At 36.8% G+C, this 117,296-nt stretch overlaps 1 protein-coding gene across 3 annotated transcripts; it reads right to left on the bottom strand.

The window, feature by feature from the left end:
* Window positions 1–8,545: 8,545 nt before the first annotated feature.
* FCHO2 (FCH and mu domain containing endocytic adaptor 2) lies at window positions 8,546–105,960 on the bottom strand. Of its 3 annotated transcripts, none has more exons than XM_072858946.1 (26): window positions 105,759–105,960; window positions 93,738–93,829; window positions 87,689–87,763; window positions 86,202–86,343; window positions 85,960–86,112; window positions 81,686–81,790; window positions 75,441–75,539; window positions 74,219–74,315; window positions 54,006–54,050; window positions 52,216–52,288; window positions 47,919–47,943; window positions 40,151–40,210; window positions 37,434–37,607; window positions 36,836–36,850; window positions 36,402–36,426; window positions 35,617–35,659; window positions 34,815–34,909; window positions 28,979–29,082; window positions 26,748–26,877; window positions 21,961–22,072; window positions 21,186–21,341; window positions 18,893–19,025; window positions 15,971–16,170; window positions 13,732–13,796; window positions 11,065–11,229; window positions 8,546–10,826 (listed from the first exon to the last, which is right to left on the bottom strand). In XM_072858946.1, exons 1-26 carry the CDS (start codon window positions 105,786–105,788, stop codon window positions 10,804–10,806), a joined length of 2,436 nt encoding a protein of 811 aa, XP_072715047.1. In that variant the 5' UTR covers window positions 105,789–105,960; the 3' UTR covers window positions 8,546–10,803. The 3 variants fall into 3 exon arrangements, with proteins under 3 accessions (XP_072715047.1, XP_072715049.1, XP_072715048.1); XM_072858948.1 differs by lacking the exon at window positions 105,759–105,960 and adding an exon at window positions 101,616–101,637; XM_072858947.1 differs by lacking the exon at window positions 36,836–36,850.
* Between the last annotated feature and the right edge of the window lie 11,336 nt (window positions 105,961–117,296).

The following is a 117,296-nucleotide window of genomic DNA, read 5'->3' on the forward strand; positions in this document are numbered from 1 at the left end:
TATCCCTGAGAACGTTTAATGATGCCTTTAATTAGATATATAGAGAGCTGAAGGAAAAGTAAGAATTCTGTAAGTAAAGTACTGTTTACTGTGCCTTAGTAATGGAATTTTGACATATTATGTCCTTCTCTTCAAAATTTTTTCTTGATTAATTTTATCTAAAGCAGACACATGTGCATAGAGTGTAAGGTGTTTCTGTTGTGTGGGTGATTGATCCAAATTTAGGATGATGCTTTCTAATACTGTTTATGTCAGCTTACAAGTTCTCTTTTTGGGGTGATATTTAAAGGATATGCATCTTCAGTTTCAAAATAAGGATGAACTGCATTCTGATGGATCCAGAAGTTAAAAAAAAAGAAAAAAACCTACAGGTATTATTTTTCTGGTCCTTCAACAACATAGTTATGGACCTGGAAGGATTGTTTATTGGAATTGCATTTAAGGTGGTTCCCAAGAATTGTTGTTCAAACTTAGAGCTTATAAAGCACTGCAGTTTTCTAGTACAGCCTGTAAAGTGCAGGCTGTGGAACATTTCTATATCACCTCCTCCTTAAATTAGAGTACATGTCCTAAACAGTTACACAGTCTTTGTTTTAAAATCAAGTAACTAACGAATCTGGCATAACCCCTGTTAGTCATACCCAAGTTGAGTTCACCTTTCCCTTACAAAGCAGCTGCCATACATGGAGTGCTGTTTTTCTATGTATGTTCATTTCAGCTGTGATGAAGTCACTCCTTAGATTTTGATAGTATAAAATAGACTCAAATCATTGGTGTCCTGTTCCACTCATTTTGCAAGTCCCATGGCTTTTTTTTTTTAATACTCTCCATGTTGTTGGAGAAAGCAACAACAAAGAGTTTTAATACTCTCCATTGTTGGAGAAAGCAACAATAGAAATTTATTCTGTCCAAATAAAGAAAATCTAAGCATGCTAGTATGTAGGGTAGAGAGTGTTGCTTCTGTTGTGGATGAACAAGATTTAGGACAGGAGGTAGGGCGGGGTAGTGGACTAGAAAGTGAAGCCCAGAAATTACGTTTTGGTAGGAACTTTAGGTCAGTCTGAAGTGAACCTTCCCACCAAAACTCTTTTGTATAGGCAGATGTTTCACACTGGCCTATGTCTGTTCAAGTCATTCAGCTGAAGTAAAAGATGCCAGATACCAAGTTTTACTGAGGTGGAAAAGACTAAATGAAAACAAAGGCTTACCTCACTATTCCATTGAGGTCAAGAGAGTAAAATCAAGCTTTGTTCAGGGAACTTGTTTCTTCATTAGAAGAAAAACTTGAAGGAAGATGCTGAGAATGGAGCTTCAATCAAGTGGGTGTGAATAAAAGGAGGAAAAGAATAAGGCAAGAACGATAGTTAAGTAGATGTACACTGAAAAAAATGGAAGGTCCAGAAAGCCCATATAGCCTGGAGGAGTTTGAACTGGTAAATGGGGGCATGATTGCTTCCACAGAAATCACTCTTTTTGACCTTTTTGTTGTTAAAACCCATATTTTAATCTCTGGAGAGTTCATTAATTTGGTAAGACTTCAGGTCTTTGCCCCTGCTTTGAGCAGGGGAAATGGCTAGATCATCTCTAGAGTTCCCTTCTAGCCTCATCTTTTCTGTAATGCTATGAAGATCTGCGGATTTGTTGTCAGGAGTTCTAGCCTTGGATGTCTTTTAAGAATAGTTCACAAAAGTCCTTACTTATCCCAAAGTGATACGTTATTTTGTCCTTATTTACTTGATCCTAAAGTATCTTCCTGCCATTTTGTGTGATGATTAAGTGGTAAAAGCTGTTTATAATGAGATCCTAGCTTATTTTTTTCTCCTCCAGTCTTTTGTCATCTGCAAAACTTCAGGTTTTTTTAACATCAGGTAACTGGAAAAATATTAAATATGATGAAGTCTGCAGGAATCCACCAGAAATGTGCTTAAAGTTGATTCCCTGTTTAGTTACGTCTTAAGACTAATTTTTTAATCTATCCTGTTCTTGCATTGCTCTAGTTATAAACCAAAATGTTGTGTACTGCTAAATCAGGTATCTTACATAAATCTTTTTTTCCTTTGACCCTATTACTCTCATGATCCAGATTTTCAACCTAATCCTAAATTAGCTTAAGACCTCTATTCAGTACATCCATGACTGATACTAATTATCTTAACTGTATTTTAATTTTCTTACCAAGTTCTATATTAGTTATTTGGATTGTCACCTTTTCTTTTTTTTTTTCTTTTTGTAATGGTGCAGGGTTAGCTTTCTTCTAATCTTCTAATACTTTCCAGCATTTTAAGACTTACTGAATTAAAAATTAATGGTCCATAGTATGGCTTATTCAACTTCCTAAATTCTTGGATGTTGTTTATCTGATCTGCTGGTTTAAAAATATTTAGCTTTAGTAGATGATGTGTTAACATCTCTCCTTAGATACTGTTGGATTGCAAAGTATTTTCACCATGTGACTACATAATCTAGATATCCTTTAAGAAATGTGGCAAAATATTTATCAAACACTTTTCTTTCTCCCTGTTTTGTGTTCTTACTGATCCTGGCACTTCCAGCTAGTACAGGTCCAGTAACACAGTGGAAGTTAAACATTTTTGTTGTTTTTGGGAACAAACTCCTTTCTATCACCCTCAGTTAAACTATCTACATGGACTTTCCTACCCCCTGTGTTTATTTGCTTTTCTTATCAATCTCTTGCAGTTTATGACTTTAGGGTTTATAGCCACTATTAAGAGAAGTCTTCCATTATGTCATTGGAGCCAGCTGCTTTTACTTCCCCTCTCTGGCTGTGATTTAGTGAACAGCTGAGCTGAGCTGATGATGTGTTGCTGCCAAAAGGGGGAGATCTCATTCCCTACCCCTTCTCTGCTCTTAGGTTGGGAATTCCTGTGCCCGGTGTTTGCCAGATGCTGCTGCAAGCTGGTTCAGTTGGCTTAACTTAGCATAAATGTTTTCTTCTTTTTTTTTTTTTTTCTAGGTTCGATGTATGTCTGGTTGGTGAGTTGTCTCATAAACAGATATGACTGATACATGCCAGAGCTGGTACAAGGTGTGGTGGGTGAAGATGTAGAGCATGGCCTATGTCTTTTGGCAATATTGAACTGTTCAGTTGGCTCATCATGAAGCTGTAGCCTAAGCCAGTTTTTTTGGTTTTAATTAGTGTAGGCATCTCAATCATAGGATTATTGCTTTATGAGCATCTATAAAATCTAAAAGTTGACCTCTTGAATACCACCTGCCGATACTATTTGAACCTGATTATAAACAACAAATGCAATCAAGTAATGGTGACTTGGTTGTCACTAATATTTGGTTGTGCAGTCCAGCCAGGCACCTTAAGATGAGGTATAGTTTACAATTCTTCGTTTGGCGACGGCATCAGAGAGCATTTCATTTATGTTTATTTCTTTCCACAACCTCTCTGCTCAAACCTCCAGTTTTGAGCTCTGTTTGGGGCACTATAAATCAATTGCCCATAATCTGCTCACAGCCAGTAAGCGTGGGAGCTTCTGCAGAGTTTAGGACTCTCCTAGAGGAAAACAGGTGCTGTACAAAATTATCAGAGCACAGAACTTCTTAACTCAAGAAAGTGACAGGCCAAAGGGAGTCTCCAAGATTAGATATGGCTGACAGCAGATCACTCGAATGCTAACAGTATCTCTCTAAGTCAAAGTATGAGCAGACTGTAAGTAGTTCCAATACGGTCCTTACCAGGAGCCCTGTGTGTTTCTGATTTAAAAGTACATCTTGACTACGGTAAGGAGGTCTTGAATCTTGGTGCAGTGTGCTTTATTCTGGAAGGATGGCATCACTTTATTCACTACAGAAATACTCTCACATTATTTTTAACATATTCCTCGCCTTGACCTGATTGCTACAATTACCATAGTTGGATTACAGAGACGACAGTGGTGTACATACAAGATGCTGAGAGTATTCTCTGTAGAGCCAGTGAAGTCTGGAGAGAACACTGAAAGACGCACCTGACGTGGTCTAACATTCATTTCAATCGTTATTTGCAAACATCTGGTTAGATCTGGTTGCGTATACATTGTCAACATACAATTCATGTGTGTCTTTAAATATAACTAATGGCAGCAATAACAATAAAAAAACCTACCTTGCTGGGAGAGAGGTGAAGAAGGCTTTGCTAATCATTCATGGTGGAGATGGCAAGTACAGAATACTTTAAAAAGTCTAAGAAAATAGAAGACCTTTTAACTAAAGGAAAGTGTGCAGAAGAGAGTTAACAAGAATTTTAATGCAGTTGAATAAGCCATCTTTGGACTGGATAGATGGGTGATGGCAGATACTGTTGTTCACTGTGAACAGTAACCAAGTTCTTAAAAATATTCTACTGTTTTGTTAATTCCAGAAAAAAACAATAGAAGAGACAACGGGGGTTCGAATATAGTAGCAGGAGATTCCAAATGTTACCAGTTAACTTTTACAGGTTGATGCAGAAATCTGGCTTGTGTTCAGACTGTTGTATATGGCACAGTATGCTGTGAATACTTTACATCTTCTGTGAAGAGGACATAGTAGGCTACTGGTGCTGCTGGACATAGGAGCAGGTCTTAATATTCGCTCCAGGTGCTAAAATAATGGCTTGTAGACTGTTGTGAGTAGTTGAAGTAGTGAACGTGTCTTCTGGGTACTACTGCTCCTGCTGTGTGTTGGTATAAATGCACACTTACCTTTACTGATGACCTGAATAGGATGTATAGCTGAGTCTATGTTCCCCTGGGCTGGGAATAACTCTTTAAGGGTAAAACTCAGCACAATTTTTGCTTAAAAACTGGTGTCAAGATAACAGTCAGCACTTTAGGAAAGATGCAACATTTTTTTGAAAGCAGCTTTTCAACTTGAGACAACTGTTGGCTTTTCCTAACCATTGGTAGCGTGAAAAGCAGGAGGCTGCAGTGTTGCTGCCTACACAGTGGACAAACTGCTTCCTGAAACACAAATTGTGGTTTCACTCTTTTTGACCAAACCCAGGTTATTGTAGGACTGTTTTAAGCCGGGTGATCCCTTGGAGGAAAGGCTAGAAAATGCTATTTGCCAAAAACCTCTGAATTCTACTGTGTGTTTTTGTGGCGTCTCTTGGGGATCAGCTGGCAAAAGTGCTGCCACCTTGAGCAATCTGGAAAGGTCATAGCTCGGGGAAATGGGGGTACAGGTTCCCCACTTCTCCCTCTAGGACACTTCTTGTTGCCTGCAAGCAAAGGCAGATGCTTAGGTGAACTGTGCTCCCCACACTCAGTCAGCACTGAGTGCAGTAATGCCGAGTTCTAGCTCATAGCTACATGGGCAGAGCAGCAATTCTTGCAAGGGAAGATGTCCTGCATGGTCTCCCACAGTATTAAAGATACAAATTCAGTTTTGAGAAGGTTGAGGGTCTCCTCAAATATCTTGCAAAACACCAAGAGAATAGCTTGGGTTTTTTTACATTTTCAACTCCTTCATGGGAAAGTTGTGTCAAATACATACTCTCCCTCTTAATCTAAACACTGGAGCCCACATTTGTTTTTCCAATTTCCTTAATCTCTCTCCTGTGAGTGTAGTTTGCTCTATATTACCTATAGAAGTTATGCCAGAGTAACAGTGTGTTTGTCTGAGGCTGAGTTTCTAGATGTACAAGATGCAATTCTTAAATCAAGCAATCTTCTGCATTTTAGACCTTAAATAAAACAATGTATTCTGTCTTCTCACTAGAAGCAGACGTCCTACTGTTTGTTATCAAGTGACTCAGAACATGGAAATGTGATTTCAGCAGGAGAAAAACTGCAGCAGCATTTGTCCCGTACATGGGAACAGACTGGTGAGACTTTGGAGAGATGTCAGCTGCAGAGATGGCAGATCACAGACTGTGACAGTCCTCCTGTACTCACGTACTCAAGTACTTGCTGTGTGTTGTCAGTATAGGAACTGCTCAGAAGCAAGAAGGGACTCATACACAGAGGCTGAGGGATTCTGACATGTGGAGGAGAAACTTGTGTTCAAGAATGAGGTCAGGTGCTTAGTCAGGGGCTGAAAGTTGTGTCTGTTTGGACTTTGGTTCTCTGCCAGAATACATAGTTGTCTAAGGCTCCAGAGAAGTAGAGTGCAATACAAGCAGAAGGTAAATAAGAGTTTTTGAGCTTGGGTTGTTGTGGTTTGTTTTTTTTTTTTTTTTCCTTCCCAAGTTGTATTGGTGCATCTTGCCTGGATGCAATATCTTATCAATACTAACACTGGGACAGCTTTAATATTTCTGTATTAGTGATGGCTATTTGTATAACCTACCAGTGACAGTAGTGGGAAATGGAAGGGAAGGCTGTGAATACTATATACGGAGTTTATCTAACTACAAAGCAGGAGGGGACATCTGGAGGGAAGAATCAGCAATTATTGTAAAAATGGGCTGCTGCATTTAAGCACAATGAAGAAAGAATTGAGTCATTGCTGAACACGTTACCACTAACTTCCTGGAGCAGAAAACATGACTTGGGAAATGAGAACTTCAAGAAGGCACATTAGGTGATGCTAAGAGGAAAAGTTGAATTGTAATCAGAATGGTGAAATTGGCAGAATTTATTAACTTATTTTTTAAAAAATAAACAGCTGAGTTTTATAAAGAAAAGAAAAGAAAAAAAGAAGCTACGGTACAGAACAAGGCCTTTTAAAAGAAACACAGCTGGGACAATGGCAAACAAAATCATACTTTAGGTTATAATAATTAAAATAGCCATCCCAGATTTAAAAACAGAAAGAATGGATTCCAAAGGAAGTGAAAGCAGCTACAGAAAATGCAGAATTTGAGTATTAAATGTTTAAGAAGTAACCCAGAAGAGGCCTCGTGTTTCTAAGATTATTTTATTCTATAAAGACTGTATGTTTTCTAGTGGTTATTGAATGAACTAAGGGAGAACTTAAAAATCAACATGTCAGTAAACATGGAGGTCAAACTGAGTTGAGAATGAATACTCAGTAGTGTAATAATATGCAGAGTTGAAGATAAACATTTAAGTTTTCAATTAAGAGGCCTGGTAATCAGTCCAATCAAGGGCATCACACAGTAAATATGTTATTTGCTGCTTTAGTACGTTGAACTGTTTTTAGCTTACTCTATCCTTGGAAGAATTCCTGAGTTTTTTTATTGCATGCTCTAAAGTAAAATTGCCCTTTCCTGACAACTGAAATGGAAACCAATTATCTAGCAATTCCAAGAAAACAAAAGGTACACAGACATTAAGATGCCTATCTTAAGCTTCTCAAACACACAAGACTTGAAATGTAATCCTTTTTGGCATGATGCAAGGCCTTCCTCTCTAATTAGATAGCAGAACCCACCACACTTGTAACTCCCACGCTGTTCCAGTTGATAATCAAATATCTTAGCTCCTTCAAATACCCTACATAAATATTATTTGGCAGTGGTAGAGGTAGTCATTTATCCCTGAAAAACTACCTGATCATGTACTTAGATAATCACAAACCTGCTTGAGCAGTATAAATCCAGTTTGTAGTAGTTGCTAGTAGTATGTGGGCACCGGCTTACAATAACAAAAGTCAAATGTTAACAGAAGTACCAGAGCAGTGATCTTTGACACTTTAAGTTCAATGAATACTAGAAGAACTGAGCAGCTTTGTACCCTTTTACATCCCTAACTAATAACTGAGGACGCTGGGGGAGTGGAAAGGAAATGGCTTGTGAGCTCTCCGTGCCAGTCTGTTCTCTGGCCATTGTCAAAGACAGACTCCTGGGCTAGATGGACCATTCGGTCTGACTGTTGGGCACTTGCGTTCTTCACTCGTGCCTTCTAGCAGAAGATAAGAATCAAGCCCTTGGACTATTGCTTTCCAGCATGACAAGAATGGTACTTATTGCAATGATATTCAGCCAGCTGAGAAACTCAATTTAATAAGTCATTACTTACTAAACTTATACAGGCTGTGGGCTCAGTAGGAAAGAAACAGATTCAAATGCATTTGTTCAGTTTCAACTTTTGTTTCTGTGCTTGCAGCTTAGAAGGACTATTCTCAGACTGCTGAAGCAGTACATAAATTTTCTACTTTTTTGGACTGGTGGAACATAAGAAATCAGAAAGAATTACTTTAATCTTGCCACTGATTTTTTTCCTGTGCACTCAACAAAATACTGGCGTATTAAGGAAGTTAGGGAATGTACAGCATTTGATAGCAGTATTTACAGAGAGCAGCTCATGTCTATGAAGTCGAGATTTTTCTCATAAACATATCTGCAGTTTTGCCTAATCTAGGTTATTAGTTAAGCATATCAATTTAGTAAAGGCATAAGCCATGGAGACATCTCAGGCATTCCAGTTTAGTAAAGATGCAGCTCTCTACAGAAGTCATCTTTCCACCCACCTTCTCTGTGGTGTTTTTTAAAGATATAAGAGTTTGTATATTATCTCTATCCCTTATCACTTAAAAATCAATTAACACTTTTAAAATGTTCAATACAGGCATGGTTTTGTTCGATTATCTTATTGCTTAGAAGCTCTGTGGGACTAAGCAAAAGTATAGGCAATATAAATCAGCATTTAAATTATATATTACATGTTTATTATGGGTGCAAATTTTTTTAAAATTTACATTTTATGAAAAATTGTATTTACAGTTTTTGTACGATAAACTTGTATGCTCTAATTTACAGTCTGACGTAGTAACAATTCATAAAAATTCAGATCCTTTAGAGTTGTGTTTACAAATTAATTTTCTTAGGAGGCAGCTACAACGGATATTGCTGTATACACAAGCAAGAACCAGCTTGCTACATATGTGTTTTTTATCAGATAGCTACATGTACTTTTTACATTGTTTTTGAATTTCTTTACAAAAAGTCTCTATAAACTTGTATGGCTTCAAAATTGTAACCTGCACCCAATGCAAATGTATGTATAATCACCTGAATGAAGGCTAGTTTAAAAGTGCTGAAACATAACTACTTCATTTAACTTAGAAATGAAAGTAATACTTGATTAAAAATAGCAGTACAGTTTTGGGTTTTCATTAATAAAGTATTGTCGTGTTAAATACAGTTTGATTGCAAAGCAGATTACAATTAAGATTCCAGTAAAAAGACTGTACCATTTTATGAGTTAGAAATTTACCATTCAATAAGATTAGCAAATTAAGAGCCAAATATACTCTTCCAATCAAATCTACAGTACAGTATGTGCTTAGTGCTAAGAATGGAACTCTCGTCTGCAAAAGTGTGTAGTATACATTAGAATGTATGTAGCTTCTACAAAGCTTAATTTATTTTAAAGCTTCAGCAGTCCAATTCATTACTGTTTTGCATGAATTAGTTCAAGCATGTTTTATTGTTTTAATAGAGAATTTGAAATAGATATTGGTATTCAAAATGGTCATATGAAATTCCCACATGCAGGTTATTGAATTATTTTGCCCCAATACTTTTGATTTTGGCATTGAAAAAATACTTGATAATAAAAATACATAGAAGATTTTCTAAATTAGTGACTTGCTTTAAAAAAATGTTACTAATGTGTCACTTCCCTGTGCTTAGGCTGTGGCAAGCAGATTAGATGACAATGCAAATATTAAAATTCGTGGTTATAGAAAAAATTAATAAAAATCGCAGTACTTGTCATCCTGCTGCCATGAAATACCCTTCTAAAATGCTATTTCTCCCAAAGTACTATGTTTACATTCACATCACACAACCCCAAAAGCACTCAAAGTCCAAAGACTTGCAGTCAAAGTGAAGGGGAATGCTGTTTGCTTTTAAAAGTTTGCTTTTACCATCTTCGGTGATTTTTCAGGATTCTCATCTTTGGTGACATTAAAGTTACTATCTCAAAAGTTTCAAAGTCCTGATGCATCTCCCTTTACTACAGCTACATTTATTGCAATTACCCCATGAGGAAGTAATCCAGTATTTTAAATCTCTTTTAAAACAATCTCCAGTTTTTGCAAATCTGCCTTCTATATAAATCCCAGTCAAAGGAATTTTCATAAAGTTGTGTGTATTATACAAACACCATGCTTTCTTGATGAAGAGCCAAACTTTGAAAAAGGAAGTGAGGCATATGAATAACAAATTGGGTAGGCACAGGCTTTTTTAAAAGGCACAAATGTTATGCAATTCATATAAAAATAAATTAAATCTACAGCATTAATTCAAACAATCACAACGCCCATAAAATTTACTAACTGCAGAAGTAAATCTCTGCTGTCTTTTGCAATTTTGTAACACATTGCACTTAGGAAAAAACCCCTATATAAAACAACTTACATGTTAATAATATATGATACATGGGCATCAAGTTACATTTCTTTTATACATCTCTAACTCAGCTGGTTTTCTGGCATGAGTGGATATAAGAACTACATGAGACTTTGCCTCTGCTTTCTTTAAAAACTGGCAATTAAAGAATCTGAAAAATGAATATTACTTATGGAAAGCTCAAATATTTCTTACTCTCCTACATTTTTAGGTTTAATGTTTACAGTATAACATACAATTTCATACTTTCATTACAACTATGGATTACTATTTTGACTTCCTCTATATAAATTTACTAGAATTTCAACAAATTTTCCCTAATATTGCAGTTGATCATTTACAGACAGTGTTGAAGTTAACTTCAGTGCTATTATAAAGTAATAAAAAGTTTGCAAAATGACTTTTAAAAGTGCATTTTCTGTTTTGTAGTTCAGCCTCAAAGTAGGTCAACATTTTGAAAAAATTAATGCATGTTAAAATAGTGTTTGAAAAGTAGAGACGGCAGAGTGAGCTTCTTGCACTCCTTTGATCCAATGACCTTCACAGGTACATCAGCAGTCTGCCATATATCGTCCTGAAAAATAAAGGTAGGTTTTTTGCAGTCAGTAGATAGAACAGATTTTGTCAGTATTTTCCTGGGAGCAGCCTGAGTAACTATGGAAAAACAAAAAACCTGTGAAACAGTTTTCAGCCATGTTTTAATGAAAAGCAACTCTTTATGCATCACTTATTTAACAGTTTCATATTTTATAATTTAACACTATAGAATACATAAATATTAATTTGAACCTATAAGCATGTCAGTGTCTTACCAGTGGCAAATCTCTTCTTAAGGAGGGAAAGCCGGTAGCCAGTGCCTACGAGCTCTACATCTACTCCTGAAAGGGTGCTTCCTTCACTAATGAATTGCACTGCAAGTGTTGCTGGTTTACTGGGTCCTTCTGAAAGTTCAAATTTTGCCCTGAGGGATCCAGAACCTATAAAAATAACAAAACTGAAAAGCTTTGCAAGGACAAGATGATCTCCCCGAATTTTTAGTAGTAAGAAGTGAAACTAACGTGACCTTTGAGATCTATTCCTAGCAGCAGTCCTACATCAATTTTCAAAAGAGATGAGAGTACAAGTCTGTTTTTTCCAATATGCTGTTTAAGACAATGATTTAAAGAGAAACAATACACATTTCTGCAAGATTATACAGAATGTGTTATCAGACAGCACGGTGATCTCATAAGAGATTAGGTACTCTCTATGTTAAAGTATATAGATACTTTAAATATCTGATTGGACCCTATAATGATCATTTATGCTTGCTGGTCCGTAAGCACTTAATACCACCTACCTCATACGTAGTATTTTTCATTAGCAGATTTGAAAGTACATCAGAATATTTAAATGTTGGTATGATCTGTCTGGATGAATGTACATGAACAAAACCGTTGGAAGAAATGCAGCTATACAGTAATGTACCCAGAGGAAGGAAATTCTTATTTTTCTAATAAAGCCAAGGTCTGATTAAATACTTTTCCCCACAAATTTCAGTTGATTTTTCAGAGACAGTGGTGAAGTGTCATCACTTCGATGCTATTATAAAGCAGTAGTAATTCAAAATTACTTTAAGTACATTTCTGTAGTCAATGCAAGGCATTTTAAAAAACCCACAACATTGTTACTAGTCTCTTTTTCTAGTTCTTAAGTCTTTTCTTGTTCTTGCAAAATATGCTGGGAAAAATGAGATTTAAATAATAGTGGAATAATGAAAGTCAAGTATTTTCACTTCTTTAAAACAACTTGCTATTCCTAGTCAATATGAACTGCTAAATGATGAGGAAAATTAGTAACTGAAATGTGACTGGGGTAAAAGTGGGAATTAATGAATTAAATTGTTTTATGCAATGGCTTCTTCTTGATAAATTTGGCTTAAGGTCCATTTAAGTTCTTCAGTAGGTCTGTCATAGTTTGAGTAAATTGGAACTTCTTTCCACTGTAAGTATGGAAACTCATATACTCAAGTGCTTTGAAGATTTGTTCTGTGTTTCATCTCTGTCTGCAATTGACAGCTCACATAATGTGTTGGAGCATAAAAATCTCAAAACATTTTACCACCCTATACACCAGAATAAAGACGACTTCAAGACGTTTGTCCTAATATTAACAATGTTTGTACAACTTCTCGCTTTGTTTCTGTAAGACCAACATAGTATTACTTCCTCTTAAACACTGACTTGTGAGTACTATGTTTTTATACTCAAAGAAAAGGGGAAGAAAGATGGTGGGAAGAGAAGGGAATATAGCAGAAGCAGTGGGATATGTGCAAGTCTGCTGAACACACACAAGATGCAATCCGCATTGCTGGCAGCCCATTTTATGATGCTCTGCAAGTGTACAGTAGCTCTTCATCTGGCTGCATTTGTGGTTTAGTATGATTTTTTCTTTTAAAAGAAGCTCCACAGTTAGGAAAAGGGTGGGGGTGGGGGGGAAGGGCTATCCCTATGTAATCATAATAGAAGACAGATGGCAAAGAACTGTGAGGTCAGTGAATGACAAAGTACACCAGACTACAACAACAACCTCTGTCACATAAAATTCTCTCTGATTTTGTTTGAATGATGACCACAACTTTGCAGCCTTTGTGGGAATAGTAGAGGTCTTCCCTTTCCAGGCTTGTGGTTTCTATATGAAACAAGTCGTATTTACAAGCAAATCTATGCTTTCATAATACCCTTCACTAAATTCTTAATGGGGGTACAGGCCTTTCCTTTACACCATGAGTTCATTTCTCCACAGAGGCTTCGAGGATGAGATGCCTTCCTTTGGCTCCTCTTTTTCTGCTTCAGAAAAACGTTGCACCTTCAAGGGCTGTGACATCAACTGGACCTCAGGGAAAGGCAGCGGGGCAGAGAACAACTATTGGTACCTTACAAAATGCTATATAAGTTACCACTCTGAGCAGATACGCAGAGCTTCATTTTTTTCCTGGAGTTGTATATGGTCAAAACAAAGACCCTCAAAGTGCTGGTCAGGAATCATCTATTGTTGAGTCTATCTCAGCACAGGACTTCTGGATCTTTTTTTTTTTCCTTCCCCCCAGTTCTTCCACTTACCTCTACTTTATTTCAATTGGCAGTGTGTGGAAAGACACAGATATTAAACATATTTTCCTTTGAATAACTGCTTATTTCCAAATAGCATTGATGTAATAATTTCCTATCCAGTCTAAACTCTGTTTTAGAGCTACTAACTGCTTTCAAGGGGCTTCACTATTTTTCCTTTTACAGCTAATTAATAAATTTATATTTTGACATCTCACTGTTAATGGAATCTTTCAGGAGGAAATTAATTGAGAAGAAGGTGAAGTGGTAAACAGGATACAGAATGAGAAGACAAGTAAACAGGCATGAAGGTGTAGAGGCTAAAATGATTACCTTTTTACTGTTACAGTTTTTCTGTACAAGAAAACAAAACAAAAGAGTGCAACTTGCCTCCATTCTCAGACTTCTCCGAAATGCTAGATATTTTCCAATATGCTTTCATCTGGTCTGCATTCCTGTAAGAGAATGGTAGGTTAGTTATAAGCAGCAGTTTTAATCTAGCATATTAATTCCCTAGATTTACACTGGTATGTTGCAGACATCTCTAAACAGAGGTTTATAAAAACACTTGATCATTTTAAGGTAAGTTTGTGAAAAACTGTACAAAGCAAACAGAAAAAGTGAAGCGTGTGTCTGCACTGACCCAGAGCAGCAGAGCTCAGAAGAACACGCCACCTTTTTATACAGTTAACACTGTCCTATGCCGCAGCTATGGCTCCCCGACTCAAACCCCTCAGTAGTCTCAAAGGGTAAGGACAGGCCAAACACCCTGGAAGCAGTTTGAAAGCTATGTCTTCATGCTTCATGACAATGGTATGAGGGGGAGCAATGTTGATTGCTCTCCCCTATGTGAGACTCCTGGCAGCATGAATTTTATTCCATTTCCATTCTAGTAAAACTAGTCAGCGTAGATGCAGGGTAGGACACCAGGCACCAGAGTCTCTCAGCTAACAGGGCATTTTAACTCCTGGACCACTATGCAGCAGTTCCACCAAAGGGATGTCGACAATTTAAAGCTGTGAGCAGCATGAAGTCCTGATAGGTTTGAAATTGCTTTTGGCATTGGTATAGCAGGAGTGAAAGCTTACACAAGTAGCACAGATGGTAGCGGTTACTTGCAGGAAGTCAAGTTATAAAACATTGATTTTTTAAAAAACAAAAACCCACCACCCAATCCACTAGACCAAACAGGTAGCACAACACAAATACTAGAGCTGCCTGGGACATGACTGGGTTTTTTTTTTTTTTTGGTCAGCTTTCCAGGCTCAAAATTCTGGACTTCGGTAGTTGCCTAAGTGAAAGAGAGAGAATCTGGGCTCAAGTCCCTTAATCTGATGAATCTGTAATGAAACTGTCACTAAGATTTCAGTCTTCCTAGCTAACACTAGGTGTTCTGGGTGGGTGTTCTTGCTCTCACTCAGGCTTTGTTACAGAGGAGGGGCTTGTGGAAGAAGCCTGGGCTGGGAGACTGGCTTCACCACACGTTCTAGTCATGTTATTCAGGCAGGATACGAACCTGCCCTTGCTCAGAATAAGCTTAAGGTGACTTGGTTAAAAGTATTGCTCCCTTGAAATACCAAGTCAAGAAATATTCAGTCTTGCCTGGATTTTTTCTGCTTAAAATGGCACTGTATTACTATTTTGTCCAATTAACACATTTAAATGTATTGCCTCCAGAAACATCAGAAAACATCTGATAAATGCATCAGGTTTATTTATCTTCTGAACCTTGCTTTATAAGGTAAGCTGATCTATAAGTAACAAGGTTAATGAAGCCTAACTTCCTTCAACTTGGTATTTTTTTCCCTCTTCACATTAAAAAGACCCTCTTGGAAATAAACAGTCCAGGAATTACATTACAGCTGGGCAAGTACCTACGTGCTGCCAAACCACAGGTGCAGTCGTTGAATTCTGCTCACCTTTTGCTCCAGGGATGCTCTGCCTAGTCCCACTACCCTCTGCTTGTTTTCACAAACTTGTAGAAACATAATTACTTGAGATTTGTGTCTCACTTTCAAGTGCTACTGTAAATGCAGGCTTAGAAGGTGGTGGCAGGTAGCTGTTAGTCAGACAATAATCTGCATGATGCTTGAAGTGAGAGATAGTGCTACCTGGCTTATGAAGAGCTCCTCAGTTACTGAGGTTTGTTTTAAAACCATTTCAATTAGAAGCTAATTTTTAAGCTAGCACAATCAAGAAATCCTTTTCCACAATCAGAAAATGCAGGAACTGCATTTCTTCTACTCTTTATATAATCCATGTATATCGATACATATATACACACACACATACAAAATGTTTTTTAACCATTAAGAGATTTTCGTTTCAAATTACTGTATTAAAAATGCCTATCCTGTCTGTTGGCCAAAAGAAAGCAAATATTGGAAATTTCATGAAGGCTTGTATTATTACACAGTTGGAAAGGGTGCATATTGTCTCATTTTAGTTTAAGTGAATTGGCTGCACATGATCCGTTCAGACCAGAAAATGTCCTAAACATCCGATACTACACATTTTATCAAGACAAAAAAATTAGCTGTTTCTTCCAGTGAAATTTTTCAGACTGTCTGTGACACTAATGAATACACTGACATGAATCTGAAATAATTTAAAAAAGTATTAATATTACCATTTAGCAGGTGGAAGTGACTGCATGTTTGTTACTCCTCCATCTACTGGTACCACAACCTGGACATTAGACAGCATACTAGGCACATTCATAGACTCTGGATTGTATTTATAATCCACTCTCACATCAGTAGTGCTAGCATTACATTTCCAGTAAGTTGCAAGATTCAAGGGAGTGGACTGGATGCCATTTGAAGATACCTGTAAAAGAATAAACCATTGAAAGTGGCTTAATTAAAACATTCCCCTTTTGGGCAGAATTAGGGAATGATGGTAATGAATATAACTCTAAATCCTGACAAAAGATCAAGAGAACGATTGACCTCTGTGTCCTTAATTGGAGAATTCTGAAGACTGTTGCAGCCTGAAGTAATTTCTGTACTTTTAATTTTAAATTAGAATAATTAAAGAAAAGGTTTAAACTGCCTCTGGCCCATGAGGCTTCTTCCTGTTCTGGCTTTTATAAGTCAAAATAGTTTTGTTTTAGTCTTGTGTTCTGCCTCACACAAGAAGCATGCTTGCGGCAAAATGAGTTCATTCTTAGCAGTTGTGTGCCATACCAATTCAACTGCCCAAGCAGCCAGCAGCAGAGGGCAATACCTGTCATTACAGGACAGGCAGCAAGCAAAACACCTCTTACCTATTCAAAGCATTATTTCTCTGCTGCAGGAGGGCTGGATGCTGCTGCGTCTGCAGCTGAGCTTGTGCTACTGCCCTGCTGCATCTCTGCCACCTTCCTAGTCTACTTGAGGAACCTTCTATGTCCTGGTGCCCCCTCTTGCCTTTCCTTGTCAGCCCAGAACCTTTTCTATCTGCCAGGGCTTCCGCATGCCAATGCCTCATTTTTCCCCAACAGTAAAGATCTTAAATAGATATCATTCTTCCATGGTACTCATTTCTGCAATCCAAAGACATGTTTTGTTCCTTCCATCTTTCATAGGAATTCTGTGTACCTAACATGCTTTTTATAGATTCAGTATGCCAAGTTTTTAAACTATATTGTGGAATATAGTTTATGTGGGATGTGGAAACTACAATGGTATTAATAGCTGGACTGACAGGTCCTTTTGTTTTTCTGATGTAGACAGTTGTCTCCAATGTTCAACCACTTCAATGCAGGCCTAGCAAATCCCTGTTCTCCCTCTGAGGTGAGTCTGTCTTGAATTTTCATGAAGATTTTTTATTGATAGCCAGAACATTTTCTCACAGATTCACAGAGTGGTTGAGGTTGGAAGAGACCTCTGGAGGTCATCTGGTCCAACTCCCCTGCTCAAGCAGGGCCACCTCGAGCCAGCTGCCCAGGACCATGACCAGATGGCTTTTGAATATCTCCAAGGAGGGAGACTCCACCACGCCTCTGGGCAACCTGTTCCACTGCTCAGTCAACCTCACAGGGAAAAAGTGTTTCCTGATGTTCAAAGGGAACCTCCTGTGGTCCTGTCACTGGGCATCACTGGAAAGAGCCTGGCTCCATCCTCTTTACACCCTCCCTTCAGGTATTTGTATACTTTGCTAAGATCCTCCCTGAGCCTTCCCTTCTTCAGGCTGAACAGTCCCAGCTCTCTCAGCTGTTCCTCACAGGAGAGATGTTCAGACCCTTCATCATCTTTGTGGCCCTTTCCTGGACTCTCTCCAGTATGTCCATGTCTCTTTTGCAATGGACAACCCAGAACTGGACACAGTACTCCAGGTGTGGCCTCACCAGTGCTGAGTAGAGGGGAAGGATCACCTCCCTTGACCTACTAGCAATACTTTGCCTAATGCAGCCCAGGAGACCATCTGCTGCCTTTGCAGCAAGGGCACATTGTTGGCTCATGTTCAACATGGTGTCCCCCAGAACCTCCAGGTCCTTTTCTGCCAAGCTGATTTCCAGCTGGGAGGACCCCAGCATATATCAATGCATGGGGTTGTTCCTCCCCAGGTGCACTTCTCCTTGTTGAGCTTCTTGAGATTCCTGTCAGCCCATTTCTCCAGCCTGTCGAGGTCCCTCTGGAGGGCAGAATGACCCTCTGGTATATCCAGAGGGTCCTCCCAGTTCGGTGTCATCAGCAAACTTGCTGAGGGTACACCCTGCCCCATCATCCAGATCATTAATGAAGATGTTGAACAGGACTATAAACTCAGTATTGTCCCCTGGGGTATACTCCTAGTTACTGGCCTTCAACTAGACTTCATGCCACTGACCATCACCCTCTGGGCCTGGCTGTTCAGCCAGTTTTCAAGCCACCTCAGTGTCTGCTCATCCAGCCTGTACTTCATCAGCTTCTCCATGAGGATGCTATGGGAGACAGTGTCGAAAGCCTTCCTGAAGTCTAAGTAGACAATATCCACTGCTCTCCCCTCATCCACCAGGCCAGTCATTTCATCATAGAAGTTTATCAAGTTGGTCAAGCATGACTTTCCCTTGGTAAATCCATGCTGACTACTCCTCATGACCTTCTTGTCTTTCATGTGCCTGTAAATCGTTTCCAGGATGAGATATTCCATTATACTGTGAGAGGTGAGAATGTCATACATTCTCATATATTACAGTTCATCAGCTACAGCATCCAAAAGTTATGCAATTACAAAATCAAAGACAGTACAACTACAAACTCAAACAAACCTCCAACAAAACCCCTAAGGAAAATTTGGCTTTGCTAACAAACACCTAAAGAAGCAGTGTTTGAAGCCTGCACACATGAATTGGAGTGAAGTGTGAGCAAGCTGAAACAGGTCATGAATCCAAGGGAATGACAGGAAGCATACTAGGAATGCACTAAGCCTGGGCAGAGCCTATGCATTCTAAACAGTGACATACCCAGAACTGGTCTAGATGAGAGACAACAGTTCATCTTCATGCTAGCAGGCAAAGAACAATTCTTTTAATTTCTGTGTAGATATCAAATCTGCCAGAGTTCCTTAAAAATTTCAAAGTGTTTACCTGATACTTTAAAACATCCACATTATAATAGGATGCAGATGGATTCTGCTCTGATAATTTCTTGAGGTAGACAGTTATAGCTTGCATGTTCATCCAAAAATCCTTAGTACTGGAGTCATTTTGTGATTGATCACTGGAACGAAAAAAGGTAGGAGTCAGAAGGCAATACTGAGTTTTATTATTTTGGATGTCTAAAAATTAAGATTAGATCGTTCCTCTTCTTCACTATTTCAAGCAAGAATTTGTTCTAATGATTTATAACACATAATTGTACCTTCCTAAATATTAAGACAAACAACTGCTTGTTGTATCTGGTAAAAATTCTCCTTCCAGGTTGTGGAGCAGTGAGTTTCAGCCACTGATGATCTGCATCACAAGATGGAGTTAATGCTGAATGTGGATTTTACATTTAATAAAACTCAATTTTAATGCAATTAGGTGCCATAAGGATGTGTGGGAGGTGGGAATGAAAGTGGTATTTGAAAAGGAACGTTATCCAATTTGGAATAAATCCTAAAATCATAATTAGCTTTGGTTATGACACAGCTTCACTAATGCAGTGAATTAAGATAGGTGTTGTATGTGCTACCATATTTTCATATATTTGTAGAGAGTGTAAGCTTTCAAAGTGTTTTCAATTAAACGTGATTTTCAAATTATTATAAACAATTGTTTCTCAGATACTTATAGTTGCAATTGAATCTTAGTAACAATTTATTATATCACTTCTTATATGTAGGTAAGAGCACACATGACTGCAGAAGCAAAATGCTGTTTGGGAGCTACTGGAGCATGGTCTTCTGCAGATCAATAATATTTTCAGCTCTGGTTGCATCAGGTTTATTTTGAATAAGGGTGAAGCTTTTACGAAAACTGATTCAAAAACAAAATTCAAATCACTTAATGTCTGCGGATACAGTGAGGAACTGCACCCATGCCTAAGGAGGAGTGCAGAGTGTGCCTGCAGAGTGAAAGCTGACAATGAACACCTGGAACACAGTAAATATGACTGCAGTGGGTTGAATGTCCTAAAACAGTGACTTGCATACCAGTAGTATGTCCAATTTACTTAGAATTTGGTTCTCAATACACTGTTGTGGTTAATGACATTTCCATTTTCAGTAAAACATATAGGTAAACACTTACTTATCACTACAGAGGCTTTCCACAATTTAAATAAATGAAACTAGTAGTAAAATCTTTCTGCTGCTCCACAACCAAGTGCAATTCAAATCAGAAATTCTGACGTCACTACAAATATCACTCCCATTAAAAACTTTAATGTCTATAAATACCAAGCAAATGATACCCTTTGCAGTATATGATGAAAAGTCAAATTATTACCGTATGGGTTTAACTTCGTAAATATCCACGACATGCATCCTTTCTAATTAGAGGTGAAGTATTACAGCACTCAGACAAGAAGACTAGACATTTTCACTTTTTTGCAAAATATACTTCTTCAGTATAATTCACTCTGTCAGATACAGCTCTGCTAACATTTCAGTTATAAACTGTCATGTCAAAAAAACTATTACATTTAATTTTGTATGAATCATTACATTAAGTATGAATTATCAAAATTAAATTAAATACAGAAGAATGGATGCATATGGTGTGATTCTTTATTTCAGTAATTTAAAAAATGTAGCATCTAAAAGCATAACTCTTTTTCAAATAATTTCTCAAATTAATTAAGTAGAAACTGCTCAGCTGAAACAGATCTCTGCTGAATATTTACAGCTTTTATAATAGTTCTGTTTTTTGAAGATCTCCAAATGCTGTGGTTTCAACACTTATCCTACTCAATCAGCAGCCTTTTTTCTTAAGAATTCTCCCAAGCATGCTGCTACACACCTGAGAGATACAGTTATGTAACAGATCTGATCTACAGTAGAAATGATACAGCTTAAAAATACACTAGTAAGTGACAAATGAGATTAAGTGTAGCTCCTACTACTTGTTTTCCATTTAAGGCTACTGTTTCATCATTTAATCTTACCATTGTTACTACTGTATAAAGAAATCATTTACAAAATGCATGTAAAAACACAGCTACATTTACAAACTATTTTTAATGGCTGCTGTTATACTCAGCACAAGTTTCAAGTCCAGTAATCATTGAGATTTTTAATGGTGGCAGTGGAGAGAACTGACCTGAGCAAGATTAATTCAGGAAATTAAATTCTGTATAAGCAAATCAACAAGACTGTAGAGAATTCTGATTTACATATACAACAACTCTCATTTTGCAAATCATGTAGTTTACTATTATATTAAAAAAATACAAAACCTGTATACAAGTTGTGCATTTGGAAGAATCTGCTCTAGTTTGCTTGTGTTTTTTACCCTGAAGCAGAGCACAGCTGGAGATGGGTTGCTGGTGAAGACTTTAATAATCCCACTTGGGAATGATACTGTCATATCACCAGTAATCTTCACAATACATCTAGAAGAGAATGAAAACATCAGTTTCATTGCAACTTACTAACTGCCTAGTTTTAACACTAATTTTAAAGGAATCACTGTACTTTCACAATCTGATGAACTGAATTAAAAACAGAAAATCAATTTCAAATGAGGGTAATGTGGCACTGTGACAATGTACTATCGCTTTCAACTTGGAAGTCAGATGAAATAAGTAAAGAAAAAAGTTTAGCTGGTTAAGCATACAGTACTCTTGGTGGATATTTTTCAGGCTTTGAAAACATGGCACAACTATGCTTAGGCAAGGCCTAAGTAGCATAGCAAGGGATGTGACAGAGGGAATGAGGTGCTTTTAGCTGCCCAAATTTACATGTAGCACCTACCTGACTATGATAAAAACCCTTCTCATTTTCAGTATTCTCACTGAAAACATTTTTGTAAAGCAGGGATATCTGAACTCCTAGTGGGATGCAGGCCAATACAGAGCAATAAGCCACTTTTGTCACTTGTACCAGGGAAAAAAACCCCTTTGAATCCCCCTTCTAATGTAGACACATTTTCCCCCACAATATTAAATGTTAACCCAGTGTGTTTTCTTATTGTAACTTATTACATTCAAAACAATTCACTATTTAACTAACTTTGTGGGATCTGCTCCTTTAAAGTAGGCGTTAACAGATTCAGTAAGGGCTACTGCAACAGGCAAGGTGTCCTGGTTTCCAAGGCTGACAGGGCTGGGACCACGTGAAACACCTAGAATACATACAGTGTATAGGTTTAATTGTCAAAAAGCTTAGCAACAGATTGCAGAACTGTTGACTACATCTGTCATTTTCACAAGAGGTTACCACCATCAAGGTCACAGTAACATCTGAAGTATTACTTGAAAAGTGTGTAGAAAAATATGAACGTAGTACAGTACAATCGCACCATCAGAACACTGCTTAGCAGCCTAAGAAAACAGGATATCAGTATGACATTATGTAAATGGACAGACACAAGGAAATACATATGAGACAGAGGAAAACTGCATTGAAATGGCTACTGATGAAAGTGAAGTCAACAGACCTAAAGGAAATTAGACATTGACTAGAATACTTAAAAAAAAATCCCTACTGTATGCTTATTGTATGGAAAAATGTATGATAAAATTGTCACAGAAATGCAAAGAATTCACTTACAGTATGCATGAACTGACATGCAAATACGTTAATGTACCCCACATAAGTGAACTGTTGAACATTCTTTTAACTATTTCAGCCAACAAAGATTACAATTCCCAAGCAGAAATTGTTGGAGAAGCCTTCACAGATGCCTGTGCCAACACAACACAGCTCCAATGCATAGCTATAAAAATCAACTCAGACCTGATGTTAAGGCATTTTGAAATGTGTGTGTACAATTGACAACACTGTCAAAACTGACAAAACTGGTTGTCGTGGGATTTTACTTTTCACCAATTTTCTATATGTGTACTGAATATAAAAGACAATACTGTAAATTCTGTCTTTTTATTAGTGCAGCAACGTAGTGGAGAGCATCTTATTAATTTTTTGTACCACTGCTGAAACGGCCTGTGTCACATCATTTTATCTATCACAAAGGAGGCACAATCTTTCTCTTTTCATGAACAAAATAAGAATTTTTTCTTTCATACCACAAAGTAGAAGCAAAATGATTCTGTATAATATTGCTCATGGCAAACTAACGCTATTTACTCTAAAACAGTGGCTGCGCCTGTTGAGCTCTTTCAGAAGCAAAAAGGAAGTTGGGACCTTGTTCTTCACAGAAGGTCTAATATCTCATATTAGACCTTAAATTCAGAGATAAGTGAAAGAAGTAGTAACAAGAAAGTAGAAGACAGGATTTGGTCTAATTCTGCTTCCTCATACCTCACTCTCCATCATGATTTCTTGCCTAAGGTAGTAAAATGTTCAGATTACTTCTCAGGACCATAAAAAAAAAATCTTAGTGCAACATTTAGGCCTCTTTAGATCAAAAGTGATACTCTAGTCACAAGTGTTCAAACCCAAAAATTCTTAGATGAATGAAATATTATGATGCTGGCTACAAAACACTGATTTATTTATTTTTTTCACTATGAACAGTAGGTTGTTTTTATTTATCCTTTCAGACAATACATGGGTCATGTTTCCAAAGTTTTCTTTCTCTCCCTGAAAACTACCAGTAAAAGCTGTGATTGTCAATAGTCTCAGAAATCCAGAAATCATTATTTCAAGAAGCAAATGCACAATAAAATAATGAGTTAACAACAACCAGAATTTCTGTTTGGTGAAATACTGAACTCCAGAAGTGCTGAACTCCACCAAAGCCAAAATATGCACTCAATGGATGTGGCACTATGGTTGCCAGGGTGTCTTACTGTCTTTTTCCCCCAATTTATTAAGGAACAACAAACAATTGCAGAGCAGATAGGAGGTGATTACCCTGTATTAATTACACCAGATTGTTTACAGATGTATAAATTATTTTTAAATCTTTTGCTTATAATGGCCTTGTGTATATTTGAAAATTGTATAAATTGTGTATATTGATATTTGAAAATTATGCAGAGTAATGCAAATATATAAATGATATTCCTATCAGTAAAAGAGAAATACTGATTTCTTGACTGAACAGTGAAATTTATTAGGAATAACAACACTATTTTTAATTTTTTTGGGAACACCAAAGCAAATATATATATATGTATATACATTTCTCTGAGATGTACTTGAGGGACTACAAATGAGATAGCTTCTCTCTTATTTGCTGTGCCCCCACTGTTTGTCACCCTTTGATTCATAAAAATGTATGCATTTTACTAAAAGCCAATAAACTGAAACAAACATAACTGCCTAATTCTGGAAGTCATCATTTTCTTGCCTTGCTGCTGGAAATACAATGTAATGCAGCGATATCCAGCTTCAGGGCCTTCCTTGCCTGCTGCGAGCACTCAGAGGGATGGGACGTCACAGAGCTGTGCCAAGGCGGCCTCGCTGCATCCCGGGCTACAGCCCAGCTCAAGGCTCCAGTTCTAGCACCTTCAGCAGTGACAGCAAAGCTGGCTTTGGTGCCCTGCCACCTGCCTCAGCCCTGACCACCATTAACAGCCCCTGAGCTGTGCTGACACAAGAGCTAGTGACACAACCATGCAGACAGTTGCATTGATACACTCAAGGAGGTTGCCAAACTGCAGAATAAAAGACTGTGTCATTGGTCATAAAAAGGGCAAATAAAGCAAGCTGATGAAATTATTTTAGCTCAGTTTAGGAACAAAGATTCATATAATTTTAATATTGGCTAAACGGCTATCATGAAAATAAATTTTATTTAAAAAAATATTACCTTTATTATGAGTATCTTCAAAGATTTGTATTATATGTAAACATAGAAACATTTTTACCTACTTAACTTATGAGAATAAGGATTGCCAAAGTAAAAATGATTTCACTTTACTTGAAAGAAGTAGTAATGACAAACGAAAGAAGCAAGACCAAGTTTCAGCTTGTTTGGGGCGGGGAAGGAGGGAATAGATAGAAGATTACGTTATATAAAAACAGTTATATAAAGTCTTGATGATTTCAGCAACATACAACTTGTTAAGTAGTTGAGCTTTCAAACTACTTGTATTTGCCAGATAGCAGAAATTGCTGGAGAAACTTGTTTCAAAAGAAATACAATTTTATTAGTTGTAGTGTATTAGGATGATTAGTTAACATGTAAATCTCCTTTCAGTATGATACCTGGTGGTATCTCACAAAGCTTTTCAATTGTAGGAAGACTTCCAATCAAAAGATCATCCTCTATTCCATTTAAATGAAACTAAACATTGCAAGAAAGCAAAATATTATGCAAAAATAGATGTTAAAAGAATTAATATATATAAAATACTCTGCAAATTAAAATAAGGCTAAAGCATAAAAGAAACATTCAATTATGCATGCCTTAAAGTTTGCTTGGAAAAAGATAGTTAGAGTCAACTCTCCATTATTCAGAACAAATGGGGTAAGGGAAACATTGGATTGTGCAAAAGTCAAAAGAATACAGACAGTAGTGCAGAGTATATCCTCATGTCCCAAAGTCATTCAGCCGTCTGCACTGTCCTTCCCAGCTCTCCAGGACCGTTTAATTCATACAGTCAGTGCAGATGGAACTGGCCTTGTTTATTTTTCCTAGCCCAGGTTAATAACCATGTCAAACCTTGGTGTCAGCACAGACCTCCTTACCTCCTCCCTCACCTCATGATTTCACACTGTCACTGTCTCTAACAACATGCACACTCGGAGCTGGGGCTATTGATGCTGCTGCCACCAACTTTTGGTTCCTTGGCACCTCAGGCTAAGGCCTGAAGATGTGAGCCTGGATGGACTTTGGCAACCAAAATATCAGTTATCTTTCTGTCATGCTTCTCAGCATTTGGGAAACTGATGGATACTGAACTGTAGCAGCTAAGGCTGGGCAGACCTTACTAGCTTTGGTGGAAAGCTGCACAGGGTGGAAACAGCTGCAGTGGTTTCAGTGCAGAACTCCCACTAGAAGCTGTGCAGATGCTCTCCTGAGCTGCTGAGCCTGAGTGAGGAATCCTTGGCATCAGTAACATTTACAGATAACTGAGTGTTAACTCAAGAATCTGATTTAACGTGGGACTAATGTCGTAATAGTGTTCAGGAATGAAATACTTCAATTCTGCTAAAGAAATAAGTTAAAATGTCTTTAACTGCCACACACCCCCTCCCAAAGAAAAAAACCAAAAACCTAATAAGTCTCCTTTTCATTTGTTATAACCAAATATCAAAACTGAAGGACTTTCCTTTAAAAGCATGAGAAAACCTTCTGAAACTAGTGGCAACACATGAACACTAATTTGCTTTTCATCTTCATATTTTTTGTTTGGTTGTTTGTTTTGCTTTTACTTAACACCTCTGTTTAACTTATATACTTCACTAACATGAAGAAAAAGATGCATTAGTTTCATTTTTTTGGAAACTGCAATTACAGGATAACAAACAAAATAAAAAGAACATAAAACCTCAATTTTGTGAACATTTATATTCATTCAAATTGATCAGTATCCCAAAATATTTCTGCACCTATACAATAACATCCTCTGAACTAATACATGATAACACCTTGTGCTTGATGAATGGATATACAAGTATACCAAATAAGAATTCATGGAATATTAATTTTGAAAAGTATTTCCCTAAAGAACATGCCATAATTGGATCTATGGTCTAATTAATTAAATGCACTGTCCTGTCTCTCAGTGTCATTTAGAAGCAGGTATTGCAAAGGATGCTTGGAGTACCTAGACCAGACTCACATATGGAACAACTAACTCCAATGAATGCTTTCCTAACAGGTGGAACCTAGTGGCAGCACTAAGCTATTTCTAAAATAAGTTAAAATGGTTAATTTAACTTACCAACTGTAGGTGTGTTTGCTGCACTGAGGGAAGCAGATGAGGATATTGAGGAAATGCTCTCTGCGCGTGCTAAGGGAGCTGCAGGAGGTGGGCTTGAGTTAGAGGTCAATGGAGGGCTGAATGGCCTAGGCTGAACAAGAGATCACAAGAGTATTACACACAGTGGTTTTAAAGAGATGAAAAAAAGACCGTAAATAGAAGACTTCTTCATTTCATGCCCCAATCAATTTCATAGTGTTTCTCAACATAGTTCCTTTAATGCTTTATCTACCCTAGTTTTTAGTGTAAAACAGAGAACCCACATTTTCCATTGGAAGAAATGCCATTATTTCATAGATCATGATTATTAATTCTTTGCCTGGGTAGTTAAGTCTAATATATTTGGTTATGTAGCAGTCTGTCAATAATTGTGCTATAACCCAGAAGCAGAACCTAAGCCTACAGCCCTGTGTATGTGTGCAGCAAATGTGGATTTACAGAGCTAAAGGAGAGCTAACAAATTGGAAGTGAGTCCAGCAGAGGGCAACTAAAATAGTTGGGACTGGAATACATGAAAAGGACAGGCTGAAGGACCTGGGTTTATTCAGCCTGGAGAACAGAAGCCTAAGGAGGGACCTACTAGCAGTCTTTTACTAGCTAAAAGGGTGTAAAAAGAAGGCAGTCAGGCTCTTCTCAGAGATGCATAGCTACAGCAAAGGAAATTTCAGCTGAACTTAGGGAGAAAATTCCTTCTTGTAACCTCATGCTTAAACCCTGGGACAGGTTGCCCAAAGAGACTGTAAGATCTCCCTCTCTGGAGACTTTCAAAACTCAGCATGTTCCTGAGCAACCTGATGCAATTTTGAAGTTGGCCGTTCTTTAAGCAGGAGGTTGGCCTAGAGATCTTCAAAATTCCCTTCCATCCTAAATCTCTGGATGGTTTTATGATTCACTTAACTGTTAAGCTACTAAACTAACTAATGATCATTTTGGGATTAACCTATTTAAAAGGTACTGGAACCCCTGAAGCATCTATTTTGGCTGGGTAACTGTTTTTTGGTTTTTGTTTTGTTTCGTTGGGGTTTTTGTTTGTTTATTTTGTTTTGTGGGTTTTTTTTCCCCCCTCGGTTCTATCACACTTGTGCTGGGTATGTGGCCCTTATACAGACTATGGGAATTGTAAAAGGAGTTGATATATAATGAAGGCAACTGACAATCTTCCACCTGTATCCAGATAATAACTACTTTCTAAAACAACAGTATAAAATGAATGTAGCTTTGTGCAGAATCATACTTTATAACGCAATGGTACCAGCTAAATTATTTTCTTTAATTATGATGACATGAAGAACAGATTCCTTGGTCTAAGAGCAATTACTAAAATTTTATATTGGAATGAGAAAAGAATCTCAAAAAGAACCCTATTCTGACCTTACAGAAATGCAAAAGAGATTAAAAATGTTTCAGTTTTGTCAAAGCACAAGACCTGAATTTTGTCCATAATGAGAATATAGTGAAAATATCTTGCTACTTTGAAAGACAGTAAGAGGATCTTACCACGGCAACATTTTTCCAAGTCAGTAAGCCAAATGAAACCCAAAGAATCCTAATATTCACTGAGGAGATTAAGCATGGTTTGGTCTGATATGCTGTCTCGGTATTTGCATTCTTTGCCACATTCCTTATCGGCAGGTGGACCTGCACTGCAGGCAGTGAGCCGAGATGCAGACAGCGTGCAAACCTCTCACTATCCAGATGGGCAGCTGCTGCAATCTGCCACCTGCCTTCTCCACCAACCAGCACCAAGGGCAGGGAGAAGTCACAGCAGGGCTACTTGTGTCAACACGTGACTGATAAAGATCTGCTTAATACCATTCATTCCCCAAAGCTTTGGTGATATCCCTAAATCAATGGAGCTTTGTTAATAACTTCGCTAGTATTTCACATTTTGAAAACTTCAATCTCATACACGTGCTATCCTTTCATTACCACAATTATTGATCTGTTCAATTACAAACATTCAGTTGATGCAAAAATTATGTTTTGGACCTTTGCAGTTCTATTAAGAATTATTTTGTTATAGTAACATAGTTATCATGAACAACTTCCATGCCTATCTGGCAATGGTGAAAATATGCTTATGTGATTCCTTGAACATTGGCTGGAAAGTAACTCCACTGTAACAGTGTAAATGAATGGTATATACAAAATCAAGTTGCAATGGAGAATTAAAAGCAACAATCAATACATACTATTTCATTAATCCCACTAAGCTTCCCGGTAGACAGCTTTGGTCTTGAAGCAGGCCTTGGAGGGGGTACAATGCTGCCTACAGAAAGAGGAGTTGTGGGCCTTGCTGAAAGAAAGCAAATTTAAGGAAATAAATATTAGAAAGGTCACACTGAACATAAATACCTACTCACTTGAATAGAATAACTTAAAGTTATGTTTCTATTAGATGTTTCTATTTTACAAGCTCCATTTTGTAAGATTTACCACTAATCATAAATGCTTTTAAAATAGGGCCATGTGATACCCTGAAAAGTGACTCTAAAAATGGCATCATGGGCTTTTTCATTGCTCTCAAATGATTTTATACAAACTATTCTTGGAAGTTTTTATGTAAAAAGATGGTTTTACCCGAGTTTCCTTTTGTGTATAATCTATATGGATTCAGAATATAGGACAGTCTTCCATGTCTCACCACAAATGGAAAATTCAGTGGAAATTCGTATTTGTTCCTGGCTGACAATGGCATTACTCTGTTTACCCAAATTTTGCCCACTGAAATCCCACTGACTTCCATAAGTATACACCAGTGTAATAGGGGAATTACTCTGTTGATTTTAAGAACACACTAACTCCTTATTATCTCTTAGCTGAGCTACCAGAAGTAAAAAGCAGTTAAAAAAAAATACTGCCCCCATGTCCTTCTAAACCTAACAGAAACAACTAACAGATGGTGGCAGCAGTACAAAGATGCCACTTTTACAAAGTCACTTTTCTCAATAGAACAAATAGAACTGTATTTAAAAATAAATGTTAGATGCCATCCAATGAGTACGCCAGATATAAAATTAACTTCAAAATAGACTGAAATCCTAATATATGACTATGTTGTTACAGCACATCCTATTATCTCCCTCAAATTATTCTGGATGGTTCTTTTTTAATTAAATCAGTTAATATTATTTAAAATGCAACTTTTAAGTATGGATTTTTCTCAGGCATTCAGCATAACTCTGCTGTCGCTTAAGTACAGGAGTTTCATCACTGACTTGGGAAGAAAGAAATTAGGCTAATACGGACCACATCCACCTTAAGAGTTGCAAACTCAAATGTCCCCAGATAAATTAACTTCTAAAATATCAGTCATTCCTTTAAAATTCTTATTATGCCCCAAGACGACAGTGCATGCTAAACACTGAGTAGTCTGCTGCAGTACACAGGTATTCAGCAAGTCATGGCACATTTGCCCAAATGCACTTTTCTTTGCCCTCTTAGTATGTAGCATTACCGTGATTATCATCCATGCTTCAAAATACTGGGTGTTAAAAAGGAACAGTTTTAAATCCAGTTAAATAAATTGGATTTAATGTGAAAATATCTATACAAAGCCATTTAGGAATGGAATTGTTTTTGCAAATTCAATCACTTAATCTTTGATATCTCACAGCTGTCTGACATCCCACAAAAAAACATTCCTATTTCTAGAAAACCAAAACTCTGCACAGTTAAGAGAAAGCAATGCCTTTTAATTGAATAATTTGAATTTTTCTTCTTATTTCAAGCTGAATAATTACTTCATTGTCCTAACTTTCAAGGAAGTTGGTGCTAACAAGCAGTTTAGTATGTTCTAAGCAAGAAGATGAGTTAATTTCAATATCAGGTGAGTAATAATAACAAAAAGAAAAATGAGTCCAAAGCTTGCTTTTTGGAGTCAGTTATTAGCAAAAAGCAGTACACAATGCATGCTTGCCATACCCTTATTTGTATGAGCACAAGAAGACACTAAACTATAGTCCAGTAGTGCTGAAGATGATGCAGAAGAAATTTCAGCAGCAGTGCCAGTTTCTTCAATGAATAATTGTTCATGGCATATAGTATTATTGAAAAGGTCACTTTGATCCTCAGAAGCACAGCTGTTGGAAGAATTCCCAAGCAAAGCAGAAGAGGCAAGGCAGGCATTTTCAGTTTTAAAATGCAATCTTTGGGGCTCCTTCTTGTCTGCGCTTGTGTGTCTAATTGTAAGAAGTTCATCAGCAAAGGAAATCCACTGACTCTGAGACCGTGAAACACAGGATAAGGTACTGGTACTCCCTGATGGTGCTGCTGTAACACCAGATTTGCACAAAGTGCTAATGGTAAAGTCTGGTGAGGATGGGCTTGTAGACACAGAATCTGTCTGGTGTCCAAGCAAAGACTGAGATACTCTACACCCAGGCAAATCAGTGGTAGATGAGGAGGAGCTCCTATTGTGCTCTTTTAGTGTAGCTGAAGGGAAAGGGAAGAATTGAAACTAGAACCAACACTGAAAAGATAAAAATGTCCTTATTCAAAAAAGTATTCAATATCCACTGCATGAGCATTACTCGCCAGCATGAAAAATAACTGCTCCACACTAGGCTAAAAATCCCACGACTTACAAATAAAAGAAAAAACCCCCAGCCACATATCACATGTACTTCATTCATACTGCCAACCATGTCACTTTCCATCTTTTAAGTAAGCCAAAAAGTAATTTAGTGTTTCTCTCCACTCAAGGCTCTACTTCTCATGACTTTCCTTATTCCTCTAACTTCCTCCCTGTTGTGGTTTAACTTCCTCTCATCTTTGTCTTTTCCTTCTTGCGTTCTACTCCATTTTTGTTTCCTCTTCATAGCTTCCTGCTTTTCATTTCTTTCAAAGTTATTTAATCAAACCTATCCTACCCTGTTCCTTCCAAACATTTTTATCCTCTTACCGTTAACATTTGTAATGGGAAGGCCCAACATAAATGACTGTCTGGTGAATGAATGAAGACAATGTAGTCATGAGATCCTGTTTGGTGTTCTTCTGTCTGTATCAACCCATATCTAGTGAGTAACTATATGTATGAGGCATCATCCACCCCAGTTTATTTCCTCTCTCATCCTGTAGTCTTCAGGCTGCTGGAAAACAGGAGTTTTCCACAAGTATTCCCTGCACTTGGCTATTGCCTGTTGCAGGAGATGACAACAGAAGCAGAAAATGCAAGGTTAGTCAATTCTCAACATCTTGCAGATTGGCAAAGCTAGGAGCCACAGCAGAGTGACATACACAATCAAAAAAAGAACAACATGTTTAAAAGTTCAGATCAAAAGTATAGGTGTCCTCTCTACAGTGGTCCTTTTGCCATGAATGAGTACATTCTCTAAGCCCAAATAAACAGAGTTTTAACACAGCTTTCCCTTTCTAAGAGATATTTTAAATATAATTCAAAGGCTTTAAAATACTACTACAAATTCTATTTAAAAAGCAATGTGGAAATGTTCAAAACTATTTTAAAAATACATATGGATGAAAATGAGGAAGATAAAAACAAGCATTTTTACAATATCAATAGCTGGCTAAAAAGTGTCTGTTGTGTGTGTTCAGGATAAAGCTAGCTTAAACTTCTAATAAAGCAGGATTATTCATGGATGACCAAAGTTTACTTCTGTGCTGCATAAACTACCATGGTATTTAGGCAGACAGTGGTTTAAGTGTTCAATGATTAACACAGTGTTATGAAACAATATCTAAAGAAATGTTTTAACAGTAAAAAGAAAAAAGTAATCTGTGTGACATGCTGCATCATGATATGCAGATATGCTGTATACAAAACAACTAATTTATGTAATTCAAGTTTTGGATTGAGATTTCCAAAAGCTTGAAGCATCAGCTTACCTATATTAACCTTAAAGTTGAAGATAAAACACCGATTTCAAGGAAAATACAGTCAGATCAAAGCTGTGTATTTTTTAAAGTCTTTAGAACTAAGCTGCAGGTTAATCAGCATCAGAACTTGATTTAAACAACAATATGACCTACATCAATCCAGTATTTTTTTTTTCCCAAATGTATTAGTAATTTTTTATGCTTTAGAACACTCACGTTCTACTTAACTCCACGGATCATTTCACTAGTGTAGATATTTTAGTTAACTCCTAGAACAACAATCCTTTAAATAATTATTTAGCAGATAAAGTTTGCCAAGGCACAGATGTCTTATATCTAAAATTGACTTTTGCCCACAGGACACTATATTCCACCAATTTCAATGAAACGGAGGGCTCTGTGCATAAGCCTCTTTTGGGTGTGAGAGCTTGGGTAGATGACTCCCCTCCAGATATGGCTACAGAGGATGTTACGGATCCCAGTTACCATCAGGCAGAGACTACTTTCTCCACAGTGCTGCTGCCAGGAGGGACTGTATGAACATTTCCTAACCTGCTTTGACTTCCCATCCAGGTGTAGCAATAAACAACTGGATCCAGTAACAACCACCAGGCACAACACATTAAGTATCCTCTGCCTTCCTCTACAGACTCCAACACCAGACCAAAGCTAGCAAAACAGATTATTTTTAGAAAGCACCACTTCTTTTCAGCATATTCCAGTAATATATATGTCCATATAATTTATCCTTAAATATGTTACAAATTTGGATCCACTAGCCAATAATCTTGACCGGTTACCTAAGTGAGGAAGAGACAATCTAATGATTTCCATAAGCTAGATTTGCTAAAGACCATAGCTTTCAAGGAACACAAATTTGTAGTGAAAGAATAAGTTCCACTTAAGACCTGAAGGGTTACATAGCAATGCTGGTTGCTGCTAAAAGGACATTACTAAGGCCAAGAAGAATTAACACTAGTTGTGCAGAATTGCCCTATTGATACATGTACTCTTCCTTACTGTTTTTCAATCTGTATGATCAAGCACAGAGGAAAACAGTTAGAAAGCCATGATTGTGAACAAAGAAGTGACGTCTGTTATAATTTTTGGAATATGAATACCTAGCTAAAAGAAACATTGAACATTTCCTTTCTCAGGCATGTGGGAGGAGAAGAGTCTCTACTTTAAGACAGTAGGGGTTGGAAAATAGATACGCAATAGGTAGACTGAAAAGAACTATGGAAACAGCATATCTGCTACTGTTAGTAAATAGTACATTCTGCTTTAAATCCCTTGAGAAAATCCACATAAACAATTTAAATAAATACTTTTAGTAAGCAGGTCCTAACATAGCCATAATATCTGTTTTTGTTTTGTTTTTGTTTTCTTCCTTTTTCTGAACTAGTTTCTCAACATCTCCTGCTCTCAGCCTCTTCAACACAAGTACCCACTCATATGCTATTTTGCCTCCCTCTCCTTCCCAGGTTTCAGGAAAGCCTGCCAGTGTCCTGCCCACACTAATATCCTCCAGAATCCTGCACCCCAAAATTCCTACACAACATCTGCCCTCCCCCTCTCATACTCCTCAGCCCACCCTTTTCTTCCCAATACCCCTGCTCTCAGGTGGTGCCAGGAACTCCCCCTTAATTCTAGTTCTCAGTCCTGCCATTTTTATCCAGCTCCCCTTGGATTATGCCCACACATCTCCTAACAGAATCATGGTTTCCTACAGGAAACAAGTTCCTCATAGCAAAGCTCCACAGTGCCTTTGTACTACATAGCTCAACAGTCTTTCCTGGAAAGAAGAAACCCATCCCTATTCACAGTGCAAGCTCAGCTTGTCTCACAGTTGCTGTGACAACCTCCATTTAATCTCCCAGCCCTACCAGCTGAAAAAATAGGATTATATTCTAGATGGTGATCATTTTTTTGGAAAGCAAGAGAAGGTGACAAAAAAATGCAGAAGCAAGATAGAATTTTCCTAAGGTTTCTAGTGTTCCCTCTTCCCCCTTGCTTGAAAGCCAGATATACTGCACCCTCAGCTGTGTATTACTTATAAGATAATATATTGCTTTACAAAATTATTTGATTTTGATACTCAAAGCATGTCCTCTTGCAATAACTAAAAAAGCAACAACAGAACATCCTGAAGTATATAGAGAAAACATTTTCTACTATCAAATATTTTACCTGAGGAGGATGAGGATGCCAAGGAAGCTGAAGAGGAAGATTCAAGAGAACTGCTGAAGAGTGGATCCCATGCCAGGAGGTCACTGTTCCCCTTTCTATATTAAGAGTTACAATTGGAATATAGATGAAAGATGTATATACTCAAAAAAAATCAAACTACAACTTCAGTAGTAGTTTGATAATATAATAAATATAATAATATGATAAATACATTTGATAAATTCTTCTTTATTAGTTAGACTTTGCATCTAAAAATAAAAAGTACTTACAAATTGCAGGTCAAGGAACTGATTTACACATAAGGAGACTATCTGAACTGACACCTTGGTGCAAGTTTGTGTGTGGACATACTTCATAATGTCAGTTAAATAACTGTCATTTTCAAGGAGATATATATCTTCAAATCCATTTATTTCAGCATATATATATATAAGCAATGTATACAGACCTGTCCAAATCTGGGGCTTGTAATTTTAAACACTTTACCATGGAACACTCTAGGATAGAAACTAAACCTGTCTTCTTTAAAACCTGAGATTTTAATAAAAAACAATATTTTGTAATCATGTAATTATAAATATCAATCGAGACAGATCACAATGAAGTAAATGCATTAGAAGGGGAAAACAAATTAATAGAAATCTCCATTTTTACATAATTACTCCTTAACTTTTACGATGCAATAGATGCCCAACTTAAAATAGCAGTCAGCTGATATTTCCATGAGTTTCTGAGTATTAGACCAAAGTAAGACCTAATTCCCGCAAAACTGTGTTTGACAGAATTTTAAATTTGAACTTACTCATTAGTTGGAGCAGAAAGCTTTGATTTTGTTAACTCTTCACCTAAGCAAAAGACACAGTATTATCACCAAAACTGTGACAGTCTAAAATAAAAAATTCAGCTTCACTATAAAAAGATAGTAAATATTAACAGTTGCAGTTCTAAACTAATTATGAATTATTAAAATGGAAAAGAGAAAATGCATTATTTCTGATAACATAAATTCAGATACTCCTGAAATACCTTCTAATAGGAGAAGACTACACAGAGCAATGCATTTTGGGAGGAAGAGTTGTTCACTTGGAATTTCTTCCCTAAATTATACTGTTTACATCCATATTATTCTTCAGCAAATCTGGCTTGGTTTGCACTGAAAAAACCCCTACAGGATAGAGACTAATGCTCTTTCCACTATCTCCATGGCCATGTTTTATGTGTTTGACTATAAAACAGAGAGAGTGTGCTTTGCTGGCTTGTGGATCATACTCAACTTGAGTGGGTGGAAGGGTTTTAAGAACTTGCATAGGAGACTTTTCCATGGGGACCCCCCGCTTTGGCTCTTGGATGTGTTCCTCATCACTGTCACAGACAGCCTCATCTATTTCCCAGAATAGGGAACAGCTGAGTATATAGAAAAAGAAGAGGTATCTAGAAGTGACAAGAGAAGTATTTCTTCTATTTAAAATACAGATACTTAAAAAGTTTATTTCTTCAACAATTTAAAAAAAAAATCTGTTTTCACACTGTTAAAAAACTAACATAAATATAACATAAATAGACTAAAAGTTGAAGATTCACACTTACTGGATGAATTTCGATTCATTTGTGCCTGAAAAAGGAAAAAAAAAATTAGGAATAAATTCTTTTACCAACTGTCAAATAAAACACTTAATAGTCTCAGGGTTCTTATTTCCACTCAACTTTCTATGAGATACTTTGCTTTCAATGCCAGGCAAAACATTCTGAGCTTGCAGAAGACCAGAACATGAGGCGGGACAGAGCAACCAGTGCACACCCACCACACCAGTAAGAAAAAGGAACAAACACTGTAGAGATGACAAAGGGAGCAGTATTACTAAATCCCTTTACAGGCTGGGGCAGTAAAATTAAACAGCTTATATATCACATGGTATATATGAAAAGAAACATTCCTAAGGTTTTACCAATAACTCCCCTCACATACTACACTTACTTGGTTTTAATCTAAAAATGTGAATCAAAAGCCATTCTGTACTTACAGGACTGTGTCTCTGCTTTCAAAATGTGGGGGGGGAGGAGGGGAAAGAGAAAAATCATTATTATTTTAAGATGTTATACACAATATTTTCCTGAAAATCAGAGCCATTCTTATTCTGATCTGAATATTGTAGTAGCATACTTTAATACTATTTATTTGTAATATCATCTTATGGCATAAAGGATCATTCTATGGATTGGCAGAATATATCAATAAAGCTGCACTGTATATGTTACATGTATCCACATTATATGATCTGTTTTAAAGGTTTGTATATCAAATACTAATTAGTAAACTATGTTAAAAGCCATGCTCAGCTAACTCCACGACGTATTCAAATGTCTTGTGGTGGCAACAGCAGAAAGACAAGGACTGAGCACTCCCAAGAGTCAAAGGAAAGTTAAAATCTGAGAAGGGAGAATTACTTAATGTTACACTGCAATAAAGTTACCAAAGATGACCTAGTGCACAAGAAAAAAAGAATCACTGAATTTGAGCCTAGAATAAATTCTGAACAGTAAAATATATGATTACACTAAAGATTCTTTACCACTTTTCTCTTTTACGTATTAGAAATAACAAGGAATAAAATAACTTACAGATATTGCTGGAGAAAGAGTGATGTTCCCTATAGATACTTTTAATTCATCCAAGGAAGGCATGGTATATTGAGAGCTATTATTTGGCTGGACAGGTTTTATTTCTATGTGGAACCTCCTGGGTTCATCATCTTCAGAGTCAGAATCACTGGATGGATAGAAATGGTTCTCTTTGTTATGTTTTTCTCAGTTAAGGTGGAAATATTTCAAATTCATCTGCTTAATCCATTTCATAATTATGCTTTACAAAATGCTCATATTAAGTGAACACCACAGATAAAACAATGCTGCCTAACCTCTTTGTGCACTTATACAGACACTTCAAATATATCCACTGTCCAAAATTCACATTTCAGTTAAAATTTAGCTTTTATATTCCATTCATCTTCATAATGGTATTCTGTTCTGAAAAGCACTATGTCATATAACTAAACAACTGCATATTTGAAGACATCAGGATAAATTAAAGATTCTACAGTAGCAACACTTCTGCATGTTAAATTTATGATTTGTAAGACTCAACCAGGGATTCTAACAGACGTATGAAAAATGTAGAAATCCTTTTAAACCAAGTGAAGGAAAGCCCTAGTCTTTTTAACTAGCAGTGAAATGCCCATTTCTGTACCAAGCATTTGGTACAGAAATGTACCTGTACCAAGCATTAACAGTAGAGGAGCGGCATAACAGCAGCAGCGGCAGCCACCATTACTTGCCCCTTTTGCAGAGTGGCACTGAAAATTTTGCAAGAAAGTATGCCAGTTACACAGGAGACTGCACAGTAAACTGAACAATGTCAGCTGCTTAAAGCACTGCCATCCTTGGCAAAAAAGGAATCACAATGACAGACCTCAAAATAATCAAAATATACAGATTAATTTAGCTTTGGTTCTTTATATGCAGGGGAGCTGCACTGAACAAAAGCTCTGAAAGGCCTATACTAAGTCTTAAAAGATGCATTTGTTTTGACAAGAAAGAATTTGAAAATTTTCCTCTACTTAAACATAAAAGTTTCGTACCACCTAGGGGGAGCATACATATTCTATACCTCGCTTCTGTTATTTTCACTTGGAAATATGCCAGCCATTTGAATTAAATATCTTCAAATTGTTCCCTGACAAATATTAAAACCTAAACCCTAAAGACATTCCAAGTCCATTTCAAATTAAAGAATCCCTGAGTCGTGATGAGGAAAAAGTCAAACGTCTTCATCTTACAGCCTATCTGTCCCCCCAGCATGGATCCTATCTAGAAAATAGAGTTTCAAAGACAAGTTGTTTTTCATTTCATCAAAAGATCTCATCTTGTTATCACTGAGTTTCAAGATTAATTTCCTATGAATCAGGCAACTCCTGTAAAGTGGTTTTCCAGCACTTAAGACTGGATTTATTAAGGTAATATAATGTCCTCCAATGAATCACCTCAAAAATTCCCATCAACAGAATAAATATCTACTCTTGGAGACTAAGGGAGGAAAAGAGAAAGGGAACTGATGAATTCCTGAATCTGGTCAAGATTTTCAGAAGCTGAGGTACTACCTGGCTGACAGGGATTGCAAATCATTGAGCTTTTTCGCTGAAAGTATGGCCTTTTCTATTGTTTCACAACAAAAAGGATAATGTAGAACAGGATGCCCAGATGAATACTTTACAAAGCATAAGTGTTTTTCACTCCTCTCTCCCTTTCATAAATATATGCAAACCATGAAATAATGCCCCTCTCAGACCTGGATAAAAGTCTTTCACTTTTATATCAATTTTGTAAATAGGAGATAACACTAACTGCTTTTATCGGTACAGGAATCTTCACTGGGAGCAGTAGAGGTATATTCTGCAAAGTTGATGAAAACAGAGAAGCTATGATGATGGACTGGCCCACTTTAAGCTGCTGTTAACTGCTTAAAAGTTTTCACAATTTAAGGTAATTGCAAAGTGTAAGTTTACCTTTTATCTGGAGTACCCAGAGAATTCAGTGAATACATTTCCAAAAATGAGCTATCTTGCTAACATATTAGGCTTGCTTACATCTACAGCAATTGTTCCCAGCTCTTAAGTAGAGCTTCCCTCTGTTTCTGATAGGAGGAAAAAAAGAGGACAAGAACTTTTTCCTTCAAAGGAAGAGCAGAGAAAAATCACGAGTCTATAAAAAATGACTCATAACAAAAATCTATTCTGCATACCAAAGCTATTATTAGAAAGACAATAAAAGCTAGAAGCACCAATTAGAAACAGCATGTGGTGTAATGACTTCATTAAATAACAGAAATTCTATTTCTAGACTGCTGGAGCTCCCAATCTTGTTAATGGTGTTATAAAAAAGTGGAAGGGTGCAGGTACAGAACAGATAACTACTCCGTATACTTAAAAAAGTTTGCAAACTTTACAAACTCTCTGAGAGCTTTTCAAGCAGAAAGATCTGCACGGTCACCTTAAACCTTTTATTCGGGCTTTTTTTGTTTTGTTTTTATTTACTGTCAGACAAAAAGCATCCTCTTAAAGTTCTCAAGACACCTGATCTAATTTTTTACATTTGCACACACACAAAAATCTAAGATAGACAAAATTTTGTACATGTTGCAAAAGCTATGAACATAAGAACACAAGGCTGCAACATAAGCATGGATGTCAATCATCTTCCTTTACTTAACATTTTAATCAGTACTTCCTCTCTCCAAAGAATTGTAATAACAACAAGTAACTTGGCACAATAAAAGTCAAAAGGATATCCTGTGTTGCTTCTGGTTTAATGCTGTATCCTTCATCATCTACATCAGGAATGTTCTAAAAACAACAACAAAAATTATGATATTGACAAATAACAAAAAAACATGTTGTTCTTACATCAGACTGAATTTTATATAATTGATAAATTAGAATTTGATTATGAGAGCTCATGAAAGTCATAGTTATTCACCATTAATTATCACAGTTATCTCAAGTTATGATCTGTACTTCAGAAGTAGTGTGACAAGATACCTCAGGAACAGAATACAAAAAAAACAACCTCCAAATTTCCTATGAAAACTGGCAAGTTTGAATGCATCTGCTTTTACTGGTACTCTGTCAAAAAGGTCAGAAACCAACAGAAGCATTTTAGCTTTACTGCTGCCTTCAATTCTCTTGGCCCCAAATATTTTCCCAATTTCTACTTCTAATTCTCTCAGCTAAGTCACTGGAGGCTCTGATGGTGCAGGAGCAAAACCTTTCCTAAGTACTAGTCAATACTTTAATATGTGAGTAAAAGCATTCCAGGTTACACAGTTTGCAACTTCCTCTCCCTCCTTGAAAAGGCAGCAAGCCTGCACTGTTGCTTTAGCAAAGAATATCCACATTAATTAAAACGCATGGATGAAACTTAAATACAAGTGCCCAAAATCAGGTTCCAAAGTTTTCCTTTACACATCTCCAGCACCGTCCTGGATTTCCAAAGCTAATAAGCATCTGGGAACTTCAGACTAGGTCTGTTTTTCAGTTCTTGCAGGCAATTAAATATAAATTGAAGAGAATTATGTTAAAATAATTTTAAATGCTTAGCTAAGCACTTAGTTTCATAAAAAAGCTTTGGGGCAGAGAGAAACAAGTCTCTGATATAATATCTAAATTTTTAAAATGTGCGAAGAACCACACTCGTGTATTATATATAAAGGGATAAACTTGGATACACAGATACTTTCACCATTCAGAACAGAAAAGCCCACTCATGACTTTGTATGCATAGTTAGTCTATGTGAACTGCTCAGATGCCTCAGTAAGTTTACTACAAAAACCCACAAGCCAAGTGCCCTCAAAATGTAGTGATTTCACCAGTTACAAATTTCTCATAAAAATGACAAGATTCATATAAAAAAGTGATTTATTCTAGTGTACCAATCAGTTAATTCTACCCGTAAGTAGGTACAGGGAAGCAGTTTGAGTAATAAGAGATATATACAGTATGGCCAAAATATACCTTGCTGTTATAAGTCACGAGATAAAACAACATGACTTACACGGGAGACTTCAAGTGGACTAGCAAGGAACCACTTGACTTCATCTAAAATTTGAAGCCAAATTTAAAGAGATATTCACTGTGAATAGCTTTTGAATTACAGAGAAAGATAAACATAAAAATGTAGTTGTCCCTCTATTCCTTTTACAGATATCACAAATGGGATGTCTGATATTTTACTAAGAAAGATTCTCCTCTGTACAGCTCTCTAAATCTAGCACTTCTGAATTAAATGGCATGAATTTAAACATAGATCAAACTTTCTGCTAAAAAGAGTAAGAAATACAATCCTGTGTAGGACATGTAATACTGTACCCAATTAAATACCGCATCAAACTAAGGCCAAAAAATAATCTTTAAGCTCAAACCTTAAAATATGGAACACATAGGTGCAATTTCTTGAAATACTTGTAAGATCTGGACTTCACTGCTATTTGGTTAAAAAAAAAAAAAAAAAGGAAAAAGAACTGAACAAAAAAAAAGTAATAAGAGTAGGATCACACGGTCCAGTACCTTAGCTCTACTTGCTCAAATCAGGGTTCTTAGCTATGCTTGACCTCAGGTTGACCTTGTTTATACACCAAAAAACACTAATGAAACTTGACATCAAAGTAAACAGAACAAAAACATATAGCTAGAGGGTAGGTACATTTTCCTACAATACTACAACTTCTGGATTCTGAAATTATTTTAGTTGTCATACTAGGCAATTTTCAATAGATCAGGATCATTCACGGTTAAGATGAATTGAAAACCAACAAAAATCCTTAAATATACAACATTTAGTTTTTCTTCCAGCTGGGCCATATATGTAAAGGATATTATTACTAGGCACACACAGCATGCACAATATAGCTGGCAAATCTGACTATTTTGATATAAAATTGTGAAAAAACTTAGTTTGCAGAAATTCTTTTCATTGTATTATATTTAATTTAGAGAATAATCTCATAGGATGAAGTAAATCCTTAGAAAGCACTAAAATCTTAAAGTTCTTAAAGTATTAAATTTCTTTCTTAATATTTTCATGTTAATTATTTCTGATCTTGCAAAAATATTTGAATCATCTATTTCCTAGCAATGGCACTTTACCATGTAGCCTGTATTCATAACTTCAGACAAAAAGTCAAAGTTAATACGGATGTAACAGAGATGGATGCTTTATAGCTTAAGTTCTGAACACAGGAACTGAAAAATTCCTTGCTTCTTTTTCAGCAGGCCTACATTACCACTTTTTTCTAACATTGTGCAGAAAACTTAATTCGTATTTCTTTTTTTTCCCTGTTTCTAAAATTTAAATATATATAATTTAAAACATCTGCCTCTACACAGTGTATACAAAGTCAGAAAACATCCGCTTTGTATTTACAGCTTTGTCAATGATTCAGATTGATCTTGTACCAATTTCTGATCGTTCTTAAAACACCTTCTGCTTTCATTAATGAGATACTGAATTTCTATTTTTGTGTAAACCAATAGAAGAAAAGGGTGGAAGATACTTAATGTACCTTTGTACTGACAAAGACAAATTGTGTTACACAGAAGCAAAACGGTACCTCAAAATCTTACTTAGAAGTTAAGTAGTAATTTCAAAATATTGTTTTCAATATTTTGAATGGCTGAAGAGGTGAACAGTTCTGCTCTCTGAAACATCAGAATTTTATTTACTAATCTACATTTTGTAACAGTGGTAGAGGACACAGCATTTTGAGAGAGATACATATTCACGAATCTGATGTTAATGAAGGTATTTACATTTACATGACTAACTCCTTTCTCCACACTCCTACAGTTACAGAACTACATGTTATGTCATGGACAACAGTGCACCCTTTAAGTATCAGGCACACAATACAGACAAGACCTGATTTGCCTACCATGCTGATCAGAGGGAAAAACCACAACCTTCATGTATACATGTGTCATTTTTGAACTTCAACACAGAGGAAGATCTTTGCAAATTTGGGGTTTCTGTAAGAAGTAGTTATTAATATGACGGGGATGAAGGTCTGGTCTAGCCCCCTACCCAAGCACATTATTTGTAGTCTTTGCACTAAAAAAAAGCTCCATATGGATGTCAACTGAACTCTGCGGAAGTAACTGGAAACGTGGACTTCCTTGGAAGGAGGTTTCACATTCTCACAGGTTCTGTTAAGCAATTAAACATATAGGTATAAAACACACACAGTTTTCCCTGTGTTTGCAGATGTAATACAACACATTACTACTTAAGGTATTACATAGTTTTAAATATACATTAAAAATTTAGGGCTCATAACTCTGTCTTTGCATTGGTATGTTCTTTCAAACTCTCTGGGGTGAATAATTTTTTAAAGAAATAAAACATAAGGACATAATAAATAACAAAGTAAACTGCCTATACAAAAAGCATAAGGACTAAGCATACTATTGCCAAAACTTATGTTTTGAGTTTTGGTGAATACTTTGTCTCAGTTTCCTTGCTCTGTCCCATCTGTCTCATCCAAAAGTAATGGAAGAAGCCACACCATTACCATACCATTAGTTCCTCTGGCTACACACAAAGGACAGGAGAGGAACATGTGGAGTGTATTGCAATCTAGCTACTTCATTTGGCGTTCCCTCAGAGACATTAGCACTGCTTACAGGTTGGTCATTGGTCAAGAAGCAAAGAACCTTCACTATACTTCAGTTTGATTTCTATCTATTTTCTCCTCGCCTGGGATATATACAGTGGTTATGAGAGCTCCTTATCAAGTTTTTCTCAGGGTATGCTTCAAGATACAGCGCAGCTGAACAGCTCACTGTTTCTTTTTCTGCCGGGTGAACTTTCTACCATTTTACTGAACTGGACTGACTTCCTGTAATCCAGATGAGGCCCGAAGCAAACTCAAAGTAAGCAGTTGAAGCTCATAGCCTGGAACAAGAGAAAAAAGAGCCTCTCCACTTTTGACATATTTGAGATGTAAATTTGACTCAGGTTTATCCTTAGGTTAAGACAGAAGTATCACATATTATCAGCCTCCTCTCCTTAGGGTGCCTATTAACCCAAAAGAAATGGAGAAAAGAGTAGCCAGTCAGTTTCTTCCATTGCCAGAGATGCAGAAAGAAAGAAAGGAAAACAGGTATTCAAAGTGCCTCTGTCTTATGCTGTGACTACAAAGCCTCATACCCTATATCAATGGCAGCTATTCAAAATACGCCAGAACTAAACATTACAAAATGCGAATGGAGAAAAACATTTTAATTTCACTAAATATAAGGTTACACTTGTGTTCCACTAATTAGAGTTTGGTGGTTCCAAATTCAACCAGTCCCCAGCAATAAAAATGGTGTATAATTCTATACAACGATAATTATGCTACACTCATATGTAAAGAGGTTAATGAAAAGTTTTGAATGCCTCGATATATTTGTCTGCATTCCAGTTTCCTATGAAAAAAAAGTTTCAGCATTATGTTCCGTGCATCTGTGGCTCCCTTCTTAATTACTTTTGAACTTACTGGACAATTTCAAATGGATTTGACAGACAGAACAGAGGACTCAGAGATAATTACATTACTACAGTCTTTATGAAAATAGGCAGTCAAGTAGAAGAAAGAGATCTGCAAGTATTCCAACCAAGGGAAGGGTTGCAATACAAATTCAGATCTTACTGGACACAAGTGGAACCTTGTAAATGCTTCCCCAAAACAAAAGTTTGTACTAGAGCTCATATCTTCCTATAGACCATCCCTAGAGACATGGCAAACCTATGGGAAACAAGACAATTAGTTCTGCCTTTGGAAAAACTTTCTAGGTAATAAACACACTCAGAGCCAGACTTCAGTTGCTATCTCTTTCTAGTGTACACATAGTTAACTTTCTACTTTTCTTAATTATCAAGGCTTAGCTTAATGGAAGTTACATGTGTAGACTGACATATAACAACACAGGAATTTTAAATCTCATGACATACTGTCATCTATATTTAAACAGAGACTGCTTATTGAAGTGCTCAACCCTTTTAACAAATACCAGTTCTCAGTTCACAGCTGCCTTCCTACTCATGAGCACATAAAAACCTCCTATAGCAGTTAAAAAAAATTATTGATAGGAATTAACAATTTATTCAAATGCATCACATTTTCCAATATATATAATCTGGCAGCTACAAAAAGGATGAGCATAAGCAGATGGCTTGCCACAGATAAATTTGAGAACTTCCATTTTGATACAAAAGACATTTTTTAGGACCATGTCACTGTTTTGTTTTCTGGAAACAGAGAATACAAGTTCGAACACACTGCATTACACATTTTGGACTAGTGAGAAGGCCCTAATGGTACTGACTATACACTGTATGTTCAAAGATCCACACTATCATGTAGAACTGGTAGATAAAATATTGAAGTCAGTTCTTACTGGATTGTTAACTTCTAAAATTTCAACATATTTACCTCAGCGCTTATAGTTATAAACAATTGTAGAGTGGTTATCTCTTACATTTATTTCACACAATTAAAATTCTTGATAAATAAACAAAAGCCACCTTTTAAAAAAAGATCATCATAATAATATAAAAGCCAGACAGAGATTTTCTGTGAGTGACCAAAGCTTACCAAAATAATAATTGGGACACCTTAAATAAGCTGAATTTTCTGAAGGTTGGTCCTCAGTATTTTCCAGCAAACACAAATGATAATGGCTTTACTTTTATTTTTTTTTAATAATACATTTCCAAGTTCAATTTCTTGAAATGCGTAATTTATTGCAAAGGTCTGTACAAAACAAATCCTCATAGAGATAACAATATAGCTGGCTATAACTATTTAGATCAAGTTTGAAAAATTAAACAGAAAGAAAATCTTAAAGTAAAAGACAAGAAAAATGAAAAACATTTGAAATGTGACCTTCCAGAAGAGGACATCAACCTTAAAATGTCAAAGCACTCTGGGGTGCTTTTTTGTAAGGGGTGAAATTAATAATCTATAGTATGCTGCATCATTTTTCATGAGAATGACAGTAATGGCTTCTGCTATTAAAGCATTCTACCATTCAGAAGAATACTGTTGCTTGTAGCAAGCAAGAAGAAATGATATATTTTAAATTCCAAATGCAGTCATAAAATGTTGGGCATAAAAAAAAAAAAAAAGAGAATGCAACAAAAGTATCAGTTTTGTTGTTAGACACTGTGAAAGTTAGGTCTTTTTTTTAACCAAATATGCCTTACATCTAGACAGAACAATTAACTTAGATGATCATATGGTGTGCCTCATGCAGCCAAAGAGTGTCAGACACATTTACAGTTGAATTTTTTGAACTAATTATTTTTCAAAAATGTAGAGACCAAAATAAGCAAAGAAGAAAATAAACACTGCAAGTCAAACTCAGTTGTGGTTCACGCCACTGACCCAACCTGAACTGCCAAAAGATATTATTTCCATGAAAAGCCTGATAATTATAGGGATAATTCTAAAGTTACTTTCCTTTAAATATACCCAAGAAAAGAAATTTGCCCTAAATCAAGATGATTTTGCACAGGATAAAAATAACTGTCTTGATGATGCTTACAAGGCTGTTCTTAGACATATAGTTCTATTATGTGGCAAAACTTACTTTTCCTTACTTCAAAGAATGATTCTACTAGATTTTTTAAAATGAAGTTCTCAAAGGAAGTTTTAATATTAGGTACTAAAAATCCCAGATATTAAATGCAAAGAAGAAAATCCACAAAATAGGTGAACTTGGAAACTTAAATTGTTTCATATAATTGGCAACTAAATAAATGAACTGAAAAACAAATCAGTCTACAGAAAATCACTTAAATTATTCTGTAACTTATTCCCTACTATAGCTATAGGGAGCTGCAATCTGTTACATATAATTCAAGACAACATACATGTTTAAATAAAATAAAAGGCTCAGTTAAGGAAATAAAAAAAAGCATTAACATACCAATTTAATTTGCAACTGTCACTTATTTGAATTTAGCAAATGAAATTGTAAGACATATCACAGATCAAACTGACAGCAATGAAAACCAGGCCATTAATAAAGTGCATCTAGAGATACTGCATTTAAAGCTGTATTTTAAAAAGTACATTTCTACACTCTGTTGCCAGTGATAAAGCAGAACGTCATCAATATTAGAAGGATTTCTCAAAGGAAACAGTAGTAAGCAGAGGAATATGATGATACAGAGTTGGGTGCATGATAAACTGAACTTTTTTCATACTTAGAATCTATTAGCCAAGCAATTTAAAGTATTAACTTGAAAAATAAACTAGCAAATACTTGCAGTAAAAACACCTTGTTTAAAACCTAAAATTGTTAAGAAATATAAATATATTACTGACACATATTTGTATATACCGCTAGAGATTATGTACTGAGCAAAATTAACACTTCAACTACATTATCAAAATACTAAATCCTCTATCAGATAAATAATGCATTACAGGGACTGTATATAAGTTAAGTTTCATCAGATTGTGGTGCTCAACAATATTAGCACATGCATTTGGAAATAAGTCTACTTACAACTGAGTCTGCATCTGGACACTCCCTATTAAAAAAATAAAGAAAATACACAATTATAAAATGCAGAAATTATTTTATTCATACAGTTCTGGTACTTCCTTTAATATTTTGAATTAATTTGAAACATTGCATTTGACCCTTTTCCCTCTCAGACTCTGCTAAAATTTTCAGTATAAATAATCCACATGTAACTGAATGAGATTTAAATAAAAGCTGAAAGTTTATGCTTAAAACACCGCAGAAGAAAAACTGAAAAGAAATGCTGAAATAGCAAACTCACATCATGGGGGGGGGGGATATCAAGGGAAGCCAGGAGTACCATGCTGTATTCTGGATTAATATACGTTAAGAATCAGGTCTCTGTGGTTGATGTACACAATAAGTAGAAGTCATCAATCCTAATGAAATAGTCCGCATGCAATTGCAAAACATTTTGGACAATAACCAGTTCCCAAAGAAATTAAGACTATTGTTAGAGAAATTCAGAACTTCCCTCTTTTGGAATTTCATTCTTAGTTCATGTTTGTCAAGCACAGTTGCAGTCAAGCACTAGAAGATGCTGAAAAAAATAATAGAGTACCCTCCTAATAAGCACTTTAAAAAAAATCCCAAAGAACAAAAAACCAAATGTCATCAGCAAAAAGGCAGTAACTGCAAGCACATTATTCACAAGTGTTATATTTTTCCACTATAACTTCAATTTAAGCAGTGGTATTTTGAAAAAAAATGGATGACACTGATTCTCTCCGATGTCTGCAAAAAGCAGAAACAATTACATTTACAGAACGTGGGAATACTTGAGTGGCATACAAGTCCTCTCTAATCTGCATCCTGACAAATAAAGCCATAAGCGCCAGTGTAACAGAACAACAGTGATTCTATATAATCAAACTGAACACCCTAAACATGCACTTACAGAAAAAAAAGAGGGGAAAAAAAAAGAAATTTATTGCAATCTAAATCATATTCTCTGAAAGGCTAAACGGGTGAAGTGTAAAAACTACAGTATCTTTAAAATTAGGTATGAAAACTTGCTAACATGGAAGCATTAATATGAAATTTGTACAGTCTGTTAAGGAATTGACAGTGAGATGAAGGATCCCGTCTCCTCTGAAAGGCCTTACACAAAAGAAAACATACGCGACCAAGTTTCTAATTGACTTACATCTTATCTCCCTCTGCTGGCTAAACTGAATTCATAGCAATAGAAAGAGCTATTTTAAAAGCTATTTTACAGCTCAAAGACACAACATATTAGACTTCACTCAAAAGATATAACAAATACATTTTCTGACATGTGGTTTTAAAAAGTGTCTATTCAAACAGGAGTCTGAAGCCCATAAAAGTTAAGAAATGTGAAAGATGTGAGGCAAACTACAATGAAAGTAATTCAGCCCATAATGAAGATTTTCAAAATTAGCGAGCTAATAGATCTCAAAAAGTAATGGCAGATCTAGTACCATTCAGAGGAGCACCAACAGCACCCCCCAGGATCTGTTCTCAAGATACAAAGGAAACCTCAATAGTCTGCAAATGCTGGTGAAGTGGAAAATGAGGACATCAGGTTTTAGACAGATGTGCTTTTACATCACTAGATGCATGATCTTTCTTTTAAGAGTAAAGAACTAGGTCATGCTTCTAGTATAAGGTAACATTTCAGCAAATAGGGATTCTGTAAGGGAATTTAAGGATTGTAGATAAAAACTAAAACAACCAAATCATGCAAAGTAGTGGTTAGAAAAAGAAGTGAAATCCTTGATTAACCTGTATAGCAATATGTAATAAATACATTATGTATGGTATTTCCCTGTATAAAACCATTACTAGACACAACATCCACTTTAGGTCTCAACACCTTAAAAACTGTACTGAGAAACTGAAAACCCTACAAACCATGAGAGTTTTTCTAGATGTGGAAAGCCTGTCCTACACAAATTGAACAAGCTTACAGCCTAATTTAACAAGAGATTAAGAAAGGACTTGACCTCTATGTGCTGAGAAGTTTCTGATGATACAGAGTTTCATCATATACAGCCTATAACAGGATCATCAGCTGAAGATTAAATCAGACAAAATTTAGACTAGCAATAAAATTTTTTAAAGAGATCATAAATAACTATTAGAATATTTTACTTAAGCACAAAATGAATCCTCATTTATTTGTGACATTCTAGTTCATTTAGAAGTTATGGATGAATGCAAGAATCTCTGTAAAAGCCTATGGCATGTGTTACATAACAGGTCAATATCATGCTGTCATACTTCTTTCTTTCTGACCTCAGAATCTATTCATTTTTGTATTGTGTGCAAATATAGAAACAAATAAAATAATATAAATAAAATTTCAGTCCAACTTGTTGAAAGCAAGGCAAATTCTTTTCCCATTTCAGAGTAGCTGAGCTGATTTATGTTTTGTAATGGCATCATTGTGCCATGAAAAACAATTTTTTTTCTAGAAAGAGACACTGATATCTTCCAACATTAAATAAAATGTCTTTGGGAAAAAGCAGCTTTTAGAAAAGTATTCAGATACTGCGATGGATAAGCATACAAAGGTAGAAAGTGTTTCACATAGTCTAGAAGCCAGTTTTCAGCCCTCAGTGCCTAAGAAAGTTTTCTTTCTGTTACAGGTCAAAGAAAAACATGATCTCTGAGTAAGGACACATTGAGTCATACACCTGGGAAGGTCCGTTTGGAGCTTCCAGGCCTTTACTGTCTCCAGAAAATTACTACTAAGAGCCCCAAATCTTTGCTGGGGCTAGATTACATTTCATCATCTGCCAAAGAATGGATGGAAGGAGATGCCTGGTTTGCAAGGAGGCTTATAACATACATGACATGAGATTAGCTTGAGGAATAACCCACATGGTGGCAAAATAATTATTTTGTTGGACAAGAAAAGCTGACAGCTACAGAATTCAATCATACAACAGTACTCGATACTATCAAAATCACTACTTTGCAATGAAGTAAATGCAAGATACAAAAGGCAAATGATCGAACATACTTTTTTGCTGCCATTTGATACTGCAGCGGTTTTGCATCACAAAAAGAAATGTAGTAAATAACTTTCCAGAGAGAATGGATTACTTTTTAAAAGGGCACTAAAGCTGTTTAGAACATGAATATCATCAAATATTTATAACATTTTAATTTAATTATTTTAAACTAAACCTTCATCAGAAAAAATGATCCTTTGTAACAAAATAGTATTCTCAGATTACTGCTGACGAAAATCACACTATATACAACACTTCTCTTACTATTTACTCCAGCTTAATAAAGTACAGAAGAGAGGGAGGGGGAAAGACTAAATTACAGAAAGAACAGAAATATAGAGGAATGACTTAAAAAACCAACACCTTGGAGCCCTAAAGGCACCATGACAGAGAGAAGAAAAAGCATGGTTTAGAAGTGTATCACTATTAAAATTAAACACTAAAAGAAAAATAGCTATAAGGCACTTTGTATGTGCAAATAATTAGCACCTGCAGTTCTTAGGTCATTAATTTTGCAGAATTATATTAAAAACTAAGGCTGGCAAAGCATTTTTTTAAAGTACTTTTAAAAAGTATGTATGCAGATGTTGCCTCAGAATATTTCTATATTGCTAAGTTTGTCAAATTGTAAGCTATTTTCTGTTAAATCAAACACGTCTATTGAGAAAACACATCTAGAAATGATGAAAAAAATACACTGGACCAAACTACTACTACGTAGACTGCAACCAATCCATCTAAGAACTTCTATTCAACTCTTCTCTGGAGAGTTTTAACTCCTGGGAGACAGAGCACATGCAATGAATATGGCAGAGGGTATAGCTGGGACATCAATCATGAGTTAGAATGATGGTCTTTCAGAAATGAGTGTGCACATAATGTACTGAAAAAACATTCAAAGATTTTTCTGTCCTTCAATACTGTACACAAAAGTTTTTCTAATAAAAGAGTAACTGAAGCTTTAATTCTCCAAACACAGGCGCCCAGTACTTTTTCCATGTACAGAGCTACAAGTGAGAATCACATTATTTACAATGTTCAAATGTAGAACAAGGGAGAACTACTTACCTATACACAGGGAAGAATGAAACATGAGTAGACTACTGCAAATACATTTGTGTTATTTCCTTAAAACCCTTAGTTACAAAAATCTTAAATAGCTGTGATGTTTTCATATTCATAGCATTCCTCTAAACTTGTTATAAACCCATTTTTTTGTTAAACATCAGCTAATGTTTATCCCCATGCTTTTACTAGTTTTCATACAAGACAAGGCTTCAAGATGGAAATATACTTACACAGATTCAGCATCTTTTTCTTTTTTCATTATTCCTGATAAACCAAAAGGCTTTCTCTTCCGTGGTTTTATCCCTATGGAACAAACACTTTTCATTTAAAGATTTAGCAATGTCATATATAGCAATGTCAAACACTGGTGCATACCAAAGCCAATACACTTTAAATGCTGCCACAAGTGATAGAAAAATCTAACAGTGGAGGTAGGTATGGAGCCAAACTAAGGGAACATAAGTCCTTATAAAACTGATTTGCACTGTACATCCAACTCTCCAAGTTGGGTATGCAGACTGTCACTTTTTTTACTAGAAAATGGGTGTACTGCCAGTTTTGAGGAAAGGGACTCTGCTCACAGAAACTCAAGAGGAGCTATTGCTCTGGCCGATCCTGAATAGCCAATGCACTTGGATCAGAAACTGAACCCTGCCTCTCCCAGCTACTGCAGTTCAACACCCTGTTGTTATGTCCCTGCATGGTCCCAACAGCTGCAAGCCCCTGTCTCTCCTAAGAAGTAGCATCTTGGTCCTGTGAAAAAAGAGAACATCTCTTTGCTTTTCAGCTGATGCTGAGTTCATGATTTCCCAGTGCTGTAGCCAGCTCTAAGGCTGGCTTTCACTGAGTCTGGAACCATGCCTCTCCTCTGTTGCTTTTTCCCTGTTTTTAGCACTGGATACATATAGGTATAGTACAGAAAAAAGTTTACTTTCATACTCATTTAATGTACTGAAATGAAAATAAATTTAAATATTCCATCACACTTGCTGTCACGTCTGCTTCTCTCCCCAATTTTTGCTGAAGCAGACTGCCAAACAAAATTACTAAGTGCAAGCAACTGATCCAAATAGTCTGCAATTTTGTTTTGATGTGTGATACTACTGACAGCATGCTTTTGAGCAAAATGGTGTAAATAATTTGGTTTCCAAAATGTAACAACTCAAAATTCAAGCACATAATTAAAAAAACCCATTATATTCCCCTTTACAGAAATACATTACACAGCACATAAGGAATCTCTCCACTCTTAGAAATTTTCAGGGTTAAATAACTCAAAACTTCTCAAATCAGGTAGCTGTAAACTCAGCCATATCTTACATTTTAATAGAGACGGAATTTGCTCCAAAATTATTTTTAAATGCTAGTCTGAGCTTTACTTTCTTTCTGTGCCTTATGCAGCCCAAAACAATGACAAATGGAGTATGAGAGTAGTTTCTGAACATGGATCCTCTCTGCTTCAGTTAAAAAAGACTTTAAGTCTCAGCTGCAATCTTGGCAACTTAAAAGTTGTCAGCTGCTATAGCTATACTGCTAACTCCTCTGTCCCAAAAGTAAATACATAGCTTATAGAAATAAAGCAGTTCTTAACCACTTAAAACAATCCTCTAAGCAAAATAAGCTACCCCAACAAAGAAAGGCTTTGCGACTATAATACTGCATTAGACTTGGTATAACTAACATGGTAACAATGGAAAGAGCCTGGGCCATGTTTTGACACTTGTAAATTAAGTTACAACACAGTCATAAATGAACCAAATCCAAACCTCTGCAAAGACAGGATCTTAGCCAAAATATATTTGTAAGAAACATTAAAATTCTCTGACTTCTGTGCATTAGGCTTATAAAGTACATCGGTCTTATTTTTGTTGAAGTTTGTTTCTCAAAAGGAAAACTGCTTTTTAGCCTACTGGAGTACTTTAAAGTTATACAGATTCAGACACTGAATAGCCTTCACTCCACAGTTTCAGGTCCTTATCCTCAGGATTCTTACGTAAATAACTATGCTACAACAACTCACCTTCAACTGCACTGGATGTGTTACATTCTTCAAATTCAATAGGGCCTTAAAAAAATGATAATGAAGATAAACATTAGGTCAATTTTAATCTAAGATATTTTAATGACTTAATATTTCCTGAAAATACTAGATAATCTAATTATAAATTCAGGTGGTAACTGAAAAGCACAATTACCCTGCCAATGGTCAAACAGATTGCAAAATCATACATGCACGGCAAATCATTAAATATTTTCACTCTTTCATACTGAAAAATTAAAATACTAGTGCACACTGTCTAAATACAATTCAATTGCCTATATTATTACAACCACATGAAACATCCCTAATTAGTGTCCTCATTCCAAATTGCATTATAATACAGTATCAGTGTAAAGTTTTCAATTTATCTTATTTTAATGAACAAGAGCTATATAAAGAAAAATCAAAAAGGAAAAAAACACAGCTATAGCCCTAATTTTGAGATTCATACTTTTGCTAACTCTGTATTATTAGTTCTCCTGTTTCCTCTTCATAGCCAATTACCTAGACAGTTAAAAGTGGCATGCAGAATCTTAAACATAGCAATAAAGAAGATAAAAAACTTTAAAAAAATAATTAAGACTAAACAGGACAAAAAAGCAGAGAACACTAGTCAAGTGCTGTATCTAAATAAATTCATTATTATGGCTTGCCATTACAGTTGACATAAGGTAACAGTCAATCTTGAAAATGTAAATTAAAACCAACTGGAAGTAAAGGGACTGTGGAAACCTCAAATACAGAAACTACTTTCACTCCTGCCCCAAAACACACCTGCTAGTAAGTGCTCTGATTTATCTTTATTATGAAGTTATGATTATTTGTGAGCATCCACCATAAAACCAAGAGCTGTGCAATTTTCAGCGTGCTTTCACGTAAAATAAAAGGGGTACTTGAAAGCATTTTCCAGGATCTTCACTTGTACTCTTTTCAAAATGAATATGTCATACTCTTAGTCTTAAAATAGCTGATATAAACAGATCTCAGATACAAGAAACATGGAGACTACAAGCTTCAGTTTGATTTTAAATAATACACCATAGCAAATCATTGTGCTGCAATTTGAGATGCCACAATGAAAGTAAAAAATAATTTAGCTGTGAATTAGCATTGTAAATTACACAACTGGGATTAATTTGTATTTGTTTCATGCAGTTAAGTACCTCAAATGGTTCTATTTGTAATGTAACCCCCAGTATGTATATTTAACTCTTGCACTGCAAAATTGTGTTCAACTCAGTATAAATACTACATTTGACAGCATTTCTCAAAACTGCAAATGAAAAAAATTAATGCTTATGTCAAACAAATAGAAAGACAATTGAGAAACTGACAATGTAACTCAATACTCACTGATGTCAAGCAAATTGAATTATTTTAGACAGATAAAATCTACCAGATATTTTCTTTGAAATTTTACAGACTTCTAATGATTTTTTTTTAAAAAAAGGTGTGCTCAGAGTAATGACTTGTATTTATTGTAATTAAGACTGAGTCTGCAAAACTTTCCCTGCCAGTAAAAAAAGATCTGAGTGCTTGTAAAACTAGCAGCAGGATGAGAATCTGGGACTAGAACCCATCAATATCCCATTTATCATAATGTAATTGTTTGGCCTCCAAATGAACCTCTTGAGAACAGAATATCACAAGACCAATCTCAAATGGCAGTCTTAACTGCCCTTTAAATTTCAATTATTAAATAATTTCAAACGCAAGTCTAATTATTCAATATAACAAGATGAAACACAAATTCCTAACAGCTGTCCCATTCTACTAAATATTGTAAATACATGGGCATTTTAAGCTGGTCTTCCAATCCCTTCTCCTTTGCTCTCCACTAAATTCACAGTAAACTAAAATCAGCATGCTCCACAAATCAGCAAACATGGGTATCTCACAAAACAAAAACCAGCAAAAAAATCCAGAAAAATGGCTTTAGAGAACTATAGATGCCTACATTCCCACACTGATTTAATAAAAATTTTATTTTAGGAATTTAAACTCTATTGTTCAAAATATATTGAGCAAGAAATTCAGAAAAATACCATAAAACATAGAAGCTGAAGATTAAATCCGTTACTTCTTCAGCACTACACTTCAGACAATGCATTTTTCATCACTTTGCTAAGGATTCAGCTACTTCTGTTTCTTGCTTCTATACATATTCCCATCTGGCCACGAAAAAAACCCAAAAGCCAAACCAACCACAAACACTCATCCCCAAAACAAAAACAGAAGGAAAAAACTGTAAACAACAGAGACTTAAACATATTTTTAGAGAAAAACAATACTCAAGATTTTTCAGAATACCATCTTTTTCTTTACCCTTTCCAGCTATCAAGACCGACCCCAAGACTTTTAAGACTTTTATACTAATGATAAAATAAATATTCAAGGCTCAAGTAAAACTCATCCTTATTGCAGATTAGTATCTTTAACTTTCACTTCTAACACAAGCAGAAAGCAAAGATTTTCTTTAACAACACATCCAAGTTCCTGTATTTTGTCCATTACACTTGCCTAACACTTGTCTTTGAAGGTGGGTTTTTTTACAGCTTGATAAACTTCTTATTTGAAGAGATAAACATTCATGCTTAGTACAGAACTGCACAGATATGAAGATCAGATTAGCATTTTCAATTAGATTTAACAAAAGGTGGTTTATCCCCCAAAAATTCACTTCACTCTTGCAACAAGGTATTATTTTCTCATTGGGAAAACTATAAAATGCAATCTGAAAAAAATCTCAGTTACTGAAGAACTGTCTGAGACAGTAATGAGATGGAAGGTGTGCAAAAAATTTCAGTAAGCAGGTCCCACTTTTCACTAAGGTCTATGAAGTTAACTTGGAAATTTTAAATACACTTTCTTCTTAATGATACCTATTAGCTTATTTTATGCTTCACCAAAATGGGCAGTTACCATAGGAGTCCCTTCTCCCTACACGTGCTCTCTTTCCTTCCCCTGCATCTACTAGCTGCTGTATTGCAGGAAAGATAAATAACAATCATGAAAACAGCATTTTCTTACAACAATTACGTGAATCAGTTACAATTCAAAAGCATCTTTTGATCCTAACTTACTTTTCCTACTTAACTGAAATTCCTATAGGGCCCTTCACCCTTTGGAATCTCAGAAATTCAAGATGCCAGTGGCTGTCCCTAGTGAATCCACAAACATTAAAAAATTAAGTTCAGCCTTTTCCTCTAATGCCCAAATATGTTTGCTGGTTTTGTAAAATTTGTATTTAACCCACCCCCACCAATAACACATGCTGCATTATTTGCTTGCAGCAAAGGAAATTCATACATTTTGCCCTTTTGAGCGGAGTAGAGTGAAATTTGTAGCAGTTTCTAATTTTCTTAGAGTTTTGTTCTGTCACTTTAGATCTCTCAACAGTTCTGCTTTCTATATGCCTGCTGTAGAGAGTACCATGTTTTGCCTGGGGAGTAGTATTTTTTAAGCAAAATAACATTACAGAAATAGACATTTTCTGTGGCGCTCTATGGTGAACCAATTTAGAAAACAGGATAGCTGTGATGAGCTTTTGGTAGCCCACATAACAGCTGGAGTCTCCTGTGGGCAGATGTCTTTGTGCTCAAAGAGGTAATAATACTGTAGCCCAGCCAGAAGTGTGTACTGACAGCACATTCGTCTCCTGCTAGAAGCAGCTGCAGTCCCCTAGCCAGCCAAAAGGCCTTAGGCATACATATTGCTATGGGAGCATACCATCAATAAGGAATTCGGATGCTTTCTTAAGAAGTTGCCTGCACTGTCCACTGTACTTGTGTTTATGGAAACAAAAGCATCTGCATTATCCCTGCAAAAAACCCTCAAAAAGCTTTCTTCTCTGAACCACCATAACATCTATCTTTCTGACTCTTGATTCTCTAATCATTATAGTCAAAAAGTCCCAGTGGGTTGGCATTAATGGAGATTGCCAGACAGGTGTAAATATAGATGAAAGTCAAAGCATGCAAACTCATGTGCTGGTATCACAGTAACTTTTGTCACAGATACATGAAGATTTTAAGGTGGATGTACTACCTCTTCTCTATGAGGCAGAAAAGTTTTCTTAACAGACCTGTGCCCAATGATTGACGTATAGACAAAGGCTTAATGCCAACAAGGATTTCAGCTTGAAATCTGGAAGATTATAATGGCCAAAATTTCTGAAGCAAGTACACAGATTCACTGTCCATTGCAACATCCAAAGAAAGAAAAGCAGTTGTTTCACATTTAAGAAGTATTGCTGATGTTGGGGACTAAAGTAATTCCCTGAAGCAGTCTCTAGAGTCCCTGCCACATGCTAGACCAAAGCACCAAAAAGGACCATCTAGATGTTGCCATACTGCAATGACGATAATGATGACGATAATGATGACGATAATAATGATATTCTGCAGTACTACAGTCAAAGGATTGAGATTTCCTTTGTTCTTTTTCTCATAACAAGGCAAGACAACAATGTGAATTGAGAAGGAAGCCTATTCTCAAGCATTCATATGAACACAAAATAAAAGCAAATAATAGAACTAAAGCAGCACTGTAAAAATAAAAAACACATTTTAAGACACTTATCAGAGTAAGTAAAAAGTTATAGCTGAGATCTAGTCCAACCCTTGCAAAAGTCTCTGAATTAATGTTCTGTTGGGTTAAGCATGGATAGTTTCAGGCTCAAGATAACTTTTTTACAGTGTGGTCTGCTTGTTTTTACATTGATCCATAGAATGGTAGCCATGGCTTAAGCATCTCAAATACCTGTACACAGACTGGAAAGTATTTGTTACTGTACACACACAGAACAGAAAAAAATAATAAGGTGCATAAATGAAGGTTAGCCTTTATAACAGAAAGAGGTATGAGTATCTAGTGGGATTTCAGTCACTTACGGATACATACCTAGCTATCAGGATGCTAATGAGAATTTAGTATTCTACAAAGGGAGCAGGCGTCAAAAATCAGTAAGGTCCTCTAATTGTATGTAAACATTCCCACCAAGCATCATCCTAAAGCACTTTCCAAGGCAAGCTGCTGCAGCTCACAGCATTCTACCAGCTGGGACAGATATGGACACGAAGAAAAGGCAAACGGATGATGGTTTTACAGACACATGGAAGCAGACAGCTGCTATTTGACAAGAGACTGAAGCAAATACATCCGGAGTAGGTCAGTTCTTAGGCTCTTGAAAATGAGGAAGCTTTGGTTTGCTAGAACAGAAAAGGCAAAAGGTAATTCAAATAAATAGAAATTTTGTATTTTAACCAATCTAATAATTTACAATAAGTGACACTGGCATAAATTAAGCACCAGTGAGTCTGCAGCTCAGGAGGCATCTCCTAGACTGTTCAGAAAATACATGTACTGTTTTTCTTGTTACAAGAGGCATGTAAATATGTGGGCTTTCATGACACTAAGAGGCAAAGTGGATGGCTGGCAATAAGAAGATACTGATCTTACGCAAAGACAAATGAAGAAAATGTAATTGCACTGTAAATTACATGACAGTATCTACTACATATTTAGCCCACGTCTATGGGAACAGTATTTTCAGAGTATACACAAGGCCACTACAGAAAAGAGTTTATAAATAACATCCTTACACCTGCTACTTAATTTATCTACAAAGTGACACTAATTATCTTGAAGACAGTCAAGTTTGTTGTCAACTACCTTGAAAAGAGTTACAAAACCTATCTCCACAAAACCCTAGAGACAGGTTTTCTAACCTATCTGTATACCCCTTACACAAAACCTCTGTGAGAGAGACAATGGGAGAATGTTTTGCTAAGGTCAAAGCAATAAAATAATTTGGACTTTCCTCAATAGAGGGGGGAAAAAAAAAGTTTTACCATTTGGATTCTTAAACAAACAAGGCAAATACAAAAGCCAACTACTATTACTAGGAAGGAAAACATATTATTATGTCATACCCTGAAAAAGAGCCCCAGTAAGTATACCAATGAACTGGAAAATCCTGCAGAGCTAAAAAGATAAACAAATCAAGAAGTCAACAAATCAACTAAAAACTGCTTTACAGTTGCATCTGCTTTTGGAAACTGTCTTCTTTCTAGTTTAAGGGGCGTATGCATGACAGAAAGAAATGTTATCCCACCCATGCATATATTTTTATTAACTACATTTCATTTTCAATAACTGGAAACACTCAGACACTCAAAAAAAAAAAAGTCTGCCCTTCCTCCCATCCTGAGGAATCGGTTTACACACACACATGCACACATATAAACATTAACATATCTGTTTCAAGCAAAAACCTCTAAAAAAACTCCACAGATCTGTACTTGTAGTTACAAGTACAATAACAAACCATATTCTTGTTTTTGATAAAAACAAAAGTTTGTCTCTTTGAGTGTAAATCATGCATGAAAGGAGGACAATTTTTTTTAAACTGCATATGCTTCACATGCTGCTTCAAATGGCAAAGCTTTGCGTGCCTGGCTCAGTGCCAGTTGACAGCTCAGCTGGATATCAATGCACATTCTGACCCCCCTTGCAGCGTGTCACTTCTGAATTGTTTCCGCAGTAGAAAGTTTATTCAACCTCTCTCTCAAATTCAGTGGACCGACCATCATTCTGCTATTTAATCAGAGCAGAACAGGTTATTTTTCTGACAGCACTAAAGCCAGACAGCAATTCCTAATGAACAGCTTGATACAAGTGGAATTTCGACTGTTTTAGCCTCAATTAATTCTGCTGTCAAAACAAATGACTGGTTTTAGTGTTTAGATGTTAAGCTGCATCACAAAGGTCAATTTTGTATGTACACAAACATATACGCAATCTTTTTCTTGCTATCATCTGATCCTGTGACATGTTTATAAAAAAATTTTCAAGCTTTCAAATTTAGAAGCCAGGAAGCCAAAATATACTTTCTCAACATTACTGTTTCTAACACTAACTTCTCATTTTTATTGCCTGTCCAAAAAAGAGAAGTGATTTTATAAAAAGATAAAGGAGAATTTTATTTTTCCCTGGAAAAGGACTACTTATTCAAGATTTAAAAAAAGAAGAAACAAAACCAAATTCAAGCATAGCTTATTTGTAGGAATGCACTAAAGATGAATGGCTGTTACCGTCTTTGAGGTAAATAACATATTTGTGATATATTTATCACGCTAGTACCAGACTGCAGCAAGCAAATGTTAGTTTGTGGATTCGGTCAGCTCTACTTTGCCAAAAAGAGGATAAGGGACAGAAAATACAACTGGCCTGTTAACAAGCCAATCTGAGGGAAAATTCTGAAATAATAGCGGTAAAACTGTATCCTTTAATCTAATTGTAAAAAATATACAGTTCTATCACAATAATCACTGAATTTCTGACAACTCTTGGTTACATCCTCAGGATTATATATCAGCCTAGCTGATACATAGCCTCTAGAGATGCTTAAGACTTGACTGAATCCTCCTTTTTTAAAAAAAATCATGTTGAAAAAAGAAAACTATAGAATGGTTATAGTATTCCTTTCGAAAAAGGAAAGATAGAGGTAATAGTGGCAGCATAAATAACTACAATTATCAGTATCAACATATGTAGCACTTCCAAGGAAAGTATTTTTTTAGATTAAGAAATTAACATACAAGGAGAACATCTACTAAACAAGCAATCAATTCTAACCCTGATTCTGTTACTAGGCTTCCAGCCCTGCACTCAGCTCACCAGATCAAAGGAAACATTATTCATCTCAGGCTCTTCTGGTACTTTGGGTACAAGCTCCGTAAATACAGCAAGCACACTACTCTCAAGGGGCAATATTTCCATGTGGCTTACAGAGCAAAAACAAAGAAGAAAATGATCATAATCTGAGTACCTTTAAAATAATTATTGTCAATTACGAAGTTTATCAGCAGCAAGGAGAGATTTTTTTTTTCTGTAAGCTAAAAAGGTGGCAAACATCTTCAGTTACAAAGAAAATATTTTTTATTGCTCAGATAACACAAGAATTTTCAACAAGAGACATTAAACACATACCCAAGGCAATGTTTCAAGTTAGAGATCCAGCTAGCCTGCAACAGCTGCATATGACAACAAACACGAAGTTTCAGCCACAATTTATGAAAGCATGAGGTCTGTGAGCAGTAAAATTAATGTCCGCGAAAAGACCAATCTGCAGAGCGCTGCGTTCCCCAAGTCCTGTCCTCCACACCACTCCCAGCCCCTTTCCTAATCTTCTCCTGTTTTATGCTTCAACTTCACCCCATATTTCCTTTCTGGCTGCATAAACAACAGGATGTGAGATGTGGCTGGTTTTGAACTATCCACAGGCTACGTGGCTGGCCAACATACACACATACATACAAACGCACACTCAGCTGTCCAATGACTCTGCAAATGAGTAACTTACATCATTACAACTGCCTTTCCCTTACATGGCATGACTAGTTTGGGTCCATCTTCTCTATCCAACTCCTTATTTTTATAAAGTCTTTGAAACCTCTACTTTTCGTCAAATTGTGTTGAAAGTAACAAAGTTTTCTGAAAGCTATATGGAGGTGTATGGGAAAAATACTAAGAAGCAGCAGAACTGCATAAGCTTAGTCTATAAATATGTGTAACAAGTGGCTCTGTCGGACTGCATGGTGCATGATTCACCTGCTGAAGGCAGACCATGCAAGTATGAAAGAAATGCACAGACACATTCAAGTAGTTTTCTTCTTAAAGAAGAGTCAGCTAAGATTTTGGAACACTAGACATTGTAAATATGTTAAATTATCGCCCTCCTCTTTAAAGACTGCTTCAAAGAATCATGTCTTTGTAACAGTAACACAATGTCCCTGTAAACCAAGAGGGGTATGGTTTCTTACTGAAGTTCTGAACTTAAACCCATGAAATCATCAGAGGTTAAGACATTTAATGGGACCCATTTCCTAAAGAGAAAAAAGAGGAAAATACATTTTATAGTATCCAGAATTTTTCAGACAGAAAAATCTTTTTTCAGTTAGACAAAATCCTCTCCATGGGAACGCTTTCCTGCTTTGTAGTGCTTTGAAAGTGTTTTCCTATTTACATGTACAGAAGATTCATTTTGTGGGAAAAGAAAAGTATACATGCTTAACTACCCCTCCACCCCAACTGTAAAATGGGAAATACTAATTAGCATATGACAGTTTCCACACATGCGCCATCAATAAGCAAAGAAAATCAATGTGAAATTCTTTCTGGTGTGCTTTTTCTGCAGCTTATGGTGAGTACAAGACACTTCTTTGTGGGGGGAGAAAGTTGAAACCACAGGAATAACATTGAGAGACATGTCACTAAGGATTACTACAAAATCTCCCTTCCCCACATTTATGTCCAAAGAGCTACTTGGAGCCCAAGACAGTATAGGTTTGACCTTGAAATATGTCTCAGCATTTAAAGACACAAAATATGCATACTATCATCCAATATTATCCATAACAGTATCCAAGTCAGTGGTTGCAAAGAGGACAAATGCATGTGATGACCCCGATTTTCCTGTCTGTTCTTCCTGAACAAGGCTATCAAAAATGATACAGAACTACACAATCCTCTGAAGGACTGTATCAGCTATGACAGTAAAACAGAGAGGGACTCTGTGAAAGTAAACTCCCAAGGCTTAGGAAGAAGTTTAATGACAGTAACAGCATTTCTTAAACTGTTTTGCTAGATACCCCTTTTGCCCTGAAAAGAGCAACCAATAAAGAAAGCTCTTCAAAACAAATTAATTTCAACATTAAATAAAGAATTTAAATTACAAACTCTATTAATAAAGATAGGAATTTGAAATTTTATAGTTATGGTTAAACCTGGGCTTAGGTCTGTGCAGCTAGCTCGATTAGCTACTGCTTAGACATTTTCCTTTTTCCCACCCTTGTAGTATTCAGGCAACAGGTCAAGGGGTACACCAGTGTACCTTACATTGCCAAAATGCAGACAAATCAATATCCATCACTTAAAATGGAATTACAGACACAGAAGGCCACCCAGGTGATCTATAATGATTAAGACAACAGTAAAATGATAATGAAGACAAAGCAGAAAAGATCCTGTACTTCCCAAGAACCACCATGGACACACAAGGTCAAATACAAATCAAGTGAGAATTCATTTTCAAATGCCAGAATAAATACTTGTGTTCAAGAAAGAACATGACTTACAGACCTAGTTGACCAGACAAGTCAATTCAAAGCAGAAGTTGTCCAATGGTAGTTTGTCCTGGTATAATGTACTATTATGTTGCAGTATTATTGTCAATGAAATTATGAGTTAAGTAGAAGCGGGATCCTGTGCAACACAACTTAGTGACCACTAACATTAAATAGACTATTATATGCACAGTTTAAGATTTATTTCCATTTTATTAGAAAGATAAACTATTAGACAAGATAGGTGGTTTTGAGTTTGTTTTTAAGTCCAACTTCAGCTTCCTGTGTTTGCTTCCCTAGTTTAAAAACCACATTTTTTCCTCAAAAAGCTTGTGTTACAAGACTCAAGCCATTGCTCTTCTCTAACATTGCAATCAACTAAGAATGAACTACATGTACAGGTATTTATAAACAGGCTTCCAAATCTTTCCAGATTTCAGAAAGTTTCATTTCTGGTAAGCTTTATCTTCTGCTAGAAAAAAAAACAAAAACAACCCAGAGAAAATAATACAATTCTTCCTTCTAATTTTGCTAAGTATGCTTCCTGTGAAAATTTCATGTTTGAAAAGGCCATTTAGTTACTGGCCTAGTTAATTCTGTCCACAGAACATTTCCTATCTTAAAAGAAAAATACTTCTCCACTAAATAAATTAAAACACTCAAACTTTTCCCTCAATATTAATACCTTATAAGGTATGCTAATTTATGTAACTAAAGTACAGGTCTTATTTACTTTATTAGCATAAAATACATCTCAGTATGTTACTTCTATTCTCAGGTGTTTAAAAGCTCTTCAATAATGTTTTTATTACCATAGGAGCACCCACCCTGTATACTACTGCATTTCCTGATGACTATCACCTAATTAATATCTTTTTCCTACTTAAGTTACTGAAATGTACATTGCTTTGCTCCCACAGCCCAGAAAAATTATTTCCCTCAGGCTGCAACTGTTTTTGTTTGTAGCAAGAAAATTCAAGAGGACCCAATAGTACTTCATCTTACTGAGTGGCCAAGATGATTCAAAACCAGCTTTTGCCCTGTTGTATCTACAGATGTTGTCTAAGGTATTTTCCTCAATGCTACTAGTCTTCCACTTGCATTAAGAGACTTTTTGAACAAAACCTGTACAGTTATAACTCTCCAGACCATTAAAAATAAATAAATCACAATCTAAAACAAATTAGCAACTTAGGTGTATGTAATTATTAAAAATCTATGCTGGCAGATGACACTTCCTAAAATCCACATCAGCTTTGGCAGGTTCGTTGTTTATGAAGCGACACAATTTTTGCAGGCAAAATAAAATAGACATCTAGGACAGGAATCAAGAAACATTTGTTGGTATGGCTCTTGAGCTTGCAGCTCCACATTGAAAACAGAGCTCTACAGCACAGAACCCTTAAATACTTCTTTATCTGCCTCAAGCCCAGCTTCTCATAAAAATCCTCAAATATATCCACACTTAACTTCTTCCATTAACTTCTGAAATATAGCAATGGTCTGCCTTCCATTACAAAGAATACTTTTCTGAATCCCTTGGATACTGCCAGTGTTGATAAACAGGCTTTGAGAAACGGTGACACTTCAGGCTATTTATGCACCTAATCACAAGTGTTGGCAGCATTAAAATATTCACAATATTTACAGAAAATACAAAGAATATAATTTATAAGAACATAAAATAAATCCTTGCTTTGTTACACTTCCTTGTGGAAAAGAAGCTCAAAGATATCATGCAGAGCTCTTCAAAAATTACGATTAACCATTTTCAGTGTTTATTTCCATCTACTTTGTTGCTGTTTAGTATCCTAGAAAAGCATTTTTAATTTTATAAATGCTATAAACTATTATGTTATCAAACCAAACCACAGAAAAAATATACGCCACACCCAGCACTGTTTCAAGTCTTTCTCTCAAAGCAGAGTTAATTATTCAAGCACATAAAAAGCTAGTAGCTTTAATCAAAGCAAGCTTTAATACTCCATGGCCCTTGTTTTGCCTCTCAATCCCTGGAAAAGGACTAATGTATTTCTAAAATTTCTTAGGAGTAATACAGTTATTCTTAACCTTTTTTTTCCTTTATCTTGTTCATCTTGTACATCTCTTCATTAGATAGACAACATGTAGTTTAACACAACACACTAACTAAATAGGAATATTAACATGGAGTGAGCACAACTGTGCATTTACAGTATTTGCACTAGCTTCCTAGTTGTGCTGCAGCTCACTTTAATGCTCTTGCATTCAGTGTGGGAAGAACACGTAAGGAGTATGCTCCATATGCATTTAGGACTAAAATGCCCACTTCAGCAATTAGAAAAGACCTGATCGCATGTCATAAATTCACATCAAACTTTGCGCTAACCCCCCACCACTACCAACGGACAGCCACATAAAACATTATTCTAATCAAATGATCAGTAATTCAGTGGAGTTCACTGAATCAGAAATCAGTTGAATTAAAGCCTAGGTAAAATTTGTTTTTTAAATGTTTACAAAATTGAAGGTTTAATGCTTTATGATTCTGGTAACAGGCAATGCTGACAGCATTAATGAACTTGTAAGGAATCCAGATTAAACTACTTTGCTTGCTATCCAAATAGTAAACATTATGGTTTATCAATGGTTTTGCAGCCTGTGAAAAGTCCACATTGCTTTCAGCAGGAATGCCATACCTAAATAAACCCTTATTTTTTAAGACTTCAAAATACAAAATGTGTTAGCTCTCCAGAAACAGAGCTTCCAACTGTGTTCCTTCAGGATAGACAAGGACCACCAGCACAATGGCAAGGATGCCAGGATATTTTTTTCTGATATGCACTACCTTGTGAGGCAGTGGGGATCTTGACATCATAGCTGTCCTAAGTCACTGATAAATTTCTCAACTCTAGACTCCTTGATAGCCTTCCCAGAAAGAATTTCAAAAAGATTTTTAAAAAATTTCCTAAATTAATGTCTCCATTTGACATCCAAGACCTTAAACTTTCTCATGACTGGAGTTACCAGGAGCCTTGAGGCAATTTTTTCTGCATGGGCAAATAAAGCAAAATAAGTTTCAGCAGCTCCAAAAAGCAACAGACCAAACATTTTTTTAACCAGCATTACTGATCAATTACCAACCAAGTTGCCAATTTCTGGATTTGGTGGAGGGAGGAAATGGAGTAGGAATTTTACATCTGTCCTTTTCTGAATCTTGCTATCTGAGGAAGCACCATTTGATTAAAAGGACTTACACTATTATTCCTAATATCTAAAAGGACAAGAGGGACAGAAGTCAAATGCTTTACTATATGTGGAGGAGCCAGTGATGGCTGATCAACAGCAATTGTGAATAATAAACATTGTAAAGTACTTTTGTTATAATTTAATCCAAAGAGCTCATGGATTGCAGGCACTAATTTTACAATGTTTTAAAAAATGCAAACTTATTCTAGCCCCTCCATACAGTTCAAATTTATTGGATGGATAATGAAAGGAGACAAGAAGTATTTTTATGGGCTTGTGTTTTCCACAGCCCAAATTCTAGATGCTTTTACTGGTACATTTAGACACAACTTGCATGTGACTGTTCCTCTTTGTCACATGCAAGATCTTCTCTGCCTGCTTGTGTGTTGCAGTTGCAAATCATGTTCTGGCTTACTCAGATTGTGAAAGATGGATCAAGCTAGCAGAAAACCAATAAATTTTTTTTTAATTATACTTAAAGGATGACCCAGTGCGCCTCTCACACTGAATAATGGCACAGCATATGTAATAATCGCCATCTGCAGATGATTGTTTTACTGGAAGGCTAAGGAGCCAGCAAGGATTTTGGCTTTCCATTTTTGTCTGTGTTACAATAACAATTTTGATTTCCTCTTTATTAAAGTTTTAAGAAAAAATGCAAAAAAATAAGAGGAACAACTTAATAAACTACCAATAGCCACTAACAATGACACCACAACAAATTACTGAAAACAAATCATCTAGATTTAGCTTTTATTCCTGTTTTTTTGACAATACAGCACAGTGGAGTCTTCTCATTTGGCCTTCAAGGTACCTTCTGGGTAAACTGTGTAGTGGGGAAAAACTAATACAGAGACAAACACACATAGTTAGTTCCCCACATATGAGAATCACAGAATGCTTTGGATTGGAAGAGACCTTTACAGGTCATCTAGTCCAACTCCCCTGCAAGAGCACGGACATCTTTAACTAGACCAGGTTGCTCAGAGCCCCATCCAACCTGGCCTTGAACATTTCCAGGGATGGGGCCTCCACTACCTCTCTGGGCAACCTGTTCCAGTGCCTCACCACCTTCATTGTAAAAAATATCTTACTTAAATCCAGTCTAAATCTGCCCTCCCTTCATTTAAAACCATTACTCCTTGTCCGGTCACAACAGGCCTTGCTAAAAAATCTGTCCCCGTCTTTCCTATAGGCCCCCTTTAAGTACTGGAAGGCTGCCATAAGGTCTCCCCACAGCCTTCTCTTCTCCAGGCTGAACAACCCCAACTCTCTCAGCCTGTCCTCATAGGAGAGGTGTTCCAGCCCTCAGATCATTTTCGTGGCCCTCCTCGGTACCCACTCCAACAGCTCCATGTCCTTCTTGTGCTGAGGACCCCAGAGCTGGATGCAGGACTCCAGGTGGGGTCTCACCAGAGTGGAGTAGAGGGGCAGAATCACCTCCCTCGACCTGCTGGCCACGCTCCTCTTGATGCAGCCCAGGATACGGTTGGCCTTCTGGGCTGCAAGCGCACATTGTCGGCTCATGTGCAGCTTTTCATCCATCAGTAGCCCCAAGTCATTTTCCCCAGGGCTGCTCTCAATCACATCATCCCCCAGCCTGTACTGAAACTGAGGATTGCCCCGACCTAGGTGTAGGACCCTGCACTTGGCCTTGTTGAACCTCATGAGGTTCACACAGACCCACTTCTCCAGCTTGTCCAGGTCCCTCTGGATGACATCCCATCCTTCTGGTGTGTCCACTGCCCCGCTCAGCGTGGTGTCATCTGCAAACTTGCTGAGGGTGCACTCGATCTTGCTGTCAATGTCATTGATGAAAATATTGAACAGCACTGGTCCCAGTACGGACCCCTGAGGGACACCACTCGTCACTGATCTCCATCTGGACATTGAGCCATTGACCGCTACCCTCTGGATGCGACCATCCATCCAATTCCTTATCCACTGAACAGTCCACCCATCAAATCCATCTCTCTCCAATTTAGAGAGAAGGATGTTGTGGGGACCGTGTCAAAGGCTTTACGGAAGTCCAGATGGATGACATCCATTGCTTTTCCCTTGTCCACTGATGTGGTAACTCCCTCGTAGAAAGCCACGAGGTTGGTCAGGCTGGACTTGCCCTTGGTAAAGCCATGCTGGCTGTCTCAAATCACCTCCCTGTCCTCCATGTGCTCTAGCATAGCTTCTAGGAGGACCTGTTCCATGATCTTTCCGGGCACAGAGGGGAGGCTGACAGGTCGATAGTTCCCAAAGTCCTCCTTTCTACCCTTTTTAAAGATGGGAACAATGTTTCCCTTCTTCCAGTCACCAGGGACTTCACCTGACTGCCAGGACTTTTCAAATATCATGGAGAGTGGCTTGGCAGCTACATCAGCCAATTCCCTCAGGACTCTGGAATGCATCTCGTCAGGTCCCATAGACTTACGTATGTTCAGGTTCCTCAGGTGGTCATGAACCTGATCTTCCCTTAAAGTGGGAGGGGCTTTACCCCCCTGGTCCCCAACATGTTGTCCATTGACTTGGGGGGGGGTGAGGAGAGCGGTTGCCAGAGAAGACTGAAGCAAAAAAGCTGTTGAGTACCTCAGTCTTCTCCTCGTCTGTTGATACTAGGTCACCATTCTTGTTCATCGGTGGAGGTACGCTTTCTTTAACTTTCCTTTTCTGGTTGGTATACCTATAGAAGCCCTTCTTGTTATTCTTCGCATCCCTTGCCAAGTTCAGCTCCAGCTGCGCCTTGGCCTTCCTGACCTCATCCCTACACAAGCGGGCAGCGTCCCCGTACTCTTCCCAGGTTACCTGTCCCTGCTTCCACTGCCTGTGCAGTTCCCTCTTGCTCTTTAGTTTGACCAGCAGGTCTCGACTCAGCTATGCTCATCTCTCCCCTTCCTTGCCTGATTTCCTACACCTGGGGGCTGAGAGCCCTTGCACTTTATGGAAAGCATCCTTAAAGATCTGCCAGCTCTGTTCTTCTCCCCTGTCCCTGAGGACTGTTTCCCAGGGAGTCCTACTGACTAACTCCTGGAAGAGCTGGAAGTTTGCTTTCCTAAAATTTAGGGTCCTTCAACGTACCCTGTGGGTAAACTATGTAGTGGGCAAAAACTAATACAGAGACACACACATAGTTAGTTCCCCACATATGAGAATCATAGAACGCTTTGGATTGGAGGGGACCTTTACAGGTCATCTAGTCCAACTCCCCTGCAAGAGCAGGGACATCTTTAACTAGACCAGGTTGCTCAGAGCCCCATCCAACCTGACCTTGAACATTTCCAGGGATGGGGCATGAACTACCTCTCTGGGCAACCTGTTCCAGTGTTTTACCACCCTCATCGTAAAAAAATTGTTCCTTATATCTAGTCTGGGTCTACCCTCCTTTAGTTTAAAACCCTTGTCCTATTACTACAGGTTCTACTAAAACATTTGTCCCCGTCTTTCTTATAAGCCCCCTTTAAGTATGGAAAGGCCACAGTAAGGTATCCCTGCAGCCTTCTCTTCTCCAGGCTGAACAACCCCAACTCTCTCAGCCTTTCCTCATAGGAGAGCTGTTCCAGCCCTTAGATCATTTTTGTGGCCCTCCTCTGGACCTGCTCCAACAGGTCCATGTCTTTCCTGTGCTGAGGACCCCAGAGCTGGATGCAGTACTCCAGGTGGGGTCTCACCAGAGTGGAGTAGAGGGGCAGAATCACCTCCCTCAACCTGCTGGCCATGCTTCTTTTGGTGCAGCCCAGGATACGGTTGGCCTTCTGGGCTGTGAGCGCACATTGCCAGCTCATGTCCAACTTTTCATCCACCAGTACCCCCAAGTCCTTCTCTGCAGGGATGCTCTCAATCCCTTCATCCCCCAGCCTGTATTGATACCGGGGGTTGCCCCGACCCAGGTGCAGGACCTTGCACTTGGCCTTCTTGAACCTTGTGAGGTTTACATGGGCCCACTTCTTGAGCTTGTCCAGGTCCCTCTGAATGTTAGAAACGGTTCAGAGAACACATTAAATTCTAACCTGAAGCCTTACTGGTGATTGCAGGTCCTGCCAGCTCTCATTCTGTTTTTCAATGTTTTACATTTAAGTGATGGTTTTTTTCAGTTAAAATTAGAAGAATTGCAACTGGATGTGGCTATTTTTTTTTTACACTGAATGGAAGTAAGAAAACAAATAATGAATACAACTTCTTCAAATACTCTATTACTAAAAACTGTAAACTAAAAACTAAAATAAATTTTAAAAAATATTTAAAGTAAATTCAGTAAGAAGTAAGTAATAAAACTGAATAGATAAGTTATTTAGGTAGCAGTTAAAAAAGAGCCATTGTAAAGAAGTCCATAAGTGAAGTTAAAAAAACCTCACAAAGCACTACTGCTTGAAAGAAACGTTATTTGTACTAGAAAAGCAGTGTTAAGCTCTAGAAGCCCCAGTATATTATGACTTCAGGGGACAGAAATTAGCCACCAGAGGGAGCCCATATAATCTGGTACAAAGGATATATCCCTGTACAAAGAGAAATTTCAGATATGCAGATGAGAGTTTAAGAAAATAATTGCCTATATCTAGAAAACTTTACTGTAAATTGTTTACAGTCTATGTAATAAAACAGCTGTCCTCAGTACTTCATTTCAGATTAATTCTTATTTTCACAGATATAAATAAAAGCCAGTGAGCTCTGCTATGAAGAACTATAACTATAGATAGAATATACTGAAATAAACTAAAATACTTTGTTACACATTACCTTTTCAGTTTATTTTGTTCTCAAAATTCAGCATTTCAGAAAGTGGCACACCATTTAACTTAGTATACTAGCCCACAAATAATACAGAAGGCAGAAGGTCTACATAGTCCTGGGGGATTTTAAAGTATTTCCTTCAAACAGATTTAGGACTGGAATCTTAAGCAACAGTGACAGCCGTAAGACATTTTTTCTACATCTATTTTGTACACCAAGTCAGTATCATTTTACATTGAATATTTAGATTTATCTGAGGAGCCATCTCCTTCTCCAGCCTAATTAATAAATACATCACACACAGAAAGACTTCCAACATTTGCTCCATGAGTTAAAATACCTTTCTATTAAGAACGGTTCTAAAATACAGAAAAGTATTTTTTTAATCAAAAAAAGCAGTCCTTAGCACACTGGCTGTTTCCATTTCATTCCTAGAAGGCTGATACCTCACTTTGCCTAACAAATCTTTGTAATTGTCAAAGCTATATGATTCTAAGTTAATAAAATGAATATAATAGAAGCAGTATTCATAATTAACATCACTAGCAGTCTGTGTTTCTAGTCTCCCATCTTTGACACCTCACAACTTCTTGTGAATTTGTATTCTTTTACTGCTGAATTTGCCTGTGCTTTCCCTCTGCATCATCACTGCTTTACAAAACACTGTAAAAGAAAATTCAAGGTGCATACATTTCCACACTAAACACACTATCTTTCCTTAGAATACTTTGCTATTAAAAGAGTTGAAGAAATGAAATCTGCTATGGGGAAAGCTTTTATTTGGCGTCAGAGAATACAAATAGGATTTTAAGAACTCTGTAAAGCATCAAATAAGTACAGAGCATGTGTAACTTCTGCTACTAAATTAGAGAGTGAAGTGTTACTTTACTTACAATTACTATGTTGTCTAGGAAAAAAAACCACTAATAACATGGATGACTTGAAGTGCACAGTGTTCTAGGATACATTAGCAAGGGTCTTTGTAATCCAGGGAGTCAGAATCCTGAATGCAAGATGAAGATCCCTAGCCATGACATCTCGGCAATAGCTAGTCAAAGAGGTCTGAACACTGAATTTTCAGGTGTCTTTCTCCTGATTTCAGACCAACTGAACTTGAACCCCTGAAGTTCATACTTCTACTTTCTTAATCTTTACTGAAAAATTGCAAACTACACAGGAAACATTAGAAAATTGTTCCATATACAACCTTACCTCAGCCCACTTGGATATCAGCATTAGAGGATCACAGAAAGAATATGAAACAATGCTAAAAACGCCTCACAGAGGCATTGTAAGATACCTAGTAACCATATTTAACAATTTAATATAAATTCTCAAGATCTACGCTGTTATGTACATCACCTTTGTGCTTCGATACTAGAAAACAGAGATGCTAGTCAGGACTTCCAATGCTGAAGAAAACAGAAAACAGTACTACTGAATTCCTGTATTCACACACCTAGTGACTGTGTATTCATACCCAAATATGAAAGTGAACTCTTTATTTTCCTGTAATGCTAGATACCCAGTACTGTGAGACTGTCTTTTTATGCCAGTCCAGGAAAGTCTTATACACCACACCCAACAAACAGTACTTTCAGAAAGTACTACTCAATTTGCTGCTTAGTAAAGAACAATCTACATACAGTCTATTAAAATGTACAATTTTCTAAGCTAACCAAATAAACTGATGCAACTGTTCCAACAGTTCGATAAGCATCTGTTCTGAATATATGCATAAATTCATATTAAATAAAAATTTGAAATATAATTTATGCAGAAAGACATAGTTTGTGCAAGGAACTTCAGTTTCTTGACAAATTTCACGGATGTACCAAGGAACAGTATAGTTTAAAAGCTTTCTTGAAGGTCTACATAGAAGGACTCAGAGCTACAAATTGCCATGCTTTATGAACATGAATACTACACGTACATAATAAATTGTGTGTTAATTTCTACAAATCATTTAATATCAAAGCTAATGGATTCTGAGAATTTGAAATTGTAAGTACATTTAAAATATAACACAATAACAAACAGGGGTTTGACTTTTATTAGGAGTGGAAATCTACAGTTTTAAAATTAACATTTCCTACTCTGTTATTTTTAATATCTTACCAGGTCTTTCCTTGCCAGTTCCTTTTGACTCAGCAAATTTCTGTATTAAACTCTCAACTGTAGTATTTGTCATGTTATTAATAAACTCTTCATGCACCTTCAAAAAAACCACACCACACACAAAAGGAAGTTAAAAAACAGTAATTGAAAGAATGTAATTAACTTTAAAAAGCGGTTTTCTTTAAGAGTTAAGGTTCAAAATATTTCCCTCTAAAATATATTACAGGTCTTCGAGAAATCAACAGGCATGTTATCAAGGAAATTCCTTTGCTTTAATAGTAGCACGTGTGTGTACAATACAGTTAGAAATTAGGAATGAAAGAATACAGCTTGATGACAGGTCTAGGATTTACTTCCATTTCTTCCATCTAAACAACTTGTGTATATACCATTTTCTGCATTTGTCAGCAACATGTCCCACTACAATGTCCGGAAGCTAAGCAGTCTCTTAAGCCAGCACCACAGCCAGGGTGTGAACTGTTACTACTGTATTATCACAGCTACCACCTGCTTGAGTAAAAGCATTACTGTTGTAATGTTTTTGGTCTGACAAAGGAACAACCACATGTTGTTAATAAGAAGTTTTTCCAACAAGGCAGTACGTATATGCTTTAGAAATAAATAGCATGACCCTTGTGATCATCATTCATTAGCAGAAAACCTCAAACCTGAGGAAAACAGCAACTCACATTAAGTGTACACAAATAAAACTACATTTCAAAACATCTAAAAATTAAGGACTACTTATAAGGATTATTAATTAAACCAACTTACATCTAAAGAAAAGGTACTGTAAAAGCTTCTGTTATTGAAGATCTTTTGCTCATAAAACCCAATGTGTATAAAAAATTTGTAAACTTTTCAGAGTGATATAATTTCAAATTTTAGTGAAAGAAAAGCACAAGTATCCTGATTATGTGTGGAATGAGTGCTAATTTAATATCTAGGGAACGGAACTTTGAAATACACTAAAAATTCTTCAAATTGTCAAAACATTTGTTTTCTGTTAAGACAAAATTTATTCAAACTTATTCTGTAAAATTTGTGATACTGAATTTATAAACACAACAGGAAGCCATAAAAATGAGCTTATGTTGAATTTACCATAATTTGAATGATGTGATCTTGTAATTACCACAAACACAGTAAGAAATATTCCACTTAATAGTTAAGAAGAATATGTAGCATAATCCAAACAAACAAATGATAATATAAAAATTACCTCTCCTATTTGCAAATGAATTTCTTTTATGGTATTTGACAATGATTCTATAATCTCTTTCATACGAATAAGGTGCGTTTCTTCAATGTCTTGAAATTTCTGTAAACAAACACAAGCAATTAATCATAATGAAAATATTTCTTGAAATATGAAACCTTAAATTTTAATACTTAAATACACTAAATGGGAAAAAAACCCAATTATTTTTTTCAGATCTTGCTCACGGTAATTACAATGTTTAAGAAAGGAAGGTGCAGAATTCACAGAGTTATGAAATAATGTACTTTAAAATATAATATATCCTTTTAGAACCATTATCCAGTTTTTTTACTTACTCTTTAAACTTTCATCTATTTTGATTTTTAAAAAATCTGACCTATTTCTCGCAAAAGAAAATAGGGTTAGAGAGTATTTAAAAATAAATAAATAAATAAAAATATATTTTCTCCATTACTGAAGAGTCTTGTTTTTTCATCTAAACCCAGAAATCTTATTTCTGGATCTGTTTTGCACTTCATTCTTAGCACCCTCTCCTCCTGCTCACAATATACACATGCTTTTTCTTTTTTTTAGTTAAATCTATATCCTTTGCTTCTTCAAATAGGATTCATTTTTTTGATCCTTAAACTCACCGTATACAATCTTTGCAGTTTGTTCCATTTTACCCAGACTTTCAGCTGACAGCCATTTTAAAATCACTTCCAGTGTTTTAAATGACCCCTTCCTAGTCAAGGATCAGAACTAAAAATGTCCTTATCCTCCCCAACAGTCAACAATAATTGTCTTGAAATCTTTGTTTACTCCTGCTCTCTCCTTGTTCTCTTCCTATTTCTGTAACTGCCCTTTCAAGTGTGTCCAAACTTTGGAGGACCACTTAATCCTCTCTGTAATCTGTACAGGTTTCTCTGAAGACCATCTCTCCACATTTCACACCTCCTGCTACTCTGATTCACAAACACAACTCCATACAGACAAGTCAAATATCTCTAATGTCTAAACAAGTCAAATATCTAAACTAATGTCTAAAGTCTTTCTTTTGCCACACTTACATACCTCTTTAGCCATCAATCAAGCAGATTAAAATTATTTTTTTTTTCCTCCAGCAGCCTTCCTCTTAATTACAGAGGATATGGTCATCCTCTGTAGCCTACTCTATGATGTTACCTCTTTTAGTGATTGCCTTATTATATAAACTATATTATTTTACTTTCAAAACTATCCATAGTCCACCTCTATAATATCTGCTTTCAGTTATTATTAGGGTGTCAACACATGTACACAATGTGCCCTTCCAATGTGTGCCTGTTTCCACTATCTAATTTTAACCTAAACACAAAGTCAACTTATAAGATTCTGCCAATGATGCTTCCTTCATGTTTGGCTTGAGCTCCCCATAAAACTCTGCAGTGGTACCAGTCTCCTTTAAACTCTTCTCTATAATGCATATCATATCAAAACAGTTGGCCATTCAGAGATATTTTTTTTGGTCTCTTATGTCAGAGGAAAGCATCCCCTCCCCCAATTGTTTCCTTATTTCTTGTTTATTGATTTATCCTTAAGATTTAAAGTCTTTGAAGTAGAGCTATCTTGGCCTTGTACAGTACATAATACAAAGAGGTTCTGATCAAAGAATAAAGCTAGGCACCATAATACAACCACATCATTCATATCACAGATATAATCATTAACCAAATTGTTTACTTTCACTTTTGAAAGATCAGTCTGTTTTAAAAAGATGTACTGAAATTAATCTGTAATGTTAATGACCCAACAAATGCAAGCCACTTCTTAGCGTTTTAAGCTACAATACAAATGAAAAATCATCATCAGCAGGATCTTTAGCTGTCCAACTCAGTATACACAGTTTAAGTAAGCATTACTCTTTCTTTTAAACCTGTATTCTTTCCTGCAAGTTTTACATTTTTTTTTAAAATGAATTATTACTCATTCTTGAACTTTATTTACATGCAGACTGCTCAACAGCAAAATTGTCCAAACTCAACTCTACTCAGTTCCAGATAAACAGCAAAATCACCCAAACTCAACTCTACTCAGTTCCAGATAAACAGCAAAATCACCCAAACTCAACTCTACTCAGTTCTAGATAAGACAGAAGACTTTTAAAGAATAATTTAGCACTTTCAGCTGTTTGGTCCTTTCCAATAATTGACTGTGCTATGTGATTTTAAAAAAAGCTTCTAGTAAGGTAGAAAATCTGGCAAATAAGACATCATGTTTTCTTAGCAACTGCATAGTAATTGCATAATATAACTATAGCTTTACTCAGAAAAATCTTTCAACTTGAGGAATCCCACTTGAAATCCAATTTCTAAGCAACAGTGAACTATATTTTCCTACTTCTTTAATCACTATAAAACCTTCCATGTTTATAGCAGCAAAAACCACAACTTGCAATTCAAGATTAGGAAGATCGTATGTTTCAAAATTCAACCTCTCAAAATCACGTATCACGAGTCACTTCACTTTGATAACTGCAGGTAAGATAGTAAATGACAAAAAAGGAAAAATACATAAAATTTATGCAACAAGATCGGTGGAGTTTAACTAAGAAAAGAGGACAGCTAAGTGAGGATGTTACTACATGATTACTAGAATAACGCCACAGCAATTCAAGATGTTTGTCATCAGAAAAAAAGTATGTGAACAGTGTAAGACAGATTTAAACTAAGTGAACTGATTTTGCATTGAAACAGCTGAGAATGCTCACACTCCTCATTGATTTTGTTTTCAGAACTAGTATATTTCAAATGAAATGTACTCTAAATTAAGATAATCTAGGGTGTGCTTCATATGGAAGTGGGCTTCCACATATTCATGGGTGTTATTTTTCCTATCACATCATCTTTAAAGTAGCCCTCCTGCAACCGTAGGAGGGCTGCTACTGTAGATGCAGCTACACCATTATACTTAAAACAAATTCCACAGATAGGACTTACACTGGTGGAATGGCAATTTTCATTTCCAATTTGGACAGGTGTGGAAAGTTTCCAGGTGTCTATTATCACGTTAAATGAAAACTTAAATTTTAAGTAAAAGGGTTGTTGCAGTTAAGGGACTAAGGACATTAAGACAAGTGTGGTTTGTAGTAAGAGGTAATTTTGTACCATTTTTGTATCCAGAAAAAAACCAAACCAAACCAAAAAGATCCTAACTGCCTCCCCCCCACCCCCAATCCCTCACCAAAAAACAAAGCAGCCCAAAAGCATGGGCAGGTTTTCCCAGCTGTAACATCTGGTATGGTAAAAAGATTTTTTTCTCTCTCTACATCTCAGCCTGGTTTAAATACGTAATACCTACCTAATAACACAAATAAAGCTGAACACAGGGCACCTTCATATTCTGTCTCTAGATACAAAATAAGCTGTTACTTTTCTCATTCTTTTGTTGTAGTGGATTGTTCAAATTTATTTTTTTTATTTTTAGTACATAACGGAAAGCCCAGCTAGTTTGCTTGCTGAAAGGCCCTACATTTTCCTTCACTAATTCACTGACAATAAAATCCATGTCAAATACTCTTCATCTTTATATTCTGTCAGTTCTACACAAGAACTCCTTTTCATTTACTCACAGCTTTCTTGGTCACTGGAGACAAGTTTACAGTGCAATTTAGCAAGGCCAGCTTACTAAAGTCTTATTTGTGAAATTTTTTCTTATTGTATCAGAGAGCAGTAAGTCAACTGCTATAAACACAGTCTCTTTCTTGTAAGATAAGGAATGGACAGCAGACAGCTTTTGTGAGACTAAATAAAGGTTTAAAACCACCTGACTGAACTTGCTCTGCCATGGATCAGAAGCATTCATGGATCTGTTTCATTGGGGGGTTCAGTAATTTCCAGAGCAAGGTAAGTAACAAACAGGGCAGGAACTTCTTGATCCAGAAAAGCCACACTTGTATATAACTTGAGACAAATAAATGGAATAGTTCAGTATTTTTTCTGGTGTCACTTTATTTCTTTGTAGCAAAAGATGTGGTCTACAGCAAAAGTCAGGCTGCACTACAATTTATACAAACCACACAATGATGGAGTTACTGGAACGCTTACTGAGCAAATACAATAGTTACATTAACAGGAACAGTACAAAAAAGTTACCATTTTGGGAAGCAGCAATATGTGTTCACATGTCAATTTGATTCCACCTACTCTTATTTCTGGAAACTCTCCAGGAGGAATGTTACACTTCAATGATTCTTTTGTTGCTATTGTATTATACTTGTTTCCAAGAACTGTTTTAAGATACATATTAGTTAAGTTTAAAAAGGTTGCTTAGTCCCAAAATTCTCAAGTGATTGTAATCACACATGCCAATTCCAATCCTAATCCCAGTCAAATTGCCTAGGGATAACTGATATGCAAATATTTTTAAGTTACAGTGAGACACACACAATGCTAAGGCAACAGATGTAAATGTGTAAGTAAGGTGGACACATATGCAATGAGTCCAGGCCAGAGTCACAGGTTAAACCAGCTTGAAGATGCAATTCTCCGCTCTTGGTACCACATTGCCTCTACCTTTGTGCCAGCACAAATGCTTGTGTGATCTCCTAATAAACCAGACAGCAGGTCTTGTCTGGGATAAAGCCAACCTTCCTTCATGCATTAGTTTTAGCTGGATTAGTTCTACAAGGTAGTTCCTTGCACAAATACTTGGCAAAGGAAGAAGCATGGTAATAGGACAACTGCTGCTTTTGACAGAAATGCTAACTTAAAACATATATTGAAAACATAGCTTCATACATCAGAGATGAGAGAGAAGTACAATAGGCCTTATGGCCTAGACCACAGTACCCATGAATTTTCTTGTTGAACTTTTATTTTTAATAAAGCCTTTTTATACCACTGAGTAGCTGCAATCATCACTGTTTTACACTCCACAATAAAAAAAAATAAGCATTTAAAAGTCACAGATTTTTTAAAAGGAGAGAAAAATAATGTACATAACCTAATTTAACTCAAATTGAGAAGAAAAGCATGAAGAGTCAGCTCCTTCAACCAGAACCAAGTCAGGATACTGCACAAAAAGATGCCTTCTGCAAACTCTTCAAGGAAAGGTTGTCAAGACTCCTAATGTATCAGTTGTGTTAAAGCAGAATTTTGCAGCAGCATGCCTGAGCACTTTGTTGCAAATGCCTGGACTGGGGGGTGGGAGGGAAGAGTTTTGGTATGTGATATATGTGGTATCCTTTCTCTAACAGCTGTGTTGAGTATCTATTCAGAGATGAACTAGATCAAATTCTAATGAAGTTCTCGAAGTAGGAAAGCAGTTTACGCTTTAGGACAGAGCAGCTTTTTACATGTCAGCCTACACAATCCCCATACTGTGAAATCTTAATTTCCAAGGATTTAAGGAAAAACCTAATACTTTCCCACTTACATGTTAAAAATACAAGTATGACTGAATCTCCCTAATAATTCCATTTATGACTAAAAATTGATCTTTGAAACTAATGAAAAGAGCAAAGAATTTTCAACCAAAAAGAAAATTTCTATCTTGTAAAAGCTATATTAAACCAAGAAACATATACAACTAAATACGCCAACCAGTCCTCAACTATTACTACTAAAAGCAGAAATGATGAAGTTTGCTTTTTGAAAACTGGGGCAGTGGAAAAAGTCTGCTATCAACAGATTTGGGGGAAAAAAACCAAACCTTTAAAACATAACAAGAAGCAGCATATGCAATCATACAGAGAACCTGGTATTCTCTGGAATACAGATTAAAAGACTTTATAAAAAAACCAGAAACTTGAACAGACGTAAGGGCTTTTCACAACCTCAGGTAAACCGTGGGAAGACACTTTAACAAGCTGTAACTAAAGTGTTTTGCCAGAATTATAATGAAAAAAACATGATGGATCCCAGTATTAAAACTCCTATGAATGAGCTCTGGGTGCCCAGCAATTCACAGGATTTCCCACATGATCACAATGCATCTACAATACTTCCAGAAGGTCATTTTGTTTTCTTCCTTAAAATTTCTTCAAAAAGTCTTTCTGGAGTACTAGAGTTCAACTGTGTCATTCAAGGACAGTGCCATCACAACATACATGGTCAGTGTTTGCCCTTCAAACATATTAGGTCTGACATTATTGTTCATATCAATTTCCAAAGGAGATAATTCTATCTTGAACCAATTTTTCAAAAGCTTTGATTTCAGATGTCTTCAGAGATGAAATAGCATATATTAATCCATTTTAAAGGTAACTCATTTAATACAACACTTACCTGTGCAGTTTCTGTCATTTTCTGTTCAAAATCAGTTTTAAATGCAGCATATTTCTCCACATACAGTTTATAGGTATCTGTAGCTTTTTTTGATTTAACTGCTGCCTGTAGATCAGTACAAAAAAGTGTCAAATGTCACACGTACAATCTAATCCAAGGTTTTTAAAGCCACAATCTTAATCCAAGGTTTTAAAAGAAAGCCTAGGATGAGCTATAAAAAATATTCAGGGGCATATCAAAACAGTGAAGTGTCATAACAGAATTTCACCACCAAATAACTCAGATTCAAGCCATTAGATATGTCTATTTAAAGCTATACATAAACCACACAGAAAGGTAACAAAGCAATTACCTCATTTAAATCCCTTCCCCTTATCAGCAATGACTAATTTATAATATACTTATTTTGAAACCAAATTTGTATTGCTGAAGTTAACTAATTAGCTCTTGTCAAATATTTAGATCTGCAACAGAAAAACAGGAAGAAAGCAGGGTTGGAATACAGATCAAACAGTTATTTGTGCAATTCGGAAAGAGTCAATGGTAAAAAAAAAAAACAAGGCAGCACAGTTCTGTGTTAGAAATGAAGGAAGAAATTCAAAAGTACAGGCGTTACATCAATGGAAATTTTAAGATTAAGAGACACTTGAAAGTGAAGTTAATGCAGAACATACTGATGGCCAGATTTATGCAGCTCAGTGTTGTTTATAATAGTCCTTTCTGGCTTTATAATTGATTTTTTTTTTTTTCATTATTTGTTGCTAATAAACCAAAACCATCTTTGTGGGAGTTTAATATTCTTAAAAGACAAAACAAAATACAGGAGAATCCCAATATTACTTGGAGAACAAAACTGAATTAAGTGATTGTGGTAGAGAAAAAGTTATTTTCAAAGTTTACAGCATGACACACATGAGATGGAGTTTTCCAAATCTTTGATATTCTTGCTATTTCCAAGTTAAAAGCCAATGAAAATAAAAATTATCTGGAACACCAGCTTTTTTCCTAGCTTCTTTGTTCAACATGCCTACCTTATCTCACTGAAATTTCCCATCAGTTGCAACTCAAAAGTATTCCTGAATTGTTAATTACATCAGTAAAGACAGTGGTGTATTTACTATTTGTTCTAGTTATGAATAGCTCTCCTCCCCTCTTTCAAATTAATTTCATCTGTCCCACAGTAAACACAGAAACTATTTCTCACTTGCAATGACTTGTAAAGCTGACCACTGTCCATAACTTTCAAATGAATTAATACAAATATGCCCTCCAGAAAGAGAGAATTATATTCTGCAATTTCAAAGAGAAAAAAAATGAAAATCATGAGTAACAGTATAGCGTTAGCACTTGTACACCTGGGGAAACATCAGCCAGGACTTCAAAGGAAGAGGAACCAAAGCTCCAGTTCCATTTTTCCAGTACAAAGAAAGCTTAAGCAGATCTTAGTCACGTAGTCTTCTACACCCACCATAACAGAGCCTGAAAATACTTCACTGTATGAAGAATATGGATCCTTCAGGCATTAAAAGGAGAGCATGACAGGTTGTATCAAACCCATCAGCTACTTGTCCTGAATTTTACTTGATGATTCTCACTCTTGCACATTCACACAGGGGAATTACCAAGAAGAAGAGAGTCCTATCTTGTTTCCCGAATGCCATTTACTACAGTGAAAGTACAAGGTGCTCTATGAATGCTTGGTTTTAAAAATAATTAAGACTGCTTTGCAGTAAGACAATTCCAAATTTAACCATTGAAAAGGAAGGAAATCCCAATTAAAAGACTTAAATTTTTTTTTTTTTGTAAAGCATTATGTAATTGAACCCCATATGCGTGGGATTTTGACAAAACCAAAACATTCTCTGTCTCTTGTAATCATGTTTAATGATGAGCAGAATCCGAGTGTTATGTGGTGAACAACATCTACAAAAGCCAACTACTCAGCAGGACAGACAAAATGACAAAACACATGAACATTGTATGATTAACTAGTAATCTCTTCTGAAAATAGGATGTGTCTATTCTAAGGTGCAGCAATTGCTAGAACTCTATTTAGTGGATTTACAGTAAGTGAAAGAATAAGGATCAGTCAAGACTTTTTTGTCAAGTCACTATAAATAGAGAAGTTCACATGTCAGAGAACAACAGGAAATTATTACACAAGTTAACAGTAACTTTCAGCTGCAATGAAAATTGCGAGGTCTCAGGTACCTCCTCAGATTCTTCAGTAAGGTATTTCTTCAAATATTTGGCTTTGTGATAAGCTCTTGGCATATTGGTGCAGATCCCCTGCTTTCTGATAGTTATGCAATTTTGATATAAAACATTTTTCATGGTGTGCTAAAAGTAATAAACCTATTCTCTGCAAAGGAAAAATAAATGAACACAATCTTTGTCACCATGTTTCTGAAATTACAAGTGATTTGAGTAACGACATGACTGAAGAGATGTAATGGTCACAGTTACCTGCTCCCACTGGAAACCTTTTTAAAGTACTTGGTGAACATTCAACTATGGCCTAATTGTTGAAACAGAAGTATCTAGGGAAGGTGCATAAAACAGTAATAAATGGCCTTCATCCTATAGTGCTTCCTCTTTCTCCCTCCTTATGTAGACATCAGTCAGGCTGAACATTATTTTGTTTCCAACTGAACAAGGACAATGTTACATCTTAAACCCAAGCCTTCTGTCAAGTCAACTTTTCCTACTGAAAAGTTTCAATCTGTTTACAAGAATTCAGAAAAATTATACTTTGAATAGACTGGCAGGAAAACATCTGTCAACCCACATATTTCTGATTCATGTCTAGAATCCAACACTGACTGTCACTTGAAACAGAAGCTAGGAAGAAAAGCTAGATTTATAGCAAAGACAAAACAATCAGAACATGGTCAACAGGATTGCTTTCATCATCAGTGAAATAACCAACTCTATCTGCTCCATCAAGATAGCAGTACAAAAGACACTAAGAACATTCTAACAAGAACAGAGTCCTACACAGATCAGGTAATTGAAATGGAAATAGGCAGAGGTATCAAGATTTTAGAAGAGAAGACATAGTTAGAGACAGGGAAACATGACCTCTTTACTATTTAGGTTCCTGAAAACAGGAAAAAGTGACAGTGATGCCAACAGGTCAAGATCCTTCCTGTTTACTCAGCACTGATGAGGCCATGACTGGAGTACTGTGTCCAGTTCTGGGCTGTCCAGTGCAAGAGAGACATGGACGTAATGGAGAGAGTCCAGTAAAGGGCCACAAAGATGATGAAGGGTTTGGAGCACCTCTCCCATGAGGAAAGGCTGAGACAGCTGGGACTGTTCAGCCTGGAGCAGGGAATGCTCGGGGGGGATCTTACCAATGTATACAAATACAGTTATGTAAATACCTGAAGGGAGGGTGTAAAGAGACAGAGCCAGGCTCTTTCCAGTGGTGCCCAGGGACAGGACCAGTGGCAATGGGCACAAACTGAAACACAGGAGGTTCCCTCTGAACATCAGGAAACACTTTTTTCCCTGTGAGGGTGACTGAGCAATGGAACAGATTGACCAGAGAGGTTGTGGAGTCTCCATCCTTGGAGATATTCAAAAGCCATCTGGACATTGTCCTGGGCAACTGGCTCGAGGTGGCCCTGCTGGAGCAGCAGAGCTGGACAGGGTGACCTCCAGAGCTCCCTTCTAACCTCACCCATTTTGTAATTCTGTGAATAGATCAAACTCCCCCAAAACCCAAGAACAGTACTAAATACAACATCAAGATACTCATCCCTTGGGTTTTTGGTCTGTGAAATTGGAACCTTTTAAATTAGCACTGAAAGTAATGTTAACTTGTTTTTCTTCTCAATGGAACAGACTTCAAATGCTTGTCTCATTAGCTACTTTGTCTCATTGAAGGGACAACACAAACCTCCTACTCCTTAACTCGATAACAAGGGCATTGAGCATTTGCATATTTACCGACGGAAATTTATCCAAAAACATAATAGATGCTGAAACAATTATATGCAATTTCTGTAAAAGCCACAACACACAATTATCATACAATGCAGGTATTTACAAAATAAAGAATTAGAACTGCAGTGCAGTTAGAACAGATAAGGAAGCAAGTGTAAACAAAACATAACTAGGTATTCAAAATATCATGCACATTATGAAATAGCCACAACTACTACTTTTAACTACTTTTAGCCCTTTCTGAGCATTTCACTTACTAATATAAGGTGAATGTGTTACTGATTGACAACACAGTGAATTAAAGTAAGATGTCACAGAACTACCTTATCAACTTCTCTCTGTGTTGCTCCTTCCTTTTTCAAACGTTCTTGTTCGACACACTTTGCATTGTAGTTTTCCTTTGATTTCTGTAAGGCCTGAGTGATACTTTGAATATTTTGCACTGCTTCCAATGTTCCTGAAACATCTTCTTTAGTCTGCCAAATATCACATAGTGTCAAAACCAAACCATTTTAATTTTAATGTTAACAAGTCATTGGACACAGGTAAGAAAAAAATTAATAACCTTTTTATAAGCTTTGATTTGTTCATCTCCATACTTGTGAACTTCTTTTATTAGCTCTTGTAATCTCCGCACAAGATCCAAGTGGCAGCTTGCTAGTTTTTCCGTTGAGGTTTTGAAAACATCCCAAACTGGTGCAAATGTCCTAGATTGAGGAAAATAATATGTAATGTTCATCTGGATTTTTTCCTTTTAGTTGGCTATGATTTTTTTAAATAGTGCTAAAGTATAATTGATAAATTTACAGAAGTTCAGTTCCGTTCCTAAAACTGAAACAAACAAAACCCCCAACAACTGCTACAAATTCTTATTAAATATGTTTCAAATGTACTTGGAATCCTATCTACTAATTTTTCCATGTTTTATGTTTTACCTGTATTGACTCTAATGAGTAAAACATAGCAAAGCTCACTTAATCTTCTCTATCAACAGCACACAATAATGACAAGTGATATTCCTAAAGATGATACAAGAGCAGCTCAAGGTAATTTAATATGTAGAAGTATTTTTCCTTGTATACTTGAACAGTGCAAACAAATCAGAAATTACTTGGTTAGTTAAGTTTCTAGTTGTCTTACATCATTACAGCCACAAGATGCAGGAAAAAATATTGGCAAAGATGCTCTGCCACTAAAAGGGATTTACTGATCACAGAGATTAACCATATGGCAAAGGAAGGTGGGGGACACATCATTCCTCAGATTCAGGTTTCTATACTGACTGGACTTCTCCAGCTATTCTAAAGATACACTCCTCAGTTCCCTGGTGAATACTGCTGAAAAATCAACACTATACATAGCCTTTAAAGCACTGATGTTCAAACTAACATGCAGATACAGAACCTTTGAAGAGCAGCAACAACTGGTATCAAATTATCCACTGATGAAAGCTCCCCATATTTCTAGCTGTGATTACTACAAATAAAAAAATCTAGCCTCATCTAAGAAGTCTGAGTTGTTGGCATAATCTTTCTAATGGAAGAACATCCGTTAATCATTCAAATTTTTAGAAACATAGCCCATGTATAAAATTTTAATTAAACTATGGAATAAATCTATTGAAAAGTCTCATTCTTAACATCTCTGAGGACAGAGATAACACTCCAGAAAGCAGAAATAATAGAAATAAATAAATTTACTGCCACATTTGTGGACCATATGTTCTCTCTTCAGAATAATTACCATAGGCTTGGAACCACAGAATAGAAAGTCACATTCTTTATTATGTCTGAAAAGAACTCAACCTTAAACACAGAGGAACAGACAGTTTCTCCATGTTTGGGGTTTGGTTTTTTTTAAAACTGTGCATAAAGAACTGTACTGTCCTTTGTTTTTGTCATAGCTGCATGATATTTTGCATGGTTGCTGAAGAATTAACAATCATCTTTAAAGGGGGCAAAGTTATGCTACCTTCAATATCATCAATAAAATATTCAGAACCAAACTTAACAGGTATGCAGTATTATTTCTCTCTTATGTACACTTACTTACCCAAGTTGTGTGTAATTGCTCGCTGATTTGGCTAGTTTTGTCATTGACCTTGAATATGCTTCCTCTATTGTAGCCCTGTCAAAGAAAGCCATCAAAAGCATAACTGAAATTTTGAAGATATTTGAAGACAGATGAATATGCATTCTAAAGGTGCAAAACAGAGGACTTTCTACTTCAGCTGAAAATGACTCAATTTGAATGACTCCCAAAAACTATATTAAAAAATCATAGAAATATATTTTTAAAAAAAATAAATCTAAGAACCCTGTGACAGAATGTTGCAGGGTACAGAAACAAGTAAAACCTAGGGACTCAAGACTTGAAAAAGATGATTCCTTCCTTCCTATACTCTCTGCTGTTTCCTTCTGCTTTTAACATTCTTTAGTAACAGTCAGAACAAAGTGACATAACAATCACCCACATAGTACTGTCTAAACACTAGAGATTTACAGAGCAACAAAATAAAATATATTTGTAACGAAAACATTTAAATAAACAAACTGAATGCTTACTGAGCAACCACATTAAATAAAATGGGGTCTTGTCTAGTCTTTTTGTAGGGTTTTTTTGGGGTGTTTTGTTTGTTTAAGTTCTTTGAATAGTGATATTTGAGTTTGGAAAACAGTAAAATAACATGCAATGAAAAGTATTGTGTTCTACCATTTACACTCATTTTTAAAGAAGGTTGTCTCAATACATCCTGATTTATTTTGGATAACCTCTTCACTACATGAAGTTTCATTATATTTTCCTGCACTCAAACCCACAATTATACGTGGCTTTTGGAGATTCAAAATCCAAGGGTCTGCATAGATTTCCTCCTTAGAGCTTCTGCTGGGGCAATTGCCATGGAATAGCAGTCACAAACAGCATATCACAGCAGTGACTCCCTGCAAGTCCTTCCTCTATCAATCTTCCTCACCCTCCTATTACTAAGGTAAAGATGCACACTAATTTAATTTTCCACCCTACATCAATATCCAATATGTAGTGTCAACTTAAGATTTAGAAGCATCCTCGATTTGAGTAAATATTGTAATTGCCTTTTCTTGAAAATGCAAAAGCTCGAAGCAATTTATTTCCTGCTGTTCAATACCTTTATTCAGGGGCAAAAGACAGAAAGAAAGGGAGATGAAGAATTCACCCCTCTCTCAAGTTACACTGTGACTATAACCACTTATTGCTGAGGCAGAGGTTTTTATTTCTCTTTCACAGCAACAATTTCCAAGCAAAAAGAATTTTCTTATGAAAATATGAAGCAAAGTAGCAGTAGTCACCTGAAACAGAGGGGCATGTATTTAAAAGTACTGAACTTCCAAAATAACTATCCAGTCAGTTGGACAATCAATTTGAAGAAGGGGATTAAACTGTAGAATCCAGTAACTCAATTACATTTTAAATCTCACCTACAAACAACTGCAAAGTTATTCACCACAAAAGAAGTCAAATAACTTTATCCTCCTTCCACATATGTAAGTATTTTTGATGATATAAAAAAGTTTACGTTTCCAAGGTTTGGAATTCTTGCTCACTGCACAGCAACAAGCACATATGCACAGACACCCAGACACATATGCACAGACACCCAGATGAGACACTGATGTTTTGTTAATTACCACAATGAACAATATATTTTGATTAATTATCAATAGCTTCTATTGAAGTTTTCTATATTTGATAGCTCAGCGCCTTTTTTTTTTTTTTTAAACACAAGATTTCTGACCAACACCCACACCTCTTTTCTTTGGAACAGTTTACAGCATACTTACCTGAGCAATCTCCGCAAAACTGGAGTTCTGCAATTTACCACACGTTATCGACATACAACAGTTACAAAAGCAAACAACCTAAAGATGCTGTTACTGACCAGTTGGGCACATATATCTACATTTGTCCTACCAACTGACTTCCCAGAGCAGTCTGATGTACTGGTAACACAGTATGAATGCCTCAGTACATTAATTTTCACCCATTTGAAAATCTGTCTTTGCTTGGGATCTGTTAAACGTCTAAAAGTTAAATGGGAATATATGCATTGCCAGTTTCTTCTGATCAAGGAGATTCTTCTTACAACACTTATAGGCAAGTGGTGCAGAACCAACACAACACCTATTTACTTCCTAGCTGAGCACAGTGGTTTCTTACATGTAAACAGTTTAGGTGTTAAATATACACAAACATAAGACAGTTGACCTACAAAATCTTCCCAGTATTTAAAGAAAAAAAACCTGCAGGGCAGCCCAACATTCTTATATTTTCAATTCTTTAAAAACAAAATTTCTACATGCTTTATCAAGAACAGAACAAAGATATCTATCTTTCAGCAGATAGATAACCTGCCCCACCCAAGATTTACCAACATTGAGCAGATTGCCTGCCACAAAATTCACTCTTTCAGATGACATATTCCTGAACCACCGATCCAACTGCGTCACAGTTCTTTTAGTACTTGACCATTAACAAAAACTCAAAAACAAAAATGAAAAAGTGAAACAACACTGTTGAAAACTGAATTGGTATTGACTAACTGAACATAGCCAAGGAGGAAACCTTGTGCTCCTTCTAGGGATACCCAGTTGGAACAGCAGATACAGTATAAAAATATTACATCATTACAAATGAACACGTTTCAAACACTTGTTTTTTTCAGAGGAAACAACTTTGCAATTTCAGAAGGTTCTTAGAGAAGTTTTGAAAGAAAAATCTTTAAAAAAATCCTTAAGCTGACTATAGTAAAAAAAAATTTCCCACATCCTATACAATTTTTCTTTTTTTAACTACTATTTTTAAGGCTGGAGAAAAGGGAACAATAGACTCTTCCTCAATTAGGCTGCACAGAACCAAAACATTATTCTGAAAAGCGCAAGGAACAGAGGCTGGCTTCATACAGATACGTGCCCTTTGTGCCCTAAGCAGTCTGTACATCCAAATACACTCAACCATCTTTCCTCTCTCTTTTAGATCACTCCATAAAAAAAGCAAATTCTCTGGCTAGTCTGGAGACTACAGAAATCCTGACTACCCAGGTGACTACTGTCAAACAGCACATACAAAGGTTAAGTCCTCTAACTTAAAAGTATTACTATCAACTCAGATCTGTCTCCTCTACCTATCCAGCAGTTTTCAGTTTTCACTCTCCTACGTCTCCACTTCTGAAAAAAATGGCCAATAGGTTCAAAAGGAATGGAAGGACAGATGTGAAGAAAGTTCAAATTATGTAAGTTTAGTTTTCGTAAGGAACAGTTCAGAAAATCAGGTACATAAAAGTCAGGGCATAAAAACACTGGATCTAGGAGGCTCCTAATAAACGTTGTTCATCCACTTGCATATTTCTAGCAGAAAACAGTACTGCAAAACAATATTCAGACTATACTCTGTGGAGGAAGGAGGGGAACAGATAATTGTGTGCAACATCTCATAATTTCTTTGCAATAAACAAAGATGTAAACCAGAACATGGTCAAGACAATTGGACTGTTGTAAAATAATGCTGAAGTACTGACCAATCCAATTTCTTTTGAGATCAAGAATTTGACCCATGTGAATAAATGTGTGCTACTGAACCATATTTATTTCCTGGGAAATCGACTGACATCCCACAGGAACTTCACAATGGTAGTGAAGGGCTTCACTGCCTAGATATGGATACTTGTAAACAATTTTACTGAAGTGAGGACATGAAATATTTAAGGTCCATCTATTTATTTGAAACGACAAACTATATGCCACAAACTACTGCTAGCTTAGCCTAAGATTGATCAGTGATGCACCCCTCACTTGGAAAGAAATACCTATTTGGTAGGTATTCAACTGCTTTTTTAATGGCAGTCTGGTGCATCAATAAAGCAGGGCTGAAGAAAACACAATGGAACAGATAGGATACCAGGTTTAATATCCTGATGGGAGAAGGTCACTGGGAAGGACTGAACTTACTGCTGCTGTTCTGCATCACTGACAGACGTTCTCTAATCCCAGGGCAAATTGTTCTTAAGGAACTATATTGCAGCCTTGTCAAATAAATTAAAATGTAGCACTAAGATTCTAGTGAATCTTGGTGTGTTAATGAGAACTGAAATTTTTGACATATTTTACCAAAAATGCTGTGAGATGGCTGCATATCTCTTTGACACATCCTAATCCATGCATAAGAACAGAAAATACATTTCTTGATCTCTTATTGAGGATAAAGTGACCATGTGGATCCTCATGTATTTATACATGGTCATTAATCTTTAGTCTTAAATGTTATTTAAACTTGTTTAACTGGGAAGAAAAAAAATTGTTTCCTTCTTGATAAATGACTAGAATTAATTAGCAGAAACTTCAGCTGAAACATTTTTAATATGTGGAGAAAGGTCCAAATATTTTATTTATTGATATAATAAATGTGCAAAGGCACATCTCATTTAAAATTTAATTTGAAGGAGCTGATAAAGTAAAAAGAACTAGAATGTCACATTCTTTTTACTAGGGATTTTGTGTAGAATGAACTGTCAAGTTTTATTTATGTCACTATAATAAAGCAAAGAATCCAAGCCAGATATAGCATCAAGTTATTTTTACCCATTTGCATTAAGACCTTTCACCTGAGGACCAGTATGAATAAAATGGAGCATGCCCAAAGAATACAACATAAAGGAGATAAGAAGCAGAGTGAGTGAGAGAGCTTCTGATCTAAATATGGAGCTAAATCAAAATGCAATGCATGTAAAACTAATAAAATTAAATGTGTCCAGGTGATGTACAGCTTAGGTTTATGACTTACTGCTGTAAAAATTGACTGATTCCAAGAACTAAAGCAGGTTTCAAAGGAAAGATCCAGGCACTCACAAAGATAACATAAGGCAAATATTTATATCAGTCAATATTAAAAGTGCAAGCTTGTGAAGCCCTAAGCATTTCATACTAAACATGAACAGTGTGATATCCCTCTGCTCAATCCAAAGCAGGATTTCACTGGAACCCTGTCTGGCTTCATAACATGTTCTCTGGAATCAGGGATTCTTGAAACGCAAGATTCCTTGGTTTGTGTAGTCCTTCCAACAGGAGACTGCCCATCACAGGTGGGCCCGTTTCTACTTAGTGGACAGATTTTTGTCATTTTCTCCAATTCATTTTGGAACTGTGCAAATGTCAGTGCAACTGAGCACCTGCTAGATTTGTGGTGGTTACATTTTGTGGAAATTTAAAATAAAATTATTTGTTGAGATGTATTTGAGGCCAAAACGGAAATTTTAATGAAAAATTCCAGAAAACAAAGGCTGGTTTTTTGACAGCTTTTACTGAAAAAACCTTCACTGAAACAGGTCCTCAATCAGTCTCTTACAAGTTTTTTCCATGCATCATCTGGTGTCAGTAACTGAATTAAGACAAAATTCTGAAGCAGATGTATAATTAATTTTGTCCAGAATGGAAATTCTTATGTTCAATGTAGCAGCAGGAGTCTTCTTTCACAAAGAAGAACTAAAAAAAGCACTAGGTCATCTGTTTTGGAAGTTGTCACATCTGCAGATTTCAGTTCTGTCCCTTCCATCCCATAAAGAAGAACCTGTGTTATTTACTGCATATTATTTTCTTGCCCCTACATATCACTCGCTTTTCTTTAACGAACCTAGTTTCTCAACATCTTACTCTGAAAGTATAATTTCTTCAATATCATACTAGCAGTTGCTAATACCGTAATTGTACATCTATGGTCAAAAACTTTGTAAGACTGATAATTTCTACTACTATAAATTATGGCTTTTCTTCCAAACATGATGAAAAATTTGGATTAATTTAAATAATCTGCTGGACATGTAATGTGACACTTCTAGCTTTTTACTCTTGTTTTTTAATTCAAACCTGAAAAATTAGAAGTTTGTTATTAATAGATGCTTAAGAGTCGCTATTCAGTTCTAAGTGAATGGAATAAACCTAGATATATTCTTGTAGGATACAAGAGACATTTTAAAATTGCGTGTTGATTTTTACATATTTTGCATGTTACTGTTAAACTTAATAATAAACAGTACATTAAAGAGCCAGGATTACCAAGGATGAATACTTACCTTTCTCTTATAAAGTCTGCTAAGTCTTTTGTTGACAAATGCCCGTGTTTCATGTTGTGATAGAGGACATCAAAGCCATTGTTCCTTTCCCCCTAAAGATTAACAAAAAGAAAGTAGAACTATGAAACACAACACGCTAAAGGAATTACAGAACAAAGTATAGAACCTATGCATTTTAATAACTGATGAAGCTCCATGAAGTGAATGATTTCTAATGCTTCAGCTTTTTACCAATTGCTGTGATTTCCTTTCAATCCCCTATATGTAAAACAAACTAAAAACACCTTAGCAGCTATTACTACCCTTTGAATGACAACTCTTCTATTACATATTTCTAGGCTATATTCAAAGCCATTTCTTTTCTAGATTTCTACATGTCTTGTATTCTTCACTTCCCATCTTATTAAACACATACTTAATATTGTACTCTCTCTTCATTCTCTCATAGCTTTCCTTATTTTCCATGAACTAAAATTCACACTTTGGGATCACTGAATATCCAGCCTCCCCAGTTCTTCACACTTCATGTATCTTCTCTGTTTTCTGTAAAATTATTGAAAGGAAAATCACTAACCTCTTCCTTCTCACAGGTAACTTCCCTTTCTCTATTCTTTAGTTTTAAAACTTAAGACATTTTCCAGTGAGTAAGGTGTACCTCACCATTAAAACTGAGACACTGCCCTGAACACTGATTAATAAACTCAGCCAGCTTATCACCTCTGGCACTCTGGTGAACTTCCCGCGGACAGGAGAAAGCAACAATAGAAATGAAAGGAAGGCAAGGCGAGGCATGGCATAATAGCACTGCTACTATAAAAGTTTTCCTGTCAAACTATCCATTCCCCTCCTCCCTTCCAAAAGCTTCAGATCCATAACACTGCTGCTACTAAAGACACAGAAGCACGTCCTCAGGAAAACTGCATGCATGTTCAGAGTGGAAAGGAAAGAAGGATGGGAAGCAGAATCATGGACTTTTCACAATGGCACCACATGGACTTTTCACAAATACATCTCCAGTGAGAGGAGCCTGAGGATTTGGTCATACACCCCTCCAAACATTTCTGTCCTTGTTCTGGAAAAATTAGTTTGTGCAGCCATAGGGCACACCTGATCAGGGAAATTATACAGCTGAAAAATAAAGCTGGCAAATAAAAGTAAAGATCAGTGATCCAGATGACTACGAGGACACAAACAGCTGCATTGCTCAGCAGAAGAGGTGGGAGCAAGGAGAAGGCAGGCAGGGATCTGCCAGCTTAAGTAAGTGGAAGCAGCTACGGGTGGATGGAAGAGCTTCACAGCAGCCATGGTAGTAGGCCCACTTCTATGAAGTATTAACTGCACTAGACAATACATCAGTCTTATCAATAATATAGCAAGTTGCCTTAAAGGACACCACACATAGACACATAAATTTACAAATAACAGACAACTGAAGGCAATTTGCTTCAGATTACTAGCCTGGATTATTTGCTTTACTTTTTCCAAACATTGGGGAAAATAAAACCAAACAAACGAAAAGAAAAAGAACCTATAAAATCACAGTTCCTAAAGTTGCAATAAGTTGTAACCTGAAAAAGTTCATCAAAATGCAGATTAGTTTCGCGTAAGTGCAATTACAGAAATGTCTGTAAAAAGTACAAGCAGAACTATATTGAATGCATGAAAATACAGTAAACTCTAAAAGGACTAGCTACAGAGCAAGGCTTTTATAAGTTCGAAAAATAAAAGAAGGGTCAGAACACCAATTAGTAGGAAAAGTAATTTTTTTTTTTTTTAATGTCTTACTCTTTCACTCCCCTTTCACTCCTATCTAACAATTTTTCCTTGTAGTTTGAAGCCCACAATAATTTTGATTACTGGTGCACTAATAGGTAGCTTATTAACTTTCTGTATTTACTCAATATAAACCCTGAATGTCACTGCATTACACAAACACCAGAATAACTCTATAATTAAGACCTCACCGATGTTTGCAATTAGAATACAAAATAAAATTCTTATTTAACTAATCCAAAGCTGTTACTGTACCCAAATTTGGAGATAAACATTCAACAAATAAGCATTAGGCATTTCTTCCAGAAAAACTAATAAAATTCTCCTTTATGAAATGTTCTTTCCCTTTGCCTTAAGGTGTTTCTTCTAGCTAAACCAACACATTGATCAAAATGTGCTGAATATAGACTGCTTCTTAACTTTTAAAAGCAACTTTTCATAATGGGAACTTTAACAGGGACTTTTCTATACTGGAGCTCCATAAATTTCCTGCCACTTTAGAAATACAGGAAGGGTAGCATAGCCATGACCCAGCCTCTGGCTGCAGCCTTCCTGATGGCTGATAATCTGTCAGAAATGTAACTTTGCAAACCTTTAGAGAACAAAATGAGCCACAGCAACCAATTCGCATCATCATCTTGTTCCCACACTGTAACTGAAGGTTACTGCAAAGGAACTCGTTTTTCCACTTAAATTAAGTTTTCTAATCAGTCCTACTCTTGTTCCTGACTTCACATTGAATGGCAGAAAGCACGACAGAGAAACAGAACAGATACTTTCCTCAATTAAAAAGGTCTCCTGAAAGCCACATCTTTTATACATTATCAATAGTTATCAGAAGCTAAGAAGCTATGTGAAAAATATATTAAGGTTTAAACAAAGCAGCCAGTCCAAAGCAGACTCCCAGATTTGAGGGCCTATGTGGTTTAAGCTTGGCACAACTAAAATACATGTTTTAACTTGTGAATATAATGCCAAGTGTAGCCTATCTTACCAATATCAGACTCTACCTACAAGCAGAAACATCTAGACTTCAAAACTGTTCAATAATTTACAGGATCAAGAGTTCTGATGATTAACCTGATGACAATTCTATAAATTATGTTATCTTCTACCCATGTTTGGAGACATACATGTACCTATGTCAAATTAAGTATGGTATCTCAGTGCAGAGAGCAGACATTTTTCTGCTTAGGAAAAGCTATGCGTCCTATCCACAACTCCTTCATTCAGTAGTTATTTTCATGAAGAGTAGCTCAACTAATTCATACATGAGCATCAGAGTTAAGGCTCTGTATTTAGGATAAAGACAGGGATGTATGCTGTAGCTAAGAGGAAAAGTAGTTCAATTTACAAAGTATGTATCCTCTTACATGCACATATACCACCAACACTGTTGATTTGTGGTTTGGTTGTTTTTCCTCAACGGTGCCCCTCCCCACACACATTGTATAAAATTCTGTACATGGAAATTGTGTGTCTAGCCAATTTTTCTTCATTAAGTGTTTTTACCTGCTCCTTCCTGGTGGCACCAGTGATAGCTGGGATCACTAAAAACCCAGTACTGACCTACTTAAAAATAAATAAATGCAGCACATAGGAGAGGAAACTGATGAGACCTTCCACTCCCTTTCAGAAGCAAGCGCCATCCACTGCTATGACAGACAGACACTAAAGTCAGATGCAGATTCTTCTACAAGTTGCATCTTGGAGAAAGAGGAACCTCTGTTGTCATGTATAACATCAGGTTATATGCAACAGACTTCCGGATCAGTTTGAAAGACCATTCTGAATGTCATTTCACAGGTAAAACAACATCTGTTGAGGATGATCCCTGTCATTACTCAACAGAAAACAACTGTAAAGCTGTGTACGAGAACAAAAAATGTAAGTGGTCCCCTGTCTATATAGGCTCCATTTAATTACTTTGAAGTTCATAAGCAGTCTTCTCCTTCTTCCCTAGAGCTAACAAAACTCTGTCTTCAGAAGCTGGTGTTCTTGTTGAGGTTTCCCATTTTACACTGCCATAAGAGAGCTCTTTTGTGTATATAGTGTAGATAGCTCCTGACAGCAAGCCATAAGAGGAAACAAGACTTCAAATACAAGTAAACAGTTCACTTAAATAGGCCTACAATGAGGCATTACTGACCAACTTTGCATACAAAATAAATTAAGTCATGGAAAGCGAGGGCAGACAGTCCTTCCATTTCCCTTCATCAAGAACTAACTGCAATGATTTTCTCATGGAAATGAAAGAAACCCTGTCAGCAAATGTGAAGTAAAAATTCAGCATTTCCATGACTTGTGCATAACAGGAAACAGATTACAGGAACTCTGTTTTACTGAACTACTTAATAGACTTTGAAAATTTTTAAGAATAAGTTTGTTTGTTGCATATAAAGATGATTCTGAATTTAAAACCCACATTTGGTAAAGCAGCCAGAAGCTTCTGGACAATCTGCAGCAGTATTTATTTCTCACGTTTCTATTCAAACTGTATGAGTGCAAGCTCTGTCTACTTTGGACTAAAACTGTTCAACATTAACATCTATCAGTGTAAACAGTTAATACTCTCTATTAGTCTACTTGAATTCAAATTGGCCAGAGATGTCAAAAACTACAAGAAAAGGTTCTTCAGGTACGTGAACAACAAGCAGAAACAGAAGGAAAATACTGGCCCACTGCTGAACTGGAGAGGTGAATTAGTCACCAGCAACGCTGAAAAGGCAGAGGTTCTCAACACTTTCTTCACCTCTGTCTTTACCAGCACCGTTGGGCTCCAGGCCTTGGGAACAAAAATCCAGGTTGATGCAAATACAGACCCACCATCAGTGAAGGAAGAGTTGGTACGTGAACTATTACAGGAGCTTCACCCCTACAAATTGATGGGCCCTGACAATATCCACCGGGGGTGTTAAGAGAGCTGGCTGACGTTGCAAGGACACTCTCCCTACTCTTTAAGAAGTCATGGAGATCAGGTGACATCCCAGAAGACTGGAAGAAGGCTAATGTCACCCCCCATGTATAAGAAGGGCTTGAAGGAGGATCCAGGAAATTACAGGCCCATCAGTCCTACTTCAGTCCCTGGGAAAGCTATGGAACAAATCCTCCTGGGGGCTATCACAAGTCAAATGAAGCGCATGATTGGGAAAAGCCAGCATGGATTCACCAAGGGCAAATCGTGCTTGACAAACCTGATCGCCTTCTATGACAAAGTAACCTGCTCGGTCGATGTGGGCAGGCGGTGGACATTGTCTACCTGGATTTCTCCAAGGCTTTTGATTCAGTTTCCCACAGCCTCCTCCTAGAGAAACTGTTGCGTTACGGTCTAGACAAGTGGTCTGTGTGGTGGGTGGGGAACTGGCTGACAGGTTGCACCCAGAGAGTGGTGGTAAATAGCTCCTTTTCAAATTGGCAACCTGTCACAAGTGGGGTCCCCCAAGGATTGATATTGGGCCCAACGCTGTTTACTATCTTCATAAGTGATCTGGATGATGGGGTCAACTGTACTCTGATTAAGTTTGCTGATGATACCAAACTGAGTGGGAAAATGGACACTTCGGATGGGAGAGCCACCCTGCAGGAAGACCTGGATAGGCTGGAAGAGTGGGCTAACAGGGACCTTATGAATTTCAACATGGACAAATGTAAGGTCTTGCACCTGAGAAAACATAATCCAGGAGTGCAGCACAGGCTGGGATCTACCCGGCTGGGGACCAGCTCTGTGGAAAGGGACCTGGGGGACAACAAACTCAATATGAGTGAACAGTGTGCTGCTGCGGCAAAGAAAGCCAACAGGACGCTGGGTTGCAGCAACAAGGGCATCACCAGCAGAGATAAAGAAGTCATTATCCCACTCTACTCCGCGCTTGTCAGGCCACACCTGGAATACTGTGTTCAGTTTTGGTCCCCGCTATGCAAAAAAGATGTGGACAGGCTGGAGAGGGTGCAGAGAAGGGCCACAAAGATGATCAATGGACTGGGAAGCCTGCCATGTAAGGAAGGGCTGAGAGAACTGGGTTTGTTCAGCCTTGAGAAAAGAAGGCTTAGGGGAGACGTTATCACCATGTTCCAGTATTTAAAGGGTAGCTACAAAGAAGATGGAGTTTCCCTTCTTACAAGGAGCCACATGGAAAAGACGAGGGGTAACGGGTACAAGTTACTCCTGGGGAGATTCTAATTGGACACGAGAGGAAAATTTTTCACAATGAGAAGAATCAACCATTGGAGTAATCTCCCCAGGGAAGTGGTGGATTCCCCAACATTGGACACTTTTAAGATTTGGCTGGACAGGGTGCTGGGCCATCTTGTCTAGACTGTCCTTCTGCCAAGAAAGGTTGGACCAGATGACCCTTGAGGTCCCTTCCAACCTGGTATTCTATGATTATAGCACCGTCTTTTTACCCAGTATAAACAAATGTTTTTCAATTATTATGGTGATTCTGAAGTTCCCATGACTGGTCAGATACGTACTACTTGTTTAGCTAGGGTGAGAAGCAAGAAAGGCACAGCTGCAAATACTGTTTTCACAGCAAAACTAAGCATATGAGACAATAAAAGGCATATGCAGTTCTTAAACCCATTTTTATTTTGGTCAAACTTTAGAAGCTTGATGAGAGAAGTTCAGACAAAGTTTGACTATTTCTAACTAAGTTCGGCAAGTAAAGAAGCATTTGACAATAAATGAATTACTGTGATTTCAAACTATGCTTTTAGAACATGCATTAGCAGTGGTTAAGCATGCACGATCATTCCTTCAACCCTTTAAGCATGACCACATCACCACATTACAAAGAAGAAATGGAACAGACTGAGAAAATGTACTTTTGATTATAAACTATTTAAGTCATAACCTGCCTAATCCTCTGTTTAAAATAGCCTACCAAACCCACAACTTATTCTCAAGGAAACAAGCAGACAAATATTCAAACTGCAACATTTGGAAGTGGTACTTCAACTTAATTACAGGTTTTCTTTTTAACAATAAAAAAGTTCAGGTCCCTAATTTACTTCAAACTGTCATAAAATGAAGACTGGATAATCTCCAAATTAAGTTTCCAAATCCTAGTTAAACCTTACAACTGCCTTTGGCAAACACGATACATCAATGAAATATGACCAACATCCCCCCACCTTGTTAGCTAAATGCTAAATAGGAAAAGCCTAGAAAAGAATGAATGTGGGAAATAGAATCGCTTCAATTTTTGAAGCAAAAATAGAAAAATTTGTATCCGTTGCCTCTTGTTTTGGTCAGGTCCAGGGAAACTGTCCTACAGCTAGTTTTACACTTAAATTACTGCTCATGCTCCTCTGTCAGAAACGAGTATGGAAAAACCACACCCCTGATAAACAGATTATGCACACAAGAATCCTGATACAGATAAATCATAATGGCATCAAAGTCCTTCTGGTAAAAAAATTTTGTATCAAGAAAATTCCAGAGTTGCACCAATATACCAAATAATAACTGTAGAGAATCCATTAATGGGGGGTGAGGGAGCCCAACTCCTTCATACAGGTGAAATTCAGTATTGGCTGAAACCAGGTACAACTGTTCAGCAACTACAAGATTTGATTTATGCAGCTTAAAGGAGACCTTATTTTAACAATTAATGTACAAATTTTAGTGCAACAGAACAATAGAGACTGGGTGTTCATTCCTGTAATTCTGAAATGAAAGTTCCAAATATTAACCAAAACCAATCTTTACCCACAAACTTAGAAAGACATATACTATTCATTATGGTTGTCCATTTGTACTGTCAACTTTTTTGCAATCACTCATAAAGTAGCAACACTTTAAAGAAACAAAACAATAGAAATTCTCCTAACTCCAGGGATATGTAAACTCTGAGATGCTCTGAAAAACATTGTCATTTTCTTTAAACTGTTATTCCTTGTTGCAGTTTCAAATAAGTAACGTGTTTAACCCTTTCCACCTAAGCAATTATTTAATTTAATGGGCCTTGTATACATGAAAATACTCCTGTGATTAATATTATGCGTTACATTTTTGAAAGCTATCTATCAGTAAATTTCAATTTCTGAGTGTCTGAAAGAGCTATAGAAAATTAAGAGCATTGAAACATGGAAAAAAACAGTCACCTGATGTCTACATAGGCAAGGTATCTTCTTCAGTTCTGAAAGTTTTGAGAACTTTGAACACAAAAGCAACCAGGCAATTTCAATTTCCTTCTTCTAGCTTCAATAAATTAAATAAAGATCAGCTCCAGAGAAGCTCTACACATATGAGGAAGGACAGATATTTTCCTCTATATCTAGATAATTAAAAATATTTTTTGAACAAAAAGATGGAAAGTTGTCAACTCATGCTAGTTGTACACATGCAGAGGAAGGAGACTAAGCAAATATTGCACAACAGCACTCCTGAAACTGAGCATCCAACTGTATGCCAAGTGGGCAGAAGAGTAACACTGTGTAAACATATGAATGGAACTCCAGATGGAAGCATGACAAGTCTCAGTGTCACTCATATTGCGTAAGTGCGTAAGACAATAAGTCTTACACTTACTAGAGCAAGCCTCTTCACAAAGCTAAGATTATTAACTCAGGATACTGCCAGCCCTTACATGTCACAGATGCTCTTGAAAAGAAAGGAATCCTCCTCACAGCCATTCTCAAAAGCTACAGGTAACACAAGCGATTAAAAAGATAAAATAAAAGGAATTTGTCAAAGCCATTTTAAACACACATTTTTATATCCCAGAACTTCCAGAGTTACCAAGCGCAGCATTACACCAAGACCAGTTTCAGCTATACACAGAACTTCCAGCAGTTAAATTAATTTAAAACAATTAATAAATAAACACTGACTGGCTTAGAAGTGGCTTATTTTTGTTGACTTGACATAGTTTAATAGACTTACAATTAACAAAAGTATCACCTGCACCAGTCAGTTTAAATACAATGTCAAAGCTTATGCAACACTTCCTAAGCGGTGCTAAGGAAACAGTAAGTCAATGATAAGGAATGCTTTTTATTCTACTGTACCAGTATGAGTGTATTTAAAGTGACAAAACTTAGCTATGTATAATGGAAATAACTTATGGAAGTGTTCCCTTTAAATTACATCATTGTTTTGATGTAGCACATACATAGCAGCAAGCATCCAATGTTTTATGACAACATCCTAATTAGGAGTTGGGAATGTTTGGCCATGTGACTTGAATGCCTGAAACTCAGTCATAAGAATCAAAGCCATTTATAGCCTGTACTACTAGTTCAAAATTTTTAATACTGCAAAAAAGTAACTGTATCCTACTGACTTTGAAAACTGCTGCTCTAGAGTGCTGCGTTCTATTAGCAGACCCCTACATTTTTCAAGTGATAGTAAAGTTTTTCAGGTGACAGTACAGGTCTCTGTACTTCAACTTTAGACATCCTGAAAGGAGTCTTGTTTATCTCTCAATGATCTCTTAGAAGCAGTCAACAGATGTCAGGCCCATAAAACACCCATTTTTATTACATTTTCTAAAAAACAAAACAAAACAAAACCACCAAAAAACAAAATTGCTCATGATAAGCTTCAAGACTATTACAATAAAGAAGCTAACATTTGTTTTGTTTACATGAGCACTTTTAAGAAGTTCTTAAAAGACAGCAGCCTAAATAGTGTGTGTAAGAAATTGATACACATTCACGTATATGTCACCCCCCTTTTCTGAAGAAATCAGTTAAGTCCCTCAAGTTTCTGATGTCTTTTCCTATCAGTTACAGCAAATTACCAAATCAGGAGAGAGCATCCTACAGCTCAGGATCCAGACTTCCGTTTCCAATGCATAATTTCAGCTGCAAACTGATGACAGCATGTACATCAAATAATTAAATATTAATTATATTTTGGGTTCATCTTCACATCAGTGCTTTAGAAAGTATAGTTATGCCATTCCATAGGCGACAAAAACATTTTGCCTGGTGCTACCTGGAAGGGCAAGGCAAAAGCAAGAAAGAGAAGACAAGTCTTCTAAAGTTCTACACAATACCACCTTTCTTTCTCCTTACAGATTTGTTATTTTCAGTCAGTAGGCATTCAGAGCATTTTAACAGCAATCTTCTAATTTCCATCTTAACTTTCTCACCACATTTCCAAACATAAATAGATTGTATCCCAAGTCTTCCAAAGCACTGCAGTAACAATTCTGAACTATAACCTATCCTGAAAAGTTAGTAAAAGTGGAGAAGCCTAATGATTCAAAAGGCACAAACCTATAATTTATGCTCCGTTCTGAGGATATATAGAAACTCAATACTTTCTGACGTTAAAGATCCATCATATTTAGACACTACAGTTAATCCTGAAAGATATTTACCCACAACAGCAAAGAAGGAGCAGTCCCCTTTCCTTTTTATTTTACTTCTACACAAAATAAAACCCTGTCCATGGTATTATAAAGGCTTCTCAGGGAAGTTTTGCAAGTTTAAGACCCTGTCTAATATCTTTGTCGTCATTGCAAGACAAACAAGAATACACTTGTTGTCCTACTTTGTGTCATTTTTGGAGGTAGGAGAAAAACCTGCACAAACCTCCTTCTCCTAGCACTCATTGCTGACCCGCACTAGGAGTTTTGCCAGCAGAGCTATAAGGCAAAGACTTTGTAGAGCAGAAAGAGAGAATGGGAAGTTTGGGTAGATGTCTACTACCTTCATATTTGCTGGTAGCATTTGTGAAGATACAGACAGGGAAAGAGAATGTACGGGAATGGCCCACTGCCTTCACTGATTTAACAAAATTATTGACTTACTAACAAAATAAAATACAACTGATCAGACAAACAGTAAATGAACATACCATAGTACATAATATAGTTAAATAGAAAAGTGTTTCATTTCAGTTGAGATAGCTGAATAAAAAACTTCTATTTTACTTTAATCTTAGGAGGACATAGTAACTTTTCCAATTAAAATGTGACTTTTTATATTAATTTAAATGTTATTTTTAGGAAAGATAAAAAATTTCCATATATTAGTTTAATACTGATGTCCCACACTGAGGCTTCAAATTAAGCAGATTAGTATGCCAAGAGAGCAAATCTAGTATCTTGTTTCACTAAATTTTAATATTCTGTTGAAAGCAAAACTTAAAAGATTCAAAATTAGACACGATGCTGCAAACAAAACATGAAACCTGGCTTGAGCTATGCTTTATGTTCAAGAATAGTACATTGTATTTGTGAAATTAGTTTTCCCTAAACATTAAGGGTAACTGTTGCTTACGCAGAAAAAGCGGACATCTAAAAGATATCTTATCTTTTTTTTTTTGTTTCAGTCTCGACAAATAACCACTTCTATGTTTCCCCTATTAGCTGGTAGAGATGCACATTAAAATTAAATATGCAGCAAAGAAGTAGCAATGTTGTAAACAGCCCGATGATTACAAGAACACTTACTTTAATGTTTCAGACCAGCTACGCTCACAATGAAAACAAGTTTCATTTCACGCGAGGCTCAACAATAATCCAAATCCATACTTCAATTTTTTCTCCATATATATCTACCCACTTAAAAACATATATATCTGCACAGAGATGACTGAGAAATTGTGTTTCTAAAACAGACGGGAAAGTCTGTTGTTTCCCCAGCTGGCTGCTGTTCAGGCTGTACCTTCTGACATGCAGACAGATACAAGTTATCGGTACAAAAGCACAAGGCTCCGAGGAGCGCAGCTTGTTAAGTTGTTACAGTCGGTGCTATTCCCTAAACAACTGCACTGTTCGGGACGCTTCACGACGAGAGAACGGACCGCAGCCCAAGCCACATCCCCGCACCACGGTGCCTGCGACAGCGAGACCCCAGAGCACAGGCTCTCCCGCTCGCTCGTGTCCGGGCATCTCTCGGCCCAGCGGCCCCACGGCGACCAGCAATCCCTCTCCGCCGTAGTCTCTCCCCAACGGACCCCCGAGCACCGCGCGAGGTGGAAGGCCAGGCAGGGGCAGGGGGCGGTGGTCCCCTCGCCCCGCCGCGGGCTGCCCGGGCGCGGGCAGCGGCGGCGCAGGCAGGTACCCCGCCTCCCCCACGGCCCAGCCCGGCCGAGGCGAGCCGCGGCGGGCGCAGGGGGCGGCCGCGGGGCGGCGGGGACGGCGGCCACCATCCCCGCGCCGCGCCCCCCGCGGCAAGGCCCCGGCCCAGTCCCGGGGGTGGCGTAAGAGCCGAGGCTGCTGCCGCGGAGGGGACCCTGGCTGCACCGTGCCGTGCCCTGCCCTGCCCGTTCCACCCGCGGTGCTTCCCTACCCAGAAGCTCTCCACGAAGTACGCCATCATCACCCCGCTGCCGCCGTGGCCACCGGTGAGGCCGGCCCCGGCCGCCTCAGCCGCCGAGACGCGACGAAGGAAACGGGCGCCGCCGCGGCGCGCCGCCCTTCCCGTTACGGTGCAACCGCCTCCTTCCACACAGCCCCACCGCCCCGGCCCCGCGCATGCGCCCAGCCGCCGCCGGCCGCCGAGGCCGCTGCGCAGGCGCGTAGCCTGTCCCTCCCCCCAGCGTGGAGGGGCATGCGCGGAAAGCCCGTCCTGCCGCAGCCGTCGCCGCCTTGGGGCGGCTCCGCCTTGGGGGTGGCGGCCGGGCCGCCCCCGCCGCCCGCTGCCCCCTCGTGCCCGGCCGGGCGGAGAGCCAGCCCCCGCCGCAGGCCGGCAGGGCTCGGCTCGGCGCTTCTGCCGCAGCCCGCGCGCGGTCCGGCAGCTCCGGTCGACGGCGAATGGCGGGCTGCCGTCTCGTGCGCGGAGAAGGCCTGATCTGTAGAACTGCGAACGTAGTTGCGGAGGGCAGACTCGGAAACCTCGGGTAAAACCCCCTCAGACGTATTCAGTAACCGCTAGGGAACAGCCGCAGTGAGTGCTGCAACGCATGGAGAAGAGATTCATGCTGTTTGAAGTGGCTTGGCATCCAAGCGTCGTTCCAGCCAAGTAGGGTAAGATCCTTCAAAGCAGGTGATGACTAGTCCTCCTAGGAACTTTGCTGATAAGGCCTAGCTTACCCTCCCAAGTAAGCTAGGGAGGGTAAAATCCTTTCACAGGATTTTACAGGTCCAGTGGCATGCTCCTAAAAACGTTGCGCTTCATCTTAAAGCCAGAGTCTGGAGAAACTGTTTACTTCAAACCTTCATCTTCTTCTGCGACAGTTCGGTTTCCAGACCCTAATCAATTCATGTAGATTATTAGCCAGTGGGGGTGATGCTGGTTGCTGGACCAGAACACAGAGCCACTCAAGTGCCATCTGTGGCCAGTCTGGAGTGCTGCTTTTCAATGGGAGTATCTTAATATATTCTTCATGGCAGAGTCAGCACCACTGGGCTCCTTCTGGGACCGCAAGGAGTTCCTGTTCTACCTTAATGACATGATTTGTTGCCCAAGACAGCACTTAGGTTTTTATTATTGACTAAAAATAGAGGGCCAGGCCTAAACAGTGATTTGAGGGGCTGCAGCTCATTGTCCTATGCAAACGTGGTAAGCGCTTTATCCAAACTTTATCTATGGTTTTGTCAGCACAATACTTTATCCAAGATACAAAAAGTAAGAAGCTGATACGCTATGCTGGGTGTTCAAGGTCCTCCCTTCCCCCTCAGGGAAACCTTGTCAGTTCTGGTTTGAAAATCTCACCTGCTTCCACCTTAATTCTGATGTCCTTTGGCCTTCGTTCTCTTAAGATATTAGGTAAGGCATAGAGCAGAACATTCAAGTAATCCCTAAGAACCTGATGAATTCACCAACTTACATCAAATTTATGCTGATTAAAGATTCCATGAAAGCCAAATGGTTAGGAAAGATGTAGTTCAGAAGTTTACAGAGCTATAGAATTTCATTAGGCAAAACAGTATTAGTTAGGGCAGACAAGACAGCCAAATCTGTATTGTTCATATCAATGTAAGTCAGTGTGATTCATTCTGCATTACAAAATTTCAGCTACCTTTACTGAAGATACTTTCACAGAAGATGAACGATATCATTCTGAACTGGTATTACAGTCATTGGTAACTAGCTGTAGCTTTAGTCCATCACTTCTTGTAGCTCCATGGCAGGTTTAGGAGTTCCTTTCTTTCTAGCAATGTTCTCCCAAAGTTTCAGTATATGCAAAGTTTGCTAAGTTGTTGATGCCAAGACAGAAAACTTCTGAACCCCTTTCACAGTCAAAATTTCTTAAAAGTCCCAAGACTGTTAGATCTGGATCTCTCTCTTTTGATAATAGTAGTAAGCATGTGTACCATAACTCTAAACAGTAACAACAAGCTATAGGACTACATTTAAGAAAAACTACTTTATCTACCTGTTTACTTGATATAAGTTAGCAGTCTGCATTATGATCTGAAGAAAGATATGAACATAGTACTTTCTGCAGTGTGCGTTGCTATCTGTAAGGATGTATACAAGGGCAAACAGTGAGATAAAAGCTGCATGATCAGAGCTGAAGGCTTTTATTCCATAGAAGATAGAAAAATACCTTTCACAGGGACAGATACTATGCTATGATGGAAAGATAATGGAGTTCATTTCTACATTTCATAGAAAAGTTCCTATCTTCCACATTTTCAAAGCTATATAGTAATCCCTTATCTACTGTTACATCAAGATGTGAAGCAACTGCTGCAGTGCTGCAGCAAACTACCATCACACTAATATCAAACCCATCCTCAGCTTTTTAACAACAACTTCCCACAAAAATTTGAGTGAAATGCAAAATCTTAGACCTGAACTTTAAGGCACCCTGCAGCATAGGTAGTTATATAGAAAACCACTTTGACAGGGGTGACGATCAGGATCAATAGTTATGTTCTTAAGGCACACTGGAATCCTCCACAATAAAATTAATTTCTTAGGAGTGAACTTTCTTTTGAACTCCATATACTGTCATAAAATGAGCTCTACCAGCAACAAAGGGCAGTTCTTTACTATCCTATGTGCTGCATGCCAATCTTGTGACATATCTTCTCTTTAAAGTAGCACAAACTGAAAAATTCTTACTAAGGACAGTCCTATTATGCACGCTTCTGTTTTGGAGACTGGCCTGGATAAGAAAATCCTAGATTACTGATTACCTTGCTTTATGTGCTGCTGGATATTATGTAGTGAGCATGACTGAAGAATCACTCCATGTGCTATGCCAGTGCCATGGCAATATCCAGTCAGCGTTTCTACAGTTTTTCAGTCATGCTTCTTGCATAATACCCAACAGCAGGTATTAGCAAATACCAGCACTCAGTATCTTGCATTTGAATTTAAAATTCAGTGTAAAGAAGCATATGGAGGTGTGATGGGGACGCGATTTTATGTGCTGGGTTGGTGATTTTATGTGCCGCGTCAATATCCAGCCAGTTTATTACAGTCATTCTAGAAGGTGACAGACTCTGAGCTGACATGCACATGAGATCTTGAGGTTATGACACCAGCTAAATCCAGGACTGAAAGGCACAGATTGATGCTCACTCATATTCAAAACAAATTGTTAGACATATTAGGAAATGAACAGAGAACTTCATCCAGTTTGTAAACCTGTGTGTGGGCACCTGCACCATGAATGCTGTGCACAGTACTGGTACCCCTTATTCTACCCTCCCTCCTCCCCCCAGTAAAAAAAACCAAAACCACCACAAACCAAAAAAACCTCAGACGACTGAGATAAAAGCAACAAAAAAAGAATCCAAGATATGGGAACTAACATCCACCAAATAAACTAGAATTCTTCAGGCTGGAAAAGGGACTGAAAAAAAATGTGGTATAGAGAACTCATGAGTAAGAACAGAGGACATGAGTTAAAAATGGAAAATACATCTTAATGAAAGCACAAGCAGAGAATTCAGTCAAGCTACAAAGAACGGGAAACTGGAAAAAGTTTCTAGGTTTCTCTAGACAGAGAAATCCATAACGGATTACTAAATACAAAGACATCACTTATGCTGGAAGTCTCTGATCTGCAAGTTAGTGAAGCCGGTGAGAACACTTTGCAATAGTATCATATATAGTACTTTAATCTTATCCTCTTCCCTAGATATTGGTTGCCAAGGACAGGACACTGGGTTACGTAGACTTTCTTTGTCCCAGTACAGTTGTTTTGTTCTCCTCGTGTAATGGTAGTGGACAGAAAGGAACATTTTGATAGCCATAACTACACAGTGAGTCCTGTATAATAAAACAAACACTCTGCATATTTTCAGCAGCTTTCATGGAAGATCCAAGTAGTTTTCTGGATTACAGGTTTTCTACTAGAGAGTTAAAAAAAGCAATTCCTCTCCCATTTTTGCCACCTACATGAGTGAAAGGTTAAAGAACCACAACAACAAACCTCACAGGAAAGGTATGAAGAACTACAGGAAGAACTACAGGGTATGAAGAACTACTAGTTAACAGTTATATTTCATTAATATAATCCTATTTTTAAAAAATTATGCCATTTGGCATTAATGTGGGTTGCATACATGTGAAAGGAGGTATTTAGCTCAGAGTTCCCCTCTCAGAAAAGCATCCCTGATTCCGCTGTTTGCTCTCTGCATCTCACTTTACCCATCCTCCTGTATTTCCAGCTTCTGGTTTTATAAGTGTTAATATTAACTTATTTTCAACAATCAGTTCTTTTAAAGGGTGTAGATCGTCTGAGATGTGGCATTATATACACTAAGTTGTCACTTGAAAGATCTTGTCAAATATGATACTAAAGATACAGTGCATCTAGACTACAGATATTAATATGATTGAAATATAAAGATTGTATGTTGTATTTTTACCTATAGTAACTAAGTTAATTTGCCTTATGTCTAAGCCATTTGAAAATGGATTATGAACTCTATGTAAAATAACTGCATTCAATTATTAGTAAAACCTTTGATACATGAACCTACAACTGAATGCACTAATATTTTAAGATGAATAAAGGAATAATCTAAATAATTGCAAAAAAAATTTCAGATTATTACATTAGTTAATGTCATAATGAACAGCCAAAGAGCCAGTTGATATTTAAAGCTCTTCATAAATTAAAAATGAGTAAGAAACTGGTTCAGGTAAAATACATAATCTAACATTGCACTTTATTTTTAAAGAGAACCTGAAGAAGCAGATGGAGTTGGAGCCACTTTATATACCAGATACATATTTCATATACCAGATTGAGGATAAGCCTTGAGAAAAGCATTTTCTTTCTTTTCTGTCCTTATTAAAAGCACTACACAAAGAATCTTGATAGATAAACAGGAATTTATACTGCCAATTGAGGTACATTCCGAAAGATTATGAGCACCAGAGGGAGGTATAAAATAACAGAGTTGTTTACCACTGGGGTGGAGAACAAAAGCTGGGGAAAAGGAAGACAGAGTGAATTATTAGGTAAGCGCCTTTCAAGTCATTTAACTTTGGTAAGTACTGTCAGGCTACCTTGTAGGATTTAAAAAACACCAGGAGTATGTTCTAACCAAGCAATTGTACCTGAATACCTGCAGACATTACCTAGAAGTTTAATAATTCACTTGCTTATGACCTACATGTTACCTTCATGACTATAGACATTTATTGCAGCCTTTTTATACAAAAAGTGTAATGAAATCCCGTAGACTGAAGTTAAAGCTAGAAAAGCTTAGGAAAAAAATTTGGCTAGGAGAGGTTATAAAGTTAGCAGCAAATACAGCTAGCTTGAAATAATTTATTCAAAGGATATTGGGAATTATCCAACACAATCTTGAGACAGGCTAGGCCCTTTTCTGAAATATACGCACAAACTCAGATTGTGGTCTGATGAGAGATCACTGGTGAGATTATGGCCTACATTATGCTTCTGGGTAGAATGGATGTTTCTAACATCTTTTCTGAGTTTAAGATAAACAAAAATACTTGTGCACAGAGTTACAGATAGCAACATTTATTACAGTAAGAGATCAACTGAATTTTTTCAACTTGGTGCAATACCTCATCAGAGTTCTTTCAAAGCTAGTAACGATTTCTGTGTTCTATTGAAGATTTACAGCAAGTTTTAATGACACTGTTTTCAACATCCCTGGAACAATTTATTCCATTAGGCTGCATCATCTGACTCACTGTATACTTATATGCACACTTCTATTGATCTAGTCACCAAGCTTGATCACATCCCATTCATTACTTCAATTACTTAAATTATGAACCCAACAGCATTGTTTCACAGTGAGTCACTTCGTGCCAATACTCCACCTTTATTACTCTTCTGTTGCTGCCAAAAGCATGTTTCATCAAATCAACCTTCAATCAAATGGAAGGATTAGGAAGCGTTAGTGAACATTAGTAACAACAAACTGGAATAGTTTAATGGTTGTAGATTCAGTTTTGACTTTTTCTAGTCACACTTCAGCCCTGCATGAAAAATCCTGGGAGATTTCTAATATATTCAGGAGGTGCATTACTACAGAAACACCATACTGAATTTTTTCATCTATATTCTGTGTAAGATGGAGAAATAACATGATAAATTATTATGCTGTAATACTGTCAAGAATACATTCAATGGGTAGCTGAATTTATACTGTTGATGTATCGATATATTTGACATTGCATACATGTTTTAGGCACTTACCTGCCAATATGTCAATCAATAAACTTGAAGCAGCTTCTTATTTGCAGTCAACTAGTAAAAATAACCTAAATGAAAAACAGACTGAAGTATTTAAAGTGTGTGAATTCAATGAAAGGCAAACAAACCTGAAGTCTTCAGAATAGCAAGCTTGGATTGTGTAACTTCACTTAGTACCAAAGTGCTCCATAGTACCTACCACACAAGCAAGATGTGGTGTCCAGATCACAAAGATCTTCACTCTGGTTATAATATACAACAGAAACAGAAAAAGTAACTGGTGGTAAAAGCGTCTGACGCTAAGCTACTAAGATGACATGGTATCTCAGGAAAGTATTCTTAGTACAGCATAGTAGAATAAATGGTGCTTGTGTTTTTAATTAAACGAAATACAGCTCATAATTATTACTGTACTAACGAAGAGGAAGTGCAAAGGCTTGGGAATGAGTTTATGAAAGATAGTAAATTAAATAATGAAAAAGAAAGATATTGGTCTGGACAGATATTTTAGCTGTCTAGATGAGAAGCAGCTATTTGAAATATTGTGAAAGAGGTAAAATGATTTGGTTATACAGGTACTTAATTAGGATTGCACGTTAAGAATCAGAGTGGCAGTATGAACAGGGTTGGCAGTGAATGGTTTGCATCTGGGCAGAAGTCATGCTATGTGAAAATAATTCTTACCTTTGATTCTTCACAACATCCATAGATATACATACTAGTGCTTAGTAATGGCAGCCACCAGCTTGAGTGGCTGGAAGAAAGACGTGAACTTCATAGTGTCCTTATCACCTTGATGAAACTCTTAAAGCCTAAGTGCTTATGCAGATGTGCAGACTTGTATTAGTAATGATTTAGAGGGCCTCCTGTCTCCACAGACATTGAGTAACATCCTGTTATTTCTGCCAAATTTGAAATTAAGATACTGAGGTTTGGGTTTTTTAAAAAGAAATAAAAGTAGCCAAGATGCCTATGGTTCTTAATCAGACAAACTAAACTCTTGAGTTGTTACATTGGGCAATTATTTGCCCAGCAACCCCCTGTTAAACACTGCCATTTTATGGACTGAGAAACAGTTACACAGATGAGTGAACGCTTGCAACAAATGAGAGCTGTGGTCCAAGGTTCCAGCTAGCTTCCATCTGATTTTGGCCCAAAGAAGACAGCAGTTTTGGTGTGTAAGGCCTTCAATAAGGAGGATGGGGATAAGCAAAACTAAAATTAGCTATATCTTCCTGTGGCAGAGTACTGCAGAAAGTGATGCAACTATCTTACTCCCTTATGCTAAGGTACGTAAAGAATTAAAGAAAATGAATACTTGAATTCCTACTTTGTCATGTGATTCATCTGTTCTTCCAAAGTATTTCCAAAGCTAGAAGGAAAAGGTACACATATTTACATGCCTGGGGTTATTTTGAACATGGTTCCAAAAAGTTTATTTGAGAATGTACATTCCAGAATGAAAAATGTATATGCAAGACAAGGACCATCAATGTGTTAAGGAGGAAAAAAATCCACCATGTAAGATGACTCAAAATTTCCTTTTGAGATAATGATTAAGTTAAAGGAAGACACTGAAGGATGCCTTGCGTCAAGATGTGATTCTGGGAAGAAAAATACCACCTCAAAATTTAGTTGTAAAAGAGTTTGCCTTTGTTGTTGTTGTTAGTTTTAAAGCAAATTCCTCTTTTTCATTTTTTTTATAGTCTCATTCACTATGTTTGAGTTTTCAAACTACAGAACCCTTGAGTTTCTATATCTGCAAGCCACAGAATCCCCTCAGCAAGTCACCATGAATGTAAAGCTAAAAGATAGCTTGAGAAAACTGCAAATTAAATATGTCCTACACGTAAGGACATTCCTTGACAATCATTTCAAGGTAAAAGGACTGGCAAATTAACATCGCTTCTCCTTGTGTACAGTACTTTATCAGAGAAACAAAATTCTATTTGGTGTTTGTATTAAGCACTGCGGGTACTGAGAGAAATAATGGAAAATTAAAAATACTGGTATCAGTTATAGTAACACTGCAGTAGTTATGCATCCGATTAACCTGTATGCTGTAAACACAGGGAAAGACTTTAAGTTCCCCTGTATATTTAATAGAGGAAATTTATGGCTGTCCATTTTGCCAAGGAGCAGTAAGAAAAGGAAAAATGGGTAAAACTGTCAGCATAACAGTTCTACATGTTTTATTTCCTTATTTTAAATATAAATTAAGATTTGACAAAAATGATTTATACCTGAAGCTACAAAATAAATACCTCAATTTTCACTTTTATGATTCAAATGAAAGTCTGGCAAAAAAGAATTGGTGTCACAAAAAACACCCTGAAAAACTGTACGATTCAAAAATAATTCCATCTATGCCATCACTTACACATACATGCACTAATACATGTGCAGGATAATTGCATCCGTTTTCTTTAAAAAGTGGACTGATTATTGGAAACAACCTCATTTTAAGTCTGCTATTATTTAGACTAACATTTGGGTGTCTTTTGGGAGGTTTTGATGGTATATACTGCTCATTTTATGCAAAACAAGGGTAAATGCCTCTGAAAGAAATGCACTTTACATATTAATACTTCATATATGCAGTATGTTTCATTGTGAGTCATTCTGGGATAACAGAAGCTACCAACATCTATTTTGTCAGCACTTAACATACATAAATAATTTTACACACACAATATTCCTACTGAAATACTTTGTCATTCAAATACATCTTTAAATTAGATGTAAAAGTAATTTTTTTTTTTTTAAAGAAATAGCATGACCTACATTGAAAGTACAATCCTTTGCACTGTTGCAATCTGACCACAAACTTAGTCATAACATTCATTTCACTTATTCAAGATGCTAATACTCTACGGATTTGTTTGTAAATACAGGTAGTAATTAGCCTCAGACTCAAAATTAAGAAGCCACATCTTAAGATCAGGCTCTAAATTGATAGTAGGAGTCTTCAACAAAACAGCTGACTGACAGCAGGATGTCCTATCATAGGTACCCCACAACATAAGGGGAGTGGGGAGGGCTATTTGAAAGAAAACAGAACTTCCCCCCACCCCCCCATCTCCTCCCACACAGCCACTGGTGCGCTCAGCCAACAGGAGCTGATCTCTCTTGCTAATCAACTTGGTCTCTACACACTTACACTGCTCTTAACAGCTATTCCATAGCCTTCTCCTCTTTCTGGAGGCAGAAATCTAAGTCCTTCGTTAAGTAGACTTTCAGCTGAGTGTGCAGCAATTAATTTCTCCTATAAATTTTATTATAGTAAGTAGTCATATCATGGCAATGTATTTTATTTAATTTAATCATTACACTGTAGAAGCTATCTGTGCTAGACATACGTAATTGTCTAAATTGTCTACATGCTATTGACCAACTGTTAAATATTGGAAGTGAACATAAAATGTTCAAATCAACATGGGTGGATTTTGTCTAGCGGGCTACTACTGTTAAGTTTCATACTTTCATTTTAGAGATCCCTGTATCAGGAAGTTATAAAAATGGAAGGACAGATCTTTAAATAGTTTGTATTATCATGGTCCCATAAAAACTAGATAAAATTAGACCACTGCAAGTTTTGGTTCAAGGTCTTGAATAATTTTCATTTATTTTTAGTTTACTCCTTTATGATTCACATTATTGATAGCACAAGCAATGAGAATATTTTTTTTCCCCATTCCCATTTGGTCAGACTTAGCAAGCATCAGCTGTTTCAAACAAAAATACAGTCAGTTCTCAGTAGTAAAGCAGTTACCAGTATTATATATACCAACAGGCATTAATTTCAGTTTGCATAAACCTCCTACTTCTACACTGATCTGCCCTCAAGCAGCATGAAGCATCTAAACTGAACTGACCTTAATTTATCCAAAGATCATTTTCTTTCAGATAAAATGAAAATCCTTATTCAAGAGACTCCAGAACTTACATGTGTGAACCAGAAGAGTGCACTACGGAGTCAGGCAAAACACACATTGAACATGAAATTTTCATCCTTCATTAAAAATTGGAATGCAAGATCTATATTTAAACAACTTTATTAACATAGTCAAGCAGTGATTAACATTCACATCTATTATGTCACATCATACAAATGTAAATACAAAATTACTACAGTACAATATATATTCTCTGCATGATCCAAAATATTTGGTGGCCCCAAAAACTCTTTAAAATTCAGCAGCTTATCAAAAATTAAAACCATATTCTATTTAAAATGAAGTTCTGTTAGCACATAGGCAGACTTCAAGAAATATCACTCAATTTAGTACAGTTTGAGAGGTTGCAGGAGGATATGTTTGAAGGAAACATTCCAACATTGTGGCAGATACAGAAACATCAGATTTAAAGCTTTCAAGCAAAACTCATACAACCTAAGTTGCCAGCAGAAAGATCCAGTCATCTCTCATTTCAAACTATTTTGTATACTGTATAAATTGTATACCAATTTAAAATTTTACAGGTGTCTAGTATTAGTAAGTCAGACAATGTACAACATAACTACCTATCTCTTCCCATGAGAAAAACATAATATTACACTGGAGATTTCAACAGCCAAATTAACCTGCTTATACCAATCTTTTTTTCTAATTGCTGTCCTCGCAAAAAACACTCAGGCATTTTCAATTTTGTTGCTCACCCAAAGTAAGGAAATAGATACCTAAGGCGAAAGTAGCACAATAGAACCAGCTTATAGAAAAATGATACTATACTATAAGCGCTGAATTCTTCAAGATGTGGACTTGGCTTACTTAAAGTATACTGTAACACCAGACAGGGATTCATCTTGTAGAGCCATTTTAAACTTCCCTCATATAAGTACATTCAAGTAAGTATCCTTATTATTTTAGCAGAATATACTCTACAAGGCAAGCAACAAGAGTACTCGCCTCAGTTTCCCATTTAAAACAATAATCTAAAACTGGCTTGCTCCAACCATTAAGTGCAAAGAACAAGCATCGGTGGCAGACAAAAACCAGTTTCTATTGGAGAAGAATACCTAGAAGACTGATGGATGCAAGTCATTCTGGAGAATGCATAGGTGAGTGAAATACACAGCTACTGATCAAGATGAGGTTACTGGAAATATTATGTAAGATATAACAAATATGTATGCAAACTACATCAGCGTCTATCTGAGATAACTGCAGGATGTTTTGCCATTTACAGCAGTCATTTCACTGTAGAGCTTAACCTTTATCTAAGATAAAAAGTTACTCTTTAGACCC

The sequence above is a fragment of the Ciconia boyciana genome, chromosome 4 (genome assembly GCF_034638445.1).
Source record: "Ciconia boyciana chromosome 4, ASM3463844v1, whole genome shotgun sequence".
NCBI lineage: Eukaryota > Metazoa > Chordata > Aves > Ciconiiformes > Ciconiidae > Ciconia > Ciconia boyciana.

Bases quoted from the DNA above. Each gene is read 5' to 3' on its own strand.
- FCHO2 (XM_072858946.1), bottom strand. From the start codon at position 105,788: ATGATGGCGTACTTCGTGGAGAGCTTCTGG. The intron at 75,540-81,685 runs GTAAGTGTTGTA...GTTTGTTTACAG, and splicing joins AAATGACAGAAACTGCACAG to AAATTTCAAGACATTGAAGA. The intron at 16,171-18,892 runs GTAAACACTTTG...ATTCTTTTACAG, and splicing joins TGGATGTTTTAAAGTATCAG to GTATCTTCAAATGGCATCCA.